The sequence below is a fragment of the Epargyreus clarus genome, unplaced genomic scaffold (genome assembly GCF_041222505.1).
Source record: "Epargyreus clarus isolate Ecla_fem2 unplaced genomic scaffold, WU_Ecla_fem_2.2 ptg000031l, whole genome shotgun sequence".
In the NCBI taxonomy this organism is placed as follows: Eukaryota; Metazoa; Arthropoda; class Insecta; order Lepidoptera; family Hesperiidae; genus Epargyreus; species Epargyreus clarus.
Genome location: NW_027332236.1, coordinates 3,905,707 through 4,027,602, shown reverse-complemented (window position 1 = coordinate 4,027,602; position 121,896 = coordinate 3,905,707). Strand labels below are relative to the sequence as shown.

At 36.4% G+C, this 121,896-nt stretch overlaps 1 protein-coding gene and 1 non-coding gene across 2 annotated transcripts; both read left to right on the top strand.

The window, feature by feature from the left end:
- Positions 1–11,229: 11,229 nt before the first annotated feature.
- On the top strand, positions 11,230–109,247 carry LOC140754771 (uncharacterized). Its single transcript, XM_073089862.1, has 8 exons — positions 11,230–11,461; positions 80,760–80,927; positions 87,299–87,415; positions 92,893–92,989; positions 97,269–97,375; positions 97,762–97,869; positions 105,350–105,454; positions 108,134–109,247. The coding sequence occupies exons 2-8, from the start codon at positions 80,761–80,763 to the stop codon at positions 108,258–108,260; spliced, it is 828 nt and encodes a 275-aa protein (XP_072945963.1). The 5' UTR covers positions 11,230–11,461; position 80,760; the 3' UTR covers positions 108,261–109,247.
- On the top strand, positions 96,325–96,397 carry TRNAR-ACG (transfer RNA arginine (anticodon ACG)). Its single transcript has one exon. It is a non-coding gene; the product is annotated as a tRNA-Arg (tRNA).
- Positions 109,248–121,896: the final 12,649 nt, after the last annotated feature.

Sequence of the window (121,896 nt, the reverse complement as noted above, 5' to 3'; positions counted from 1 at the left end):
TTCAAAGTGTCCCAATTCAAAAGCACCTAAAATCCTATATGTTCAAAATCCCGAATTTCTGAATTCCCGTTTCAATTTCAAACGTCCTGAAAAATCAAACCATCTGCCATTTCCCACTTCAGTCATCACGAATTCCTAAATTCGCTTCAATTTTAAATGTGTCCAAAATTCAAGGAATTTAAATTCCGAAATAAAACCATCTAACGTGAGACCCCTAGCGCTTACTTTTTCAATTAACGGCTTGATTAAAAAAGATACACTTAGGACATAAAAAGTTATTTGAAAGGCGTAATCATTCAAGAATCACTAGAGCTAATTTAACTTTCCTGCAACATCGTTGCTGTTGCATATTTTATGAGGCTCTTAATTACTTTTACGAGCCTAAAGCACTTCCCATTATACTATTACGTGCGCGGAAACTCTAACTTTTTGGACTTTTTGTATTTAAAACGGGTTTTTGAGGTCAGTTTTTGTTTTTGTGATGTCAGAAACCACTGTTTATGAGTGTTCACATTACATTACGTTAAGTTACATTTCGTCACTTTCGTTACCTTACATTATTTCATATGGTTACGTGCGCGGAAACTAACATTTTGGACTTTTTGTATTTAAACCGGGTTTTTAAAGATAAGTTGTGATTTTGTAAAAACAGAATAATTGTTTAATAAGTGTATTCTGTTTACATTTCGTTACGTTACATTACGTCTTAATACATTATGTTATCATTACATCACTTCACGTTACATCACGTCATTTTCGTTACCTTACATTATTTAACGTTACATTACATTAGCCCAAAACATCGTGCATCTGGTCACGTGGTTGTCACGTGACATGAATGCCCAAATATTTACCCATTAGTAATTAATAATGGATATTAAAAAAAATATTTTTAATGAGATATTCTAAATGGCAAACATATTTGACAGGCGTAATCATTTAAAAAACTGTTTCAGGGTTGCCGTTACATATTTTATGAGGGCCTTAATTACTTTTACGAGTCTAAAGCACTTCCCATTATACTGTTACGTGCGCGGAAACTCTAACTCTTTTTGGACTTTTTGTATTTAAACCGGGTTTTTGAAGATTGGTTGTGATTTTGTAATATCATAAAATACTATATAATGTGTGCATTAACGTTTACATTACTTTACGTTATGTTTCGCTACTCACGTTACAAAGCGTAACGTAACATAACGATATTACGTTACGTAAGGTAATTAGTGCATTTTATACACGGCACTAAATTACTTCACTTCACATTACGGTACTTTCGTTACTTTACGTAATCATATTTTTGAATGTGGTAGAACCCTTTGTGGTTCGACTCCGGCGGCACCACGGCCACACCTATTTCTACATCAGTGTTAGGCGCTGCTGTGTTCTTTTTTGAAGGGTGTGGTAAGGGAGACAGACTTTTCCGAGGGGTTCCAGCTTAGTCCTCAGGGGTAGCGGCGCATCTGGAGCCGATTTCAGGTAGGAATATCTAATCCTATCTGAGGTTGATTACAGAAGTCCATGGGCGGCAGTAGCTACATACCATCAGGTGGACTGCACGCTCGTCTGCTATTATGAAAATAAAAACAGATTACATAATTTTACATGACTTTAAAATAACAAAAACATCTCGTATCTACCTACACGGTTGTCGCGTGACATGAATAGTCAAGACTTCTAAGAACGTTAAAAGAAAAAGTGTCTTATGCAACAAGGAGCCTTGTGATGTCTTCTATTTTTGTATAAATGTTTTATAAAAAACAGGGTAACAATTTCCTTGATTCAATTTTAAGCACATTATATTACGACGTAAAAAGATTTTCTTTTTAATAATTAATAAAAAACCAATTTTAAAAGACAAATTCTTAATTCCACACCCAATGTAATAAGATAAAAGAACTTAATTTACCTATTTTTTACAAAAAGGTAATTTCAAAGGTAAAGTCAAGTTCCTTAAGGTCTTACGTCGCTTTAATTACTTCCTCCTCAATATAATAATGTTACCGAGACAGAAAATGTACTTAGGTATATTTTACATAATATTTTATTCGCAACAGATGCTTTAAGTTTGAAGTTTTATGGTTACCTACAGAGTAAGACATGCATAGAAACGGCAAAACAGGGCTAAAAATATATTCATAAGGTTCATGGCCACACGGCTCTCCGTGTGTGTCGCCTACATGCGACATTTAGTTATCGACTAGTTTTGACGCACGACATATTCGGGGTCTCAAATCATTGTGTCATTGAGACCATTGATATATAGTTTGAGTCTCAAAAATTTAGTTTTTGGGATTATGCTCTATACTTTTATGGTTCTAGGTATCAATGTTGACTGTCCCTGTAGTTCCGGGACTAGAATAGGACTACGGTATCCCCTGCCTGTCGTAAGAGCCGACTAAAAGGGGGCTTCCGGGGTTGCGGGCGGCAAGAGTGGGAGCTCGAACCGTCTAGCAAGCGACTCCGGAAAGGACGACGGTATGTGTTGTCGCATACCGTCGTAAACACTACATGTTGTGGGAGGAGCGAAAACTGCTCCCCCAGGGTAGAGCCCGTTGGGCATCGCTTGGAGGGCTCCGGTTATGTTCCGTTGGAGATCCCGGAGTTCTCCAACAAGCGTTGAGGACGGCCATCGGGGGGGTTTTAGTGCGGTAAAAATCCCACATAACCCGGCGTCGCTCCCACGTTGTCGGATACCTTTTGAAGGTTTCCCCCTCGAGAAGGAAAAGAAAAAGAAAGGTATCAATGTTGATGTCCCGGGACCAAAATAGGGCTACGGCATCTCTTAACTGTCATAAGAGACCACTAAAAGAGAGCTTCCGAGATTGCGAGTGGCAAGAATGGAAGCTCGATCCACCCGGCCAGCATATACAGAGCTATATGCGGCTGCAAACTCTCATACACATCAGACGTCGTGGCAATCATCATGCTCACCTGGGCATAGCGCTCAGAGAACTCCGATTACAATTCTTGAAGCCCCAGGATTCCTCTACGCTGCGTAAAAGATGACCGGTTAATGCGCTTTTGACAGTACCTCGCTCGAAAACAAAAGAAAAAATCTTTATATTATATCATATTTACCCGGTCTAGTGATTCTTAGCTCTATGGCAGTCTACCGACAAAACCCACGCGCTCTACAAGAACAGTTTTTCCGCAAATCTTCGACGCCCACACCATCATTTAATGTTTACGTCAACTCATTAGGGGTCTGTCAAGTGAAACATTCAGCGGACTGAAGCGAATTTCTTCTACAAATGTCGTTGGAAGAGGTCGCTGCACGTGGAAATAAAGCAATCAGTTTCTTTTGAAGCTCTCCTTATAGTGCGTGGTAGTGAATTCTTTCTTGTTATGGAAAATGCGCGTTAAAAATGACACGTGTAGGGTTTAAGTAAGAGATAACGAAGTATTTTTATGCAAAGCATTTTTTATTAGATACAGTCATAATAAAGATATTTCTTTCTAAGCTATAAATAAGACACCTGTAACATCCTATGCAAAGTAAAAGAAAAGCGTGTTAAAAAGCTTATTATGAGCGTTTGTATATTCATGAACATTATGTTAAAATATCATTTTGTCATCATCATTGACTTTTTACCACAACCACCATTTATACCAGCAATTATACATAGAAACATAAAAGTATGGACCATAATGCCAAACACAAAATTTCTGATACTTAAGCCATATACCAACGGTCTTAAATGAGAATGATTTTTAAGACCCCAAATATAAACGATGTCGCGTGCAGGCGTGACATCTTCCGCAGCGAGGCACAAAAGGAACATCGAATTTGTCTAATTTTCCACACATTTCGTCCGCACCACATTCCCATTATCATCATTGATTTATTTTCACCACCATCATTACATTAACATCTATACCAGCTATACCTAGAATCAGAAAAGCTTAAACCGTAATTCCCGACATGGAATTTTTGAGACTCAAACCATACATCAATGGTCTTAAATGAGAATGATTTTAAGACCCCAAATATAAGCGATGTCACGCGCAAAATCTAGTCCACAACTAAATGTCGCGTGTAGGCGAGGCATCTTCCGCAGCAAGGCACAAAGGGAACATTGAATTCGTCCAATTTTTCCACACATTTCGTCCGCACCACATTCCCAGCGTAGTTGGGAAATTCCCAGCAAAGGCATTAAGGTTTCAGGTAAATGGGAATACATTTTTACTCTGCAACGAATTTTTGAAATTTTTTGTCCGTTTTTTTTTTACGTACGTGTGATGTGTTGTGTGCTATGAAAAGTGTTTTGATATTTTACTATAGAGGATATGAGTTTTATTTTTAGTTACACTTTTTAAAGCAAATTCAAAAGGCTATTCGTACGAAATCTCAGGTTGAAAATAAATCGAATAAACGTTTAATAACCTGATATTCGAATTCGGAGTCAACAACGAGTATTATTAAAAATGGAAAAGAACTCTCATTGATGCTAAATAGATCGTGAGCCGCCCTCAGATTCGCCCAGAGGATTAAGTTGGAACACATTATGTAAATGTCGCTACCTTACCACACTATTTCAGAACACGAAACGTATCGCAGTGCTTATTTGAAAACAAACACATTATTATTTAAGACGCTTTTAATATGTCTTCAGCAGTCATAGCCCCACACTAGAATTTCTGTATCGTGGGTGTCATAGTACACACAATTGTACACACAAAAACCCAGACCCAGAACAGAAATCAAAAAATCATCATTTAAATATCCATCTGACCGGGGATCAAACCCGGTCCCTTGTGCGACAGACCTATATGGTGACGACTGATCAGTCAAACGGGTCATCACCATTGTACGTCCACATTAATTTTGCAACGAATAATAATACTGTCATTTCACAAAAAATCTACGGGAATATTCTTTAGATTTCCGGACTTATTACCTACTTTTCTTTTCACTTTGACGTATAGCGCAATCTTAGTTACAAGTGTAAAACGCATTTTCCACTAGCGAGCTTTTCCACTACGTGTCGGAAAATTCACTGCATCTCAGATGTAACGTGACGCCTGTGATAGATAAAAGAGCTTTCATGTAAGCTCTTTTAAAAGATCTAAGTGTTCTCGAGCGCTTTGTGAAGGAATATCCGTATAAATCTCGTAAGTGTTTTACAAGTTTATGTTAACGAGATCATAATATTTTAACGTCCTTTTTAAGTTTTAAAAGTAAGACCATAACTCTATAGCGAAGAGGTCAGTAACATTTTAAGACCAACTATCTTAATTAGAATGTAAGTAGAGTACTTTTAAAAAGTAACTCAAAAAGCTTATATTTTTTTTATGATAATTAAGTAGCACACGAGCATGCAGTCCACCTGCAGTTACCTGCAGGAGGTAAGGCTACTTCCGCCCATGGACATTTGTAATCAACCTTAGATAAGAGTACATTTCTACCTGAGGTCGGCACAGATGCGCTGCTATCCCTGAGGACTAAACTGTAATACACAAAGATGTCTCCTTTACTACATTCTTCAAAATTTAAATTATATATAACTTCAGGTTTACTTTTTTGTGGTGAAAAACTTTATAACAATAACAGGCAACCTCTTCTTCGAAAAAAGTGCTAAATTTTAATATTTGATAGCCAAAATAAAAAAAAATATGGCATAAAATTAATTAAATATTTATAATGGGCGATATAGAATGTGTGTAATGACGTATTCAGGATCTAAATCCACGACATAAATAGAAGCATTTCTCTATAAACTCTACTGCAAAAAAACAGATAAAAACAATAATGTCTATATAAATTTCTCTTTTAAAACCTACTTCAAAAATATCGTCAGAAGTATCAATAAAACGAGGAAATAATTATTGCAAAGTTAATTAAAGTTGTCGTTATGCAAAGCCTTCTTCGGAACTTTCATTGTAAATATTAATTGAGTATTTGAGTTCCGTGAAGTATGCATCGTATTTTCGAAGTACGATTAAACTTTAAACCGGATTTAAATCTGATTAAAGATTGAAAGCCTATGTTTTCGAATAAATTCAAATTGCCTAATTAATAACGGCTCTAACACACGAACGACTGGATGCAGACAATCGCATCGTCACCGACCGTGGACGACTGCGGCCGCCTATTGTACTCCATCTGCTGCCCACTGCCGCCCACGGACATCAACCCCAGATAATATTAGAATTCTTCCTAAAATCGGCCAGAGATGGGTTGTTCCTAAGGACTAGGTTTCACTAAAAAAAATTAGTTTAGTGGTTGTGCCTGCGGATCGAACTACAAAATGCTCTACCATCTTAAAATATAACCTCACTATTCACAATAACAACCACATTTTTTTAAGTAATATAGAAATGGCAGAAGAGTATGCAGTCCATCTGATGTTAAGTGGCTACTGCCGCCCATGGACATCTGTAATCAACCCCAGATAGGATAAGATATTCCTACCTGATGTCGGCCGTAGATACACCGCTACTCCGGTGGACTAAGCTGGAACGCCTCGATAAAGTATGTCCTTTACCACACCCTTCAAACCAGAACACAGCAGCGCGTAGCACTGATGTTATGAAGCAGAAATAGGTGTGGAGGTGGTGCCGCCGTAGTCGAATTACAAAAGCTTCTACCACCTTTCTACACTACCTACAATTATAACCACCATTTGGCTACCACATTCACCACCACTTATGCTTTTGCATGTAAACTGCACACGTGTAAAAAATATAATGACTCTATTCCTCCTTAAATTTAGCTTTTAGGGGAATATTTCAATAAGAGTTCGAAAACTGGCGAGCGTCCAAACCTCTTAGTATGGCGGTATGATATCAAGGAAATATTGGCTCCTACACTACCTCATACATTACAAGTTAACGGAAAAAGCGTATTTTACGGAAATAAGACTTTAAAATAGTACCCTGGATAGACTTTTTATTCTATTTTTTGAACTAATAATAAAAGAAATAAACGAAGCGCGAATGGCTCGTTGTATAAATATGACTCGATTTACAATGTTAAGCAACAACGGGCGCGGTCATGGGTTGATGGGTGACCATTAGTAGCTAGTTTAATGTGCGCTTCCGGACGGAATTTGTAGAGATAGACCTACAGCCAACAATGGAATATAAAAAAAAATTGTACGTAATTGTACGTACATCGTTAACCCAGTCCCACTGCTGGGCACATAAATCCACCACCAACGCGCTTAACAAGTCTAAATTGGTAGACTTTACACACATGAGAGAACTTTTATTTTGATCGTTAAAGCAAGTAATAAATAATTTGACAAATTCCAGTAATAATTAATTAATACAGACATCATTTTGAAAAATTAGAGACTATGATTTTAACCTTAGATCCCTCATAAGAGGCCGAGTTTCAAACTACTTTTAACGAAACCCACAGCAAATGAAAATTAAAAATCATATCTATAGATATAGAAATGGCATCAAAAGTCACCCCTTTTTTAATATCATAAATTTCATCAGCCTCTGAACCCTTTTCATCTCACTCTTGTCACATTCAGGTCACGGGGATCTCGCGATGACCGCAGAAGATATTATATTTCGCTTATCTGCGCTAGACCTAAATCTTCTGGTAGTAAATGACGCCTTTTTTGCGAGTGTCATGAATATTCATTTAGGGTTACTAAAGTAACTAAAGACTAAAGAGTAAACTAAAGACTCTAGAATTTATTTAATTTATTTATGTACGTTTTTACAAAAATGTGTGGGGATGAGCCGATTAGGACATTAAAGGGACACGTTAGTCAGTAATTCAGTAATAATAAAATTAGTTATCATAGTCAGTCGGTCAAGTATATGGCATCGCATAATTTAATAAAATTGGTTATGATAGTCAGTAATTCTACTATATAGCAAAATAACCATAGCGAGGGCTAGGACAGTCTATTGAAATAGACAGCGATCCGTGCACCGAGACGCATCCTAACCAAATCCTATTCATTACAATCAAACAAACGAACAAAGTTTTCCTCTTTAAAATATTAGTATAGATTACACTTACGGTCAAACCATTAGTTACTGCCGCACCGCTTATAGAAAAAGGTTATCAGAAGGTCTCAGAAACTCTCAAATAAAATCAAACTAAACCAAATCGAAATATCAAATCCGCTAAGAAACTTTAATAAAATAAAGCAGCTTAGCAATCAATTAGTACAAGATAATTAATAAAACTTGATTAAAAGTAAACTTCTTTTTTGAATAAGTCGGATTCACAATTTCTTTTATTAACTTACTACTACTTTATAAACTTTATAAACTGATAAACTAAGTAAGATTTAAAGTATTAAAACTCTATCTTTGTAGAGTTTAAGCAAGACATATTCAACGAGGTGGCCTATTTCCGCTATTGTAGAGTTCCGTTTCCCGATTGAAACCTATTTGCTTTTCAGTGAAGTCTACAGATTGAATCCATTTGAGAAATATGTCCGGATTTGAAAACCGGCTTTTGTAATGTAGATCGTGATTATATTTTAATCTAATAACGTCACTATTATTATAAAAATGCCATAACTAAGTCGCATATCACGTGGTCAAAATTGTTAGAACCCTCTGTGGCTCAACTATTTCTGCCTAATAACAATGTTAAGCGCTGTTATGTTCTGGTTTGAAGGGTGTGGTAAAGGAGACATACTTTTCCGAGGCATTCCAGCTTAATCCTTAGGGGTAAATCTTATCTGGGGTGGATTACAGATATTCATAGGGGCCAATAGCCACTTATCATCAAGGTTTTTGAAGGTGGTAGGACCCTTTGTGGTTCGACTCTAGCGGCAACACCGCCACACCTATTTCAACCTAATAACAGCAGTGTTAGGCGCTGCTGTGTTCCGGTTTGAAGGGTGTGGTAAAGGAGACAGACTTTTCCGAGGCGTTCCAGCTTAGTCCTCAGGGGTAGCGGCACATCTGTGGCCGACCTCAGGTAGGAATATCTAATCCTATCTGGGGTTGATTACAGATGTTAATGGGTGGCAGTAGCCACTTACCATCAGTTGGACTGCATGCTCGTCTGCTACTCTTATATTATAAAAAAGTGAACTGCATGTACGTCTGCTCCTCCTAATATAGATTATAAAAAATCGGGCTCGAAATGTTCAAATTTTTCATAATGCCGTCAAAACAATGAATATAATGTAATCTGATATAACAGCAAAATGATGATTGTACACGAATTTCAGTGTTTACGTGAACGTTGAAAATTGCATAATTAAATTTACTACAAAGGTTAATATGCTTCGAAATTTCATTATGATTGAATTAATTATGACTATCAAGTACCTGTTATAATTAAAATCACCATGAAAGTACATTTTAACAAGTAAAAATACATACGATATTTTGCAAATCTGCGATTTTGGTTGCAAGTTTTTCCGTTACCCACTGCTGGGCAAGTGTTTACATACAAGTGAGACCTATTATACGTTACATATTACTCTATTTAGTATCAGCTACTGTAGGCTTCTTAAGGGTTGGTTATTACCGCCAGCCAATACTGCAAATGAGACTAATTTGGGCCTCATTTAAGACGAGCTTTTGCCCGCGGCTTCGCTCACGTTACGTAGTAATATTATTAAGTAAGAAGATTTATGCAAACTTTCATTCCCTATTTTATCCCCTTGGGGATAGTATTGATCAAAATCCTTTCTTAGCGGATGCCAACGTCATAACATCTACCTACATGCTCGATCCGTCCAGTGGTTTGGGCTATGCGTTGGTAGATCACTATGTCAGTCAGTCACCTTTGAGTTATATATATATACCTATATATATATTTAGATTAGACTTACAACACCCTCTGAATTAGAATAAATATTTTTTGTAATCTTGAAGGTGTTAGAACCCTTTGTTAAAGGTGGTAGAACCCTTAGTGGTTCAACTCCGGCGGCACCACCGCCACACTTATTTCTGCCTATTAACAGCAGTGTTAAGTGCTGCTGTGTTCTGGTTTTAAAGGTATGGTAAGGGAGACATAATTTTACGAGGCCTTCCAGCTTAGTCCTCAGGGGTAGCGGCGCATCTGAGGCCGACCTCAGATAGGAATATGTGATCCTGGGGCTGATTACAGATGTCCATGAGCGGCAGTAGCCACTTACCTTCAGGGGGACTGCATACGCGTCTGCTACTCCTATATTATAAAAAAAAAACTTAGTAGACGAGCATGCAGTCATTATATTAATTATTATATCATTAAACTTACATACTTTTCCGAGGCGTTCCAGCTTAGTCCTCAAAGGTACGGCGTCTCTATGAAGACAAACAGAAATAAATGTAGCGGTGGTAATACCGGATTTGAACCACAAAGGATTATACTACGTTCAAGCTGCTAATACTGAAGTATTTGTGACGGTGGTTTCGCCAGTGGTACCACGCTGATTTCTACCACCTAAATCTAATAATAAAAGGTGTGGCAAAGCATCTGTCAACGGCTCCAAATAGAACCTTTTTTCAGCATAGACTTAGTAACATTATTACGTTAATAAACTCATTATTCCCGAAATACTATTTTATATAATAAAAATCATTATTTATTTTCTCTGACAATTCATTTTATGACATTTTATTATTTAGATTCCTTCTTTTTTATATAGTTTCCCGGTACATTGTCACCAGCAATTAAATATACTCTGATTAACGTAATTAACTAAAAACTAGTATCTAGTATTGAAAATATATCCTTACGTTCGTGGGTAACAGAGCCTACATATGACTAGATGGACTTAATACGGCACTCCTTGCTTACTACGTCAATCTTATAATTAATCACAAAAAATATAAATGAATTGTAATGTACACAACCCATAGTAGTTTTGTAGTATAATGACTAAGCAATTGACGTTTCTCAAAGTAATTTATAATACCTTTTAGAATTAGTCAGTACGATTTATCAATGTAACTAGTACTATAGGGTTTCATCAAAGAACTCGCGCATAGTACTCTACCATGCATGAATGACGTCATTCATATCGTCCATATCATTGTTTGAACATCTCCGGATTCCTGTATGTACCACACCAGACACCAGTCAATAAACCTTTAAATTTGGAACACCCCAATCATTCTTACAATCATGAACGCCTACAAATTCTTCCTTTGGGCCTAGTACGTGCGGGGCTCTCTTAGCACCTAATGCTCCCTCCCGCTCCTACTTACCCAACTTAGATACGTGCTTCTCTCTCTAAAAGACACCCACTCACAACGAGCTCACACCTACGTAGCTACGAGCCCTGTTTTCAGTCTAACCCCCGACGCGGTCGCAGCTGCACGTGAAGACAATAATCTCCGCACTGAAATATCGACAATAATTCAAATTCTCCCCGCGTCCCGCGCGGCAGCTATGCGTTTTTGACGTTCGATTTTTAAAATAACAATTGACAATAATTCATTATTCTGATTAAAAAATAGTATAATTTATTGACGAAAATTTTCGTTTATTGAGCGGTAAATTTCTTGGCTGATATTAGAGAGGTGGAGTCGTGAACAACAGGTGAGTACTTAGTAGATTCGAGTTTCCATTCACTAAAACCGTTTCAAGAGATTCTTTTTTTAAAAACAGTGGACGTACGTTGAAAGTGAGTCTGCTGTTCATCAATGGAACGGTTTTGGACTGAATGAATATTTATAGCAACATTTTGTGTAGCTAACGTATGGAGGAGTGAATGATTTCGTGTATCTGTTTATTTTTGTATTAAATTTACGTGTCTGGTGTTTTTATAAAGGACATATTGAATTGATTTTTGTCAATGTGAATTTGGTGTGGTTTTAGAAAATTACGTCGATTTTTTCTGCAAGTTTTACATGTAAAATGACTCATTAAAAATTATGAATCACAAATATTCCTACCACTTACGCGACAATTATTTTTCATTTAATTCGCTAATGATTTTTACTTGCGGTACTTATAAAGCTGCGTTCCACCGATTTTGTTAGGAATATCAATTTCAGATTAAATAAATTAATATACAAATAAAAATAAATGAAATTGGTAGATTTATTATATAGTTAATTGTTAATACCTGATAATTTATAATTGATTTTTTAAATAATTTTACTTTTTCGCGTTAGTTTTAATATACCAATTTAATAGCAAAATAATCATAATTATATTACAATACATTTATTACAGAGATAGCACGCATATTGGTATTTTTTGTCTAAAAGCGCAAAGCTAATACGCATAGCGTAAATTTTACTACTTAATAGATTATTATTCAATATTAATAATGAATTATTGAACTGGTCTGTTACCCTAAAACATACATATACATTTATATCCCTAAAATCTAAAGTAGAGTTCAAAAAATAAGAAAGAACATTTATTTTCAGTACAATAAAATATTACATAATATTTGCGAAAATTGCGAAGACCTACATTTATGAAATTGAATTAACCACTTAATATCAGACAGATTACTTTAAATAGTTAAAAATATTGACGAACTGAATAAAAATAAAAAGTGGATATTTTAATAATAAAACGTATGATTTTTTTTATAATATAGGAATAGCAGGCGAGCATGCAGTCCACCTGATGGTAAGTAACTGCCGCCCATGGACATCTGTAATCAACTCCAGATAGGATTAGATATTCCTACTTCAGGTCAGCCACAGATGAGCCGCTACCCCTGAGGACTAAGCTGGAACGCCTCGGAAAAGTATGTCTCCCTTACCACACCCTTCAAACCAGAACACAGCAGCGCTTAACACTGCTGCTATTAGGCAGAAATAATTACCCTACGAATGTATTTAAGGTTTTGATTTTTCCGCAAATGCAACGATTTTCCGCAATATCTGATGGAAAGCGATGCAGCCGAAATTGGCTCGCTGGCTTCAAAGATTCACGTCCTTTAAAGGGAACACAGACATCAGCGAAGTATCGCAAAGCAAGCCTGCCCAGCTTATTCATTATCTTTAAGAGATTAAGGTCGTTTTCAATTAAATTCCGGAAAGGTACACTCCTATTTTGTACGATTGCAAAACGAAGATGCAAGTTATTTCGTACCAAAGAGAATTTCAATTAAATACGAATAATCCGTCGAACATCTGAATGTTCGGGTGGAAAGCCACAGTCAGTACGTGCAGTAGCTTCGAATTCAAATTCTATAGAAAACGACTAGAATAACTAGCATCGCTGATTGTATGAACTAGTTTAGTAAATTTCTTGTATTTTCTTTACAAGTTTAAACCCTTTGCGGTTCGACTCCGGCGGCACCACCGCCACGCCTCATCATCATCATCATCAACCCATTACTGTCCCACTGCTGGGCACGGGTCTCCTCTCAGAATGAGAAGGATTAGGCCATAGTCCACCGCGCTGGCCAAGTGCGTATTGGTAAACTTCACATACCTTTAAGATTTTTATCTCTCAGGTATGCAGGTTTCCTCACGATGTTTTCCTTCACCGTTTAAGCAAGTGATAATTAATTTCTAATACGCACATAAATTTGAAATTCAGAGGTGCGTGCCTGGGATTTGAACCTCGAACCCCTCGATCGAGAGGCCGCGTTTCTTAACCACTAGGCTATCACTGCTTATTTCTGTCTTATAATAGCAGCGCCACGCCTATTTCTGTCTTATAATAGCAGCGTTAAGCGCTGCTGTGTTCTGGTTTGAAGGGTGTGGTAAGGGAGACATACTTTTCCGAGGCGTTCCAGCTTAGTCCTCTGGGGTAGCGGCGCATCTGCGGCTGATCTCAGTTAGGAATATCTAGTCCTATCTGGGGTTGATTACAGATGTCCATGAGCGGCAATAGCCACTTATCGTCAGGTGGTCTGCATACTGCTACTCCTATAAAAAACTACTCTTACAAAAAAAAATCACAACATTTTTTTTTTATTTTACAATCAAAAAGACGCTTCATGCCTGCAAGTCCATCATAATATTTTCAAAGGCAGATGAAGTATATTGTTTTTTGTATTTTTTTTTTTACAAGATTGGAATAGTAACCAATCGTGCAGTCCATCTGCCATCTTTGGATACCTGTGATCATGAGAACAACAGATTCTACCTGAAGTCGATCATGCACTATCACTCCTGAAAGCTAAAAAACTTATATGTAAAGCAGCTGACATCCGCACCCTTCCACCAAAATTCAGAACGTCTCACTCTTCTTCACGCTAGAATTGGTAAGGTACTCCTTCGTCGAACCATACTGAGACTACTATTTTACATGATATGACTAATATCTCTGTATATTTCCATTACACCCACGGAAAATTCTAGGAGCTAAGAAGGAGTAATCGATATCTTGTTCGGAAAGAAGATTCGTATCCAAAATTGGGAAGATTCTTCACAATGAAGATGTGGAAGATTTTGATTGTGGTAGAGTCCTCTGTGGTTCGACGCCGGCGACACCACCGCCACACCTACTTCTAGCTAATAACAGCAGTGCTAAACGCTGCAGTGTACTGGTTTGAAGGGAGCTTAATCCTCAGGGGTAGTGTCGCATCTGTGGACGACCTCAGCTTGGAATCTAATCTTATCCCAGGTTGATTACAAGTGTATATGGGTGGTTGTAGCCACTTACCATCAGATGGATTGCATGCTCATCTGCTACTCTTATACTATTTAAAATGATGTGTAAGATGATACATATGTCTGTACTTCGCCTTCGTCATCGCTCCAATTTGAAGGGCAGAGAGCATTTAATTAACTAATTACCAGCTCTTCCCGTCTAATTATCTTAAATTACTCCTTAATGGACCTTAATAATATCAAGATGGCATTTTAATAAATAATTGCATTACTCTCAAAGAAATTTCTTATCTATTTTCACCAACGAACCATTTTTTAGCGCGAAGACATCCTTAGAGATATCCTTCTACCCAGTGGAATGGAAGGGATATTCTCTTACCGATCAAAACTCAGCATTCCTCTGGGCGCTCGGTGCCTGGTCACAAGGTCCCTCTCAGGTGTCTTGGTGCCCCCCCCCCCCCCCTAAGTTAGAACGCCTCAGATAAGTATATCGTCCTTACCACACCCTTCAAACCGGAACTCAGCGCTTAATACTGCTGTTATTAGGCAGAAATATGTACAGCGGTGGTGCCTTCAGAATCGAACCACAAAGTAACCTACTACAGCGACTGCTGATGTCGAAAACAAAAATCCAAAACAGCACTATTCAATATTTTTTTAACGTGGTAGAGTGTAGCGGCTCAACAATTTTCAGATCTTACGAAAGATATTCCTTTATAGTTATTAGTAGCAATGGACTGGTGATTAATTTTTCAGATAGCACTCCTGCTTTATTGAGTAATCAAGGTTTATTGATTTCAGTGACCTCCTCACATCAGGAGGATTGCTTGGTCGTCGGACTCACATGGAATCAATTCCATTCATCGAATATTTCTAATACCATGATCTAACTATAATATAATATCTTTTCCATAAAATCATAAAATCAAGGAATCAATAAGTAAATAGATTAGTAAGCTATCACTGATAGTAATCGATCACTAACATTAAAGGATGGTTTATAATCATCATCATCAACCCATTACTGTCCCACTGCTGGGCACGGGTCTCCTCTCAGAATGCGAAGGATTAGGCCATAGCCCACCGCGCTGGCCAAGTGCATATTGGTAGATTTCACATATCTTTGAAAACTTTTTTTTAAGAATTATCAGGTATGCAGGTTTCCTCGCGATGTTTTCCTTCACCGTTTAAGCAAGTGATAATTAACTTCTAATACGTACATAACTTTGAAAAATCAGAGGTGCGTCCCTGTGATTTGAACCTCGGACTCCTCGATTACGAGGCCGCGTTTCTTAACCTACGCTATCACTGCTTTTCACTGGTTTATAATACAAGTAGCTAATTCAATATCCAGTTCGTTTGGTAAGTGGTTACTGCCGCCCACGGACCATTGTCCCTGGGCGGCAGTCCATTGACATATGTAATCAACCGGACCTGAGGTCGGTCCCGATGCGTTACTGCCCTTGAAGACTAAGTTGGAACGCCTTGTACAAATCTCTCTAAACAACAGGACTGTCCTGTGTACTGTCTTTATTAGGCGGTGTTGCTTCCAGAATCGAACCGCAATGGTAACGGTGTTACCATCTTCAAATATAATTGGAACATAACACGTAATTCATTCACAGATGCGTTACTTCCACTCAAAATGAGGACAAAATTTGTGTACCCATTTACTTCCAAAAGGGTCGAATCATTTACCATTAAACCAGAACACAGCTGAACACTGTTATAATACAGGAGCATGTGTGACGGGAATACCTCCGAAGTACACATACTAGACATATTGATATGCAATATCTAAATACCGATATTGCATATCAATACGTCAATGCTTGAACGTGAACGTTGAATAGAGCATACACAATGCATGTCACCCCCATGCATAGAGCATAGATCAAAAGCTACCGCATTGTTTATGCAGATCATATCTCATGAGTTCAATATAGACTTGGACAATCATATCTATTATTATCGAAACTGCAGAGGACACACACATTTCTAGCGTAAAGAAGTTTTGCACTTCGCTGAAATAGGTGTGGATTCTGGTTAACTTACACATAAGCAGGCGAGCATGCAATCCACCTGATGCTAAGTGACTACTGCCGCCCATGGACATGTGTAATCAACCCCAGATAGAATAAGATTCCTACCTAAGGTCGGCATGCACCGTTACTGCTGTGGACTAAGCCGAATCGCCTCGAAAAAGTATGTCTCCCTTACCACTCTAAGTTGTTCATTGGATAGCAGTAGTATTTTGTCCCTGTAGTTCCGGGACCAGAATAGGGCTACGGTATCCCCTGCCTGTCGTAAGAGGCGACTAAAAGAGGGCAAGAGTGGAAGCTCGAACCGCCTGGCCAGCAACCCCGGGATGGACGGCGGTATGTGTGGTCGCATACCGTCGTGAACACCAGATGGTGTGAATGGAGATCCCGGAGTCCTCTACGCAGCGCCGAGGACGGCCACCGGGGGGGTTTTAGTGCGGTAAGAATCCCACATAACCCCGTGCCGCTCCCACGACATAGGGTACCTTTTGAAAGTTTCCCCCTCGTCAACAAAAAAAAAAGTAGTATTTGCTGGAGGTCTTAGACAGTTTAAAAACATCCAACACGGCTTTGCCAGTAACCAGTAAACTGTTTATTACCGTTTGCCATTACCGTCCTATACCAGCACACAAGAGAAGCCTGGAGGAGGCCTTTCCCAGTTATAAAGCACCATATATTAACCTTTCTCTTTCTTAGTCAACACATTACTGTCCAACTACTGGGCACCGAATTCCTTCATGTGTAACCTATAACGTTGATGAAAGTATTGGTAGATTTCACAAACTTTTGACAACCTTTTTACAGAATTCTCAGGCTTGTAGTTTCACGATGATTGTCTTCCTTCATAGATAAACAAATGCTAGCACTTGTAATGCATACATTCGTGACAGGGATTCAAACATCGGACCCTCATATAGGAGCAGCAAACTCCAAACCACTAAGCTATCATAGCTTTTAACTATTTTCAGGTTACATTAATATTCCTTTTATTCGACAGCGCAAAACTTTCCTCTCATTTTCTTAAAATAGTTCAATATCAGTAAAAGCGTACAGGGATTATCTAATACAATTAGTTGAAGTAAATCTGCGGTTGCAAGCATCGGTCGAGCAGAAATTGTAATAAAAAAATAAAATAAAACAGTGGAGAAACACGAGTGCTTAATCCAATTACACGTTTTTCCATTTCTAATTAATTCACATTCATCTGAAGGTGGTAGAACTCTTTGTGGTATGACTCCGGCGGCACCACCGCCACATCTGTTTCTGCCTAATAACAGCAGTGCTATGCGCTGCTGTGTTCTGGTTTGCAGGGTGCGGTAAAGGAGACATACTTTTCCGAGGCGTTCCAGCTTAGTCCTCAGGAGTAGCGGCGTATCTGTGCCTCGGGTGGGAATATGTAATTCTATATAGGGTTGATTACAGATGCTCACGGGCGGCATGGCCACTTACCATCAGGTGGACTGCATGCTCGTCTGCTACTTTTCTATTATATAAAAAATCTAAATAATTAGTATATTTATAACGCTGATGTTACAACGTCAAGGATGGTAAGAGTGTAATTTATAATACACGTGTGTTTTACTGATGTCCTAACCCGAGACCCGCTCTCTGTCTCGCCGGTATGGTGATGTAACATCACGTGGATCTTCATAATTAAAACAAATAATATATTCAGAAATAAATGAGTTTTAGTCATTGAAACTCATAGAATTCCCATATAAATCATAATTTTATCTGAACTCTTCTAGCCTATAAGTAGGGAGCCCATGATGTCAAATGTGTAGAAACTCGAGCGTCGTTAGGACCAATACAATTGTGTAGACTAAACGTTAGAACGAAGAAATGGTTTTATGATATTTTTCGATTCAACGGTGGAGAGAACTTCTAGAGGATCCCAAAGATGTAAAAAAATGAGTCAGATGTAAATACTCGAGCACGGCAGATTATTAATAGAGTATATAGTCCACTTATCTCTGATGCTTGAGTCACTCCCGAAACCCTATTACTCCCCTATTACTTTATAACTATACTTATTCCTGTATCTCCCTGCCCCAATACCTGCAATTTTACAAAAATGCTAAAAGACACATTACGATTTAACTTAACCCATTTGCCGTCCATTAGTGCAATATGCGTGAAGCAGTTTACAGATTCAATCCGATTCAATTGACTCAATTCGTCTGGCGCAAGGTACACAAAATTAATACCGGTGCTGACTCATGTTTGAATATTTTGCAGCTATTTGAGCTTCGTTGCAGCTGGTTAACTCATATTTACACAATCCATCTCATTTCGAAATGAATTTTGGAAATATTTTTATAAATAATCTGCAACCGTTTTTATATAATATTTTTTGTCACAGAAGATTTACCCGCTCTACACTTCCCCTACACCTGCCTTACACCTACCCTACGCTTGCCTACCCCATATTTATAACCTGTAATACACCCTGTGGGTTTGAGGGGATATAAAACAAAATAGTTACATAGGTCCCACCAGTCTGTTGTCCCTGTAGTACCGGGACCAGAATAAGGTAAATTGCTCCCCCAGGGCAGAGCCCGATAGAAGGGCATCGCGTTAGGAGGACTCCGGTTGTGTTACGTTGGAGATCCCGGAGTTCTCCACCAAACGCTGAGGACGGCCACCGGGGGGGGGTTTAGTGCGGTAAAAATCCCACATAACCCGGCGTCACTCCCATGGCGTCGGGTACCTTTTGAAGGTTTCCCCAAAAAAAAGGTCCCACCAGTCACTAAGGCCGTTGAGACACATCAGTTTTCACCACGTATCTTTCTCAAAAAACATACTACCCTTGTCCCTTAAGCATAATTTATTAGTATATGACGTAGTGGCTTTATTAATTATCCGTCAATTAGAGCAATATCGGTAAACGCATTAGAGATCAGTAAATTCAATTAGTGCGAGTTCCAACCCGTTCGGTGCAAAGTACACAAAATTAATTAAAGTTTTCGTTTCATAAATTTTCTTTTGAGTTTTTAATACAACTGAATTTCAGTTTCAAAGTTTACCTTAAGTGTAAAGTTTGTTAAAGTCAAAACTGGTATTTTTTAATATAAGCTTTACCGCTTAGATTTTTGCAAGATTTTTAGAGGTCTAAAGTCGATTTGGATTGACTTTTACATATAATTTTAATCGAATTCATCGTGCTGCGATGGCTCCATAATCGCCATTATTTTTATTAAATATAATTATCACACAATCATGCCGCTAACTTATTGGTGAGTAGTTACTGCGGCCTGAGCCTTTATTATTAATAATTTAGTAAAACTGTAGGAGGTTGACCACAAACCTCTTCCTGCTCCTACAAAATAAGCAGGAATGTCTTAGCGTCACACTAACGCATCTTAAGTATACACACTCCACTTAAAACAAGCTTTTATATGTTTTAAATATGTCTGACATTAATATATCAGTCGACCCAAGACGGATGTTTCTATAAACATTATTCATAAATATATCAGAATTGACTTAATCCATTTTCCGTCAATTAGTGCAATATCGATAAACGCGTTAAAGATCAGCAAATCCAATTAGTGCGAGCTTCAACCCGTCCGGTGCAAGGTACATAAAATTAATTACCGTCATCGTTCATTAGAAATTCTTCCTTCTTGAGTTTTAAACGCAGCTGTAATAAAAAATAGAGCTCGCAGAATGAAGCTTAAATTACTTTGAAATATATTTCCAAATATAAAAGCTTAGATTTTAGTATTTTTTAACAGTATTCAATCAATTGGAATTGATTTATCAAGCAACCATACCACCCACTTAAGGTAAAAGGTCACTGCTACCTGAGCGAGCAATCAATATTTAAATCTGATTATGTCCTAACTAAAACATCGTGAGGAAGCCTGCATAAATGAGAGATTTATAAAAAAAAAATCTCAAAGGTATGTGAAGTCTAGCGATACGCATTTGGCCAGCGCGGTGGACTATAGCCTAATCCTTCTCATTCTGAGAGGAGACCCGTGTCCAGCAGTGGGACAATAAGGGGTTGATGATGATGATGATGTCCTAACTGAAGTTGACTGCATATGCTCTACTACCACAACAACATAAGCTGAAATGTCTTAGCGTCTCTTCATACCAGAACCTACATATAACACAGCAGTAACACTGCTGCTATATGACTGAAATAGGTCTGACAGTAGTACCTCAGTGTAACCACGTCCAATTTTACCTACAAACATTATTCATGAATATATTACAAGTGACTTAATCCATTTTCCGTCAATTAGTGCAATATCGGCAAACGCGTTAGAGATCAGCAAATCCAATTAGTGCGAGCTTCAACCCGTCCGGTGCAAGGTACACAAAATTAATTAACGTCATCGTTTCGTAAATATTCCTATTCGAGTTTGAAAGCTGGATTGAAATTCAAATATTAAAACCTAGATTTTTGGGAATAAATCAAATCAAGTAGGGTTTATTTTTAGCTGCGTTTTATGTCTCGCTGTTGGTCAAAGTCTCTTAAAAACTGAAGCAGGCTTATAGGAAGCACCATCATTACTTTTCAATGAGGATTGATGGACAGTGGTAGGGTTAAAAATAAACCTACGGGAAATATTTAGAAGGGTTTAAGCAAAGTAACGGTTGTAAGTGACATCCAAAGCACGCATGCACGTTTAGGTACTAATGGTCAACCATCCAACTTCCGACTGCGTCCTATACGGCTTAACTTTGATTACGATGTACCGAAGCCGTGGGAGCTATGCTCATTTAGATTATCATTTATTTGATGTGACAACCAAAAATAATCACGTTTCATCAATGTGCACAGCATACATCATCAATTACGAATGATGACGTCATCGCTCAATTAATACGTGGGCGCCTACAATGCATGCAAATGGAGGCGTACATTAAATATTCAAAACTTTAGCTACAGTATTACAAGAATGTTCCCGAAATAATTGAAACAGAATCATTGCTTTTATTTATCTGAATGGAATTTATATTAACAATGCATGAATATTTTTTTGTTTATGAATGATCTAGGGATTTTCGTGGAAAATGTAATATTCTATGCCTTTTAAGCGATGTTTCGAAATATTAAACATTATTTAATGTCTAAGAAAGTGACAAAAATATTAAGTATACTTCACAAAAATCTTGGAATAAGATCCCTTGTCGAAATAGAAAAGTCATCTAAAAATAACATCCAATTCAAGAAAACGTTGCACTTTCAGGAAATTCGTACAAAGACATGCTGTTTCTACACGAGATGTTACAATTTGAAATATTTTTAGCCGACTCCGGAAGGTAATGTTTTTCGAGCGACATTACTTCCTTTTTCAGATAATTATTTTTAAGTCACGGGATTATTATTAATAATAAAATAACTAGTTAAAAAAAGACTAAAATGTAAAGCATTGAATTTTATATTTCTGTAATATCGGGAATTTAATTTAAATATTGATGAGATTATAGTTCTTTCAACTAAAACCGACAAATATTCGGTCTAATCGAAACAATGAATGCTACTGTCATTCGTATCACCCTTCATTATTCGTCTACGGAGGCACCACCATCTTTCTACCTAATAACATCAATGTTAAGTGCTGCTGTGCTCCGATTTGAAAGGGAGATATAATTATTCCAGGCGTTCCAACTTAGTCCATAGAAATAGCAACGCATATGAAGCTAACCTCAAGTAGGAATCCAATCATATCATTATAGTCATTATAAGTTTGAAATAAGCAATTGTATCAACCCTCAATATGTTATTCCAATCACGCTAACAAATCTCATAGAAACACAAACAAAATGTAGAATTGAATCAAATTCATCTTTACTTATACTTTTAAATAAATAATCCCACACTTCATCGGCTATCGTCTGTGGGAGTTTTACTTAGTTATCGAGCAATTGAAACTTTGTGGAGCGTGCGTCATCATGGCTTAGTCGCATTAGCGGCGATTAGGGAGGAAGACGTGGTGGATAAACTTAGTGTATTTTTCTGCTTAGCATTCATGTTTAGCTACTAACGTTACGTGTACTGTTCTAGATCTTATTATTCGATACTTTCTTTTGAAGGTGGTAGAATCCTTTGTGGTTCAATTGAGGCGGCACCACCGCCACACCTATTTCTGCATGATAGCCGTGTAAGTGCTGTTGGATACTGCTTTGAAGAGTGTGGTAAGGGAGACATACTTTTCCGACGCATTCCAACTTCGTCCTCATGGGGTAAAGGCGCATCTTTGGCCTCAAGTAGGAATACCTAATCCTATCTGAGGTTGTACAGATGTCTATGGGCGGCTGTAGCCACTTACCATCAGGTGGACTGCATGCTCGTCTGCTACTCCTATATTATACAAAAAATCAGCGACAATCGAGGCCATCACTGTCGTCCATGTGTAACCTCCCTAATTATTTATTTATTTTTAATTTAAAGTGGGATTTTTTAGCTGGCATCATCCCGTACAAACAGACTATTAAGCAATTCATCTCATGACATACATACTTTTAAAAGATTTTAAATTGCGCACATACGGTTTCTTTCGCCACTTCCTCTCCATAACGAACCACTTTCCAAAGCGGTAGTAGTTTGTTGATGTTCGAAAAAATCAATATGAATTAATTTTGAATAAACGAAATTTGAATTTGATTTAATAAAAAAAAATAGAACCTAAATTATTGTTTAACCTCCCCAATTGGTAAGGTAGCTGAACTTTGATGGATTAATATGAGAACGATCATTGATTACAAAAGTAACCCTTGTCCTTTAGAGTAACCCTTATGTACCCTTTAGACCTAGATCATATTCAGATGTCACGTTCGATGTTCTGATATATAGGGTCAAGGGTTCTTCAGTAAATCACGTTAAAAGGTACGTTGGCACCCACTCTATCTTATATATCAAATTCTCGTGTCACAATGTTAGTTACCGTACTCCTCCGAAACGGCTTTACCGATTTTCACCAAATTTTATATGCATATTCAGTAGGTCTGAGAATCGGCTACTATCTATTTTTCATAGCAATAAGTGATAAGTGTTGTTCACCCTTAACATTTTTTTATTTATATGGCAACACAACGTTTGCCGGGTCAACTAGTTTATTTATAATAATTTTAACTATCGGTGGTGACTTACTGGCGGTCATGTATTACCTCCCTAACTGCTCAGCACGGTTTTAGTAGATTTTAGTAAATTCGTTCCTTAATGCCTTTACTCCCACTAAAACGACACCACACCACAATGCAGCAAGAAAATGCCTGCAACTGGAAGGTGGTAGAACCCTTTGTGGTTCGACTCCCGCGGCACCACCATCGCCCCTATTTTTACCTAAAAACAACAATGTATGGCACTGCTGTATTTCGTTTTGAAGGGTGTGGTGAGACATACTTTTCTTATTATTATTATTCTTCTTTTTTCGTAGGCGTTCCAGCTTAGTCCTCAGGGGTAGCGGCGCATCTGTGGCCGACCTCAGGTAGGAATATCTAATACTATCTGGGGTTGATTACAGATGTCCATGGGCGGCAGTAGCCACTTACCATCAGGTGCTTTGCATGCTCGTCTGCTACTCCTATACTGTAAAAAAACTGGATTGCTTTCCTGCTACTTCTTGTAGTTACGGTTGTAGCATTAGAATTGCATTGTGGTCAATTACGTCCAGCTGTTGATTGGAACGGCAAAATGGGTTCCATGAACGGTGAATATACCTATGCATTTTCATACAAATTTACACCCGCCCACGGAGCAATTGTTATAAGTAGAATGGATATATGCCTGTGAATATGCACTAAAGAGCTGAAAGGGGTTGAAAGCTTGTGGTCGAATAAATCGATCACACGGTAACTTAGCACTTACCCTACCAAATTCTATACGTTCAATACAGCCCTTATTAAGTAACACACCTTTAAACTAAGTAATGTGACCTTAGTAAAGACATTTGTATGTAAGTGGCAGGTAACAGCATTAAAAGGACAGAACCAAAGAGCAATAAATGTGTTAGAAATGTTCAGAATTCAAAGATGGCAGAACCCTTTGTGACTAAAGGTACGGCTACACCTATTTCTACCTTATAACAGTAGTCTTACGCGCATATATTCTGAAGGGTATAAGATTCTAATGAGAACGTAAAATAAATTCTCAACGGTAGCAACTCATTTTAGCCTAATTTAGGTAAGCCTAAATCTTTTTGAGCCTAGTACCTGAGTCCACATGTATAAGAAATTACTAAGCATCAAGTGAACTTTTTTTTATAATATGAAGTAGCAGACAAGCATGCAGTCCACCTGATGGTAAGTGGCTACTGCTGTACATGGACATCTGTAATCGTCCCCAAATAGTATTAGATATTCGTACCGGAGATCGGTCACAGATACACTGCTACCCCTGAGGAGTAAGCTGGAACACCTCGGAAAAGCATGTCTCCCTTACCACACCATTTTCAATTGTTATTCTAGTTCAAAGAATCAAAAATCTTAAGCCCAAAAACCCAAAACAGTTCATTAATACAGTTCATGTGGGCCCCAGTTTATATGGCATCGGCAGCTCTATAGATATATAACTCTATGGCTCGCAGCATCAAAGGACCCGGACTGTATACCATGAGAGCAAACCACTCTAGCAATTTAACTGCTTAATTAACTTTGGGGGCAGGTAAAAGCTTTGATGGTATACTGTGTTCGTGTAACGTTTGGTAAAGTAGGAGTATGGTAAAGTATAGTATGGTAAGTTGTCTAAAGTTATCTTAAAGGAAATATCAAAGTTATAGCATAATAAAAATCATTGAATAAATAATAACGCTTTTTTACAATTTGAAGGTGGTAGAACCCTTTGTGGTTCGACTCCGGTGGCAACATCGCCACGCCTATATCTGTCTAATAACAGCAGTGTTACGCGCTGTTGTAAGAGTTATACTTGTAAGAGTTGTGATGTAAGAGTTATACTTATCCGCGGCATTCTATCCGCATCTGTGGCTGAGCAAAGGTATAACTTTAATCTTATCTGGGGTTAACTAGAGATGTCCATGGGAACCAGTAGCTACTTACCACCAGAACTGTATGCTCGTTTACTAATCCTATGATATAAATAAAACAAACAGCTACTAACTGTTAAAATAAACTTCAAAACAAAAAGCTTTATCCATTTCGATTTTCATATCAAAATTCCTTTTCACGTCAAAAAATAATAGAAAGGCACTCTTTATTATTCAGTGACAACAGTACGAATTGTGATTGTTTCATTTTACTGAAAGAATCTCGATACAAACAATGAAATTGTAAAATTTATTTTGAATATTTTCGTTTTAATCATTACATTCATTATTTAATAAAAATAATGGGTATTACGTATTTATTGACGATGGTAGTTTCTTGTCATGATTTCAATGACATGTGTGATAGAGCGGTCGCTGTACCAATCTGACGCGGAATTAGTTCCGGATTCGATTCCCTGCCAGACAGACATCTGAATGAGGAGTTTGGTTATCTGTTCTGTAACTGGCTGTTTCTTTATTCATCTTTGTGTGTGTCACAGGGAATCCCAACGCGGGCTGTTAGTGTAGTAAGCGTCTATTATTATCATTATTGTTGAAGGTGGTAGAACCCCATGTGGTTTAAATCCGGCGGCACCACCGCCACACCTATTTCTGCCTCATAACAGTTTTAAGCACTGTGTTGTGGTTTGAAGGTTGTAGTAAGGGAGACATACTTTTCCGAGGCGTTCCAGCTTAGTCCTCAGTGGTAGCGGCGTATCTCTGGCCGACCTTAGTTATGAATATCTAATCTTATCTGGGGTTGATTACAGATGTCCACGGGCGGCAGTACCTACTTACCATCAGGTGGACTTCATGCTTGTCTGCTACTCCAGTATTATAAAAAAAAATGATACCTCATTTAGCGTTACTGGGATATAAAGACCAAGAAAAGCCAGCTACATTACGTCAGCAGCTAGCACCGACATAACCTCAAAATCTCGACACACCGTGAACCCAAAATCCATTACCAATACGGGCGTCTAAAAACGCCTTACACAAAATTGAGTTTTCACGCACTTTATAAAGATAAGGGGAGAATTATGTCGAATTACTCCATTACACAATTCCAGAGCCGCTGAAAATACCAGAGGGTGTGAAAACGGTGAACATATACGCACAGGCACATCGTAAGCTATATATAGATATGTCGGTTGGTATAGAAACGGTCCATATTTTGTAGACCGTAATAAATATATTTTTGATTTGATTTGATTTTGATATGTTTTGTTTCGCCAAATTTTTTTTGCAAAGGACCCTTGCCCAATAGTGGTATGATACATACTATGGTGTCAATTTTACAGATAATAGAATCCAGATAATATAGAAGTAGCTGATGGACATGCAGTCCACCTGATGGTTAGTGGCTACTGCCGCCCATGGATATCTGTAATCAACCCCAGATATGATTACATATTTCTACCTGAGGTCTGACACAGAGGCCCCGCTGCCCCTGAGGACTAAGCTGGAACGCCTCGGAAAAGTATCTCTCCCTTACCGCACCCTTCAAACCGGCAGAAATAGGTGTCACAGTGGTGCCACCGGAGGTTTCTACCACATTCACTTATTGTACTTAACACAACTAACATAATTTTGTAGTGTTGCTTGCCAACCCATACCTACCACAAAAATATTAAATATCTTTAATTATTTAGTTTAAATTCGGTTAAAATGATAATAATCTGTATTTTTTGTTTAAGGTTACATAGACTGTGATTTTAATTTTATTTGTTCTAATTATTTGTTTGTTCTAATAAAAAAGCCTTAATAAGATAGTATAAATAGAAACATCATATTTATTTAAAAATCGTTAACCTTACATAAAAGTTATTTGCATTTACTATTACGAACAAACATATTACGAATAAACCGTCCTTCAAACTTTAAACGAATCCGACCCACCGTTTATATTTATAATCCGCGAAGAAAAAATATTCATGAAATCCAAATCTGAATATGCAAATGTGTTAGCGATGTCAATAACTTGGGATCATCTCAGGGAAATCACTCAATACTGGATAAATTAGGTTGGCGTGTATTTTTAGAGTTCCGTACACAAAGAGAAGAACGGAATCATATTAGTAAGCCTCCACTGTCTGTTTATGTGTCACAGGGCTCTATCTCCGTAATTGACAGAGACTTGAGTTTTTTTACAAAGTATGTAATTTTGGTTGCTATAATAACAAATACTAATAATAAAGAAAAATATGAACATTTTGGTGGTACAGAACCCTCCGCGTGTAAGATCGACTTGCACTTGGCCAATTATTTTTTAATTTAAATCAACCAATGAACATGTAGTCCAACTGATCGTATAAACTTTAATTCTATCCAGGGTTGATTTTTTTTCATAATATAAGAGCAGACGAGCATGCAGTCCACCTGATGGTAAGTGGCTACTGCCGCCCATAGACATCTGTAATCAACCCCAGACATGATTAGATATTCCTACCTGAGGTCGGCCACAGATGCGCCGCTACCCCTGAGGACTAAGCTGGAACGCCTCGGAAAAGTCTGTCTCCCTTACCACACCCTTCAAAACGGAACACAGCAGCGCCTAACATTGCTGTTATTAGGTAGAAATAGGTGTGGCGGTGGTGCCGCCGGCGTCGACCCACAAAGGGTTCTATCACCTTAGATTATTAGTGTGGTCACTTTGAAGGTGGTAGAACCCTTTGTGGTTCGACTCCGGCGGCTCCACCGCCACACCTATTTCTACCTAATAACAGCAGTGTTAGGCGCAGCTGTGTTCCGGTTTGAAGGGTGTGGTAAGGGAGATAGACTTTTCCGAGGCGTTCCAGCTTAGTCTTCAGGGGTAGCGGCGCATCTGTGGCCGACCTCAGGTAGGAATATCTAATCCTATCTGGGGTTGATTTCAGATGTCCATGGGCGGCAGTAGTCACTTACCATCAAGTGGACTGCATGCTCGTCTGCTACTCTCATATTATAAAAAAAAAAAAAAAAAATCAAAAAAAACTACAAGCTACTTTACTTATATTTTGAAAGAAAACTGACTATGCAATAGCATTTTCATTTCATCGCTCAACATGTACAAGATACATAGAAATTCCCTTGAGGTTACGACGAAGGCTACGGGGTCTTCTAAAAATAGTCGGCAATAATTTCAAGCATCCTCCACCGGTCCATTTGCTCGAGACTACGCTCCGACGCGCACTAGATGCCCCATCCCTTATCTTACACACACATATCTAACACTTTGACGCTTTATACACATAGAGACCCACACTAGGATACTCTGTATCGTCGGTAGACACATAGACATACACAAATACAGACCCAGAATAGAACTAAATTCATCATACAAATATCTGTCTGACCAGGGATCATGTACATAGATAGAACACATGTAGTTTTTTAAATAGTTTACACATCAAATCAATCAAATCAAATCATTTATTTGCAAGAACATAGTATTTTACAAGGATCTTAAATTTATAACAATTATCTTATGTTCTACCACATTGGGCTTGCAAAATTTATATATCTTGTTCATTATTACATGGAAAGTCAAATATATGTTATACAGGAATCGTCAAAATTAAAATTACATAATTAAAGAGATGTCATCAAATAAAACATTATTAATAATTCTAATTCTATATAGTGGATACCAATAATTTAAACGATTAATTTGATTATTTCATGTCATAATATAAATGTATTATCGTTCAAGAATTCATTGATGTTGTAATAACACCTATCGACGAGGAAGCTATATAGTTCACTTTTAAACATACGTATATATATATTTTTACATATGTATATATTTTTCGTTAATATATGTATTATGTCATTATTCCATCACTGTGGCACTGCTTTGCATGAGTTTAGGCCACAGTCCATCGCACTGGCCAAGTGCCGATTAGTATACTTTACACGTCCTTTTTTTTTTTTTTTGGTTTTCGAGGGGGAAACCTTCGAAAGGTACCCGGTGCCGTGTGAGCGACACAGAGTTATGTGGGATTATAACGCACTAACCCCCCGCGGTGGCGGTGCGTAAAGGACTCCGGGATCTCCAGAGGAACGCAACCGGAGTCCTCTTAGCGCGTTGCCCCGTCGGGCTCCGTCCAAGTGAGCATGCCGCTCGCCACACCGTCTTTTGTACACGACGGTATGCGACCACACATACCGCCGTCCTTCCCGGGGTCGCTTGCTGGACGGTTTGAGCTCCCACTCTTGCCGCCCGCAACCCCGGAAGCCCCTTTTAGTCGCCTCTTACGACAGGCAGGGTATACCGTAGCCCTATTCTGGTCCCGGTATTACAGGGACAATACTTTACACGTCCTAAAGCTTTTTTACCCCTTTTAAAAATGTTTTAACCCTTGGGCATGCAATTTTACTCGCGATGTTTTTCTTCACCGATTAGACAAGTTATAATCAAATTCAAGTATAGACATAACTTTAAAGATTCAGTCTGGGATTCGAACCTCGGACCCACTGATTATGAGGTCGAGTTTTTTGTGATGTGGTTCTACGACATAGAATTATAGTGAACGTAGCGCTACGCCGTAGCAACATCAAATCGTAGCTTACAAAAGGTTACGAATATATTTTTAGTATGATAGTTGATTTTGTTTTCAATTGATATTCACATTACATTTCACTTGTTTATTAATTACTAGCTGACCCGGCAAACTTTGTATCGCCTCAAAATCTATTTATGAAATATATTTTATTATTAGGAAAATTAGTCAGGAAATAATTTTAAAACAACTATTAGGAAAACTTGTCAGGAATTTATTAATTAAAAACAAACGTTTATAAAACGAGAACATTTTACTTCACAATTTTTACTTTACAAACTTAACAAAATAACAATTAATCATAAAAATTATAGATTCGACAAGAAAAGTGGCAGAGTAACGTTCTTTACAATAATCGGAAAATAACTGCCCAGAAGGCGATCTACAGTGCCCTTTTATACGACCCTTTTTACTGAATACCCTCATTTTAAAATTACATTTTCTATCTTCTGTTGACGTTCCTAACATTATATAGCCTATGTTACTCGTGGATAATGTAGCTTTCGAATGGTGAAAGAATTTTTAAAATCGGTCTAGTAGTTTTTGAGCTTATTCATTACAATCAAACAAACAAACAAAGTTTTCCTCTTTATAATATTAGTATAGATGATGTATTAAGGTGGCAACTGTGAATCTTAATGAATCTTTTGAAGATGGTAAAAGCCTTTGCGGGTCGACTTCAACGGCACCACCGCCACATCTACGTGTGTTCTGTACCCTTAGTATGAGTTTTTACATTTTGACAAAAATTACTGTTTTGGTTTACGTATTTGTCCATACATTTCCAATCAGCGCCCCTAACAGATTGTATTAGAACTTATTTGTACTGGTTTGATGGATGTGATAAGGGAGATGTGATGAGGGAGAAAATTTAATAATAATTATTTAATAATATTGTTATGTTAATGTTTTAAAATTATAAATTGACTGTTTAAAATTTAATTTGAATAATAAGAAGACAATTATGTATTAATTAAAATTTTGCATACCTCTAAGAGGTGTAATATAGAGGACAATTTTGAGGATATAACAACTGTATACCTATATTAAGCAAAATAAATGATTTGATTTGATTTGATTTGAGATATATTGTTACGTGGCGCTCCAATTTAGTGTTGAGCAGCAATAACGCATTTGTGGCTAACTTAAGACAGGAATCTAATCTTATCTGGGGTTGATTACAGACGTCCATGAGCGGCAGTAGCCAGTAAGCGGATTGCATGTTCGTTCATTACAACAATAAACGTATATTTTTATACAGTTGCTACTTATCATAATAAAAGTCGCCCCAAAGAGAACGAAATATTTCACCAACCAAGAAGTGATGCGAAACTCTGTAAATAATCATTTTAAGTGGTTTTTCAACAAGCTAAATAGCAAAGTGCTAAAGGCACTCAGGAATGACAAATGCTCACAGAAAATGAAACTTTTAAATGGAGTTTAAATGTACTTTGTGTAGTTTTGGTTAGTAGTTTTCGAGAACTTTAATGTAACTTCTGTAGTTATTCTTCGAAATATATCACGTTATCCTTCATATTTAAAACAAGGTTTCATTGCACAATTTTATAAGGACATATTAATAAGAAACTAGCTGACCCGGCAAACGTTGTGTTGCCATATAAATAAAAAAATGTTAAGAGTGAACAACCCTTATCACTTAGAGGTATAAAAAATAGATAGTAGCCGATTTTCAGACCTACTGAATATGCATATAAAATTTGGTGAAAATCGGTAAAGCCGTTACGCAGGAGTACGGTAACTAACATTGTGATACGAGAATTTTATACTAAAGATTTATATATTTTTGTTAGAAATAGTAGTACACTTCAAACCAAAAAAAACTTATTAAATTATTATGAATACTTATGACTTTCCAATATAATTTTCAACAATATATGACTTGATTAGATACATCTACATGGGTGGTAATGACTATAATAAATTATATTATCTTTTGCTAATTACAAAGTGATATCACATAAATTCAAAATAAAAAAACAACACTTAATAGACATTCTATGACCAAAATCACACATCGATACCTTCATTCGGAAATCAGCCAACTCCACGTTTTTTTATTTATTTTCATAGTAAAGGGCGTTGAACGAAATCAAAATAAATAAAAAAACATTTTGAGAAAAAGTGGAGTTAGCTGATTTGCGAATTAAGGTATCGACATCTGGATAATAGATGATAATTTTCTAATTGGTAGATTAATTTCTGTTGTAGGTAGGCAAAAAGCACGATAATGAAACCTTTAAGAAATACAATGCCACAGACACACAGACACAAAGACATACACATGACACTAATCCGACATTAAATCTGCACGAAAATCTAAAGATGGACAATTTTAAAGTGATATGAAAAGCAATATGTTGCGTGCACTTTGACACATATTTCACAGTAAATAAACAGGAGCGGATAGCAGGAAATGCTTGGCACTACAATAGCTTTTATCGTGTTAAAAGTATTTCTATAAAGCTGAGTCTTGTAAGGCACTACTGAAATGCAATAGCCATTTTAAATTCCGTCGCACATCAAATTGAATATTGCTAAATTATACATTTTGTACATAAGAGATTTTATCTTTCTTTTGTATTGAAACGTTTGACTTCTATAATGACGGTAGATCAAGCATAATTAATTTGACCTCTCGGTCAAGGTACCACCGTCACATTTATTTGTAGCGTCAAGTAGCTCCTCGGTTCTTGTTTCATACTATAGGAGTAGTAGAGGAGCATGCAGTCCATGGACATCTATAATCAATCCCAGATAGTCAGCCACAGATGCGCCACTACCCCTGAGGACTAAGCTGGAATACCTCGAAAAAGCATATCTTCTTACCCCCTCAAACCAGAACACAGCAGTGCTGTTATTAGGCCGAAATAGGTGTGGCGATGGTGCCCTCCGGAGTCTAATTAACGGTTCAAAGTTCACGCCTTAGCTCTTAACTTACGAATCGTGGTAAGAGTATTTAATATGTATAGTTAAATCTACTAAAGCACTGATGAAACGCGAAAGACATTTGCAATTCCAACGACCACAAATAGAACACTTTGTTAAATTGCAAATTTTAAATACAGTACGAGACACCAAGCTTCGCGTAACTTCTTATCTCATTTTCAATAATCGATGTTTATACATACTTGCTACACGATGTGCGAAATTTATGCGGTTATTATTTTTACTTTAATTATGGTAAAAATCTTTGTGGCCCGACTCCAGAGAGGGTGGTCCCTCAACAACATTATTAAGCCCTTCTATGTTCTGGTTTCTAAGGTATGGAGTAGGTCTCGGTTCAAATTAACACACAGCATGACACAGCCGTTATATAGCAGAAATAGGTGTGAGAGTGTACCACTAGTGGCGGACTAAGGTCGTCGGAGGCCCGGGGCGGAAAGTTGAATAGAGCCAGTGTCTAAAAAGTTGATTTGATTTTACTAAATTTTGAAGGTGGCAGAACCCTTTGTGGTTCGACTCCGGCCGCACCACCGCCACACCTATTTCTGCCTTATAATAGCAGTGTTAGGCGCTGCTGTTTTCCGTTTTGAAGGGTGTGGTAAGGGAGACATACTTTTCCGAGGCGTTCCAGCTTAGTCCTCAGGAGTAGCGGCGCATCTGTGGCCGACCTCAGGTAGGAATATCTAATCCTATCTGGGGTTGATTACAGATGTCCATGGGCGGCAGTAGCCACTTAACATCAGGTGGACTGCATGCTCGTCTGCTACCCCTATATTATAAAAAAATAAAAAAAATAAAAAAAAAAATATTACAAGTGTATAATAGACTTATTCGCCAACCAATACGTATGACTCTGGCAACCTTTTTCTTTGCTCGTTAACAACTCTGTTTGGGGCCCCCAAGATCGGGGTCCCGGGGTGGCCTCTCCTTCCACATGAGTCCGGCCCCCTTAGTCCGCTAGAGGGTCCCGCTAAAGTATTCAAGTTTTACTCGTAGTATTTCACAGTCTTCTATTACCATCTTCAATGTCAAATACTGCAGTGTGATACTGACGTAATAAGATAATAATAGACGTGACGGTGGTACCTGCCACTACTTTCAAAGTATGAAATGAAATGAAATGAAATGAAATGAAATGAAATGAAATGAAATGAAATGAAATGAAATGAAATGAAATGAAATGAAATGAAATGAAATGAAATGAAATGAAATGAAATGAAATGAAATGAAATGAAATGAAATGAAATGAAATGAAATGAAATGAAATGAAATGAAATGAAATGAAATGAAATGAAATGAAATGAAATGAAATGAAATGAAATGAAATGAAATGAAATGAAATGAAATGAAATGAAATGAAATGAAATGAAATGAAATGAAATGAAATGAAATGAAATGAAATGAAATGAAATGAAATGAAATGAAATGAAATGAAATGAAATGAAATGAAATGAAATGAAATGAAATGAAATATATTTATTTTTGTATACCAACGGCGGCACTTACAAATTGTCAGTTACAATATTTTCTTAGACTACTACCGGATCGGAACGCGACCTCTACTGAGAAGATCCGGTAAGAAACTCAGGGGGTTTGTCTTTTTTTTAATAATAATTATTATCTTTTTTCCTTTTTTTAAATGCCATCATTTTTACATATAATTAATAAAGCATTAGCTCCAGTATCTTGCTTTACTTATCTAAAAAAAGAAGTTAATTCAGCAAGTTCAAATATGAAAAGTTTTATCACTCTTGACAGTAGTGCTACTTTCACGTCCACAAAAAGTTTACCGCTCACCTTTAACATTCAGTGAAAAGTCCACATTTCTCAAGATATCACTTACATTATTAAGACCACGTCTGTCGTATCGTATTACATTACCCTTTATATGTGCTCTGATAAAATCACGTAAGGGTTGTTCACGAAATACGAAAATGTCGGGCTCTGAGTGATGGAAATGTATATTGGGATACATGTCGCCGCTCAGTTGCGAAATCTGTACTTTTAGAATAGTTTAATGTTATATTTTTTAAAGGTAACGTATTTGTTGCTTTTGGAGTTGGTAGAACTCTCTGTATTTCGATTTCGACGGCACCACCGCCGCACGTATGTCTGCCTAATAACAGCAGTGTTAAACGCTGCTGTGTTCGGGTTTGAAGGGTGTGGTAAGGAAGATATACTTTTCCGAGGCGTTCCAGCTTAGTCCTCAGGGGAAGCCGCGCACTTAACGCCCACCTTAGATATGAATCTAATCTTATCTGGCGTTGATTCCTTGGGCGGCAGTAGCCACTTACAATCAGGAGGACTGCATGCTCATCTGCTACTCTTATATTATAAAATAAAAAAAATACAATTTATGTAAATGTTACAGTTTGAAGTTATGATATACAATACTTACATAACATATTTAATATACCGAGTTACGTGTAAGGGACAGCCCTACACGTTAAGGATGCATCGCGCCAGCCCTACACCGTTCTCACGCAGCATTGTGTCTTCGCGGAACGGTCAACGCTGACGAGGCGCGTCCCACGTGCAGGTGGCCGTCCGCCATGGGAACAGTTCACCTCCATCGCGGAAAGTGACTCCACCTATCACATCATTTATTTATTATTTATTTATTAATTATATGTAAAAATAATGGCATTTAAAAAAAATGAAAAAGAGAATAATTATTTTTAAAATTTAAAAAGTCAAACCCACTGAGTTTCTTACCGGATCTTCTCAGTAGAGGTCGCGTTCCGATCCGGTAGTAGTTTAAGAAAATATTGTAACTGACAATTTGTAAGTGCCGCCGTTGGCCTATACAAAATAAATATATTTCATTTCATTTATTTTTTTTATTTTGTTACAAGTTGTGTAAAATTTGTGTTTAAATTTAAATAAAAATTTAATTTGTTCGCGAAATAGACTGCAATTCTTTCCTCGACGCCCAGCTCCCATAACTACCGTCATAACAATACCATATTTCCCTACATTGTTTACAAAGAAATTCCCAAGAAATATCTAGTCAAATCACGGTAAATCGCGTTTCTCGTATGCCCTCGACATGAAATTCCAATGAATATGTTTCGTGGTGCAAATGGGATGTGACATCGCTTGTTACATAATATTACTTCAGTATATCCATTTCATGCGACATTGTAGGCGTTATATTAACATATATTTTTCAACGTCAAGTAGGAATCTTATCTGGGATTGATTACAGATGTCCTTGAACGGCAGCAGCCACATTATATGGATAAGGTGGACTACACGTTAATCTATTATAAAAAAGAAGACTTTCCCTACGATTTTTTTTATAATATAGGAGTAGCAGACGAGCATGCAGTCCACCTGATAGTTAGTGGTTTGTGCCGCCCATGGACGTCTATAATCAACCCCAGTTAGGATTAGATATTCTTATCTGAGGTCGGCCACAGATGCGCCGCTACCCCTGAGGACAAAGGACGCCTCGGAAGAGTATGTCTCCCTTATCACACTCTTCAAACCAGAACACAGCAGTGCTTAACGCTGCTTACATGAGGCAGAAATAGTCGGTGATGCCGCCGGAGTCGAACCACAAAGGGTTCCACCACCTTCAATATCTAGTCAAATCACTATGAAACGGGTTCCGCGTATATCCTCAATATGCAATTCCAATGAATATGTTTCGTGTTGCAAATAGTATGTGGCGTCGCTTGTAACATAATATTATTTCAGTATATCCATTTCAATGGATGTTGTAGGTTATGAACACGCATTTTCGATTCACTGCAGTATTCACTGATTTTGGATATTGTGTTTCATATTATTTTGATACGTATAAAAGATAGGAGAGGTTTTTGGTTCGCGATTGTGAAATGAGGTTCGAATTGAACTTCTTTTTTGTCAAGGGGAGAACCTTAAAAAGGGTTATATGGAATTTTACCCACTAAAACCACAGGTGGCGTTCCTCACCATAGGGTGAAGGACTTCAGGAGGTTCAGTCCTGATGAACTTTGCCTAATCCTGCACCTTAAGGGGTTAAATCTCAAGATTACCTTAACAGCGGTACTTAAAAGTATCGTGATGAGTCTTACCACAACCTACACACCAGATCTTAACAGCACTGGTCTTATTAGGCAGAAATAGGTGTGGCGGTGTCTACCAAATCGCACTTGTCCAGCGAATACCCAGAGGATACCCATGCCCAACAGTGGGCCAATAATGGTTAACGACGATGTGTGTCATTGGATCCTTAGAAATCGAACCGTAAAAGTCCTACTACCTTCAAAAGGTTAGATTAACATGCATAGATTAGTAAAGATACTTCGCCGCCTTGAAATTGAATGAAGCCACAAATGGCTTATTATCGTAAGTTCTTTTTTTGAATTCTTGACAAATAAAAACATATTTAACGAAAATTTACGAATAAATAACTAATACTGCGTAATTTACATGAATTTACATAATAAATAAGTAATTATTTCAAATATTTTAGGGATATTTTAGCACGGAGACGTGGCAAAACTTTTTACGCAAGTATTTCAATTCTCAAAACTGGGTACATTTTCTAGTTAGGAGTGAGTAATCTTTACTAATCTATGTTAACATGTCACCCGACAAACTAGACATAAAAATAGACATTGACCTTTAAACTTTAGTTATTCTACCCGTGTCTCGATGTCACGCCACGTCGTCATTATTCAGCGTATCTTAATATATATAAATCATGTGTCATTGTATTGGAAACGCTAATCTCCGAAACCACTTAACAATTTTCAATGAATTTGTGATTGTGTATGTGTTTACTTGTAGTATTTAGAGTGGTATTGAATCCGATTGATAGCAACGTTCTGGAGGTAAAATTAAAAAGTTATTAGAAAATAAAATAACATGATTGCTTTACACAACCTCAGTCATTCCGATAATTATGACGAACGAAATTGAGACGCATAATATTATGTTAAAATTCACTGAGCCAAAGAATCATAATGCTAAAGATTGAGATATACGCTCGAAGACACTGCAGTCCAGTAAAAAATGTTGTTCATGTGATTTTGTTTTACATTCCAAAAAGCTTACAACGAATGTGATGAAAAAGTATTATATATTTGTTAGAAAGTCTCATCATAAAGAATTCCACCATTTTCAAAAAGGACAAGTAGAACGACACAGGTAATAAAACCCTTTTTAGCGTAAAATACCATAGAGTGGTTAAGAAACTCGGCCTTTCGATCGAGGAGTGCGAGGATCAAACCCCAAGCACGCACCTCTGATTTTTAGAAATTATGTGCGTATTAGAATTTAATTATCACTTGCTAAACGGTGAAGCTAAACATCGTGAGGAAACCTGCATACCTAAGAGATTAAAAAAAATCTCAAAGGTATGTGAAGTCCACCAATACGCACTTGGCCAGCGCGGTGGACTATGGCCTAAGCCTTCTCATTCTGAGAGGAGACCCGTGCCCAGCAGTGGGACAGTAACGGGTTGATGATGATGATGATGACCATAGACTAACTAAGAGTCAGGTAGAACGACATAACAATAAAACCCTTTTTAGCTCATAAAATAACAATATAGTTTCTAAACACAGACAAACAATTTTTTTAATTATTCCCATATATAAGCTACAGTTACGATAACAGCCATGCCAAACAGTAATCAATCATAGTTTAACGCAATAAATAAACCCATTTTAATGGACAAAGCTGGTCCGTCACATAATCCTCGTATCACCAACCTACATGATCAATCAATTCTCTACACTTTTATTTTTACACTTACTATGCTTTGAATTTTAATATTTTGAAATGTAATAAAATTTTATTTTGCAATTTGAAATTTTGAAATGTTGAAAATTTTAATATTGTGATTTTAAATTTTGATAATTACAAGTCAAAATTTAAAATTAAAGTAAGAAATTAGCCTGGTACCACCCAGGGGGCCGCCCTCGATTAGTAGTGGAGAACTCCGGGATCTCCGACGGAACACAACCGGAGTTCTCTAAACGAAATACACCTATCAGGCTATGCCCTATTTTATTAGCCTCTTACGACAGGCAGGGGATGCCGTAGCCCTTTTCTAGTCCCAGGACTACAGGTACAGAAGAGTTCCATCTAGACTAGCTAACTATACCTATCTAACTTCACTACCTTCCTTATACTTCCTACAGAGGACCTTTAAAAAAATGGATATACAAATATTCTTGCTTATAAACCCTTCAAATACCCAAAAATACACCCTACAGCGTTCATAACAGTAAAGTTTAACTATCGCAGTAAAACCGGCCGTCGTCCGCGACACAATTTGTTTTTACGAAGCTTCTTACAGACAGATGGCGTTGCCGTTGTTTCTTTTATTCCTACAAATGTTTCTTAATAAAGGAGGTAATGTGACATTAGAATTTACATTTTGTCTTTTGACGGAACTGTGTAGTTTGACTGCGATGGCACAGTACTTTTTTTATAACAATTTATTTTGCCCTATCAAACTTATTTTTTTAAGGCGAGGCGCCACAAACACACCTATCTGAAGGTGGAAGAACCTTTTGTGGTTCGACTCCGGCGGCACCACCGCCACACCTATTTCTGCCTAATAACAGCAGCGCTGCTGTGTTTCGTTGTGAAGAGTGTGGTAAGGGAGACATACTTTTCCGAGGCGTTCCAGCTTAGTCCTCAGGGGTAGCGGCGCATCTGTGGCCGACCTCAGGTAGGAATATGTAATCCTATCTGGGGTTGATTACAGATGTCCATGGGCGGCAGTAGCCACTTACCATCAGGTGGACTGCATGCTCGTCTGCTACTCCGATATTATAAAAAAAGCTTGTTTATGTTTAGCAATGTGTATTTAAAGGGTATAAAAAGTGACAAAGACGAAATATTTATTGGTGGCTTTCCCCTCCTTGTGAGATGTTACGCGGGCTTGTGTTCTTTAGAGTTCATCTTCAACCCATTATTGTCCCACTGCTGGGCACGGGTCTCCTCTCAGAATGAGAAGGATTAGGCCATAGTCCACCGCGATGGCCAAGTGCGTATTGGTAGACTTCACATACCTTTGAGATTTTTTTTTAAATCTCTCAGGTATCCAGGGTTCTTCAGTATTCTTTCCTTCATCGTTTTAGCAAGTGATCATTAATTTCTAATACGCACATAATTTCGAAAAATCAGAGGTGTGTGCCTGGGATTTGAACCTCGGACCTCGATCGACAGGTCGAGTTCTTAACCTAGTGGTGATAGCCTAGTGGCTATTACTGCTTTTTCTTAACCACTAGGTTCTAGGTCTAGGTTGTCTTCATGAATTACAATATTGTTCTTACAATATTTCATTAGAAAGACTTAAGGAAGATTTAAGTAAAGAAGTGTATCGCCTTGCCGTATGGTATTGATCTCCGTGAGTGGCAGAGGTTATACCATCCAATATACAGCTTGTAGATTGTTCCCAGTTTATTTCCCAACAAATATGAAATGTAATATAAATATTTATTTCCCAGACAGTCTGTCCAGAATAACATAAATCGCTAAACATACCGACACAAAAAATTAGGTTTTAACCTTGAATTTCGAACAAGACGCTTCTAATATTTTCCCAGAATATTAAAAAAGTTTATTAAGAATCTATTCATAATGCCTAAAACTTTCTGGATCTATCAATTGGTGTTTTATAACTTAGGAAATAATTTTGACGTAGTGTGGGTGTGAGTGGTGTTGAGAGATTTATAAAAAAAAATCTCAAAGGTATGTGAAATATCACTTGCTCAAACGGTGAAGGAAATCATCGTGAGAAAACCTGCATACCCGAGATATTTATAAAAAAAAATCTCAAAGGTATGTGAAGTCTACCAGCGCGGTGGACTATGGCCTAATCCTTCTCATTATGAGAGGAGACCCGTGCCCAGCAGTGGGACAGTAATGGGTTGTTGTTGATAAGTGTGGGTGTACCCACACTACGTAACAGTGTTGTGCTAAAAATATACAATAACATTGGAAATCTTCGCCGTTGGTAGAAACTTTCTCCTCAGCTAACCTATATCTGGTTAATAACAGCAGAGTTAAGCGCTACTGTTTTTTCTGAATTGGAGGGTGTGGTAAAAGCTGTGGTAAAGGAGACATATTTATGGAGGCGTCCCAGTTTCGTTCTCAGGGGTAGCAACGCATTTGTGAACGATCTCAGGGGGGTTACTGCCATCTCTTAAAATAATATTATTTTAATCATACTGTTACTTTTTTGCAGGAAATTTAACTTTTTAACGTTTTAACGTCACTGTTACAGTTATAGTTAATTCTAACAGGTCCTACGGTGCAACCCACCCATAGTGTTTGGTTTTCTAGTATGGATCGCGCCAAACTTCTAGTCCGCTCTGAAGTTGTTGCGAGCAGGTGTAGTCATACAATTTGTTATGGCGACGCGATACATTTCTATATTCAGAGCGAACTAGCAGTTTTACGCGGACCATACTTAATACGAGTATAACGTTTTTATTTCATGTCACATATTCTTCGCTATTAGCGCTTCCAGCACTATTTTACCGTGGTAATAAAATTACCAGCAATAACGACGTTGTCACATAGGCACTAAATCGATTAACTCCGCTAATGTTTCGTAATGGAAAATGTAATGCAGTCGCCGAGCTGCGTCAAGCGATAATGAGCTTTATAAACTAGGCTAATGGAGACGTGAGCTTGTTGCGTTTAATGATAGGTATAACTTGTTCCACTAATTATAAAACTTAAACGAAAATCTCGACTTAAAAATGTAACCTACGTCACTCCCACAATTTCGACACCCGTTTTTATACCGTTTGAGCTGCAAGATGTGCAATACATGCAAACATAATCAGGTAGGAATATCCAATCCTATCTGGGGTTGATTAAAGATATCGATGGGCGGCAGTAGCCACTTACCATCAGGTGGTCGGCATGCTCGTCTGCTACTTCCATAAAAATTCAAAGTCTATGGCTACTCCTATATTATAAAAAAAATACAAACACATACATATATACCTAAAAACATTGCCCTCCGCAATCGGTGAAAAATTATATCTAAAACCGAAATATATATTTATTTCTATTTACCTATCACTCGTTTTCTATTATCTTGTTTTTTTTTTATAAAACATTGAAGTAGATAACAAGTATTCAGTCTCCATTTAGAATGGAGGTTCTACCTGAATGTCCCTGTAGTCTCGGGAAATAAATAAATTACACGAATATCTCATTGACAAGTCCTACTACCATATTAATGATTTTTATAATGACATTAACTGAAACAATTATTTTTCGATTATATCTTGTCTGTTTTAAGTATGAGCCATTATTTTATAATAAAATATTTTTATTTGTACTGACATGCTATTTTGTTGTTTAATTATTAATTTAATATGATGATTTCTATTAATTTTATTATTGTATCCTTTTCTAATTCAATATTATTAATTTAATGTAATTTTAATTAGATTTATTGACCTTAGAACCTATGACATATTTGCATACCCTTTGGGTTAGGATAGGAGCACAAAACTAATGTATTCCATATATAATGTATTTCACCTTACCCTGCAATAAATTAATGAATTGAATTGAATTTAATTGAATTGACTAGAATAGGGCTACGGTATCCCCTGCCTGTCGTAAGAGGCGACTAAAAGGGGGCTTCCGGGGTTGCGGGCGGCATGACTGGGAGGTCGAGCCGTCCGGCAAGCAACTCCGGGATGGACGGCGGTGTGTGTGGTCCCATAACGTCGTAAATACCAGACGGTGTGGCGAGTCCTGAAGCTCACCTAGTCGGAGCCCGAAGGGGCAACGCGTTCAGAGGACTCCGGTTGCGTTCCATTGGAGATCCCGGAGTCCTCTTGGCAACGCCGAAGTCGGCCACCGGGAGGGTTTTAGTGCGGTAAGAATCCCATATAACCCTGTGTCGCTCCCACGGCACGAGGTTGAGATTGAAGGTTTCCCCCTCGAAAAAAAAAGAGGTTCTACCTGAAAAAGCAAAAACGCAGCCCCGTCATAGTACACAACCACCCATAGATAACTGAGATCAACCCTAGATAAATTGGGGTTCTTATGAATTCGGCAACTGATAGTTTGCTAACCCTGTGGATTAAAGTAGAAAGCTTAAGTGTGTCTCTTACAACACCTCAGAACACAGCAGTGCTTAACACTGCTATTATAACGCAGAAATGGGTGGTGCCGCCGGAGTCGAACCACGAAGGATTCTATCACTTTTTAAAAAATATATTTTTTCTTTTTTTTTATAATACCGGAGTAGCAGACGAGCATGCAGTCCACCTGATGGTAAGTGGCTCCTGCCGCCCATGGACATCTGTAATCAACCCCAGATAGGATAGATATTCCTACCTGAGGTCGGCCACAGATGCGCCGCTACCCCTAAGGACTAAGCTGCAACGCCTCGAAAAAGTATGAAGCATGACCGTGAAACTAAATACAACAGCCATATTGAATTCCATTCTTTATTGACACATATTACACGTATGTGTATGCGAACACTAAACTATTATTAGACTGTTACTTTTAAGTACTTTAAACTATAAACTTTGGTATTTGATACATAACTGAATTTACGAGTTTGACATAAACGTAAAATATAAAGTTAGATTCAGTATAGTTTCGTTTTATGGTTGAACAAGACGTAATCTTCTATTTTGTGGTCTTGGGGGATTTTCTGAGACCCTTGTTTTGTTTCTCCTAAAGGTGATATCGCATTCGTGATGGACCTTAGAGCCATAGACGATCCGTCCCACTTGTGTTCGGCCACAGGTGAAGGCAGTAGTAACTTTTCCTGATAAAAGTTGGCTAAATACTCGTTAGTAGAAGGTACCACCGCCTCACCTATCTCTTAATCTTTTTTTTTATTATATAGGAGTAGCAGACGAGCATGCAGTCCACCTGATGGTAAGTGGCTACTGCCGCCCATGGACATCTGTAATCAACCCCAGATAGGATTAGATATTCCTACCTGAGGTCGGCCACAGATGCGCCGCCACCCCTGAGGACCAAGCTGGAACGCCTCGGATAAGTATGTCTCCCTTACCACACCCTTCAAACGGAACGGAACACAGCAGCGCTTAACACTGCTGTTATTAGGCAGAAATAGGTGTGGCGGTGGTGCCGCCGGAGTCGAACCACAAAGGGTTCTACCACCTTTAAATCTAACTAAGTCTTGCATTTCATGTGTCAATGGTGATTGTGTTATATAATAATATAAGGCAATCATCTTAGTTCTCAGCTGACAAAGCTATTTGATCGGTTTTTGAGAGAACCTTTCTTCTATAAATAATTGATTATAGCTATCCATGCTGCCCACATTGATTACTAAATATCAGTAGGACTACCATGAGTTTACAAAAGTATTACTCGCTAGCGACTGCGTAAAATAAATGTATGAAAAATTGTACAGCGCCTCTGGTGGTTACTCGTAGAACTAAAATCCGTAGTGACGTAACTCGATACGTAAAAAACCTATCGAAATCAAATCGCTAGCGAATGTCATTATGATCTATTGCCATACAAATTCGGTCCCATGAGTCATTAATTTGACAGACGTTGTCAAGAAATACCGTAACGATAGTAGTTATGTTATTCACTAGCAAAATGACAATAGTTTTCTATTTACCATTTCTATAGTGGCGTTTCTATGCCAACTCATGGTAATGCTACAGCACACTCATTTGATAATTCAATTCTATAAATAAATAAGAGGTTACTTATACAGGAACTAAATAAAAACACTTTTAAAGTGAAATTTATTTACAGTTTACAAAGATAATAAAAGCTTAGTACTTCAAGTGATACTTCAGTGAAAGTGCGCTCAGAAGTGATTTAGCTCTACACTTTTATTAAGGTAGGGTTTCAATTTAAAACTCAGTTACTTCACTTGTATTACAGGGTAAACGTGTTTGTAACTTCAGAAATGTTGTTTTATTCACAGATTTACGAGTAAATGAATTAAAATATATCAAGTGCCCTAGTAGGTACTCTGTCTTTGTTGTGTGTTACAATTTTTTTGGTTTGGCCTCAACCTATTACTGTCCCACTGCTGGGTACGGGTCTCCTTTCGAAGTAAGAGGGATTTTAGGCCATAGTCTACCGCGCTGGCTACATACGATTTGTAAACTTCACACACCTTTAAGAACTTTGAGTTCCGTGATAATGCAATAATAATTATGATCCTTGTATTATTTGGTTGAACAAAATACATAAAATACCTTCGTAATGGTGAAAAAGATTTATTTTATATTAGAAGTCTTGCTTAGAAAGTTAATAAATTAAATCTCTTAAGTAGTCACATGACTAAAATGGGAATTTTCCCATATTTGATTCATGTTTCGTTACCAATTCCCCGCCGCCATTGATGTCAAGATTCCTGAACTACAAACCATTCTATACGGGAATTCCGTTAGAGGCACGGGAATTCGCTCTTAAGCGGTCGGGAATTTAGTTAAATTCCGTTTATGTATGGCTTTCAAAATTACGCACGGATCTAAAGCGATAAACGACTTTTGACGTAAATTTTAATTATATGTGATAAAATCATAACTGAAATAAGTACTTCAATAATGGTAGTGTTAAGCGCTGCTGTGTTATATGTGTTTTAAAGAGATCTTATACGAAACATTCTAAATTAATATATAAAGTAATATGTATGTATATGTAATTTTAATTGATGTTTTTTAATTTATGTTTAGTTTATTTGACATTACTTTTATATTGTTGCATGCCGATATTGGCCAAATGTGCAGAACTTTGTCAAAATATACCATCTAATGTACCATATTTGATGCAATGAATGAATAAATAAATAAATAAATAAATAAAAGTAACATTATAAAGTAATCATTATATTAACATAGAAATTAAACATAAGATGCTGCAGGCTGGGACAAGGGAGTTTCATAACTCCGCCTTCAGCAAATTATAATGTCAGAGGCGTTATATATAAATATTATAAAATAAAATGCCATAAATATGAGTAAAATACATATGACCTGTCACTTCAATAAGTGAGCTGTTTGGGCTGTAGAGTGTGACAAAAAAAAACAATGTGAGCCGTCACGGGACGCCTGGCAGATGTGAAACATCGACATTATTTTGTAAAAGTAATATGCAGAAAAGAACATATTGTGATAGGAACTAAATATGTCATAATGATAAAATAAAATATTACGATTTTTACGTCGCCACGGCATGCGTCGCCACGTCAGAAATCGGTTTTACGTGCGGCTATAGATGTTTCACATTAAAAATGAGACATACATCCATGAATATTAAATACATACACACACACACACGCTTAAAAATGTATTCCTCTTTTTGACACGTAAAAAGGAATTATCATTTGGACCATCAATAGGTAAATTAAATTCCTTAGACCATGGTTCTAAACCTTTAACAAATACACAAATTAGTACTTGTACAAGTATGCAAGAAACTGCCCGTGCAATCTCAAAGCTTCTGATTGGCAACTCAAAGATTAATTGAACTAAGACTGAATTCCGACTATATTCCAAAACTAATGCTTCGTCTTCGATGATAACTATGTCCTATTTAATCAAAACTAAAACCAGCTTGTAAACTAATGCCGTTATTTATTGCGAACTAGGTGTACTATTCTTGGTATGAATAGGTATTCTTGTGATTTTGATTTATAGTAGCACCTCTGTGGTTTCCAGCGGTACCATGCCTACACCTGTTTCTACCTAATAACAGCAGTAATATGTAATAACATTATTATTTTCAAAACTAAAAATCACGCTATAACAAAACTAAAAAGCAATAACTGTTGCAATCTAGTAACTTTGCGATGAACTTTCTCTGAAGCGCTCGAACAATTCGCCTCGAAAATCGTTAATCCTGAGGATGTTGTTAAGGACAATGGTACAAAATTATTAAAATCGTGTATTGTCATCGGTTTTAGATAATTCTTTAAAATTTTGAATTAAACTGAACGTTCAAAGTGGATAGAAATAGGGTTCAAAGATTCCGTTACTTAGTTACATACATACATACATACATACAACCCAAGCTAATAAAAGCGTGATAAAAATAGCAGACAATAAAGAAAATTTAGATGGTACGGAACCCTCCAGGTGCGAGTTCAACCTGCACTTGGCCAATTATTAATTTTTATTCACTGTCTGTCTATCCATACCAAGCAATTGTAAAATTAGGTGAACCGATTCTAAAAGGCCTGTAAATACATTTAAGGTGGCCAATTACACATACGATTGTGCCGATGTTGTGTTGTGTGCGTTGTGGAAATTGGTGAAAATTGAGTTCAAAGATTCCGTTACAAACATAAATACATACCACCCAAGCTAATAAAAGCGTGTTTAAAACACGCTTGGAAACATCTTTAGATTTAGTTTCTGGTTCTAGGCACTTGTGTTCGTCTTTGTGTGTGTCCATGACACCAATAGATACCTACAGTATTTCTGTATTTATTTCTCGTAATAATTTCCCTTCTATTCAAACCTTCACTCTAATAGAAGATATCTCAAGTCTTTCATACGAAACTATTCCCTTAAGTTCAAGTCTCAACGTTGCAAAGCAAATATCATACGGGTTTGCATTTAATCTTCATTCAGATTTACTTTGCAAAGAGAAATTATACTTGCTTTGGTAGTTTAACGATTAAATTCTACATCAAAGGATTAGGTATATTCCTGCAGTACTTAACTCATATTATTTACATTACACTTACCCTTTTTTGTAATATGGTAGTAAATGGGTAATGCTGCCCATGGACATCTGTAATCAATCTTATATAAGTCCTACCTAAGTTTGGCCCTTACCACACCCTTCATACCACATCACAACCGTGTTTGACACTGTTGTTGTTAAGGAGAAATACGTGTGAAGGTGGTGCTGTTGGAGTCGAACCACTGACAGTTATACCATCTTTGCTATGAAATAATACGATTGTTATTCTTTGTTCGCTTCCCTTCATTTAAAAAGAAACACAGTACAACCCTTACAAATTTTCTATTCGACAATCAAATTGATCCTATCAGAGACAAACCATCAAAAACCAATCAAATGACATTTTCCACAAACCTAACCGTAACCGTAAAGCCGGCTACAGACTCACGCGAGAAGTCTCACCGAGAAATCTCGCCGAGAAATTGCGCGAGAACCGAGATGGCATCTATACTTATGCGACCTTCTCATTCGCATTCTCGATCGTTATCCGTAATGGACGTCAATGCAGCTCTACCTACAAAACAACATAGAATATCACGGTCGCACTGAACCCAAAAGACAATGTGATACCGTTCTCTTTTCTCGCCCGAGAAACCCTTTGAAGCGGACAAAAATACGCACACCGATCGGAGAACAGGCGAGCGCGAGAACGAGAAGGGAATAAACCTATCACATTCACGCTTCTCGGGTGTTCCCGGGGGTTCTCGGCGTGAGTCTGTAGCCGGCTTAACGTAAACGTAAACGTTTGCGCGCGTTTCGGAGCGCGTGTCATTTGGCTAAGCCCCTTATTAAGCCATTGTGTTCGATGGTTGGAGCTGTCAGTAAACACATTATACAATGCCTTGACCTTATTTGCATACCGTATAATAAGGGACACGTATGTATGGCCCGTGCCAGACAGCACAAACATTTGAACACATATTTGAAGACATGTTTGAACACAGTGAAGCACGGGTATTTAAGTATTTGTTCAAAGCTTGCTTCAAATAATTGCACTTTGCCATTTGGTGCCGGTTTTTCGAGCGTACATCAAAGCGATCAAACTTCAAGTATAGAGAGCCTGCTACAAATGCACAAAGTCCAGTTGCTAGAACACCATGACATGTGTGACAGGTTAAAAAAATTAAACAAATAAGTGTTCAAATGTGTGAGCAACGTCTTTATTCAAATATTTGTTTGTCTGGCACGGGCCTATGATCAGTGGCTACATCGATAAGTAGCCCGAAGTATTTTTGGACCCCAATGTTAGAGGTCTAAGTTTGAATTCCCACCATTATTAGTGTTAGTTTCAAAAGTTACCTAGGGGCCACTGTCGCCTATTTACATCTAATCCAACTCCGCATAGGATTGGATATTCCTACCTGAGGTCTGTCACAGATGCGCAACTACCCTGAAGACTAAGCTGGGACGCCTCGGAAAAGTATGTCTCCCTTACCACACCCTTCAAAGCAGAACACGGCAGCGCTTAACACTGCTGTTGTTAGGCAGAAATAGATGTGAGTCGAACCACAAAGGGCTCTATCACCTTCTACTTCTACCTGAACAAAATAGCAATTAAAGTAACACTAATTTAAAATCTTCATCAATATTAATTAGCAAAAGATATAAAAGTAATAATTACATTTACTTAATACCGCTTCTCATTTCGGTAATTTGTAGAAGGGCCTTATTCAAATAATCTATATTTGGACCTTAATGTTATAACGAAATCTTATTGAAATTTTGCTTGAAAGCTCCTATTTATAGAGCTTTATGGATCACACAAGGACAATTAACCAAATTCGGATATTTTTACACATATATTTCGCATATGGTTTCAAAGCTTAATGTAGTCGTATTTATTGTCTGTATGCGTATTTTGGTATTTATATTTATGTAAATTGGTAAATAGTAAGTACTTTTTATTATTTAAGTAAATAATTTTGTAAAACCTACGAATAGTTTGGCCGATTTTACCGTAAACCTTAACTTGGACGAACCTCTTTTTTACCGAAACTGCTGAAACCGAAATTTCGGTCAGTATATCAACATTTATTAGTAAAAAAATACCCAACTACATAATACTCGTAGGAATAGACTAGATCGCGGGATCCGAAATTCGAATCCCAGGCACGAAACTCTAATTTTTTTGAAGTTATGTGCGTATTAGAAATAAATTATCACTTACTCAAACGGCGAAGGAAAAAATCTTGAGGAATACTGCATACCTAAGGAATCTTAAAAAAAAATAAAAAATGTTTTCAAAGGTATATGAAGTCTACCAATTCGCAATTGGCCAGCGCGGCGGACTATGACCTAATCCTGGGGAATGAGGAGACCCGTGCCCAGCAGTGGGACAGTAATGGTTCGATGATAATGATGATGAAAGTGAAATTGTTAATTGCATATTAAAATGATGTTATTCTATTTTTGTAAAAACCTACGAAGGTTTGGTCGATCTTAGCGCAAAGCTTTACTTGGACCAAAACTTATTTTTAAGGGAGATAAATAAGGGTTAAATGTTCATGATTTGGAAGTATGGTCTGGACGTACAGAGCCGCAGGCAACAGCTAGTAAAAAAATAAATTCCCGACCTTTACAACTTTCATGTGGGTGTTAGCAATTAAAAGCCCTGGGAATTTAATTTCTTATTCAGATTAAGCTTTAATCTCCAGCCCACTCCAACTATTTTAGATCTTCCAGCGTTCTAAGCGTTCTAATTTTAGAATGAATTACTGGGGGATTATAAAATGAATTTAATATTCATGCTTTAAACTTATACTAATCCTATGTTACGTCAAGTTCCTGGATACTTAGATAATTTTAGATTTGTTTCAAATTAATACGGAACTAATTCCAACATTGGTCCTTTGAGCCGTATCCAATTTTAAAATACATATTCATTTAAATATAAGATGTATCTAATTTCATGTTCAACCCTGACTTTGGTTCGAATCGTATAAAACTAACATTGTATTAGCAGTGTAGTTTTATAATGATAATGCTTTTATTTGCCCTGGACTACTTTTGACCATATTAGTCAACCACTTTCTGACAGACTGACTCTGGGTTTTGACCAAATCAAAATATCCCACAATTTTACGTTACGTTTACTCAATCCATTATTTGTTCCGTTTGCTTCAGTAGACTGAGTACATAACATAACATTAAGTGAGTGCTCAGGTTTTTTTTTGTCTGCCTCACATGTTCGCAAAAAATAGTGACATAACATAAATCGCCTTTTTGTCAATTTAGATATTTAATGTTACGTTACTGACCCTAAAGTTCTGATAAAAACAGTCATATTTGTCAAAACGTAAAAACTCATGGTAAGGGTACAGGTACGTCTGTCTATAGCGTTTACTATGCCAAATCTAAAAATCACAATAGCAATTATTTAAATAACAAAACACTAACTGCTTAAAGTATCGCCCACGGTTACTCCTAAAATTTAGGCGGTTCCAATAACACCTTATGTGTTACCTCTTTAAACCTATGTAATACCTCTACTAATACCTCCTTCACTATTAATATCGTATTTTCTATCGCGTCTTTTTGATGTGAAACATCTATAGCCGCACGTAAAACCGATTTCTGGCGTGGCGACGCATGCTGGTACGATGGTATATATATACAGTCTATATGCAGTAGTGTGTACGGTGTGGCGACGCGTCGCCATGCGCAATCGAATTCAATAAATAGTCATCGTTATCTGGAAAAAAATCGTAATATTTTATTTTATCATTATGACATATTTAGTTCCTATCACAATATGTTCTTTTCTGCATATTACTTTTACAAAATAATGTCGATGTTTCACATCTGCCAGGCGTCCCGTGACGGCTCACATTTTTTTTATGTGTACCCACTTCTATCAAGCATTTTAGGACAAAGGAACGATTACGAAGTAAAGAAAGTGTTCAATTGATTGTAAGGGTACATAAGACGTTGGGGGTGATTTGTCACAAATTACAATCGAACCGAGCTACTGTGCTTGGCACATATTACTTATGAAACACTCCATTGATCCTGCCAACGTAATGTATGATAGATTTAGAAATTGTGAATGGATTGGAGCTTAACTCGTTATTAGAACGATTAGAGCGTTTGAATGGCTTTGTGATGGTAGACTGTGTGACGGGTTGTTCTAACAGCAACCTTATTCAAGACAAGTAAGTGATGTGTTCTGGCTAAAGAAGTGTTATACCAATGTACAAGAACTTGATAGTTTCACGGAATTAGCCAAAACCCTTTTTATATTCCACAGTTCAGCACGAGTGTCTCCCCATTACTGGAGAACTGATTTGCACAGGGCCAGCATGGTAGACTATAGACCTAAACTCTTCTCACTGAGAGGAGACTTCTGCCTTGGTTGACATCACTGGAGAGTAGAGCTGGTAATCACATTCTTCGTATAAAATCTAAAAAGGTGCATAAAAAATAAACAATATGCATGCACTGATGCATAAAAAATAAATGACATGTCATGTTGGTACGCCCGTTAGATTGGCTTATGACGTCACTAATTGAATCATGTATTGTCATCCAAACCAAACGTATCCGCATAATTTTAGCTCAATGAATTTGAGATTAACTAATTCAAAATTCAGTTGCAAAACTTGATGCTATCATAGGTACGTCACCAACTGACAAAATATTTTTTTATTAATAATATTTCCCCAAACGTGCTTGCAGTTCACCTGATGGTAAGTGACTACTGCCACCCATTGACATCTCTAATCAACCCCAGATAAGATTAGATTCCTACCTAAGGTTGGCCATAGACGTATTGCTCCTCCGACCTCCGGACCTCCAGACCTCCGAGGACTAAGTTGAAACGCCTCGGATAAGAATGTCTCCCTTAACGAACCCTTCGAAGCAGAACATAGAAATGTTGTGTTAACATTGCTGTTATTTGGCAAAAAATGGTAGAATCTCCGGAGCCGAACCATAATGGTTCTAAATTCAAATTTAATTAAAATAACCAACACAAGAGCTATGCGCGTTCAGTTTTTACAATTAATTTACTAATAAATACAAGTTGAAACTAAAAGTACTTGGCAACTGATTAATTAAACTACGCCCACGGCGCTAACCTCGTAGTCTTAATGAAAACGTATTAAAATAACCTCAAGCGATATTGCATTTAAAGCTAAGAGCCGCTAGTTTCTTAAGAACATTGGACTTTAACTTTAATATAACAGTAAAGTCATAGTGGTCTGAATTTTATTAGCAAACGACCGGGTGGTAAATGGCTACTGCCCATGGTACATCTGTAATCAAACCTAGATTAGATTTTTTTTTATAATATACGAGTAGCAGACGAGCATGCAGTCCACCTGATGGTAAGTGGCTACTGCCGCCTATGGACATATGTAATCAACCCCAGATAGGATTAGATATTCCTACCTGAGGTCGGTCACAGATGCGCCGCTACCCCTGAGGCCTAATCTGGAACGCCTCGGAAAAATATGTCTCCCTTACCACACCCTTCCAAACGGAACACAGCAGCGCTTAACACTGCTGTTATTAGGTAGAAATAGGTGTGGCGGTGGTGCCGCCGGAGTCGAACCACAAAGGGTTCTACCACCTTCAAATTCCTGTCTGAGGTGATTTACCGTTGGGAATTAAGTTGAAACGCCTCTGATAAGCTGTCCCTTACCACACCCATAAAGACGTGACACAGAAGCGCTTAACACTGCAATTAATAAGCAATAATAGGTGAAGCGATGTAACCTCAGGAATCGAGCCACAATACTAATAATTAGTTTGATGGTGGTAGAACCTGTTGTGGTTCGACTCTGGCGGCACCACCGCCACACCTATTTCTACCTAATAACAGCAGTGTTAGGTGCTGCTGTGTTCCGGTTTGAAGGGTGTGGTAAGGGAGACAGACTTTTCAGAGGCGTTCCAGCTTAGTCCTCAGGGGTAGCGGCGCATCTGTGGCCGACCTCAGGTAGGAATATCTAATCCTATCTGGGGTTGATTACAGATGTCCATGGGCGGCAGTAGCCACTTACCATCAGGTGGACTGCATGCTCGTGGGTGCTGCTACTCTTATATTATAAAAAAAAAAAAGAAAAAAATATATAACAAACAGCTTTATAATATCTTTGTAACGCTATTGTTTGGTTTGAAAGATGTGATAAGGCATAGGCACATGAGACATTCCAACTTAGTTGTAAGATGCATCACGCCATCACATTGGATTTGATTACAGATGCTCATAGGCGGCAGTGACCATCAGTCAAACTGCAGCCTCATTTGTTGCTTCATTATAAAAAAAATATGTAGGTACTTATAATAATGTCCCCTTAGTTCCGGGACCTGAATATGGCTACAGTATCCCCTGCCTGTCGTAAGAGGCGACTAAAAGGGAGCTTCCGGGGTAGTGGACGGTAAGAGTGGGAGCTCGAACCGCCCGGCCAGCGACTCCGGGTAGGACGGCGGTATGTGTGGCCGCATGCCGTTGTACACACCACAGGATGTGGCGAGCTTATGCTTACCTGGAAGGAGCCCGATGGAGCAACGCGCTTAGAGGACTCCGGTTGCGTTCCCCGGAGATGCAGGAATCCTCAACGCAGCGTCGAGGATGTCCACCGGGGGGGTTTTAGTGCGGTAAGAATCCCACATAACCCCATGTCGCTCACACGGCATAGGGTACCTTTGAAGGTTTCCCCCTCATAAACAAAAAAAATGTACTTATAATAAACACATTTTTAGACTTTGACACTATTTTTTGTGTAAAAGTACACAAAAAATGCAACTTTGTTTCTTATCATTTTAAAGAATATTCACGATTACTACTTTCTTAAAACAATATCAAAATAATTGAAATTCAATTCGATAAAATTTTATTCAGAAAATTATAAATAGAATCTTTAATGAAATTCTTAAACCTTATACCAGGTCTCAAAGAAATACCTACGGATTAATTTAACTTCAGGGAAACTTGCATTTGAGATAGCGCGGTCTTGAATACTTAAATAACACTATTTTATTTTATGAGACTGACAAACAATTTTCATTTTCATCCTTTCGAAAAGAATATTAAGCACATTTATAAATGATGTAAGAATGTATAATTTTACTGACGTATTTCTCCGATTTCGTCTACTTAAACTTTGGTTATTCTATAATACTTCTACCTACAAAATTATTTATAGGTAGTTTTTCTTTAAATAGTTATATACTACGATAGTACTATATAGCAGTATTCTCTAGTGTCAAAAATATATCTATGCAATAGACAAAATATGAATTATTTCGACACATAAAAAAACACAAAACCATTTTTATTGATCTTTCGTGTGTTTGACAGCGCGTAGTGCAGAGGGCTCTAGTTGTAATCCATTCTATTAAGTTAAGATTAAAACTACTTCGCAACAATCCGCTACAAATATTTATGATGGTATATATTTTAAACCATGCACCACCCTCCCTCCCTCAAAGGATGCGTGCAAATGCAAAATATTAAAAATATACACCACCATACATACCACCACCAACACGTGTTTCGCTCCAAAACGGAGCATCATCAAGGTAAGTTGACTCTACGACGGTTAATTGTTAAGTGGTACATACTGCATGGTTTAAAATATATACCATCATACATATTTGTAGCGGATTGTTGCGAAGTAGTTTTAATCTTAACGTAATACTTACGTAAGTCACTTTTCAAAAGTATTATCAGTGTATAAAATCGTATTATAAAACTTTACACAAGAACAGATGGACAGATTTCATTCAACTTATTTAAGTAAAAAGCATTTTCCTTCTATTTTGAGAAGCGGAGGCGTTGATTCGTTTTCATCGCAGAAAACTTTCAATTTATGACTTGAGTGAGTTTTCTACTTGACTTTAAGATAACGATTGTGTAATATTAATAGAAAGATGTATCTCAAAGGACTTGAACTGACATTTCTCTCTATCCGGTATTAAAGGTTTTAGAAAGGTCACCAGAATGTACATAAAATATACCTACATATATTAATATCTATAAAATATGCCTATATGCATTTCCAGCTAGTTATATTATTATGCATTTACGCAAATGCGTTTATAAATTAATACCCAAAATTACGTTTCATTATATTTATGCGATTAGAACGAATACATTGTTACAAAGAGTGGGGGTCAATTTTTTTTCAAAATCTTTCGTTATTAATATTTGTCTCCCGCAAATACAATTTTCATTTTATTGTTAACGAGCTCGAGCCCGCGGCTTCGCTCGCGTTACGAAGTAATATTATTAACTAAGAAGATTTATACAAACTTTCATCCCCTATTTTATCCCCTTAAGGGTAGAATTGATCAAAATCCTTTCTTAGCGGATGCCTACATCATAACATCTACCTACACGCCAAATTTCAGCCCGATCCGTCCAGTGGTTTGGGCTGTGCTTTGATAGATCCCTATGTCAGTCAGTCACCTTTGAGTTATATATATTTAGATTTTGCATACTATGTACTCAATATTTTTGTATATAAAGAATAATAAAGATTAACACATAAACTGTGGGCGAGAAGCGAAGTTCAGTCAGGTAACTCAAATTTAAACTTATTAAGAACCGAGATTTATTCCTTGAAACTTGAAGCTTAAAGTTACTTTTAAGTAGTTTCACTTCAAAATTTCAAGTTGAGTATTAAGAAACTTCATTCATAAACAGTCGGGCAGTAGATTGACGAAGTAATTAGCAGGGCTGGCGCATTAGCGACATCTGTGCAAAGTCATTAGAGCACAAATGGTACAAGTATATCTTGAGTAATCTATCCTACATCATCTTTCCATTACTGTCTAAGTAGGCATAAGTGTCCTCTCAGCTATTTATAGCCCGCAATGGATATACGAGTTGGTAAAGTTTATTTACTTTGAAGAACATTATCGACGATTGGCGGTTATGGTTAACCGGCGGTCCGCGGACCAAATGCCGGTCCGCCCCAGCTGGGAATCCGGCCCGCGGAACATTTTAGGGGGTCACAAAATTTTTCAAAAAACTTTTATTTTTCGTCGACCTTACGTTTACCAACTCCAAATAGATCAGGTTCTACCTGAAGTCGGTTACAGATGCGTTCATACCCTTTCACCGAAGATCAGAAATAACACGCTAAAAATTGTAGTGGCGTTTAAACTCCTGGCTCTTTTGTTCCATAGCTCATATACCTCTACCTGACCATATCATTCACAACTTTTGAATAAAAAATAAAGGATAGTGTAGTTTCCCGTATTTTATTAAGATATAAATAGTGGAAAATAACAAGAATTGCAAAAGAATTTTCTTTTCCAGCTGCTTTTATAAGTACTCGGAACCCTCCCTAAGACTTAGTATTAGCATAATAATACTATGATCTTTATATGGGGCTTATCTAAATGTTCCGGGAACGGTCGGGAACGGTTGGGAACTCCGGGACTGGAGTAGTTATGCAAATGGGAGCAACAAGTGTGTAATATAGACATAAATCTGTAAGAATGACTTGGTATACAAAAAAATAGGGTTGAAAACATTGTTATATTTGTTGCAAGCTTTGTTGTATTTGTCTTTGTTCAAAATACATATAATAAATATATGCGACCGATATCATTGCTTATTTGGTCACAACACTACAAAGAACTCACATCGAGAAAATAAACAAATGGAAATAGTATAAGTGGAGTTGTTACGCACTTGGCCAGCATGATGCACTTGACCTACCTATCTTATTCCGGGGAAGATCTTTGATTATAAGTGGAAGGATAATAGTTCTATGGTAATGGTCATAAATTATGCAGGTATTTGGTAGGTTGTAGAAAAGGTGAAGGAAAACATCGTGAGGAAAGGTTTCCTCACGATGTTTTTTGTGAGATTTATAAAAAAAAATCTCAAAGGTATGTGAAGTCTACCAATACGCACTTGGCCAGCGCGGTAGACTATGGCCTAATCCTTCTCATTCAGAGAGGAGACCCGTGCCCAGCAGTGGGACAGTAATGGGTTGATGATGATGACATCATTACCACTTTTTTTTTTGTTTACGAGGGGAAAACCTTCAAAAGGTACCCAGTGTCGTAGGAGCGACACGGGGTTATGTGGGATTCTTACCGCACTAAAACCCCCCCGGTAGCCGTCCTCAGCGTTGCCTAGAGGACTCCGGGATCTCCTACGGAACGCAACCGGAGTCCTCTGAACGCGTTGCCCCTTCGGGCTCCTCCTAGGTGAGCTTCAGGACTCACAACACCGTCTGGTGTTTACGACGGTATGCGACCACACATACCGCCGTCCTTCCCGGAGTTGCTTGCTGGACGGCTCGACCTCCCAATCTTGCCGCCCGCAACCCGCTTTAGTCGCCTCTTACGACAGGCAGGGGATACCGTAGCCCTATTCTAGTTCCGGAACGACACATCATTACCACTTACCATCAAGTGTATTGCATGGTTGTTTCCATCGTGAGGAAACCTACACGCCTGAGAGTACCTTCAAAAGTTCTAAAAGGTGCGTAATGTCTACCAATTCGCACTTGAACAGCGCGGAGGTGGCGTATGGCATAAGCCGTTCTGAGAGGAGTAACACACCCAGCAGTGAGATAGTAATGGATTGTTGATGTTTATATGTATGAACATACCTTTATATCATTTGCTACTTCTTTTCTATTATTATTAAACCAGATAGTTGTCAGTTTCATAAATTGTCACAGTTACACAATTTGTTCTTCGTGTACGATATCATATTTCAACGTGCGTTATAACTGAGACGCGTGACTGGAAATAGAAATAGCTGAGGATCACAAAGAAAGCGGTCCATTCATCTTGCGCGGAGAAAACTATTTGTCTTGGAACAAAGAACTCTCTAGGGGCTGTTAGGTGGTTTACACACGTGGCAGGTGTTTGGAAAAAGCGTTTTTATTACAGTTATTTGTCTATTTTAAACTTAAGACTTTCATTTATCTTAAAACATACTTTTAGGACATATAACTCTAGGTAAAATTAAAAAATAATTAATTGACAAAAAATTCTATTGACTAACTACCATGCAAAAAATAGAAGCTTTGTGTCAGAAAAAAATAAATATCTTACTTTTTAAAGCACTTCATTATTTAAATTAGTTTTTAAATAAATGTATACTTATATTTTCTTATCTGGTGTAGCGCTACGGCTACGACGTTTTACAATTCATTGCAAGCACTAAACTACAAAGACAAAGTAATACCATGATTCAATGCGAATTAAAGAAAGAACACTTTTTACTTCATTTTGTTTATTGACAGCGACAAATCTTACTAAGTGCTCGTACACAAAACTGCGATGCGACGTCGCATCGTAAAAATCTGCGAGCTCCCTCGACGCATCGCAAGAACTTGCGAATTAATTCGCATCGCACATTCCTGCGATGTTTCGTCACACTTGTTGACGTCATTTTTAGTTCGTTCTGGGACAGCGTGTGGGGAAGACGTACAGACCTGTATTTGTTGTGTGGGAAGACGTATACTTTAATGTAATAAATGACAAAGTACGTCGTTGACTTTTTTATATTACTGATTCAGGAGCGCCCTGTTCTTTGGGAAACTAAATATAAAATAAATTATATATGAATTAGATAAATGGATGAACCCAAAATTTTCTTTGTTACTCTTTCCTGTATCTTAAGCAATAACAAAAGTGCACACTTCTTTTTACGATCCATGTCACTACCTAATTTTCAAGATACGTTCCGTACGGTTGACGGTTGTCGAAAAAATGGTCACCCTGGGAGACGCTATGCCGCACAATATCGCATCGCAACAATTCGTGTCGCAATTTTCTGCGTTGCGAATTCGCATCGCAGTTTTGTGTACGAGCCCTAAGACTTTGATAATCCAATCATTTAAATTTGTTTTAAGTATATATATTTTTAACAGTTACCAACAGCTTCCTTTTGCCACAAATAGATAAACAATTTTTAAAAAATAAATGCAACCGATTTTATATCACTACAAAGTAAAAAATAATTGAAATAAATGTTGGTTTAGTACATATTTCTGAAGTCGGTGCTCAATATATTTCGTTGGATAACGTGTCCAATATGAGCGCCAAGTCCAAAGTGATGATATGGTTAAGTCTTTTCAAATATAGATTACGTAGAATTCGCAACAATATTTTTTCCTACATTGTAGTACATTTAACTTTGTACCGCCTCAAAATTTATTTATCAAATATATTTCATATAAAACGTAGCCTATGTTACTCGTGGATAATGTAGCTTTCGAAAGGTGAAAGAATTTTTAAAACCGGTCTAGTAGTTTTTGAGCCTATTCATTACAATCAAACAAGAAAGATAGTTTTCCTCTTTATAATATTAGTATAGATAGGAGCCATTGAATATTTATAAGTTAAGACACGGTGCAGTGAGACTCGTGCGTGAAATACACGCATCACTATATTTTGTTATATACCATAAAAAGACTATACTAATTAAGTGTAGGAATTTTCAACTAAGGTGATATAATTAAAAGTATTTTCACATATAGTTGACGCAGAATTCGCAATTTTTTTCTATCCTACATTGTAGATTTACATTTTATTACAATATTCGTAAAACTGAACCTTTTTATTTTAGATAGGAGCCGTTGAATATTTATAAGTTTAGACACGGTGCAGTGAGCCTCGTGCGTGAAATACACGCATCAGTAAATTTTGTTGCCGCGCCAATAAGTTCAAACTTTAGATTGGATAGCTGAATCGACTGGATACGTACAGCATGTGTGTTTATACACGGCTCGTATAGCGTAAGTGAAAATGGAATTGATTATCTAACCTACATTTGGAGAAAAAACAGGTCAGATGCAATGATATTGGAAGTAAGTTCATATTTATCGTCAACAACGGTGCCTGTACAGTATGTACTATATTATAATATTGTATAGTTAAAATTTTATATGAATAGTTATTACTTAATTTTGTGTAACATTAAAAAAATATTACAAAAAATACAAAACAAATATTCCTCAACACTAAAGTCATCCCCAGCTTAAGGAAGCTTTTTTATTTTAAAAGTATTATGATACAATGTTTTCGGACTTTCTTTATGATTGCAAGTGTATGTACAATCCATTTTAATTGAAGAATATCCTATTACGTCATTCATACCTACTCGTATTACAGTGATCACATGAAGGTCAAAAAAAGAATTATTAAAATCGGTCCACTAACGGCGGAGTAATTCGTATACATACATAAAAATATATATATACCGGCCGAATTGAGAACCACCTCCTTGAAGTCGATTAAAAATAGATTTCATATACACTGTTTCTTAATATTCAATTAGTTATTAAAATCAATTAATAATAATATTAAATAACAGCGCAAGATTACATTATTGGTTTACCTCAGTATTCATTACTTTTGAAAAACTGTAACATTTGAAAAAAACATAACCTTTGTGTTGAAGTTTCATCAAAGTTTTTGCTAAATTTTCATCATAATCGGTTCAGCAGTTTAAAAACCTGCATTGCATTTTTACACTTCTATTTTACCTTCTTGGATAGGAAACCATAGCCTATTATACTTGTAATATAACATCATAATTATATAACAATTAAAAAGCCGTAACTTAATCCCAACCGCAACGTGTGTAAGCAGCCTAAGACCGCCCACGCCAGGAAGGGAAGGGTTAATTTCTTTTCCGCTATTGGTTCGATAACAATAATTTTATACAGTTGACTTTTCATTGTTGTTATATCTGAATCAAATCGATCGTGAAATATGGTTTATAAGGGTCAAATGGTTTTGATAAAAATAGCAGGATTTGATACTTAGGGGATGAATGTTCAAGAAACGTTTTACAAGGGACTATTTAACTTTGTGAGGTGGGTTTACCAGAAAATTATCACTACTCCATTTCTTTTTTTTAATCTCGAGGGGGTAACTTTCAAAAGGTACCCGGTGCCGTGGGAGCGACACGGGGTTATGTGAAATTTTTACTGCACTAAAACCGCCCCGCCCGGTGGCCGTCCTCGACGCTGCGTAAAAGACTCCGGGATCTTCAAAGGAACACAACCGGAGTCCTCTCAGCGCACTGCCCCGTCGGGCTCCGCCTAAATAAGGTTGAATCACCACACCGTCCGATTTACACGACGGTATGCGATAACACATACCGCCGTCCTTCCCACACCTACGAGTATAATAACCATCGTAAGTCCGTCCGTTTCAGTGGATGGATATGGATATGGATGCCAGTTGACTCATGTACATGTATATAAGAGACCCTTAGTCCTCAAAAACGGTAGCAATAACCATTTTTTTCTTTCATAATATTGAATTACTAAAAGAACATGCAGTCCACCTGATGATAAGAGACAACTGCTACAACTGCGAATAGGCTAAGAGTCGATTGAGGTCGACCACAGGTAATTTTTGGCCTTGGGGACTACGATGGATCACCTCGAATATGTGTGTCTACTAAGACAGCCTTATAATCAGAATAAAACAATGCTTGACGTTCTTTTTAATTAACACGATTTTATTAGCTTGGTTTGTATGTATGTATGTAGGTATGTATGTAACTATGTAACGGAATCTTTGAACCCGATTTCTATCCACTTTGAACGTTCAGTTTAATTCAAAATTTTGAAGAATGGGGCGCTTTTCGAAAACTGATAAATGGAGCTCATCACGCTTTTTTCACAAATATACTATTTACTGTTCCTTAATTGATTCATAGATTGAAAATTATTTTATACTTTTTAGTTGATTTTATCATAAAAGCGTGTTTTTTACCTTTTTTAAACTATATTTATTTTTATTAGTTACTAATGGCGAAACCACGAATACACACCCTTTTTAATATTTATTAACAGGCAATTATAAAAAATAGTAGCAATCTAATCATAAAAAAGCCAACTCAAAATACTGAAAAATGATTGTATAATATTCAAAAAGCCAATGTCCATTAACGTCGGTACACTTTGAGATGCCTTTGTAAAAAATGTTTCGAGATAATTTTGCGGGCTGACACAGATAATAAATTGTCTGAATGACTTGTCAGACTAAACACGAATGAGCGATAGGCGATGACAGATTAAAAATATATTTTTGAAGGTGGTAGAACCTTTTGTGGTTCGACTCCGGCGGCACCACCATCACACCTATTTCTACCTAATAACAGCAGAGTTAGGCATGTGTTCCATTTTGAAGGGTGTGGTAGACAGACTTATCCGAGGCTTTCCAGCTTAGTCCTCAGGGGTAGCGGGGCGTCTGTGGCCGACCCCAGGTCTAATATATATATATATATATATATATCCTATCTGGGATTGATTACAGATGTTCATGGGCGGCAGTAGCCACTTACCATCAGGTGGACTGCATGCTCGTCTGCTACTCCTATATTATATAACCATCATCATCGCCATTGTTATAAAATTGGACTTTATTATAAAAATAAAAATATTTTTGGTATTGTTAACTTCAAGATAAACCATGTTTTATACACTACCGCTCGTCAATAATGAATCTATCCAATGTTTTGCCTGCCAAAGATCAATATTTGACAATTTATTCGTACTAGACATTGTCAAAATTGATAATTCTTTATACTAGACATTGTAAAATAAACTTTGAAAAATTGTTAAATTTTGACCTTTGATAGGTCTTTGATATAAATTTGTATAGATTATATTTATTAATAACGGGCACAGATCAGCCGTCAACAACCTTTAGGCAAAACAGGCATAGTACCTACTTAAGGTAATGGCCGGCCGCATGCAGTATTTCTCTATAATTTAATGCAATAAATTGTCTATAATTTAAAGTTTACGATGGCCCCGTGGGATGCTGAGCACTGTACTAGATTAAATTAGGTGGACACTATTATGAACCATGCAATCTAGGTATCAGTATAAAGAAAAAAATACGTGATTTAATGAAACAACGTCGCAATCTTTAGCTTAAATAAAATGGAGAAGTGTAATGAGACAATTTTTCTTCCTATGCCGTGGTGCTATGGATAATATGGACATACATACAAAGATGAATAGGCAAACAGCAAAACCTAGGACAGAAATCTAAATTGAGCATTTAGATTTCTGTTTAGCTCGATCTCGCCACCCACTGCCATACCGTAATAAATTCAAATGTATTAATAGATCATTCAACAATACAATACAATACAAAAACTCTTTATTGTACACCTAATTTATAGTAACAAAAACAAAATATTTTGTGTAGGTTTGCTACTCCTTGTAGTGCAGCTTGTGATCAAGCCGAACGTTTGTAATGTTTGTAATATACGGCAAAGGCAAGCGTGCGGCAAAGTTTGGTAGGGGCGGCAAAATTTGAGTAGCCTACTAGCGGCAATTTTGTAAATTCGTTACATACATTAAGTTATCTTTCGCCGCTACTTACTTCTAGTATGACAAGTGCCTCAAACATTATAGGTGCGTGGGCGGGCATAAATCAAACTTTACTTAACAACCTTCAAAAATGGCCACCATTATTCTATAACAGGCGTAACTTTTAATTGGTATTAAATACATTAAGCGAATTTCGAGTTTTCAAAGGCGTATGTAAGGGTAAATCAATTTCTTCGTTCAGTTTTTTTATAAGATCTAAGAAGTAAATGATCTTATAGTTCTTCAAGCCGTAATAAGCCATGAGGTGGACTATGGCCTATACTAGAGTGAGAGAAGGCCTGTACCTAGTATAGTTCTGATAAAGTCCGCTAGGGTTAACTACTACTATGAAGAACAAATACTGTACTGAGTGAAAAGGTTTAGGTTACGTTAAGGTTATGATTGTCCCTGTAGGACCGGGACCAGAATAGGGCTACGGTATCCCCTGTCTGTCGTAAGTGGTGACTAAAAGGGGCTTCCGGGGTTGCGGGCGGCAAGAGTGGGAGCTCAAACCGTCCAGCAAGCGACCCCGGGAAGGACAGCGGTTTGTTTTGTCGCACATCGCTGTAATCACCAGGGGATGTGAGAGGAGCGTAAATTGCTCCCCCAGGGCAGAGCCCGATAGAAGGGCATCGCGTTAGGAGGACTCCGGTTGTGTTCCGTTGGAGATCCCGGAGTTCTCCACGAAACGCTGAGGACGGCCACCGGGGGGGTTTTAGTGCGGTAAAAATCCCACATAACACGGCGTCACTCCCATGGCGTCGGGTACCTTTTGAAGGTTTCCCCCTCGTCAACAACAAAAAAAAGGTTAAGGTTATGATGGTTCGACGACTCCGATACTCCTTATATAATCTCTTCATATCATATTTATATAATCCCATCCATTCTAGAACACAGTATTTCTACACTTCTATTAAAAGTCTGAAATAAATATGCCGCTTATTAAACAAATTATGAGAACTATTTCCTATTTATATGACAGAAGTGATTTATTAACTACCCTTAGATCTTTTCACGAAATAATGTACAGAAATATAATAAAACATAATTTTCTTCCATTCATTTGATGTTCAAATAATATTAATAACGCTATTCAAGGTATTTTAGCTCAATTTAGAAATTCCTTTACTCTACTACCGCCTCCACAGGATTATAAGGGTGGAATTGACAAAGGTTATTGACTTTTGAGAATATTGTGGATTACATTTATTTTAAAGTATTTTTGCATATCTACAAGTTGTCCGCTAATCTAGCAGAAACCGCAAATAACCGGACAGAACCGCTGAAATTTTTCACTGGAAACAAAATAATAATAACTATAAATATTTTTCCGTCAACAGTGAATCGATTTCATCCGTATAATTATAGGAACAAAGAGAATAGTCTGAATCATACTGCCTTAAATCTATTTGTGAAAATGTGACTAACAGTACATGTAGCCGTGTGAGTTCTGATGGAGTCTAAACATCCTTTTTAAGAGACACATTATGCACACATTATTATTATGACACATTATTATTATGGGTTTTAGTGCGGTAAGAATCCCACATAACTCCGTGCCGCTCCCACGGCATAGGGTACCTTTTGAAGGTTTCCCCTCGTAAACAAAAAAAAAAAAAAAAATATGCCCATAACTTTTATGAGCCGATGGGTGGCTGAATTAACCCCACTTTAAGGGTGCGTATATATATGCATAACACATTTTTGGGCACTCCTTGCCAACTGAGGTTGCTGCAGGATCTGGCCGCGATGCTGCAGCAAGTGATAGCTGCGGTAAGCGAGGGCCTCGACGTAAGCCGGCTATTCGGAGCGGCATCAAAAAGTTATCCGCTCATTACGAGTAGTGGGCCCTACGTCTGAAACAAGGACTCCTCCTGCAGAATGCAGGAAAGGAAGAAGCTGGAACAACGGACCGACTTGCAGCGACAGCATCACCAAACCAAGCGCAACCAATATAAGGTAAGACAGGGGACTGCCCTGTTTACCACATCCCCAAGACTTGCTCGTCTTCACGGGCAGCGAAAGAGCCCCTCCTACATAAGGCAAAGCCTTAAAAAGTACTCCCGGCAAGGGCAATAGGCCCAGCAAAAAGACAACCCACGCGTGGGCACTCCTTACAGTCCAAACGGCTTGACGAATTTTGACATACATATAAGGTGTTGTTCGATTCCTCTAATTTTCGATTTGGCTATATTTTAAAGCATTCCTATTTTTCGTTTTTTTGTAAATGATTTTTATTTAATTAAGAACAATATCACCACCAATCTGCATCTAGCTTGTTCTCACAAACCTTACTGCTCCAAGAACGATGCCCAGCAATTAGATTTAAATATAGAAACGTTTCTCATATTCTACTAAGCAGCTAATCTACATATGCTAACAGCGCTACTCGAATCCCTGATTCTGAGACAGCAATGCTGAGCCGAATTCCTTTTGTCATATTAATATTACTGTTAAATGTACATTTATTCTTTGTGTAAACTGTGTTATTATGGCAATAAACGTTTATTATTATTATTATTAATCTGCCTAAACCACAACACTAACAATAGCATAATCCCGTTTAAGTTGTTATTATAACAACTGCTAATATGTTACATAGTCTATTACGCTCCAAAGCTTAATACATTCGGTACTATCAATGCTTATACAAAGTGCGATAGTATCAAATGAAATATAAACAATCAAATGAAATTCCACAGCCTCCCAGCAACAATTCAGAATTGAACCCGAGAATATTAATTTAATTAATTAATTTTGTGTACCCACGAGTTCTCGCATAATCCAATGATTCCATAGAATTAACATGTCGTAGACATGTTCCGTATGAAATTTAAAACGTTGTTATGATGAAGCGTAGGACTATAAGACAGTACCCTTACCATGAGTTTTTACGTTTTGACAAATATAACTGTTTTGGTATTTGTTTCGTATTTGCCCATACGAATTTCAATCAGCGCCCCTAGCGGATTGTATCAGAACTATAGTGTCAGTAACGTAACATTAAATGTCTAAATTGACAAAATGGCGCTTTACGTTTTGTCTCTCTCTTTTGCGAACATGTGAGGCAGACAAAATAACTTTAGCACTTACTTATTGTTACGTTTACTCAGTCTACTGAAGCAAATGGAACAGAATAATGGATTGTGTAAACGTAACGTAAAATTGTGGGATGTTTTGAAAACTCATGGTAAGGGTACTGTATTCGGATTTTATGACAAGGATATGTGTAAAATTATTTATTATGGACTCGTAGTGTACGCGGCTTCGCCCGCGTTTTAAAAATCAATAACATGACATATATATAACTAAAAATTTATACCTTCATTGGAATTACAGTGGCACCATCTGTCGAAAATCCAAATAAGAAACCTTCGTGGGCTCATGCACAACAACTTTGCTAAAGATCATCACATGATCAAATGCATAGTTTACGATTCTATAAAGGACATACTGACAAACATTAATGTTTATAGTTAAATTAATTTTCTTCTTTGTTTTTATGTTATAAACTATTTATTTTGTAAGTTAAAAAGATTTACATATAAAAGTAACAAAGTAGTTTATATTATAACAATTGATGATGATTGACGATTATATATTTTTAATTTTTTTCGCAAATTATTTAGTAGAGTTCGCCACTATACAAAATCTGGTATACTTATAACTATTTCCTGCTACAATATTTAACTACGCAATATATGATCCTATTAACCGCCCGCGTCAGTCATAAAAGCGGATTCTGTGAAAAAGTGAAAAATTACAATATTAAATTTAAATTCCTACAAAACCATTTCCATTAATGTTCACGTCCATGAATCCATTAGCCTTTAAAATATATAGCTTAATAAAGCTCTCATCCAACCGTTTCCTGCTACATTTTACGAATGTCGATTTTCACATTATTCTCGTTAAAGTATTCAAAATTCATTTTATTATATAACGAGTACTCACGATTTCGACCCAGTTGCATGGATCGTGGAAATATCGGAAATAAAGAAATTTAAAAACATATCGTGAGTACCCGTTACATAATAAAATGTCTCAATTCCGCGATAATTTTAGTCTAAAATCCTCCTAAATAGTCTAAATTCCTTTTGCATAGCCACTCGTGTTTACTTCAATGGAATCCTTTTTTTGTAAAACGCTAATATTTTCAGGGTAAAAATAAACCAACAAAAAATCCTATACTTCAATGAAAATGTTACCTATTTCAAAAAAAAACCCGTTTGGCGGATTAAAAGATTACAAAAAATATTTTTGTTATATTTTATGTATCTTAAAAATAAATACATTATTTATATTTATAATTTTAAGACATTTTAAATTTATTTATTTAAATTTTTAATTCAATGGTAAACAATTTACAAATACGAAAACAAGAATGGTAGTGGCAAACTCTTTTCTCATTTTTTTAGCGTCATGCCATTTCTAATGGATACTATATTGTATAGACAATATCGTATCTCAACCATTGAGAACTGGTTAAGATGTTAAATACCACCCTTACTAAACATAAAACCCACGCCGTCCTATTAAGGGATGTGACATTTTAGTTCTTAAGTGTTTGGTAAAGGGCAAAAAGAACCAGTACCCTTACCATGAGTTTTCAAAACATCCCACAATTTTACGTTACGTTTACACAATCCATTATTCTGTTCCGTTTGTTTCAGTAGACTGAGTAAACGTAACAATAAGTAAGTGCTAAAGTTATTTTGTCTGCCTCACATGTTCGCAAAAGAGAGAGACAAAACGTAAAGCGCCAAGACATTTAATGTTACATTACTGACACTATAGTTCTGATACAATCCGCTAGGGGCGCTGATTGAAATTTGTATGGGCAAATACGAAACAAATACCAAAACAGTCATATTTGTCAAAACGTAAAAACTCATGGTAAGGGTACAGTTATCTTGTCACTTTATGTAAAACGTATAATATGTTTTATCTTGAAAGTAATGAAAATGTCGTCTCATTGTAAGGTTCACTGTCGTCCTGAACAATTTGATATCATTCCACCGTTTGACTTAGCAAATTTGGCATATCTAATTATATATATTTTTTGTTTTACTTTTATACACAAGTACTTTATTTTCTATCACAATTAATTAAATTTGCTAAATCGAATCTATCTATCTATTTACAAACTATAAATCTATATACAATATATACAAAAAATATATTTTAAGAAAAAAAAAATATATTTATTAACTTGCCAATGACCATATTACGATGTCTTATACTGTGTCTGATACTTATACTGTAAAGTCTAGAATTTTATAAATCTATAATAATAGGTCGTCCCTTACAACGCAGTTAAATACTACACACTACAATACACTAGGCAAACGAAATTCATTTGTTTACCTTATAATATTTCTACTAATGTTCTTATATAACGCAAAACCTCAAAAGAACATAATATCAGCGAACTTAATATTCCAACTCCGTAAAACCTACTTCTTTGTTGTCTACCGCGCGCTCTGCTAAAAATAGCCGGCGATCAAAAATCTATATTTAGACCGCTTTAACCCAGTGCTCGACTTGAAGCGGGAAGCTATGCGATAAAAATATATTGCTACTTAACGATTGCAAAGAAAATATATATAAAAATATATTACATATTTGAAATATGATATATTATTTGTTATTAAAAGACGAAAAAGCATTTGCTCATGTTTTGCGATCAACTTGCATCTGCACAAATTAAAAATACTTTTTTATATAATATTGAGCTAGCTAGCTTTGGGGTATGTAGAACATCTGATGGTAAGTGGCTAGTGCCGTCCATACACATCTCTAATCAACCACAGATAAGATGAGACTTCTACCTGAGGTCGGCCACATATGAGTTGTTACCCTAGAGGACTAAGTTGGAACGCCTCGGATAAATAAAATAAAAGGTTCGACCAACTTTTAACAATTTAATACTGTTCATGGGCCACCCAAGTTATCTCCTGCTTTAACGGGGAAGGAAGTCTTCGTGCCTGAGAATTATAAAAAAAAATCAAAATCTTGTTAAGTAATTCGTACTTGGCCAGTGCGATGAAATGTGGCCACAGATCTGTAAAGACAACAACAACAAAAACAACAACAACAACAACAACGACCTGACTAATGGCCTACTTACTCCGAGAGGAGACTTTCCTAGCAGTGGGACGGAAATGGGTTGACGACCGTTGATTGTATTATTTAAAATTTACTTCTTAGTTATTTAAGATAACTTTCTAAACGGATTATCTAATTTTAGTAACAGTGCCGTCGATCATTTCACTTAAGGGTGTTAAGAGGTTTGGGGCAACGTTATTAATAACTTTGGCAAAGTTCCAGATACTAACTATGCGATTAAAACCTCTAAAATTCCACAGAAGATAACAGGTCAAAGCTCAGGTTTAATAACATAATCCTTTACCTCCTGGCTTCTCGTTTTCAACCATTATATCTCACTGCTGGGAACGGGTCTTCTTTCTGTTCATTCAAAGTTTGGGCCCGAGTCCACCGCGCTGGCGAAGTGCATATTGTTAGACTTTACATAAATACCCTTGTTTTCTTGTTCACATGTTTTATGTTGTCTTATTTTTTAGTTTAATTAGTATTAGTTCTATTGTTTCGAATATTGTACTGTAGCACTACCATGAGTTGGCATAGAAACGCCACTATAGAAATTGTAAATAGAAAACTATTGTCATTTTGCTAGTGAATAACATAACTACTATCGTCACTGTATTTCTTGACAACGTCTGTCAAATTAATGACTCATGGGACCGAATTTGTATGGCAATAGATCATAATGACATTCGCTAGCGATTTGATTTCGATAGGTTTTTTACGTTACGAGTGGCTCACACTACGGAATTTAGTTCTACGAGTAACCACCAGAGGCGCTGTACAATTTTTCATACATTTATTTTACGCAGTCGCTAGCGAGTAATACTTTTGTAAACTCATGGTAGTGCTACGGTATATTATCCAATATATTAATTTATGTACATTGTACATGTAACTAACATAAATAGTGATAATAAAATTGTAATAGTTTGCCTATTACTTAGGAAATCAGAGGTCCCTGGGATTCGAACCTGGGACCTCCCGATTGAGAGGGTGAGTTTCAAACCAAGGCTATCACATCTTCTTATACTTTACTATTACGAATGTACCATTTTTTTCTAGTATAGAAGCAACAAACGAGTACATAGCGGCCACTGCAGCACTCTGACGTCTTTTTTTTATATAATATAAGAGTAGCAGACGAGCATGCAGTCCACCTGATGGTAAGTGGCTACTGCCGCCCATGGACATCTGTAATAAACCCCAGATAGGATTAGATATTCCTACTCGAGGTCGGCCACAGATGCGCCGCTACCCCTGAAGACTAAGCAGGAATGCCTCGGAAATGTCTTTCTCCCTTACCACACCCTTCAAACCGGAACACAGCAGCACCTAACACTGCAGTTTTAGGTAGAAATAGGTGTGGCGGTGGTGCCGCCGGAGTCGAACCACAAAGGGTTCTACCACCTTCAGGTCCTTCTATCAACCCCACATAAGATTAGATTTTGGCTACAGGTGCGTTGCTACCCCTGAGGTAGCTCCGCAGTATTAAGATGACACACAGTGTAACAAACAGGGCAAACCCGGAATGGGTTTGGTCATTGGTCAGGCAGACAAACAAAATAAATTTCATTATTTGTCTACACTAATATTATAAAGAGGAAAACTTTGTTTGTTTGGTTGTAATGAATAGGCTCAAAAACTACTGGACCGAGTTTAAACATTCTTTCACCATTCGAAAGCTACATTATCCACGAATAAGATAGGCTATATTTTATATGAAATATATTTGATAAATAGATTTTAAGGCGGTACAAAGTGTGTCGGGTCAGCTAGTCCTTATATATAGCCATAAATCCATGTCATATGTGTGTGTTATTTGTTTATATAAACACGTCATGTCCTCAACAAACACACCAGAGCAAGTATACCTACATAGTACTGTAACAAACTTTATTAATATTCTCCGCTTTTAGAAGATTAACTACAGGAACAGTGCAACTTGAAATTGATATTCCTTATGAAGTTCAGTTTGAGTTATCTGTAGTTTGTTAGCAAAGGGAAATTGTCATCAATCTATATAAATAAAGTTTACTTAACTGTCATAACTTTTGCATGGACCAAATCATACCTAAATTGACTTTCAGGTGATTATTTGTTTAAATAGAATACAATTGAATAAGTAAAGCCTTCTTATTTGCGTTACATAGACTAATTGGAATCTAGAAAATTGCTAAAACAATCGTAAGTGTGAAAAATGTTAGGCGCATATATTAAATGCGAAATTTCGTTCATCTTACCACCTACATGTATACTACTCCAAACATTTATACCCTTAAAACTTCAGCATCTCTTTCCTACCATCAGCCTTTTAAGGTCCACTATAGGACATAGACCTCCCCTACTTGGCGGCACTCCCACCGGTCCCGTGCTCTTTGAATCCAGCGGTTTCCCGCCGTTTTCTTCAGGTCATCAGTCCATCCAAACGTAGTCGCCACTCGAGGACCTTTCCTCCCTATCAGTTATCGCTCTTACAGCGATATCTATAGTATATCTATCTCTTTAAGTTTATGTACTTATCTCTTTCATACCACCAAAAATATGGTAGGCATTTTTGTCAATTTCGCGCTAATTCCCCAGCGCAGCGCTTGTTAGCCGGCTGAAATAATCAGACATAAGCCGTCGTAAATGACAACAGCTGAATCGCCGGAATCTTCGTCGGGCGGAATTAGTCACAATTCAACATTAAAAGTTTCATTAAGAGAAAGTTTTGGTAATTCAAGTCATCGTAATAGGTATCGCGCTTATCAGAATTAAATGAGTAAAATAGAAAGCGGGTTTTAATATGAATGTATATGTGATCAAATTTCAATCCATCCGAAAATAAAGAAACACATAATACTTAAAAATTTAAAAGTATACCTCTTAAATTTCTACCAGAAGCACTAAAATCATTCTAAATGTTTTTCTTTAAAAAATGCACTGCTTTTGTCTTCTTATTTTTATATAGGTTAAACAAGTGAAAAATAGTAAGGAAGAAAGAAAGAAACATTTATTTGAAATACTGAAAATCATAATGATATAATCATAATTAATGAAAAAATAGTCCTGACACACAGCCCAAAAATCCTGATACACAACCCTTTTTTTGAAAACATTACTAAATCAAGGAGCACGGAGTACGATCGCCCAATAATGATATTTACACTAGAACTTTTACCAAATTCGCTGCGGATTCTTCGACACAGTGCCCCTGTTAGCCATTCAGCTGAAATAATCGCCGACAAGCCATTACGTCACGACGACAGCTGAGTGACCAAAGTCTCTACCAAGCGCTCTAATTAAATCTGAAAGCACTAGGAGGTAGTAAAACTTAAATTAAAGGCTTTAGGATAAACTTATTCGTATTTTAGTAATACAATCTATAACTAAAAAGACAAAATAGTTGCGATTATTTTAAAATCCTACCCATTATCATTATTACTATTAGGCAAAAGTGTATGTAAGGGGGGTTCAGGGGTGCACCTCCCCTAACCATAGGCCAGAAATTTATGTATTTTTTTTGTAACCGGAGGATCTTTTATTATTTTCGCAGACAAATTTCAAAGACAACTTATGCCAGGCCCTTTTCTTTGCCGATTTGGATTACGCCGCTGGACTTCGGACACCTCCTTAACAAACCTATATTTATTTATTTATTTAAACTTTATTGTAAACCTAGTGGTTACAAAGGGCGAACTTAATGCCTAGTGGCATTCTCCACCAGTTAACCCTTGTTGATGGAGAAATGTTGTGGTGGGTGTTACGTTAAAAACAATGAAAAAACCGATGCAAAAAAAAAGGGAAATGAATTTATATATACGAAAAATATATACATATAAATAAGTAATTATATATGTCTTCACTATCAACTCTAAAAGTACGAAACTTAATTAATTCCCATAATTAGTTATTATAAACATAATTAGTTTTGCCGCAGTTACTGCGCTTCAGTCCATTTACGTACAACCGTAGTCAACCTACGTTGCATTAAGAATATGAGGGATGACGTCTCTTCAATAGCCTTTACATGAAAAAAGGTGTAGTACCTTTTTCTACCTACCTACTGCAGACCAACTGCAAATGCATTAAATAATATAAATTGATTAAGTTTTATTTTTAGTTTTTCCCTTACTTTTATAGACCCTTGTTTCTGAATATTGCCAAAAAAAGGTAAAGTGACCCAAAACGTGTAAATTTGAAAACTCAGCAAATAGTACACCTTTCTTATAATATTCTTTTAAGAAGTACGAAAATACAGTTACCCTTTTTCTCAAGATTTTTCCTGCTTTGTGCTGATTCTACGGCACACACTTGTTATATATGATTTTAGACTAAAATTATCGCGGAATTGAGACATTTTATTATGTAACGGGCATTTTATTATGTAAAAAAGACATATCGTGAGTACCCGTTACATAATAAAATGATACACTTGTTAGTCGTTACGCAATGATCGTTACAGTGAGCATTTGTAGTGAAATATAAAATGTTTTGCAAGCAATTATTTCTGTCTCATAACAGCAGTGTTATGCGCTGCTATGTTCTGATTTGAAGGGTGTGGGTAAGGGATACATACTTTTCCCAGGCGTTCCAACTTAGTCCTCAGCGGCACATCTGTGACCGATCACAGGTCGGAATATCTAATCTTATCTGAGGTTGATTACAGATGTCCAGATGTACAGACTATACATCTAGACAGTGACTATAGAGATTGTTACCTCATTCTCATTTAAAACCAATGCTGAACAAAAATGTACTGAATCTTATTTTCAACGTGACATTGCGATCAGCGGTGCGTACTGTAAACATCGGTGTTTGCTTAACAAGTAGCGCCCTCTGTACTCGCCCCATTTGTTTGAACTACTGAGTGGCTGGTAGTGCACTTATCCGTTTCGAGTACGCTCCAGTTACTCTATTTTTAGTTAAAGTATTTATTTATAGCAGCCACTAAAATATATAACGATTTATTTGTGTCAATCGGTCGTTATTTCGTGCGTTTACCCTACTTTTACTTGACTCTATTAATCAGGTATGTTTGTTCAATATCAACGAAATGTTAGGTTTTATTACATTTATGACGACAGCTGCGTACAGAAAATATGGGTGTACTTCCGAAAAGCGCATACCGCCGATCGACTTAAAACTTGGTAGACTAACGTATTTTGACCTCCTGGTCACGAATATCATTACGAAAATTGGCGCAAACGCCATTTTGAATAAGAAAAACCTCTTTTCGTTCAGTGTGCATGATCGCGCATTCCTAACCGATTTAGACTATTTTTATTAGTCTATATATATAGATTTATAGTTAGTCTACCAAATTTCAGATTGATCGGCGGTATGCGCTTTTCGGAAGTTTATCCGAAAATAAATGCCTGCATGTGGTCTAAATATTTTCTTCAATTACTTTAACCAACTAAGTGGTCACGTGAAGAATAACTGTGGGCTAAGGACAGTTAAGAACTTGTGTACACGCAAGACGTCTCGAAAACTTCCATAGCGTGATTCAGAATACATGTTACGACATCTCTTATCGATTTGCTGTAAATCACAAAAAACATATTAATAATATGTCTATTTTCACTATGATGCTCTATTATAAGTAAGATAAACTAAGTAACTAAAGTAAAGAAAAAAAAAATGTATTTTGCTTTAATATTTATTAGTATACTATACAATATATTGTGTATTAAAATAGAATTACAGAAAAACATATTTATTTATTTGTGTAGATAAATAAACACCAACCTTTACAAATAAATACAATTACAAAGTTGGTAGAGCAAGCATAAATAGAAAACTAAACACTTTTACAAAAATACCTATTACAAAGTTGGAAGGGCAAAATATATTGCAAAATCAATACAACAATTTCACCCAAGCAAGATTGATCGGGGGCGCGAATGTTCAGCGAAATAGCTTGATTAATACTGTCGCTTGAAATTGGTTTTAGTATAAATTGCCTTTGTCTGAACCTAATATTATTAAATTATTACAAACGAGCGCGGGTAAGGCGAGGTAACATTTTTCAATTGTTACGCATTTAGGGTGTTTACATACGTGCGACAGATAGCAGACGGTCGCAACTAGTATTTAGTCTGAACCTAATATTATTAAATTATTACACACGAGCGCGGGTAAGGCGAGGTAACATTTTTCAATTGTTACGCATTTAGGGTGTTTACATACGTGCGACAGATAGCAGACGGTCGCGACTAATATTTAGTCTGAACCTAATATTATTAAATTATTACACACGAGCGCGGGTAAGGCGAGGTAACATTTTTCAATTGTTACGCATTTAGGGTGTTTACATACGTGCGACAGATAGCAGACGGTCGCGACTAGTATTTAGTCTGAACCTAATATTATTAAATTATTACAAACGAGCGCGGGTAAGGCGAGGTAAAATTTTTCAATTGTTACGCATTTAGGGTGTTTACATACGAGCGACAGATAGGAGACGGTCGCGACTAGTATTTAGTCTGAACCTAATATTATTAAATTATTACAAACGAGCGCGGGTAAGGCGAGGTAACATTTTTCAATTGTTACGCATTTAGGGTGTTTACATACGAGCGACAGATAGCAGACGGTCGCAACTAGTATTTAAAGATTGTTAGCGAGTGTAGTTGACAGTCACGATCCTTACTTAGTATGAATTTTTAACATTTTTTACAAAGATGACTGTTTTGGTATTTGTTTACGTATTTGCCCATACATTTCCAATCAGCGCCTCTAGCGGATTGTATCAGAACTAATTGGAAAAATATGGGAAATACGTAAACAAAAACAGCCATTTTTGTCAAAACGTAAAAACTCATACTAAGGGTACTGGCATTGTCAACCGTCGACGACAATCGTGAATATGAACTGTCGCAGGTGTGTTATCTACCTTAGATATTTTTTGGTAAAAGTGGCTTTGAAAAAGAGTCCAGATGAAATTACTTCAGTCACTTAAAGATTAGTGCGTTAATCATACATAAGAAAAATAGATTTAATGTTGAAATAATAATTTTGCGTGAGATACTTCTTGCATTTCATTGGAAAGATGTGGATGCCGTCCACTTAAATATATGTTGATCAACTTAGTCCTCAAAAGTCACAACGCATCTATAATTATAATCGTAACAGAAACCCATGAATTCTACTTGAATTGGTTATAGATGTCTATGGTCAGCTTACCGCTTACCATCAGGTGGACTGCATGGTCATTTCCTATTTTCACCCTATAGATAATAAAACTACCTGTTTACGTAGATAAAGTATTGCAGGATCCTTTCCGATAATAAATCGATTTATATGCCAATAAAGTATTTATTTGCTAGGCTTAAGTAAAGGTTATAAATCCGCCAATAAGTACACAATAAACAGATATTAATTAAGTATTCAGTATTAAAATAAATTGCGTGGCAAAATAAATTGGATGAGCAATAAAATATGTTTACCTGATGAAGATTGATTGGTTGTACAAAATATTATATATAAACTGATACAATTTGTTCTCTCACGATGCTTATTAACAATTAACTTAATAAACATGAACTTAAACATAATATTGAATATACATCGGAGGTGGTAAACCTCTTTGTGATTTGACTCCATCAGACAGATCTATTTCTACCTTACAACAGTAGTGTTAAACGCTGCTGTGTTCTGATATGAAGGGCGTGATAAGAAAGACATAGTTATCTAAAGAGTTCTGATCTCATCCTCTGAGGTAGCAACGCGTCTATCAGATAGGACTCCAATCTTATCTGGGATTAAATAAGTCAGGTAACCTTTTACCTTTCTAATACGCACATAACTTTGAAAAATCAGAGGTACGTGCCTGGGATTTGAACCTCGGACCCCTCGATCGAGAGGACGAGTTTCTTAACCACTAGGCTATCACGCTTTAATACTCAATTTACAACATAAATATTCCAAGGCAACGTTGATATCCAGGATCCAATTAAGATTAATAACGACGTAAATTAAACACTTAATCTGTCTGTTGTGAAATAAATTGAGATGGATGGACTTGTCAATCTCTGTCGGTTCGTGGTCGTGGCGATTTGTTTCGTATTGAAATTGTTATTGTAATTTCTGCCTACAATATTTGGTAATATCATAGATTAGTAAAGATTACTCACTCCTAACAAGAAAATGTACCCAGTTTTGAGAATTGAAATAGTTGCGTAAAAAAGTTTTGCCATGTCTCCGTGCTAAAATGTCCCTAAAATATTTGAAATAATTACTTATTTATTACGTAAATTACGCAGTATTAGTTATTCGTAATTTTTCTCTAAAAATGTTTTTATTTGTCAAGAATTCAAAAAAAGAACTTACTAAAATAAGCATTTTGTGGCTTCATTCAATTTCAAGGCGGCGAAGTATCTTTACTAATCTATGGGTAAGATCTTATAATGTTTGTGGAAAATTAAAAAAGTGATGAGTCTAGTGATGTAAATTTTAGCCCATGATGCAGAGGGTCCCGGGCTCAAAGGCCGGACAAGCATATAATTACATCATATTACATAAATATCTTAAAGGTAAAGAAAAACATCGTGTGAAAAATTAGATATTTGAGAGATTTTTTTAAACTCTTTCTAGTATGGTGGACTATGATGATGATATTTAAAGGTGAAAACAATTTGTATTTCCTGCAGCAACAAGACCTTCAATAAAATCCTCAGGAGTAGCAAGTGTACACATACCGACTTCAGATATAATTTAGTCCTGTCTCATGCAGTTATTAGCAGCAGTTCATAAGTGGCAGTAACCACTTAACATTAATTAGATTGCACGCTCGTTTACATAAAAAACTTCTTTTTTATAAAAAACAACAACTGAAAATTCCTTCATAGAAATAGAATCTAGGTTACCAGTGTACCATATAAGTGCATAGAAAAAAACGCCGAGAAACACTGTAAAAGCCAATAGTCTTCTATTTCACTATCTAAGTAAAAAGTATCTCCGACCCTTACTTAGCCTTCAATACCCTTTGAAAGGGCGCTAACGCAATATCCGGCAGCCGCCCCTTCCGTTTGCAACAACTACTCTACTTACTCTATCTTTATTTTTGTAGTAACACTTCTACCCACACTTTTATTACACTTAGGAAATAGGTTTTTTCTCAGTTTTATTAGAAAACGAGCTTTTGCCCGCGGCTTCGCTCGCGGCTTTGCTCGCTTTTCATCCCCTGTTTTATCTCCTTGGGGGTAGAATTGATCAAAATCCTTTCTTAGCGGATGTCTACGTCATAACATCTACCTGCATGCCAAATTTCAGCCCGATCCGTCTAGTGGTTTGGGCTGTGCGTTGATAGATCACTATGTCAGTCAGTCACCTTTGAGTTATATATATTTAGACTAACACTTGGCTTAAGATTTTTTTATAAGTTGTATATTATTTTTCATAATGGTAACATGAATTTATCGTTAGTGGTCACTGCCGCTTGTGGTCATGTGGATTTGATCCCCAAAAAAGATAAAACTTTTACCTAAGATAGGTCATAGATTTATTGCTACCTCTATGAATAAATTACCTATTAAACGAAAACACAGTAGTGCTGTAACATTTCTATATTAACTCGAAAATACTATCAAAATCTATTCAAACACTACCAAAGTTAGCCAAAACAAAAGTAAATTTAAAAGTATGTATTTATAATGTTGTATTTATGAATGAAAAAAACATATTAGACAATTTGAATTCCTCGGTATTAAATCGTTTAAAAGTAGTTGTTTGTTTTATACTTTTGGCAAATACTAAGCCTAACAGCTAAAAGCAAGAGTTACGAGTTCAAAAACACATTGCCCAGAACGCATTAGTAAATTCATATGACGCTCGCAGCAACATTCAACGGCACTTGTCGGGACTTGTCCTAACTTTAACAACATGTTTAAAGTTACGACAAGTTCGAACGTGTGGATAATCCTCAGTGAAAGCCTTTGTTCCTTTACATTACTACTGTTTCAGCCAACTTGTTGTAAAGTTACTAGTTCTATGTAACTAACGACTTTGTAAAATGAAAGTCTTTCTTTTCAGTAATAAAATATGATGTGACTATTTGCGCAATGTATTTAAGTTACTAGATGGCGTTTCCACTAGACTGACGTCATTGAGTAGTTAATTGGTAATTTACCTACACTAATATTATAAAGAGGAAAACTTTGTTTGTTTCTTTGGTTGTCATGAATAGGCTCAAAAACTTCTGGACCGATTTTAAAAATTCTTTCACCATTGGAAAGCCACATAATCTACGAGTAACATAGGCTATATTTTATATGAAATATATTTGATTTGAGATTTGAGGCGGTACAAAATTGGCCGGGTCAGCTAGTTTAAAAATAAAGAAACGTAGTTATCTAATCATAAGCCCAATTTATATACATCAATAAATTTTATTTGTATAAATTACATCTTATTTACAACTAAAGATTTTAATATTGATAGAACATTTAATAGTTAAGTTTTATGTATATTTTCTTGTATATCAGTAATTTTACAACATTATATGATTTTAGACCAAAATTATCGCGGAATTGAGGCATTTTACTATGTAACGGGTACTCACGATATTATGCGGTTTTTAATTTATTTATAGCCGATATTTCGACCCATTACGGCATTAGTTCTACATTTTTGTTTCAAATTGAATTCAAATTCTTCAAAAAAATATTTATATTGTTACAGGATGTGGTCATCTTGGCGCACTTGGTGCGTGCTGCTGTGCGTGTGCGCGTGCGCAGCGGCGCAGCGCATTGACCAGGAGGCGATGCTGCCCGGACGTTCGCCACGCGTGCGTGACAGAGAGACCAAATCCGACGAGCCTACTTGCGACCAGCTTAAGGCTATGTGGAGGTTTGTATATTGAAGTAATTTGTATATTGTAACGGGCATACAGTCCGCCTAACGGTGAGTTAGTTACTGCCCGTAGATCGTAGTCACATGTAAAATTGTTTCCAAACTGAGGTTGGCCATACCGTTGCTACCCCTGAAGAATAAGTTGGAACTTCAAACTAGAAGACAGCAGCTTGACACTACTGTTATTAGGCAGAAATAGGTGTGGCAGTGGTAGGTACCTCCGGAATCGATCCACAAAGGGTTTTACCCTTAACATTTCAATTTTATTGATTTTAAATAAAAATATTTCAAAAAAGTTTCTTGACACCGAGTTAAAATTATTTACTATTTATCGTAAAAATATAAATGATAACTTAAGTTAAAAGACAAATTAAAATAAATTAATTCTTAAAATTATTTAAAAAATGAATGGAGCGTAGAAGCGTAATAGATTTTATTTAAAATAAATAGCAAAATCCCGTTGTCACATAAAACCGCCGATTCTTCTTTTTATCCTACCTGTATTCTTCTTTTAAATTCCCATTTTAATCTTTTCAAGTCTTTTTCAAAAGTTCTTTGTCTGAGGCTTATCTTGCAACTAATACCGTTGCATTAGAGGGTTAGAGGATTACGTTTCTCATTGTATCCGAGGCATACAGATCTCTAGGAAAATCTCTTCCATTTTCTATTATTTGAATTATGTCATAGGATTGAACTGAATGTAGGTCTTCTAAAGAATACGATAGGAATTATCAGATTTTCACATTCAGAGGAGAAAACGGGTTATTTTCGAAATAAATTTAAAATTTATAATTTCGAAATATATTTTTTATAGATACATACCTATTATTATATTAAATGGGCAATATTTATTTTTTCCAAAGACTTTTTGGTGAATCTTACCATATGTGCCACGGTAACAAATACATCCGTTAATAACTACGTTATCATCTGTAATAGTTACGTCTTATTTTGTTACAATAGCGTTTTATAACATAACACCAGTGCCACATAAGGTACACTATACCAAAACAAGTGGCACTGTTCGCGTGGATGGAATTTTAGGCTTATTGAGCTGTTTTTTTTATATATGTATTATGTTAATTTTTGCCTTTAACTTTTCTGCACATCCCTAAGGTTGACTGGGAGAAAATGCTATTTAGCATTAAGTCCGCCTTTTGCACCACATTGTTTTAACATGGTCAATAAAGAGTAAATAAATAAATAAATAAATAAGAGTAGCAGACCAGCAGGCAGTCCACCTGATGGTATGTAGCTTCTACCGCCCATGGACATCTGTAATCAAAACCAGAAAGGATTAGGTATTCCTACTTGAGGTCGGCCACAGATGCGCCGCTACCCCTGAGGACTAAGCTGGAACGCCTCGGAAAAGTATGTCTTCCTTACCACACCCTTCGAACCAGAACACAGCAGCTCTTATGTATGTAACGCTGCTGTTATGAGGCAGAAATAGATGTGGTGGTGGTGCCGCCGGACTCAAACCACAAAACGTTCTACCATCTAATCTGCTTGTTGACAAAATAAATTCAGAAAGCCAAACTTGAACGTTATTAATGCAGTTATTATATTTAGTTATATTGTCAATATATTTGTTACTGAAATTGACTATGTTAGTACATACATAATGTAACTCAAAGTTCATTTACATGTAATGGAGAATACCCACAAAACCGCCATAATATTCAAATTAAAATCATGTGGTTTTATATGAAATTAGTTCAACCCTATACATTTAATTACTCGTACCTAACCACATAATTATATCCTACTCAAATTGCTTTGAACCAATTACTTGCTATGGCTATATACAATTGACACCATTTTGGTTTTTAGTGAAGAAGCTTCAACTCATCATGCTGGGTTCCCATGGTACAATACTTTAACAGTAGGAGTTCACATGATTTGACTGAAATAACCACCGCCCCGTCTGTTACAGAGGAAAATCATAATAATTCATAATTTCTTTCTAATTAAATGTAATTAAAGTTGATGACCCGCGTGGCGGAGCGGTCACCATACTGGTCTGACGCGCAAAGGGTCCCGGGTTCGATCCCTGGCCAGACAGATATCTAAATGATGAATTTAGATTTCTGTTTCATGGTCTGGGTGTTTGTGTATTCGTCTAAGTGTTAGCCCATGGCACCCACGACACAGGGAATCCTAGTGGGGCTGTGAGTGTAGAAAGCGTTTAATGATAGAATGATCTGTTTCTTGATGTGCAATACAAGTCAAGTTTGTTCATTGTGATCATCAGGTAATCCGATAGTTGTAGAATATACTCTGGTTATAATCAGCTAGTCAGTGGAACCAAAGAAGATAATCTTTACAATATTTTTTTACCTTCGGACTTAATAAATTTTATAACGTAATGGACACATACTTTAAATATTTTTAGATGAATCTATCTGACAACAGTCACCATATTTTTAATTGGATCGCGATTCATTAGAAGTCGAAATATCGCTATTAAATACAAAACACTTGAGAAACAGTTACATAAAAAAAATGTTTCAACAAAAAAATATTCAGCTCGTCTTTAAAATGTATTATTGTATAATATACCCCAAAGACAAAATAAAGAACAACAAAACAAAACATTTAAAAGAAAACAATGCACGAACTTAGCGAAAAAGAAATTAAGAACAAAGAAAAACTAAATCCTACTGTTTTACAAAAACTTTTCTTTTTCTTGTAAACTTAAGCTGCTGGTGTAGAAAAAATAACATTTCTTTCTATTTCGTCTCAAAGGGAAAGATAGGGAAATTCCTGAAACATTAGGGAATAACAAGGGCTTTACTATTCCCTATGGGAAACCACCGGTGCAAGGGAAAGGGGAGGCTAATTCTATTAGAACTTTGACTGCCATATCTAATAAGGATTTTGAAGGTAGAACCCTTTGTGGTTCGACTCCGGTGGCACCACCGCCACACCTATTGCTACCTAATAGCAGCAGTGTTAGGCGCTGCTGTGTTCCGGTTTGAAGAGTGTTGTAAGGGATACAGACTTTTCCGAGGCGTTCCAGCTTAGTTCTCAGGGGTAGCGGCGCATTTGTGGCCGACCTCAGGTAGGAATATCTAAGCCTATCTGGGGTTGATTACAGATGTCCATGGGCGGCAGTAGCCACTTACCATCAGGTGGACTGTATGCTCGTCTGCTACTCCTATATTATAAAAAAAAAATAAGCATAAAAATCTTCTTTATAATAATGCAATCCACTTGATATTACTCGTAAGTGGTTTTCTTACTTTAAGTAATTCAAGTTTCTAAGTATCTGAAGTCACAAAATATTGTTCAATTTTCTTCAACGGTACAATCCGTATGTTTCGGAGTAGACACCTCCTTTTATTTTACGATAATTGCCATTATACTCGTTCTATTAAACTATAGTAGTTACATGAGTCCATGTCAAAAATGTATGTCAAAAAGAGTATCTCCAAGCCGCTCTGTCACATTTTTAATGTTTGCCTTAAGACCGGCACATACCCTATGCAATGGAAAACATCTAGAGTTACGCCGATACCGAAAACCTCTAATAAGTCCATGGTTGAAGAATATCGTCCTATTGCCATCCTGTCGTCGCCGGCTAAGATATTTGAGAATGTCTTGCATAAACACATCTACTTACAAGTCGATAAATATCTCTCAAATGAGCAGCATGGATTTAGAGCTAAACGTTCAGTTGACACCAATCTTCTGACCCTGACAAACTACATCTCTACAAAGCTTGATCGGGGTCGGCAGGTCGACGTTCTCTACTTCGACTTTAGGAAGGCATTCGATAGAGTTGACAACGATATCTTGCTAGCGAAACTCAGTGCAATAGGAATTGCTCCTGGCCTGCTGAAACTGTTAGCTGATTATTTACGTGATCGACAGCAGTATGTTAGGTTAGGTATTTACGAGTCTTCCCCCTACCACACGCGTTCAGGAGTAAGTCAAGGCTCGGTATTGGGACCTTTACTGTTTCTTATTATGATAAACGACCTTCCGGCGGTTCTTAGGCATGCAGAATGTCTTCTCTACGCTGACGACCTCAAACTATATGCTCAGATACAGTCAGAAACGGACTGCCTAAAACTCCAGGAGGATATTCGTGCGGTATATGAGTGGAGTATCATAAACAAAATGGAGTTTAATTTATCTAAATGCTATGTCATGAGTTTTGGTCGAGCGCGGCATCCGGTCATCTTTGACTACAAAATCGGCAATACCACCATGCCCAGGACCATAATAATGAAGGATCTGGGTGTCACATTCGACCAAAAGCTCACTTTTCATGAACACATTAAGGCCATAGCCAAGGAATCCTTCCGACAGTTGGGATTCGTCCTCAGGAACTCCCGCAGTTTCAAGACGGAACGTGTTGTGAGACTTCTATATAACACACTAGTCCGAACCAAACTGGAGGCCAGCTCATGTGTTTGGAATCCTCATGAGCCTACTTATGAATTGATACTAGAGAAAGTACAAAAAGCGTTTCTCAGAAGTCTGTACAAGCGCAACTTTGGATATTATCCGCTCATGTATCCTACAGCATACCTTCTAGGATGTCTCAACTTTAATTCCCTTAAGACTAGGAGAGCAAACATACAGTTAATGACTGCGTGCAAAATTTTTCGAGGCTTAATCGATGCGCCAGACCTGCATAACGAGCTAGCCAAATTTTTCACGCCGGATAATTACTATCGAAGCCGGAAACATAAACTACTTGCCGTACCTTCTAGCCACACAGTCGCACATGCCAATTCGCCTATACCTCGTGCCCTCGCTGGTTTGACAAGTCTCCTAAACGCATATCCTGACTTCGATCTATTTGCTGACGGATGGCAGGAAGTTTTAAGTGTGTGCCTTAAGTTTACGGATAAATTCTAACCTCCTACATTCTCAGTTGCTTTTCTGTAAATGTAATGTAATATTAAATTTCGTACTGACATAGTTTATTTAATTTTAATTAATAATTAATTATTGTTTTTCTTATTAATTCTTAAATGTTACTATTTTCTTTAATTTACTTTCAGCTATTATATAAATGTTTATTCTATTTAATAATGAAGTCTCCTGTATTATGACATTGAATTTGACATGTTAATTAGTGTAATTGATTAATGTATCGTTCTAATTAACAATAAATAAATAAATAAATAAATAAATGAGTGAAAAATATTTATTAATTTCTTAAGAATCTTAATTGCTTAGATTTTTTTAATTAGGCCTAGATTCCAGACCCGTTCTCATTATATGAAACGGCTTTATCTTAGACTTAAGGTCATTCTTAATTGATCTTTGGTCAATATCAAAATCATAATTATTTCTTTACATTCCTAGCACACCCTTCTACCAATTACAATCACTGAAAATTCGATCTCTTTTAATTTGACGTTCGATTAAGTAATCTCAATTTAATTAGGATTTCTTAAAAACCTTGACAAAAAATTAACATAACAGTCAACAGATATTTATCGATTTTAACTTCGTCGCTTCAACAACTTTGTCCTAATTCAAAGTCCCTTTCAACACTTCAAAGTTATGAAACAGGGGAAAGTTAATTATTTCTTTATTAATTAAAAGGTCTTATTTGTTGTCGCGAGGTGCTTAAACTTTTCTCGTATTGAAATCATTTAATGTGCACTTCGAAATAATTGGAGCAATTTTAATGTAGTATGTTATAGGAGGGATGAAGGAACGATTTTATGAGGCATTCCAACTTAGGGCTAGCGAGAAATCTGTGACCTAATCTAATCTAGAGCTGATTACGGATTATTTAATAAAAAATAATCATTTGTTAAGTCTTACTATAAAAAACAATTTAGGTAATAAAACCACCAAATTTACGAAACCCCTTAATTTTAAGTACACTTCCACCAATGAATAATTACTATCGACCTCAAATGAAAACACAGTAGTAGTAGAAAAAACTAACGTTGTACTTTTATTCCGACCTTTTTTTTTCGAGGGGGAAACCCTCAAAAGGTACCCTGTGCCGCGGGAGCGGCATGGGGTTATGTGGGATTCTTAACCCGCCGTCCTCGGCGCTACGTAGAGGACTCTGGGATCTCCAGAGGAACGCAACCGCAGTCCTCTTAGCACGTTGCCCCATCAGGCTCCGCCCAGGTGAGCGTGACGCTCGCCACACCGTCTGGTATACACGACGGTATGCGACCACACATACCGCCGTCCTTCCCGGGGTCGCTAGCCAGGCGGTTCGAGCTCCCACTCTTGCCGCCCGCAACCCTGAAAGACACTTTTAGTCGCCTCTTACGACAGACAGACTTACCGTAGTCCTATTCTGGTCTCGGAACTACAGGGACAACTTTTATTGAGACCTACTTATTGAGACCTAAGAAGTAACATTATATTTTGTTCTCCAGGTTCTCCAAGCGGCAGGCACGTGCTCCGGAGATAATGAACGAGGTGAACTCCTACCGCGATCCGCTGATGTACAACGAGTGGCCAGTCTACACTGCTATCCCTCGTGCTGCTCCGAGGTAAGAGACCAGTACCCTTAGTTTCTAGGTTTCCGTACCCAAAGGGTAAAACGGAACCCTATTACTAAGACTTCGCTGTCTGTCCGTCTGTCACAGGGCTATATCTCCAGAATCGTAACAGATAGATACTTGATTTTTTACAGATGATGCATAACGGTGGTCGCTATAACAACAAATACTAAAATTGGATTGAATTGAATTTCCCGACCCAAAACCAAACCAAACCCGACTGCTAATATATATAGCCTATGGTCAGATCTACCATTTAGGAGAACGTAACGAAACCTCGAATGGGAAATACATACATCCTTACTAATAGATATTATAAATCCGAAAGTAACTCTGTCTGTCTGTCTGGTTGTCTCTTCTTCACGCCTAAACCACTGAACCGATCTTAATGAAATTTTGTACAAAGATAAGCTAGGGATGGCGATCTAAGATCGATTAATCGGAAAATCGATCTTTTGGACCAAAACAATCGATTATTTTAATTGATATTAGTAAGGATTGAATCGTAAACTATGCATATGATCTAGTGATGATCTTTAGCAAAGTTGTTGTCCATGAGCCCACGAAGGTTTCTGAGTTGGTACGGCCAATTTTCGCCAGATGGCGCCACTGTCATTCCAATGAAGGTACGAATTTTCAGTTTTATGTATGTTAGTATGTCATATTATTCTCTTTTAAACGCGGGCGAAAACTAGTATTACATAAGTACATATAAAACATTACCATCCATAGTCGGATAAAAATCTTACTATGCTTTATAAGTAGATTGAATAAAACGATTTCACACCCACGCTACAGTTCCAGACCCTGTTTTGCGGGAAACTTTTTAAACGTACCCGGCGCCGTGGGACGTCTCCGTTATGTGGGACTTTACCCACTAAGCCCCCTCGGTGACCGTCAGCACTATGTACATGACTCCAAGATCTACACCCACAGACCCACACTAGAATTTTCAGTAATATGAATACTATGAAGTAGTGACTAGTAGGAGTAAAATAAGCTTCCGTTTCTGACGGTCCGAGGTTCCAACGTAACCAACATGCAGTTCTAATTTTGTCTATTCCAAAACAGGTGACTTATGGTTCATTTATATTTACAAACATCTCACGTTGAAAAGAGGGCCGCGACAAAATAAAATAGTAGAGATTCTATACAATTAAAGTATATACAGTCAGCTATAAAAGTAGATGAACACATTAAGGTTTAAAAATACCTATATACCCAAGTGTTCAGAAGTAGCTGTATAAAACTAGCACCATAATCTAAACGTCATAAAGTTTCAAAAGTAGATGAAAATTCCGGTGTCAAAGGTAGCAAAACAGTGACGTATCATATTAGCGACGTTAGCTATTTTTTCACATATCGGTGTTCAGCTACTTTTGACGCGTTAGTATTCATGTTGTTTAGCTATTTATGAACGATTTGATATATAAGTATTTTTTTAATCTTCATCTACTTATAGAGCTGACTGTACATCTTCCGTAACGTGACCGCGCAGACATAGCCCATGCCAGTTAAAAAACGGTATAGAAAAATATGATTTTGTTTCATAACACACGTTGAATGACTGCAGATATAAACGGAGCCTTAAGCTTCAAAAGTCAAAGAATATTCCTTTAAAGATTCTTTAAATAAATATCCCTAGACAGTTCTATTTCAGTTACTTTCACCTCTGAAGAAGCACCCACACGATCTTACACAAAGAGGCTACTTTGTCACAGAAATAGGAACCGTGGAAAGAAGATAACGCGGTTTAATAACGCCTTTACTGAATGTAAAGGTTGTTGTAGATAGAACTATAAGAGAAGTAGCTATACCCGGGGTACTGTGTAATGTTATTGTTTGAAATTCAGGTAGCGTGAAGGATGTCAGGCAGTGATAGCCTAGTGGTTAAGAAACTCGGCCTCTCGATCGAGGGGTCCGAGGCTCAAACCCAAGGCACCTCTGATTTTCGAAATTATGTGCGTATTAGAAATTAATTATCACTTGCTAAAACCGTGAAGGAAAACATCGTGAGGAAACATGCATACCTGAGAGATTAAAAAAGAATTCTCAAAGGTATGTGAAGTCTACCAATACGCACTTGGCCAGCGCGGTGGACTATGGCCTAATCCTTCTCATTCTGAGAGGAGACCGGTGCCCAACAGTGGAACAGTAATGGGTTGATAATGATGAATGAATGAGTGATGAAAAATGAAGGATGTCAGGAGGAATATCACTATCGCCTTATATCTTATTAAAGTGTAGCCAATGTAATAATGTAAACCTTCTCTGAACCCTTGACAACGTGTTACCAAAATTTCATCAGAATCGGTTATGTATTAAAGGCTCAGGCCTTACACCCCAACACACTCACGAGTGTGGCAAACACACAAATGAAGGTGGTGGAACCCTTTATGGTTAGACTCTGGCGGCACCACCGCAACAGTTATTTCTGCCTCATAACAGCAGTGTGTTCGCTGCTGTGTTCTGGTTTGAAGGGTGTGGTAATGGAGATGTACCTTTCTGAGGCGTTCCAGCTTAGTCCTCCGGGGTAGCACGTATTCGTGGCCAACCTCAGGTAGGAATATCTAATCTTATCTGGGGTTGGTTACAGATGTCCATGGGCGGCAGTAGCCACTCACCATCAGGTGGACTGTGTGCTCGTCTGCTACTCCTATATTATAGAAAAAAAACACATTAGCATTTATGATATTAGTTAGTATTTGCTCATATCCACAGTAAATATTTCCATTAATGAGCAAAATTAACAGTGTGTGCAGCCAATATCTCCAATATAGTGCATATACTCGTAGATACCCAATATTATATTAATTATCTATTAAAACATAACATACCTGTCAATTAATTATTATGCTACGTGATCGAACATTCATATTCGTACTTTGGCTAACAAGCATTTAATTATCTAAATGTTATTTGCATATTTATTATGAACTACGTGACAAGGCATTAAATATCTGCGTGGTACAGGTGTCACCAAAGGTCATGTAGGTCTATCTGTCGGAGTTCCAGGTTCATTCCAGGTCCAGGTAGTAAGCAAGGTAAACCAGTTTAAGTTGTTGCGTCCTAAACCAACGTAACCTAACCTTTTTTTTTTTTTTGTTGACGAGGGGGAAACCTTCAAAAGGTACCCGACGCCATGGGAGTGACGCCGGGTTATGTGGGATTTTTACCACACTAAAACCCCCCTCGGCCTCGGTGGCCGTCCTCAGCGTTTGGTGGAGAACTCCGGGATCTCCAACGGAACACAACCGGAGTCCTCCTGACGCGATGCCCTTTTATCGGGCTCTGCCCTGGGGGGAGCAATTTACACTCCTCTCACATCCCCTGGTGATTACAGCGATATGCGACCACACAAACCGCTGTCCTTCCCGGGGTCGCTTGCTGGACGGTTTGAGCTCCCACTCTTGCCGCCCGCAACCCCGGAAGCCCCTTTTAGTCGCCTCTTACGACAGGCAAGGGTTACCGTAGCCCTATTCTGGTCCCGGTACTACAGGGACAAACCTAACCTAACCTAACCTAACCCAACCAAAATATGGATTTTCGTCCGATTTAAATTATTATTATTATAAACTCATACGCTTAATTCCACATTTCTTTCATTTCGGACTTTTCTTCCTAAATTTTTATAGGACTTTAACTAATAGCAGAATGTTTCTGGGACAGATTTTACACGTTTTTGCTGACTACTAAGTTATCATAACAACTCATCATTGCAAGAAAGCATTCTTCCTGTCAATATTTCCTTACCACACGCTTGAAATCAGTACCATGAGTTTTTACGTTTTGACAAATATGACTGTTTTGGTATTTGTTTAAGTATTTGCCCATACAATTTCCAATCAGCGCCCCAAGCGGATTATATCAGAACTATAGTGTCTGTAACGTAACATTAAGTCTCTAAATTGACACAATGGCGCTTTATGTTTTGTCTCTCTTTTTTGCGAACATGTGAGGCAGACTGAAAGACTTGAGAACTTACTTATTGTTACGTTACTCAGTCTACTGAAGCAAATGCAACAGAATATTGGATTGAGTAAACGTAACGCAAAATTAACAGATACAAATAGATGTGACGCTGGTACCAACGTAGTGAAACTACAAAATTTCTACCAAAAGGTACTTTATACGTAGACAATGTGGTACTGTAATATGAGCGTATTTGTAATCTAAAATCTTTATATATATATATATATATATTGTTGTGTGTGTTCAAGGGGACTTGAGAATGGTTTAGATTCACAATTTAGTCCGGGGGAAAAGGTTTTTTTAATTAATTTTTAATTCGTAAGTAGTTATAAAATCGGAAACTATGCATTTGATTAAGTGATGATCTTTAGCAAAGTTGTTGTCCAAGAGCCCACGAGGGTTTGGGAGTTGGTAAGACCAATTTTCGACAGATGGCACCACTGTCATTCCAATGCAGGTACAAATTTTCTGTTTCATGTATGTCATATTATTTCTTTAAAATGCGGGCGAAGCCGCGGGCACCACTAGTCTTATATACTCCTCCGAAATGGCTTTACCGAATTTCGCCAAAAATTTATATGCATATTCAGTAGGTCTGAGAATCGGCTACTATCTATTTTTCATACCCCTAAGTGATAAGGGTTGTTCACCCTCAACATATTTTTATTTATATGGCAAGACAACGTTTGCCGGGTCAGCTAGTATCATAGTATCATATATTGCCGGGTCACAAGTATTTCAATGACGTCTGTTCATGCAAGCAGTGTCTCGCTTTAAAAGCTTTTAAATCAACCCTTTACAAAACTTTTTTAAATCAAGTCCCATTCTAATAATTGACTAAGTGCGAGCCGAACTCACACACTGAGGGTTCTGCACCACAACATTTTCCATTTTTTTCTGTTTTTAATTTATTATCATAGCAGCCATAGTAATAAAAGCATGGTGAAAATTTTAACTGTTTACCCATTACAGTTCCAGAGATAGAGACCTTTGACAAACGGACAGGCAACGAAGGCTTAGTAATAGGGTTCCGTTTTTACCCTTAGCGTATATAACGCAAAAAATGCTCGTACGTAGAGCATTTTTGGGTTAACAGTATTTCAAGGTCATCAAAAAAGACTTCATCACCACGTCAATATTGAGGCGATCCAGCTCCTCGATACAACGGACCTAGTGAGAAGACTCAAACGGACTAAACCCTTTGAGCTTGTGACATGACACAGTGTAGTGTTAGTGAAATAGTGATAAGTGAACATTATAGAACACAAGAACAATGTGTCTACTCCCTTATGTGTTAAAACTAAGAAGTGCAGTGTCAGAGGACGCCACCTTCATTATATGATTATTTAGCAGTTTAAGTTAGCGTAGAATTACTCATTAGTCTTAAATTAGGCTAGATCGTAATTAATATAAAGTACCTATTACTCACTTGGTACTTTATACAAACAAAAAAAAAGTATTTTACCTAACATAATATTAATATATTTCGTTCACAGATTCCGTTACCAGTACCCCACGATTCCTCGCGAGGCGTACGGTCGCGTGGTCACTAAGGCCCCACCTAACGTCATCCGGACCCCTGACTACGGCGAGGTAATTCAAATTCAATCCAAATTCAAGTAGCTTCAGAACTTGTTGAAGCCACGGCTTCACTAGATTTACGAGGTACGAGGGAACTTTTGCATTTATTTTCTCGTAGCATCTCCCATCTCGTATTTTCAAGAATGGATCTTTTAAAACATTCACATGTGTGTTTTAACTTCAGACTTAGAAGTATTCAACAACAAAAATAAATTACAATCCTTCTACAGAATTTTAATCCCTCGAGAGTTGATATGTAAGAAAGCAGGTACCCTACGTTCAACCGTGATATTTAAACTATCTGCGTATTAAATTTCAAGAAAATCGGTCGAGACAGTATTCATTAAGTAGCAATCTAAAAGTTGTCGTCGGAAATATATGAACCACTATCCTGTTTTCCAATTCGGATTGAACCACCGTGATGAATAAAACAGCAAACTTCGCAATAATAAGCGACACGTGCTTTTAAGTGGGCCAAAGAAGTCCTGCCACATTATGCAATATATTTACGAAATACTCTGAGTCGTCTGTTCGAAAAGCGTCACGTGTCTACAAATTTATTTGGAAATTCGGCTCCTGATCAAATTTGTTCTACTAATATTGATACTAGTATAAAACTGGGTTTTCTGTTTGTTCGCGTCTCACATTCAACTACAGGATTTATCTAGATGATTTTTTTGTGTTTAAAAAACATTGAATATTAAAAAATATATAATTTACCTGTTTTCAAATAAGATCCTGGATTATAAGAAACTGCCATGTAAGACTATATCAATTTTAACTGTGCCATTGAACTACTTCAACATTTGACATGATGCCTACATATAAAAAGAATGTATACAATATTAGCTTGTAACAAATAGGTTACAATGACATTGTTAATATTGATATTTTATATGAGATTGGGGTAACAATGCTCGCAGTCCACCTAATATACAGTAACAGTTTATATTACGGTCATTGGAGACACACCCGTCCGACATTTGAACTTAGTCCTTAGGGGAAGCATGAGACACATACGTGGCCGACTCCAAGTAGGACAAATCTTGTCTGGAATTGATTACAGGAATTGAGTAGCAGTAGCCACTTATCACCTAACTTTATATAGAATGCATCGAAACGCATCGAATCACCTAGATATGATACAGAAGCTTATGAGTTATATCCCCTAAAGTGAACCATGAGTCACCAGTACGCTTACCATGAGTTTTTACGTTTTGACAAATATGACTGTTTTGGTATTTGTTTACGTATTTGCCCATACAAATTCCAATGAGCGCCCCTAGCGGATTGTATCAGAACTATAGTGTCAGTAACGTAACATTATATGTCTAAACACACAAAATGGCGCTTTATGTTTTGTCTCTCTTTTTTGCGATCATGTGAGGCATACAAAAAGACTTGAGCACTTACTTATTGTTACGTTTACTCAGTCTACTGAAGCAAACGGAACAGAATAATGGATTGAGTAAACGTAACGTAATATTGTGGGATGTTTTGAAAACTCATGATAAGGGTACAGTAAGCGAAGTCACGAGCACAAACTAGTGAAGGGCCTTGCAGTTCCGATATCGACCTACAACGGGAAGTCAATCGTCCGCGAACAAACTTTTGTTTTTCACAACTTCGGGGAATTCGCCGTTCAAGTTGCCAACAATTACAACATGCCTTATTTCATGGGAATCTTGGAGTTTGAACGGCTTCGTGTTATCTATAAATATTACCAAGGTTGTCAGATCAAGGGCGATTTGAAAGTGAAATTGCTCAGTGGAAATTGTTTTCACGTTCATTTGAAATTCCGAACGAGTTATGAACAAATAATAATTTGAAAGTGATAGCCTAGTGGTTTAGAAACTCGGCCTCTCGATCGAGGGGTCCGAGGTTCAAATCCCAGGCACGTCTGAGTTTCAAAATTATGTGCGTAGACATTAATTATCACTTGCTAACGGTGCTAAACGGTGAAGGAAAACATCGTGAGGTAACCTGCATATCTGAGAGATTTATAAAAAAAAAAGAAATCTCGAAGGTATGTGAAGTCTACCAATAGGCACTTAGCCAGCGCGGTGGACTATGGCTTAATCCTTCTCAGTCTGCGAAGAGACCCGTGCCCAGCAGTGGGACAATAATGGGTTGATGATGAATAATTTGAAAAACAATAACTTGAGACCGAATGAGAATTGAATAGACGTTACGGCCCGAGTCAAACATGCTTCTTTTGGAATTTTCGACTCCGGCGGCACCACTGCCACACTTATTTCTGTGAAGGTGGTATAACCTTCTGGGGATCGACAACAACTTCACCAAACCCACCGCCATCGTGTGTAGGGTGTAATAAGGGAGACATAGTTTTCTGAGACTTTCCAGCTTAGTCCTCAGGGGTATCAGCGCATCTATGGCCTACCTCATACTAAACATTGTCAAATTTCGTTCTTTAGTAGGTAAAAATAGATAGTTTTATAATTATAATATTTTCTAAAATCTTTTCCTAAAATAAAAATATGCTCTCTTTGACAATCGGGTAAAACAAAGCGCTCATAAACATTAGTAATGAAACGCTTACAAACAATATCGTTGAATCGGCTATTCATTCGTTCTTTCGTACACGAATGAATGAAAAACACGTGGGCGTTCAAAGCCGTCTGTAACAGTAAAAGAAATGGCGATTTTACACTCAAACTTTGCAAACAAAGGAATGAGAACGAAATAATAGGACAAAGGGATTTGAAGCACTTCACTGACTTTATATTTTTGAAACGGAACGGAGTTATAGAAAATAGATTGTCAAAAAGATAAAACCTTTGCTGCTTAATTACGTTGAAATAAGAAAAATAAAATCAACTGCAACTGAATGTAGAATTTTACTAAAATTAACATCCGTTCTACGAAATGGCTAAAATGCCACACAATATACACAGATCCTACTAAATTCCTCGCTATTGTGTATTTATTCCATCCTGTATCGTGGTCATATACATTAACTTATTTAAAAACTTTTAGAAATAGAAATGACGCGGTCGATTCTTAGACTGTAAATATATTAGATACAAACTAGCTAACCCGGCGAACATTGTGTTGCCATACAAATAAAAAAATGTTAAGAGTGAACAACCCTTATCCTTTAGGGGTATAAAAAAAGGATAGTAGCCGATTCTCAGACCTACTGAATATGCATATAAAATTTGGTGAAAATCGGTAGTCGTTTCGGAGGGGTACGGTAACTAACATTGTAACACGAGAATTTTATAATTATATAAGAGATTAAACATAATTAGTTCTGCAATAAACTTGTATTGAAGATACAAGAACTTGTACTGAAATAGTATGACTATTTCAGTGCAACTCACATCGGCCCTGTGGCGCAATGGATAACGCGTCTGACTACGGATCAGAAGATTCCAGGTTCGAATCCTGGCAGGGTCGTACAATTACTAGATAGTCCTTTTTTAATTTTATTAATATTTTTTTGAAATAAAACAATAATAATAATTTAGAAAAAATAATACACAGAAAGTTTATATATTCTTTATTTAATAATAATAATTTAACGGTATTAATATTTGTTAAAATATGTTTAGTGTTAATAAATAATTTATATAATAAAAAATATATATATACCAAAAGTAACCGAAAATAATCGACATAAATTGATTTTGAAAAAAAAAATTGAAAACTCAAAGGCCCCGATAACCATGACCAGATAGTCTGTTTATAGATAATTTGTGCTTCCAGTCCACATGATTATGAGTGGCCACTGTCACCCCCACACATGGACAATCGTGACCAACTTCATATCGAACGGGTCTGATCACAGCCAGCATCCATACCCTTCGAACGATAGGCAGAACTTCTTCACATTAGAAAAAGGGTATGGCGGTACATACTACCTCCCCGTTCAAACTACCCAATTTTAAAATATATTAAAATAGAAAAAATGCTGTCCATGGACAACATTGGCCACTTACTGGACACTTATTTGTTACTTCTATATTATATATAATCGTCGTGAACCCATTACTGTGCATGGGTCTCCTCGCAGAATGACAAGAATAATGCCATAGCCCGCCGCGCTGGCCAAGTGCGTATTTGTACATTTTACATACCCTTGAAAACATTTCTTGGGATCTCTATTACTTTTCCATCAGAAATCAGAGGTGCCTGAGACTCGAACCTCGGACCTTTCCATCGCAACGCAACGTTTCAACCACTAGGCTATCACTGCCCATTATTTTATAAAATAATAACCATTATATATCATACTATAGCAAAATAAATAATGAGAATGTTTTCGCAGATGTTTGGAATGTTGAACGTGCCACACCCCTCCGGCAAGATCCTGCGGTACTCTGGACCCTCACGCCCCCGAGGACCTACCTTCATGGTGCCTCCCCAACGCGACAGGTATGCTAACAGTATCTTTATAATTCGCAAGAAACGTAGCCACGTTAACAATCTTACTTGCAGAATTTGAATATTTTCTTATAAAGAAAGGGTTTCGAAATCCACCAATCTGCCTTAACCACATGATTTTAATATGGTTTCAACAAGAGTTGAAACATTTTTAGAAAAAGAAGATTTCACTGCAACTACACCTATATCAAAAAAGGGTACATTTTGTGACACTAAAATCTATTCTTCAATAAAATAAAAACTTTAATAATGATTGAATTTTAAAGATCCATTAAAATGACGTCTATCACGCCAGGGTAGTGGCAAGTTTATCTGTGTGGAATGCTGCAGCGGCTTTATTTCACTTTTGGTGTACTAATAAAAGTATGTTATCCCAGGTTCGAAGCCCTGAAGAAACTGATTCGTCAAGAACACGTCCGTGAGCTGCAAAGAAAGTATGAAACTGAACAGAAACAGGAACTGAAGGAGATCGCAGCTGGACGCGGGTAAGGGACGAAAAACTGACCAATTTTACATATGGTTGGTAAAACTCTAGGCAGTTCGTCTGCGATTGTCCCTATATTTTTGGGACCCAAATGGGGCTACAGTAGAATAAATGAATGAGGCGACTAAAAGGGGGCTTCCGGGGTATCGGGTGGTAAGAGTGGGAGCTGGAATCGCCCGTAAAGCGACCCCGAGTAGGATGGCGTACACACCAGAGGATGTGGTAAGCTTTATGCTCACCAGGGTGAAGCCTATCGGAGCAACACGCTTAGAGGACTCCGGTTGCAGATCCCGGAGTCCGGGTCGATGACGATCACCGAGGAGGTTTCCCTCTCGTCAACAAAAATAAGTTCGACTGCGATGACTACAAGTATACTTAGAGTAACTTTCGAAAAATCAGAGGCTTTGGAACGGAACATGACACCAAATTTGGGTCACGGCTTAATTTTAATGAAACATCTTTCATTAATCACCAATTTACACAGAGAGATAGGTAAATGGCCATATTATTATGTTAATAAGTGGATTACCTTACCACGCGATTCGAATGATTCGAATCTATATCTTTCTGAGTATATCTTCTTGAAAATTCTTTAGTTCTTTCAAAAAGCGTTAATAACCCAAAAAAATCTTTTTACTCAGTATTATTGTAAAGCAAATAATAAAATAAGGCTAAATATAACCCAATTGTAGGTAAATAAACTCGGTGATCCAAAAACGATCCGTAGGCAGTTCTGGGAATGGGCCCTTTGTTCAGGATTCATTGAATTATTTGTCTTGTATACAAACGAGATTTAGCTTCTAAGAATACTCAGTTTGATGTAATATCTATTTTTGCTATTAGCTAGGATTTTACTGTGAAATATATGAAATACTCATTAATCTTTCATAGGAATCGTTTCAATTTAGTTTTCGGGCGGTTTAAATTTTGCGAGTTCGATTTACTTCTTCAGAATTTGAGGAATATATCAATAATACATATTAAATTCTGATAAAACTCCAATTTCGCTTTTAAGAACCCTTCTTAGTCCAATCCCTGTAAAGGCAGCGTAGGTGCTACCTATGTTGAGATTTAAGCAATTTGGTAGAAAAGTTACTTGCGTAAGACGTTCCAACAGAGATGACGCCACACGATCCTGAATCACGCCATCGAAGTTTTCTCAAAATATCTTCAACAAGCTACGAACTGTGACTCTTCTGAACTTGTGAACCGCCGCTCTTAAGGCATCACCTAATCAAACAGGAAGTCTCACGTTATCAAAAATCCATAAGGATTGCCACCGACCTCAGACAGAACGCCAATCTTACTTGAAATTGTCCTCAGATAGGTACTACTTCTATCCTATTCGGAATTTAGATGTGTAAGGTGCCATCAAACCCTTTTACTTCAATTGTATATCAGGAACGAAAAAGGAATCAAAATCCTGTTTGCTGGCGAAAACGAATTAAAAAACATGTCGAATGCTAATCAACGAAATAATTTCCATTTTTATTTATTTATTATTTATGTACACACAATACAGATATAAAAAAGGCAAACACATATAAAGAAATAATATGTACAAAGGCACTGCTGTAAGAAATTTCTCCCAGCAGACCTGTGAGTGGATAGGGGGCGCAGAATGGTACTATCAGTGTGTACTTAAAAAGATGTGAAAATAACATATACATATGTTATACTATACATACATAGATATCATCGTTTTCTAACGGTGACAAATCGTTCATAGCAAAGTTCCATCACAATTATTAACTAAAGTAGGAAGATAATTGTCTCTTTTAATTCAAATAACATTACCTTAACCTATACTCGTATAACCTTAAGTATCTAACCTTTCGAGAACAATAGATGTAGCCTTGTAGACCTTACTTAGATACGGGGAATATATTTTATTGCGTAGGCTACATTTAATTTATTTTAAAGGATACCTAGGGTACGAAGGTTGGGTTTAAATGCAAACGCTGTAGAATTTTAATTAAAGAGCAATTAATTTACTATAAACATGTTAATGTTCTATGTTGTACAGTTTAGTTGTTGTATGTCATAGTGATATGATATCTAGTCCTAACTGCTATCTAAATATATATAACTCACAGGTGACTCACTGACATAGTGATCTATCAACACACAGCCCAAACCACTGGACGGATCGGACTGAAATTTGGAATGCAGGTAGATGTTATGGCGTAGGCATCCGCTAAGAAAGGATTTTGATCAATTCTACCCCCAAGGGGTTAAAATAGGGGATGAAAATATTACTTCGTAACGCGAGCCAAGCCACGGGCATAAGCTCGTCGTGAATAACCACGCCGCACTCCAGAAAAATATGTACTATATAGGTACTTAGTAAATAATATAAGTCCTTATTAGGTTGTTATTGTAATTATTATAAATGTGTATTGAAGGTGGTAGAACCCTTCGAGGTTCGACTCTGGCGGCACCACCGCCACACCTATTTCAACCTAATAACAGCAGTTTTAGGCGTTACTGTGTTCCGTTTTGAAGGGTATGGTAAGGGAGACTGACTTTTCCGAGGCATTCCATCTTAGTCCTCAGGGGTAGCGGCGCATGTGTTTCCGACCTCAGGTAGGAACATCAAATCCTATCTGGGGCTGATTACAGACGTCCATGGGTGGCAGTAGCCACTTACCATCAGATGGACTGCATGCTCGTCTGCTACTCCTATTTTATACAAAATAATGTGTAACAAGTAATTTCATTTCAGTTTATTTTTACACCGTTGTAAAAATGTTTAATCCTTAATCAGTTGAGTTTTATCCAGGCCTCATCCAGTTGTTAAAAAAAGGGTTAGAACACCATCTAAATATATATAACTCAAAGGCGACTGACTGACATATTCTATCAACGCACAGCCCAAACCACTGGACGGATTGGGCTGAAATTTGGCATGCAGGTAGATGTTATGACGTAGGCATCCGCTTAGAAAGGATTTTGATCAATTCTACCCCCAAGAGGATAAAATAAGGGATGAAAATATTATGTCGGGCAAAAGCTCGTTTTACTATATAGTAGCAATAACCCGGACATAGGGAGGAAAGTATCGTCAACGACGTATTACCAATTGGTGATAAGTCGTTCCGAAATATTAATGTCAAATGACACTATCAGTGTGGAGCGGGATAATAGATTTTTATAAAAATTGTCTCTTTAGTTTAAACAAATTATTGCTTTAAAAACATAATGTTTTATAATTAGAACTTCTAGCAAATACTAGAAAACATATTCCCATTGGCTGTTGGCTAAAATAAAAATATTACACGTTTATAGTTTCTGACGGTTCAAAGCTCACAAAAAGCTGCGTGAGCTTTACTCGCCTACATATATTCCAAGCTCTTACCATTAGCATCCTACGCCTCCTTGCGAAACATAATCCGCCAACACTTCAGTACTAACTAACACAGTTATCACTTAGTTCCACCGGTGTTATTTTAGGAAAATGTTATACTTGGAACTTTAAGGGATCAACTAAACTACTTGAAACATTTAAAGAGATGAACTAAATTTAAGTAATACTTAGAACATAGATGCTTTTGTGGGTAAGTATTTGGGGACAGTATGATATTATTTTGGAGGGTAGGACAAACCTGATTATTTTGGGCCTAACCATAGATTAGTAAAGATACTTCGCCGCCTTGAAATTGAATGAAACCACAAACGGCTTATTTTAGTAAGTTCTTTTTTTGAATCCTTGACAAATAAAACATTTTTAGAGAAAATTTACAAAAATAAGTAACCAATTTACGTAATAATTACGTAATATACGTAATAAATAAATAATTATTTCAAATATTTTAGGGACATTTTAGTACGGAGACGTGGCAAAACTTTTTTACGCAACTATTTCAATTCTCAAAACTGGGTACATTTTCTTGTTAGGAATGAGTAATCTTTACTAATCTATGGGCCTAACAGAAACATTCCAATTGAGTGCTCAAGGATAGCATATAGGCTAATGTTGACGACCCGCGTGGCGAAGCGGTCACCATGCTGGTCTGACGCGCAGAGGGTCCCAATATAAATTTATAAATGTATATAAATTTGTCATAAGAAACAAAAATTGCTAACAGGATAATTAGGAGCTTCTGCCACAACTATGTATAAACCTCTGCAAAAGTGAAAATTGGAGTCTTACAGACAAGCTTCTCAGAAATGTACGAATTATCCCGAAATTTCTTAAAGAATTATATTTGTATGGACGATATTTTAAGAGCAAACCACTAAGTTAATGAGATGACGAGATATTACGTTTTTCGAGAATTTAATGTTTTGCTGATTCCGAAACCGTGGGAACGTGTCTTATTTTTGAAAACGAAATACATTTGGGCGTAATAAAATTGTCTGGTAAAACGGAGGGCGAAGCAAGTACATGACTGTGTAGGTTAGGGTTGTCACTAGAGATGGGCAAAGAACCCGGTTTAAACCCTGTGCAGGGTTTAAACCCAATAAATACCCGTTTATTTCCTCCCACTGGGTATTTATCTGGGTGTTTATAAAATGAGTTAATAAAATCTACACAAAGCTTTTAAAATAGTTCAAATGTTTATTTAATAGATATACTATAGGTTTTTACTGTATTTCTAATGTTTTTACATTTTTAAATGTAACATTTTTAGGGGTTCATCTATTTTTATTACATTTTTAATTATTATTTGTTTGACGAAACAAACAGCGCACAACTAAAACAAATAAATATACCTCTCGTATACTATTGCACAGGTGGTGTGGGAATAGGGGCATATAATGTAAAATGTAATTCTTACGTAATATCTTAATAATTATAGCTTTAAGAAAAAAAAATATAAACATTATTTTATAGAAAATTTTAAGTGCTACAACTTTGGTCCAAGGTACTTTTCGATAAAATTTACCGTTTTCGAGAAAAATCCAGAAACCCGAAAATTTTGACGTTTGACCCCGAATAAGTGCCGACACACACATTGATGAGGACTTTTGGAACTTTACTTGTGATGGTATACCCAAGGTCTCTACGGAAATTTAGCTTTATGTTATTTGATTACTATTTTTATGTCTAAATTGACCGGACTATAAAAACTCCTCTATCAAAATGTTTCAATGTCATTTTCTGTAAATTAAGTAGAAAAAAGTTAAAAAAAGTCTTCCCAAAGTTTAATCTATTATTGTTATTATCTTTGTTATTTTTGGTTTAACGACAAAAAGTTATAGAACTAAAATTATAGATAAATCAATTTGAAACCATAATTGTTCTTACTAAATTTCTGTGCGACAAATAGTTTGCCTGGTAGAGCGTAAAAACGCTGTGTGGCCCTTTTTTCAAGATGGCGGTCGAGGGACAACAGTTGGGACTCCACAAATTAATATTTAACTGTACACTAAGCCCTTTACACTAATCATTGACATCTATAAAATAAAATTGGGTCTTCGAAAATTGCAACCCAAATGTAACACACCCGAATGGACTATAACATGACTATAACAGCGTAGTTAAATGAAATATGTGCTTTTAGAGTGCATATTTAGTGAATTGTTTACAATATTATTTTAAAAATGATATTACACGAAGAAAATAAAAATATGAATGACAATAGTTTACACCCGCTGTTTGGGTGTTTATTTGGGTTTAAACCCTATTTCACCCAAAATACCCGGTTTAAACCCGTATTCACCCATTGGGTTTAAACCCTCTGCCCATCTCTAGTTGTCACGCGTCTTGAGCTAACGGGGTTATTAAAAACTTAAATAAATATTTTGGGCAAATGTTCGTTAAGAAATATATTATGCGAGTAATTTTAATTTTTTTCTACAAATTTAACAAAATATGAAATTGACCACTTATAAAAATTAAATATTTAAATTTATTAATGTTATACGGAATTTTATTTCTGTACAAAAATGAGTAACATCGTGATTTTTATCTTGAGTTTTGATTAGGAAATTTTATAACACTATTTTAAATGCTTTAATGTTCAGGAAGCTTAGGTTTAAGACATTTAGGTCTTCATTAAAGATTTTACGAAAAGAAATGATTTTTACAAGATAGATTTTAGGGAAAGACCGCAAAATATTACCTTCCTCTTTAATTTCATTTTGTGACAACCCTAGCTAAGAAGGAATGTCGGATTACTTTTTTTCCTTTTAAAACGCTTTTAATTTTCTTGCTAAAGTACGTGTTGGTAGGAATTAAGGTGAAGAACGGTTTCGCCACGTTGCGGACTCGTTGAGTTAGAAATTTCTTAAGAGTTTTTGAGGAATTAGATGGGAAAAAAGAAAATACTGAAGAATTTCATACTTTTTTCAAATTCGCCTTTAATATTAAATAACATTTGGTTCACCGTTATAGCAAGTTATAATTAATATCTAACACGAATATAACGTGACAGGGATTCAAACCTCGGACCCCCTGGTTCAGAGACCAAGTTTCGTTGCATTGTTATCCACCAATGCTATACACTAAACACATACACCTGTATCTATATCTATACTATGAAATGCTTACGCGATATTTGTAAGACAATAACATGTCGCGTAGGCAGCTGATTCAATTTTCCAGTTCATTTGCAACTGAACGAATATCAGATCCGTGGATCAGCTCGAGCGAGCGTCGCTAATCTGTTTAACTCGCAAGAGGCAATATAAAACAATACGCATTACTCATATTATGCGTATTATATAGCTAATAGGTATTTAATACAAGAATTTGAATTAAAGGTGGTAGAACCCTTTGTGGTTCGACTCCGGCGGCACCACCGCCACACCTATTTCTACCTAATAACAGCAGTGTTAGGCGCTGCTGTGTTCCGGTTTGAAGGGTGTGGTAAGGGAGACAGACTTTTCCGAGGCGTTCCAGCTTAGTCCTCAGGGGTAGCAGCGCATCTGTGACTGACCTCAGATAGGAATATCTAATCCTATCTGAGGTTGATTACAGATGTCCATGGGCGGCAGTAGCCACTTACCATCAGGTGCATGCTCGTCTGCTACTCCTATAATATATAAAAAAAAAAAATTGAAACATTGTTTGAAATGTTCGAATACAAAATAATACGGTCCAAAGTGTTTTTACTATTATGCAATTACCCAGTGTTGCCCGATTAGGTTTACTTAGAAGCCTACGTTACAGCATAGGTAACTGTTATAAAAGTGTGAATTAATATAATTAATAATTAAATGTGTCTTGAGTATAACTTTTTATGTATTTGTTATTTTATAATTTTTCTTTAATACAAATAGCGAGATTGTCTTTAATTTTAAGGTCCATGCTTCAGTCCACAACTTAATCTTAACATAAAGTTCCCATACAGAGGAGATGAGTACTTCCCGTGAGGAAAGTTTTGTCATAGTCACCTCACTTAATAATCAGCACGATACCACTACCAATCACCTAAACTCAATCTCTTATCTTCTGACCATCTCACACTTTAAACATCTATGAAAATGTGACTGTGGGAACGTTAGTATCAATATTACAAGACTATTTATTTCAGAGGTGACGACTACATGTACGGAAGCTACGGCGAGCAGGAGCCCCGTGGTCTGCAGCCTCTGCAAATGGAGTACCCTGCTGACGAGCCCGCCACCAGACATAGCAAGTGAGTATACCAACAAAATATCAACCGGGCTGTATGGCATTATGTCTTGGCTAAAGGATATCTCTCGCCAGGCTCGGTGATCATGCCCAGGGAGCGGGCGTGCTCCGAGTCCCGGTTCGGAGCTTGTATATATGCAAGATGTTATGAAAACTTCGATAGCGTGATTCAGAAATGTGTAGCGCCATCTCTTGACAAGTTGTGGGAAGTCTCCACATGTCAATTCATGTAATGGATGTAGAAGCATGGAGGTTTAGGTAGTATATCGATTGGCTTCATCATCATCATCACTTCAGCCTTTATCGTTCCATTGCTGGACATAGGCCTCCCCTAAGGTGTGCCACAACACGCGTTTCTCCGCTGCTCTCATGCATCCACTACCACCAGTCCTCTTAAGGTCGTCGCGGTCGATTGGCTTGGATACTAACAATCCACATTATTAGTTATAACAACTAAGGTATATTTAAAGTATACGACTATATGACTTTTTTCGGTTATATAATATAGGTACGTATTATGGAATGCATGGAGTTACTATGTCTTTGTTGCTATATTTTAGGTTTGGAAGTAAATAAAGTATGTATATAAGTAGATATTGTTATTCCGAATGTTTCCAAATCATTAGAGCGTCTAACTTGATCTAATCATAGATTTAACATTCAAATGTTTGCGAATTTTTATAAGTAGATACACCTAATTAAATCTATAATTGATAATAATCTAAAACAATACTTCTTACTTAAATTGTACATACAAAATAAATTTGAATATAAAATTGTAATGCAATCTAAATTGAAATCGGACTGCACGATGAAAATAAATGAGGCCATTTACATGTTTAGTCTTCAGAGTTTCCAGTGAAGTGAATGAATGATTCATTTCTTTGAATCAAGTGTAAAAGTGTAGTTAACTGTACAGAATTAACTTGAACAATGCAATTTTCAAACAAAGTGTGAAGTGTTAAATGGTTGCTTTTCTAAAGAATTGTTCAAGTTTCCGTGAACGTACCTTTAAAGTAACTTGTCTGATATTGTACGCGTAAAAGATGTGCCGACATAGCGCTAAAAAAAAGCAAGCTGAAGTGGCAATGGGCTGGCACATAGATCGAAGGATAGATAACCTATGGGGTAGGAAGGTCCTCGAATGGAGACCACGTCTCGGCAAAAGGAGCACAAGCGGCCCCCGACCAGGTGGATGATCTGAAGCGGACGGCGGGTAATCGATGGATTCAAACGACTTAAGACCGGTCGAAGTGGCGCAGATTACGGAAGCCCTATGTCCAGCAGTGGACTCTTAAAGGCTGATGGATGGATGGATGAAAGATGTACGATGAGCATTTTTTTTAAATGAAGTAGTATCGAACTTGAAGTATATCTGATGGTAAATGGTCACGACCATCCGTGGGCATCTGTGCGTAATAGTATTCCGAAAAGTATTTGAAACTTTACCACATGTTTCAAACCAGGACAACATAATACATACACAAAATATTGTTCTAACTTTACCTTTCGATTAGTCTTACTGGAGCTCCGCCCATGATTTTATGCCTTTATTATCATAAGTATTAAGTTAGTACGCCTGTTAACTGTACCGTACGCCTCTGATACACCATATTTCAGTGGTGGCGTCGGTCCAAATATAACTGCAAGAAGTTCTTTTTTTATTTGCTTTAATCATAGATTAGTAAAGATTACTCACTCCTAACAAGAAAAATTAAATTTTGTAAAAAAATTTTGCTACGTCTCCGTGCAAAATGTCCCTAAGATATTTGAAATAATTATTTATTTATTATGTAAATTACGCAGTATTAGTAATTTATACGTAAATTTTCTCTAAAAATGTTTTTATTTGTCAAGAATTCAAAAAAGAACTTACTAATAAGCCGTTTGTGGCTTCATTCAATTTCAAGGCGGCGAAGTATCTTTACTAATCTATGGCTCTAATCATGACATTTTCGAAAATATTCTGTAAGTGCCAAAAATGTATACAAGACTCTTTCCTAAGTTTGACTCGGTTATCGTCGTTAGCATACGATGAAACAGTTACCTTAGTCCCTTAGCCCGTGGCTTTTCTTTAGAGTTCCTAGTATTTCCAGCTCATTGTTGAAGGCAGTTATGATTTATGTTCAAGTCATTGACCGCATTAATTGAAAAGTTTTGGTGTTCTTTCATAAAAGATAATTATTTCTTAAGATTATGTCTGATTGTTTACAAGAAGAAAATTAGGATTTATGACTCTATTTATGGGTCATAGCTACTTACAAAAGATACTTCATTTCTGAGAGTTTTCCGATTTAAATGTGGGTACTATTTGGTCTAATGTACCTACAGTGTACATGTTCCATTTATTTAGATTTGTTCTTAATTTGACAGTCTAAATGATTTTTAATCATGAATATAATACCCATGTAAAATGTTGATTGAGAGACAAATAAGATAAATGATTAAAGATCACTCATTATTTGATTGCTAAAACCAACATTCAATAATTTCGTACATTTTCCAAATCGTAAATCGTTTATCGGGTTTGTTGTTTTTCAAGCTTTTACACTAAGCAGTCGGTAATTATACAATTGGTCGTTAAAAATATCGTAAATAAAATATGTCCCAATTAACTTTCCCACTAATTTTTTAACACAAATTATATCGCCTCTACATGATTTCTACGTTATGCATGTTGCAGGAAGCCCCCGAGCGCCAGCCGCCAGTTCTCCCGCTACTCCGACGTGATGCTGCCCCCCGCGCGGCGCACCATCTACCACCCCTACTTCGACTACGTCGCCCCCGAGTACCTCCCCGTCGCCTACTGAACGACCGAGAGCACTCAGCACGCTCTAGACCTCTAGACGTACCTTCGCGGACACAGCAACTATATCAATAACAGTCATATCGAAAGCATATCCAAGCTTTCGCCTGCGAGCTTTCCAAGCGCTATCTACCTGCAATATTTTTATACTTAAACTGAGGTTTTCTCTGTAGATACGCTCTTTTTAACCCATTTTGAATAATTGCATTGTATTTTTATAGATTTAAGGATTTAATAGGTGAATTTCTTGAATTTTTGTACCCAAAGCGCTAGGTTTTGGGCTAGTAATAATTCCGAGACAATAACATTATTCGTATACAAAAAGATCAATTATACATCCCGTCAATTGCTACGACGATGAATTGGACAATAATGGATAAATAAACAATAAATGTTAGTGTGTTACGATTCGATGTTTACTAGTGTTAAGAGCGTAGAACCGTGACCGCTTCTGGAAATTGCTGAAGTTAAATCACTTTTCTTTGATATTTCTCTTTATATGCGGAATATTAAAATACTTGGCGTCGGTTACGCAGTGAGGAAGTTTTTTTATTAATGTTAGACGGAGCACGCCCGGATACGTGGCGCCAAGGATTATATCATCGCATACGGACGAAGTAATCGAATAAAGTCCGTGATAAGGCCGTACAATAAAGCTGAATAATACTTAAATTCCATGTCCCAATACTTGAAATTACGGAGTTGACAGTCTCATCTGTATAACGAGGTATTAACCCTGTTATACTGAATATAATGGCATATTATGAAACCCTAACGGACCCGGCAGACGTGCTACTTTTGACATCAGTGTTTTGGCGATTGTACACAAGCTGGGTTTACGACATACTGTGCTAGGTAGGATATCGAAAAAGCAGGTTATAACAAGCAGTTAGCATATTACATTCAGTTGTAGAATTGAGAGCCCAAAAGTAGATGCGAACGGCGCCCACACATGTTTAGGATGTAAAATCTGTTTGTCGCATCTAACTTCTGAAAAGCTTATATCTAAAGCTATATCTAACTTCTGAATAGCGATTTTAACAGTAGCATATCTGCTGAAGTTCTGGAAGAAAATAAATAACGTGTTACCCTAAGTAGCACTAAGCTTGCTACAGCAGTAAACATATCATAACTTGAACGTGACATGATATTAGGTGTGATGGATCTTCCAATGAAAGGACAGTAAATATTTTCTAATTAGGAACTCATCACTTACTATGAGTAACTACCCATATTCCCTTAAATATCAGGAAATATCTGCGACGTCAATACTTAATACCAATCATTTGATTGAACATAACTCTATTTGAGACTAATGTCGTCAAGCTAGTCACTATGTTAAGCAAATATGTACCCAATAGAGGTCTAAAGAATCAAAGAGTTAAATGACATATTTGCTATTGTAAAAATATTTAGGACTGAGCTATGTAAACCTTTCAAATTATTTAAAATCGATGTAACTAATACACACTATCTGGGGCTAAAAACATGAAATCTAATATGAAAATCAGTTAAAGCATCAGTTAAAGTAAGTTGAAATTAACGACTTATCATTGGAAGACAGATCTATAAAAAATAGCCATATGGTTAATAGACGTTGCTACAAAACATGCAAAAAGAGTAAAGTCTTTTGCACTTATGTTACATGATGTCAAGTCCCGAACCTCTTTTGGATTCACAGCAAAAACCTGTGAATACCAAAGCATCTGGAGTAATGTAACATCTCTCGTCGTTTTCCACCCTTCTTCCATCGCACTTGCCTAAGGGCAAGGCTTCATTTACACGGTGGACACGTGATGGTCCTTCGCGATTTAGTCCGCATTCCTTAGTCTGCGTTCGTACATACGAACTATGGAAAGAATTCCTCACAAAGCATTCTCGAAACAGCGTTTCAAGACAAGACAAAGACGAAAGGCTCTTCAAAAACTTCTCAAAAGTAAGAGTATTTTTCTTCAAAAACCGACGACTTGAAAATGTCCAGTCTATAGTAACTACTTTCGATCTGCCGCTACGTAAGCTTTACGCTGTTTGGTAATAAAAAGTTGTAAAATAGGCTTCTGATAAAATCGACAATTCTGATGGAATAAATGTTTATTATTAAACATCATTAGCTGAGTAGACCAATTGGCCCTACAAATAATACACAACAGTTGATACTCGATTAAAGCAAATAAATACTCAGTCCTAAATATTTCTATGAAACCAATATCGGTGAATGTACTTAACTTTTAATTATACATTCCATTAATATTATTTCGTTTAATTGTATTTTCTTTGTATATTGTATAAACAGACAATATTAACTTTTTTATTATTATACACCAACATAAGTTAATTAAAATTTACTTATATTAAAATATTTATACGTATTTCATGTTAAAATTTATGAAATTGTGACAATAATGATAAAATGATATTGACAATAAATAATTATGAATGGTTATGCCGTGTCGATTTATTGAATCGCTCGAAAAATTATCGCATACAATTTCGTACTAAGTAAAATGTTTTTCAAAATTATAAAGTAATATCTGCTTAACTTTTATAAAATTATGACAATAATGTTATATACAAAATATTGACAATAAATATATACATGAATCTAACTTCAATGTTTTATGAAATAAATCAAAATTACACATCTCATACAAGTGAACACTGCTTGGATTTGACAAATCTTGGATTTGGACTTGAAAATCACTGGATTAAAATGAAAACAATAATTAAATATTGAATTTTAGACTTCGCTTTGGATAGCAAAAAAGAAGAAACAAAATTTTGTTGCAAAATAATCTTGAATTTAGAATTCTATGCTGAATATACTCATATATATAACTTGTAGCTGGTTTTAATGTCTACTATACATAAACATAATTGTTGTGATTAGTTGCTAAGTGAAACGGTACCTTGTATCGTGTACCATTCTACCAAACGCCTTCGAGACGGCTAAGTCGGCATCGGCATGCATGAACAGCATATGGAGAGAAATTTGGAAACCCCCGACTCAAAATTGTAACCCTACTAATCACAGAAAAAGATTCCTACTAACTCTTATATTAGCAAAAGTAAAAAGCTTCAATATTCTTTCAAACTGTATTTCAAGCAGAAGATCTTAAAATCACTGGAATGGTTATAGATCAATATACAAATAATAAAATATTTTAAAATCGGTTAATCTTTTTAAAGTTTGAATGTTGCAGGCACATACAAATAATTGCTTAAAACATAAACGTCTGTTTGCGTCGGGGGTTAAAAAAAAATTAAAATGCTAAAAACATTGAATAAAACTGGTTTGTGCAACCGACCCCGACAGACAAAATGCTTTAACTATGTTTAAATGTTTCATGTTTATTATAGTTAATTGTAAATTAGCCAAGCGCGCTATATGCCGCTATTATTCATTATATTCGTGTACTATTGGATCTTAGGTGTAGGAGTGACAGCCTAGAAAGGATAAAATCAGAAACGAATCGTGAAATAGGTAACTGACAACACAAAACAGATAAAACGTTTTGATTACGTGAATTATGCACGTTACCTTAATATCTCGATGTTACCGCACTGAAAGTTGAAGGCTGTAATCGTAAGTGAGTTGTTAACTATTTATGTACTAGATATATTTACTGTATCTACTATCTAATCGTCTATTGTCTAAGTAACGACGGGTATCGTCGGCATAACCTCACAGACTATAAAATTTGGCTTTAAAATTATATTACAACATGAATTACGGCTTTAAGCTAGTCAATGATCATTAATCTTCTATTAATCGTAACGGACGGTGTCCTATCCTATGTGTTACGATTTAGCGAGATATCTATACATAATTTATTTATATATAATTTTCTAACAATATTCTGTAGTATTTACAAATTATTTTTGTTATATTTTAACCCATTAATAGGTAGACAATAAAACATTGTAGTTTATGCATATTGCAATTATAAATAGGTGAATCAGTTTAAACGATCTGAATAATTGACATATTTAATTGGACGTAGACTTTCGGCAGTTACATATCTTTGCGAAAATATCTTTATCTACCAGTCATATGAAGTTACCATATCATACTTTGAATATTGTAAAGTATAGAGAGATATGTCACGATATGTCTATCGAGTGTTTTGAGTTAGATTGTAATATCGTACGATATTTTGTCTAGCATATTTGAAAATATCAGTATTTTAACATGCCGTTTCGAACCTTCTTAAGGTCGTGTGTCTGTATTTTAATTGCTTAAAATGAACACTCTCGATAGCTTTCGAAGTTTTAATATGTATTGTGTAAAATTAGCGTGAAGTAATGACAATAATTCTTCATTGTATCGCGGTCTCGTGGTTGACAATAAATAGTTGATGTGACAATAATCCAATTAGATGACGCAATTATAATATTATATGTAGGTAAAGTGTAAGGTCGTGTAAGACCGCGTCTGCACGTGTATTAATTATACATATAACCTATCAGTATATAATATTAATGTTTTAAAATGTATATTAATTGGTGTTTTTTTTGAGAAATAAAGATAGTTACTACTCCTGAGCATTATGAGTTTGTTATTTATTTCACCATCCCTTTTGTTATTATCCTTTATTTAAGGCGTTAGGGCCCTTTTTAAATGTCACGCGTGTTCGCCCGCATGCGTGCCCCTCGATTCATAAACACTTTTCTTGTCATGCACGTGGGACTCGGAGATACTGAAACATCTTAATACACACATGCGGACAAGAAAAATAGCCGCGTGACAAGAAAAATACATTTATTCGCTTACTTATACACAAAGAAGTCGCTAGTAGAATAAGTCTAAAGAACTGTTTCGTTTTTAAATTGTCATTACGTAATCAAACTATCAAACGAGCTTTAAGCTCACCATAAATGTTCACAGCCACATATAGACAAGTGTTACCAATATAAAAATCGAACAAATCATAAGTACTTCAAATCAATCACATATACTTCACTATTCCTGTGGGAAAGCTTCATGATGAACTATTACGACACTCTAAACCAACTCTAAACAGCAGGTTACCACTCATAAAAAGGTCTGCCATTTGAATCGCCACAGTCGAATCGCCTAAAAATAATCCTAGCTTTGGAAGCTATATACTAGGTTACTACATACTTCATATTTATTAAAACACCAAACTTTGTTCCACTGCATTCAAGCACATCTGCGTTCAACAATCTCAACGAGAAAGTACTTTGCATAAAATTGAAAAATTTCTCCATTACACTTGCGAAATCAGATACGAATTTAAATGAGATACCTATCTCGTAACTAAAAGTCTTTTTTTTTAAGAAAAGTTGGTGGATAGTTTTCTTCTATTACTATGGTTAGACTATATCTTAAGAAGAATACTTATAATACTAAGTACATCCGATGTTAAGTAGCCATCTATATAATGAATATCTATAATTAATGAATCATTGATCAGCCAATCACAAAATATGAAAGGTTGATTGGCGCTGCTACAATCCTTATCTTGCTGAAAAACTTTACGCTGTAATCGATTTTGACGAGACTTCCTGGGAAAAATATATTTTAGAGAGTACTTAATGGAAAAAAAAATATTCATTATACTGTAGAAGTCCACTAGACATTTTACTAAACATATCAGTGTGTTTTCTTACATACATAATATTTTCATAAGTATTGACTATGTCAAATCAAATCAAATCAATTTTTTTTATTCAAAATAGATTCTTTACAGAGCACTTTTTGAATGTCAATACAACTACCACCACTTCACAAGGTGTTTCGTTATGGAAAAGAAGCGGCGAAAGAAACTCCATAACACACGTCTTTTAAAAAAAATGTTTTTACAATGTTAAACTTAACCTACTGGTACATGTGGAGCTGGAACTACTTCAGACCACTCAGATTATGCACCGTCAATATATTAATAGTGGGAAACAGTTCTCTTAGGGACTCACCACGGCGCAGACTATATATTAACCTTATTGGTCTTTTTTGAATAGTAAATACAGAGTCTATGTCAGCAGCACTACCCCACAGTAGAATGCCATAAGACATAATGCTGTGAAAGTAACTGAAATAGAACAAGTGTGGCAGTGGGGATGTCTGTTAACTGTCTAATTCTTCTGACTGCAAAAGCTGCAGTACTATGTCTGCTGGACTAAGCAGATGTGGGAACCCCACTGGAGTTTAGAATCAATGGTTATCCCCAAGAAAACAGTTTCATTGACGGATTGCAAAGTCTCACCATTTAGAGCGACATTCATCCCCGTACTCCTTACATTTGGTAGCATAAATTTAATACATTTAGTTTTGTTGGAATTCAAGAGTAGGTTATTTGCATCAAACCAGTTCTGAATCAAGCAAAGAGTTTCATTAATGTCGTTCGTATCCTGTGATTGTCGTTTTACTCTAAACACCAAGGAAGTGTCATCAGCAAACAAAACAACCTCAGATAAATCCTTTAATATATGTGGCAAATCATTGATATAAACTAAAAATAGAAACGGACCTAGGATGGAGCCCTGAGATACGCCTATTTTAATATTAGAACCTGCTGATAATGCTCCATTTACTTGCACTTGTTGGACTCTATTGTTTAAATAAGAATTTATCAAATTTAGAGAATTTCCTTGAATACAATTACAATCAAAAACTTTAGACAAGTCACAAAAAATACCTATAGCATCATGTGCTTGTTCCCAACAATCAAAAATATGTCGCAGCAATTGAACACCAGCATCTGTGGTAGAACGGCCTTTAGTAAAGCCAAATTGCTTTTGGTGTAAAAGATTATTTAGTTTAAAATGAAGCAACATTTGGTGTAGAAGAATTTTTTCAAAAATTTTACTTAGAACAGGCAGTCTTCTCCTACCAATTGCTAAATCGTCATCATGCAAACTTTTAAGAGCCCGTAATATTGATTTTAAAATATAAAATTTTCTCACGGTTAGTAATTGGCAAATTTTATATAATTATTTTTTAGGGAATCTAAATGGTTTTAAATAAATAATTTTGAGTAAACAGCGTTGTTAAAAGTATGTGTACTTATGCAGCAGAAAATAAGTACATCAAGTCTATAAGGTTTGTTTTTGTTTACGTATCGAAAATTCGAAAAGTAGATGAAATATCCAAAGTCATGACAACAAAAGTAGGTAGTTATCGGATAAAGTTCGTAGCCCCGAAGTCTGTCAAACTTCCTAAGATTTCTAATTTCTGAACAAAGTTTGGCCAATTGCGCAAATCTTAAATCGGGAACGGCTGGTCGTTGGCGATTACGTAATTAAAATCAAATCAAATTTCCGCACATTAAAGTTTTCACAATAATAACGGTTTGGAAAAGTTCAACAAACATTTACAAAAATATTTGAGAATTTGGTAACTTTTTCGCCAGAAACGTCGAAATTAATTTAAAGTTTCTCATAGCTGAAATCAAACTCATCTTGTAGGTCTTGAAGTCATGTAATAATATAGTCTAGAATTGTGTAGCTCGCGAGTGAGTGATATAAAAGATATATATCTTCACCAAAGAGCTAATCACTCATCAACTCCGACGGATTTGAATTATATCTTTATATCCGCATCACATGGCTTAGTTCATAGATTCAAACGATTCCGGATATAAGATCTTCTTCAACTCAACAGTGTTATACTAGCTCGCGAGTGAGCGATGAGTCAAATGAGCGACTGACTGAGAGTGAGTAGTGAGCCTGATTCGAGTCAAATGCGTTGATTGAGATATATAACAGTTACGGTTACGTATTAAATACTAAATTAAAATATTTTATTGCTAAGAACATGGAAACCGGGATATACAAATAGCGTTGGCTGTGATAATTCATATATAATTTCTTGCCAGTTTTGTATTAATTATAGGAATCAAAAATGTTGTCAAAACATTTTGATCTGATTCTCTGATATACTGATATAAAATGTCGCGTGTCTTTACAGAGCTACTGAGCTAAAGTGAGCTATTGAGCTAAAAGAGTGATATATATCACTGAGTTCAAAAGATATATATCACTCTTTTCACTTTAGTGATACATTTTGCGCAACTCTAATATAGTCACATAAACGGTACAGAGTAACGATATAACAATTATACGTAAGTAAGTTCACACTAGTGATTAGAAGTATTATAACTACACAAGTATCTCCGTTATTCGACTGCTCTTGCTGAAGTCTCCGACCAGAATGTCGCTCTCTGTTAATTCGAGCGCCGCCAAGGTGTCGTCCCCACTTCACCTACCCGCATCTGTTTTTAAACTGTAGTATCAAATGAGTCACTTATTACTTTAATGTAACGTTATAAAAATGTGATATCGTTAATATCCAAGCTTCTTATTAACGACGATAACATTCGGCCGTCCTGCTCACACGTTCGTCCTCGATCGTGTATGGTCTGATGCAAGAGCTGCAAAAGAAAACCAGTTGTTTAATGCCTAAGTCCAGAAGAGTTACACATTTTCTTGTAATACCGACTCGCACGTAAGAGGCCCGAACTGTTTATCAAAAACATGGCTTAAACTCTACGCATTTTCTTGCAATACCGACTCGCATGTAAAAAGCCCGAACTGTTGATCCGAACCAAGGCTTAAACTAGGTGATGTTCATATAGAATCACACTAGTTGTGTATTACCTAGGTTATAAATCTGCCCCAACAGTGTTCACCACGGATTTCTGTTGCAGGCATAGTTCATAAGGACTCTTTACATAAATGTCATATGCGCGACAGGTATTGAAGCGAATGCATTAGACCATTGTTAAATAATAAAACACACGGTTTAAACTAGGTGATGTTCATATAGGATCACTCTAGTCATGTATCACCGCAGTTTTTATACCTTGTTTACGATAACATTCGGCCAGTGCTCAACTCAAATTTACTCTAAAAATGCAATATTCACTCAATGTAATACATCCACCCAACATACATACATACATACACCCAACCATATGCATCACCAAGAGACACCCGCGAACATTACACTGCTCGAGGCATCTGCACTAATCCATCTTAACTACAGATAAATAAAAATCAAACTAAAAAAAGTTTCCTACACCTACAGTAATGACAACATCTAGCTGCCCACTTTACTTATGTCTGGATTCTAAGTCCAATAGTTAAATCTCCAACAACTATTGATTCGATAAAGTTACGCATCAGAATAACGACGTTAATCTTATTAGTCCATTTCGGAATGCTCAACAACCTGTTCAATAACTGTTATACTGATAGATAGATAGATCTATAGTTGGCCACTAAATGAATCTGTGCGACTCAAAATACTATTATAAAATTATTTTATTACTACTTAGTACTTCTTTTAATTATTACAATGTTATTTTATACAAATAGTTGCCTTTCCAATGTACGTCTTTTATCAACTGATGAAGCAGTATCAAAATAATAATATATCGTGAATATTTGAAATGAATGATATCAAAGTTAAAGACTAAATAATGGTAAACTAACCATGAATTTCACACAATGTAACACGTATAAGTTGTATGAACCCAATTTTTTTACGTTATTTATCACAAATTCAAATTATTTCTTTCAAAGTAGGGCCACATAACCCACTTTTGAAAGTCAGAAAGAAATTTCATTACATTAAATTGAATTTATATTCAGTTATAATAATACATACTATTACATGAATTTCAAAATTTAATTAACAAAGCAAAGGACCCATGCGTTCACGTCAGCGACATACTTGTCAATTGTGTATGGCTTAACTACTTAACTTTTTTTTTTTTTTTATTTCACCAAAAGTTTTAAATTAAGATTCCCATAAGGAAGTTATAGTTTGGGCTATTTTACTGTAAAAGTTATGCATTATACTAAGGAAGATTTGCTAGACTTTACGCAAACGTCGTTTTTTAAAAAAAAAATCAAATAATGTTATGGAAAGAATAAACACATTAAAATGGTCCGTTAATCTAAACGGAGTTTAAACAGACCTTGTCTTACATTGAGTTCCTCGGAAGCGGATTTTTTTTTCCGTAGGTAGTTATCAAACGGATAGTGTTATTGAATACACACTCGTAAACTACCTACCAAGAAAAATGACTTCAGAAACCGGCCATTATTTAACTATACTTATTTGTGTCTACAACTGATAAAAGATTTTTTTTTAAACACGCTTTTATTTTTGCCACGCTTTTATTAACTTGACCTGTATGTATGTAACGGAATATTTGAATTCGATTTTTACCTACTTTGAACGGTCAGATTTATTTAAAAATTTTGAAATACCTATGACATGACATGATTTTAATAATCTTGTCTGATTCTAATTTTGTCTCATCACGATCGTCAGATTTAAAACTATAACTGTTTTACATAACATGTGGCTCCTTATCAATCACAACCTAAAATTTCTATGACCTGAAAAAGGTCTATTAAAGTTGATCATGATTTTATACCAGCCAGCCAAACAAACAGTTAGTCAAACTATCTTATGATACACCTTATTACCGAACAATTCATATTTATTATATATATTTCAAACGCCTCGGCTTCACCTGACTTTTATATAGTTTGTAATAAAAATTATATTAGTGCGTAATATCTATATAGATTATATTAATATAATATGTATCATTTACAACCAACACTCTCAAGGAGATGCTCGATGTTTCTATAGAGAAAACCTAGACATGACGCAATTGTGAACCGTATGAAATTTATATGAAAAGTAAATTATTGTATAAGAAAATCCCATCGAAATGTACCTATGCTTTTATTTGATTACATTATTATTCATTTGGCTATGATATACATATAATAAGAATGAAATCTTCACGTGTTTACATCGAATATATTTGAAAAAGAAAAATTGTCTGTCGGTTTGTATATTTGAAAATGCATTAAAACCAAAACTACGAAGTTGATGTCAAAAGTATACATTTTTTTTAAAAAACATTACATGACCAGGTAATGGACAATTCCAAATTACTAACGTACTCCGTGATCTTGACAGAGGGCATTGTATAATTCAAATTATATTTTGAATCCACATGAACAAAGTCGCAGGCAAGACTCGTTTTAAAAATGCAATTCAAATTATATTTTGAATCCACATGAACAAAGTCGCAGGCAAGACTCGTTTTAAAAATGCAATTCAAATTATATTCTGACTCCACATGAACAAAGTCGCAGGCAAGACTCATTTTAAATATGGTATACAAGAGACTATCTAAATTTATGTAGGCTTCAGTGACCGTTTCTCACTTAATACGTATAATAACTTAATTGCTGTAACTTGTAAATAGAACTAAGCTCAAGTTATAAAAGCATCAATTTATTATTATTATTATTATTATTTTACTTAAAATAATTTATTCTCAATCCCATACAAAGTGGATCCCGTTTATCATTTCGTAAATGGCTCACATAATTAATAATATCGATAGTCTAAGCGTCTCAACGTTTAAGGTACAAACTTCATTTACCAGTATTTGATAGTGCCCAATTTTCAAACCAAAAGGACGTGTAATGTGTCAAATTCAAATTGAAATTTAAAGATTTAAAATTACGAGATGTAAAGAAATATTAATACAAAACGAAACGTTGCATACTAAATTTAAAACAGACATTTAATATTATGTATAAGTGAGTCAGTCTGAAGTAGAATGGGAGATAAGAGAGATATTTTTATATATAATATTCCAAAGACCGCTGCGCATAAGTTTCTCAGTTTTCTTATAGATCATTAACTAATGTGCATTTATACTTTATGGGAGTCAAAACACAGTAGTACACAGTACTGCGTGAATTCGCCTAGAATTGATGGAAATCTAAATTTGGCAACGTACGTATGCTTCTTTCATAACAATTACGTATCAAGTATATGAAATCAAAAGGAAACTTTCATTGATTTATAAAATGAAAATGTGAACAATGTAGATGTGAATGCAAGTTTATTTTTAAATATAGTCAATTAATATCCAAAAAAAAAAAACAATAAACCTTAAACTCATTTACCATTTCCCTCCTGGGTACACTCAGCCACTCAATACCGTGGTCGTGATACTTTTTTGCAGGCAGTTAAATATGTACCACGTAGATATTATACATTTCTGTACAATTATGAATAATCAAAATTTTGCAACTTAATAAACGTGTCACTTATATCAAGTAGGTATACTGTACTCTGTAACTGCGTTTGTTGCTACCGCATAGTCCCTTCCATACAATAAAAACAAACGCATATACGTAAACCCCGTTTGAAACATTAAAAGTTATCAAAAATAAATTCAAATCTAACCTGTATGCAATTTCTGGCGTACATTAGCCTATATTAACAACCATTAGGTTCCCATATCTATAAAGCCTGACATTTAAGATTAAAGATCCTTAAAATATTTTCATAAGTACGTGTATTTCTATATATTTCAAAGTAGGTGTAACTTTAGAACAATTAGGATTTACTTTTTACACCACAGAATTTAACCAAATGGACAGATTTACCACAAGAACTGCCTTGCAAAATTACTTTTAGACACTTCTTCACAGAAAATGCACTTATTTTGAAGTAAACACCTCAGTTTACAATGTTAACAAGTAATTTGATAAGAGTAAAGTTTGTTCACAAAATTTAAGTATATCATTTTCAGAGGGTATTAACATTTCATTGAATTACTAGTCTCAATCTATCCATTTTCTTAATTCAAATGAGTTTTCCCTTACATCAACGACATTATCTACCCCCATTTTTACTTATTCTACCAAGATGAATTCACATATGACATAATAATGTTTTAACTCACGGTTTTTATTCCTGTGTCAAGTATGTTCGTACTTACGAATCGCCGTCCATGATTGTGAGCTGGTTCTTGTACACTTCTGATGAAATCAAACTCATCTTGTAGGTCTTGAAGTCATGTAATAATATAGTCACATAAACGGTACAGAGTAACGATATAACAATTATACGTAAGTAAGTTCACACTAGTGATTAGAAGTATTATAACTACACAAGTATCTCCGTTATTCGACTGCTCTTGCTGAAGTCTCCGACCAGAATGTCGCTCTCTGTTAATTCGAGCGCCGCCAAGGTGTCGTCCCCACTTCACCTACCCGCATCTGTTTTTAAACTGTAGTATCAAATGAGTCACTTATTACTTTAATGTAACGTTATAAAAATGTGATATCGTTAATATCCAAGCTTCTTATTAACGACGATAACATAGCTTTCAAGTAATTCGATCTATATGTATAAATAATTATGTTGTAAACAAGTTGTAGGTAAGTAATGACATGGAGACAAACATCGTAAAGTAAAACTTTATAATAATTTCAAAGTGTAGTTACTAAGTGGCCGCACTTGGCGAGCGTGGTCGACCGACATTTCTTGTTGGACATTTATACCTAAGTATCAGTTATAATCTGATTGACCAGCAATTCTGGTCAATCAGATATTGACCAGAATATGCAAAAATGTAGATAGACTAATGGCTAAAACTCGACGGTCATCGAAGGGTCTGAGGGCCTCCGAGTATGTACATAACGTATTATATAGCGAATAATTGAATTGAAGGTGGTAGAATGCTTTGTGGTTCGACTTCGGCGGCACCACCGCCACACCTATTTCTGCCTAATAACAGCAGTGATAAGCGCTGCTGTGTTCTGGTTTAAAGGGTCTAGTAAGGGAGACT

Bases quoted from the DNA above. Each gene is read 5' to 3' on its own strand.
- LOC140754771 (XM_073089862.1), top strand. From the start codon at position 80,761: ATGTGGTCATCTTGGCGCACTTGGTGCGTGCTGCTGTGCGTGTGCGCG. The intron at 80,928-87,298 runs GTTTGTATATTG...TTTGTTCTCCAG, and splicing joins CAGCTTAAGGCTATGTGGAG to GTTCTCCAAGCGGCAGGCAC. The intron at 97,870-105,349 runs GTAAGGGACGAA...TATTTATTTCAG, and splicing joins GAGATCGCAGCTGGACGCGG to AGGTGACGACTACATGTACG.